Raw genomic sequence first — 144179 nt, 5'->3', positions numbered from 1 at the left:
ATTTTATTGTAAAGATTATGTAGATTGACTCCAGCCAGCTGTTGGTAATTTTATTTTTTCAAAAACATGGTGTGAACATGAACTATGATAACTCCCTGAATAATAATCTTGAAATTAAACCTTCACATACATGATTTGGCTTCAAAATGAAAGATTGTAGATAAGTTTCTCCATAAGCATAATCTCATTCTAATCTTGAAATCAGCAACATTAAAGACTACAAGCATAATTAATTTTGATATGTCAAATTAATTCTTGCTGTTTCTTGGCATTTTCAACAAGGATATTGATTGCTATCATAATTTTTTAACATAAATAGTTATCCAATAAAATCTGGAAATGCATTTTACAATTTACTTAGAACTTCAAACTGCCACTAGATGGTGTCATTAAGTCTTTGCCAAACTAGATCCAATATAATGTAAAGCAAAAGATCTGAACTTTTTACTCAGCACTTCTATGTAGTTAATGATTAAGTCATCTCTAGACAACCATGACTTTAGCTGAATTAAAATGAAGGTCAAATTTTTATTAAAAATGTGTGCTAGTAGACAATTGTAAGTGGCCTTAATCTTTCTTCTTAAGATGAAAATATAAAAATTAATAATATTGCTATATATACTCACAATAACCAACTGAAAAATAATATACAGAATGACACCATTCATAATGGCTACAAAATGTATAATGTACCCAGGAATAATTCTAACAAAATATTGCAGTGCTCCTTTATACAGAAAATTCTCAAGCATTATTAAACAGCATTTTGAAAGTCCTAAAAAAATAAGGGGATATACAATGTTCATGGATGGAAAGATTAAACAGTCTCTCCAAATTATCAGAAAGAAATTGATTGAAATGGTGTCTAATACAATTGTATAAATTACCAAATTGATACTCAATTCATACATAATAACACAAGACTTTACATAGTCTGTTCAACTTGAAGAACAAAATGGGAGTAACTTGTCTTACTTGACCAATGAAACAGTACATAAATCCAAGGAAAAAAAAATCTATGGTGGCATCCCAAAAACTAGAGAAAATATATAATTGGTTATTCATGTGGGAAAAAAATAAATCTAAATAAAATTCTTTACTATACATAAACCAAAAATAAATTCCAAGACAACTAAGAACTTGGATGTTTTAAACCATAGCTTTAAAACTGTAAGAAGAAAATGTAGAAATGTATTGTTTTGTCTCAGGATAAGGAAGAATTTATGAAATAAGACACCAAAAGCACAAAATAAAAAGTGATAAATTTTTCCACATTAGAACTCCTGTGTATCAAAAGATACCACAAATAAGGGGAAAAAAGACAAACCCTGGATTATAAAGAAATTCTTGGAAACTGTAAGTATCAAATTAATGGTAGTTGTTATTTCCAGGGAGCATAGGAAAGAAAACATAGAAAACTTTGTTTCATTTCTTTTACAAAATAAATTTTTAAACAAATAAGCAAAATGTGCAATATGTTGAGATCTGATAAAGTTGAGTAATAAGCATGCACTTTTTATATATTTAAAAATCTTGAATAAGATTTTACTCCAACATTCAAGTTTTATTTTTAAAGAAATAAAAATGTATTCTGACACAGCAGTTCAGCCAGCTGTCCCTAATAGCTTTACAGTGGGTTTTTTTCTTCTACAGTCACTTTTACAATGCTATCTTATTTTTATATTTAGGGAGAAATTCTTGTCAAAAATAATAAAGTGAGTCCTTTTGAGTTTTTTAAAATGATTCCTTCTAACACCTTCACACAGGGACTAGAATTTTCATTTCAGCTTTTCCATATGAGAAACAGTGATACCTCTAGAGGCATGCAGACTATTAAAATCATGTTTCCAACGTCCTATTAAATCATTGCAAGTTTTTCAAAAGTATGGTTACTATTATCTGTTTGGTTTTCAGAGCCACTTTTCTTGCAGCTACCCTGGGCCAGTCACAAAAAATAAATTCTAATTCTACCCTTTGCACAGCAAAGCTGCAGCTCTGCTGACCAGATTTTTTTGTATTATGGTTCTTTCTCTTTCATATCCACTACCTGCCATTTTTATATAACAAATTTAGGGCTCCAATATGCAAATAATTATACTACATTATACACTAAGTATAATAGAAAAAAATCTTAGCCATGGCTCTCCAGGAACTTGAATCAAGCAACAAGAACTACCTTTCTCAAATGGTTATCAATCTTCACCAAATAAAATTCACTTGTAAGAGATATTTTGCCTTTAGCTTCCCATAAAATTTACTCCAGTTACCTCAAGTCATGGGAGAAAAGTTCTAGGAATTCACTTTTATTTATGAGGAAAAAGAAACTGATGTTTTTATTCCTTCATACTATCCTCACCTTAAGTCAACTATCCTCTGTGTCACTGTTCCTCAAAAACCATGAAATTTATATGTTTTTTAGTATAATCAAGGGAAAATTTTAAAGCACAAAGGCTAACTCTGTCTCCTATCTTAGAAATTTGTGAGAAAAAGAGGCAAATATAAGAATCACTGAGGGAAAAGATGCTTGTATGAAAGAAAATTTTCTTTTCCTTTTAAAAATTGCTTTGAGGAATTATTCACTTGCTTGAGAAGTATATTAATTTCAGTTGTTTAACTATGGCTGAGGTTTAGGAGAACATGAGATAGATCCTTTCCTGGTTTCTGGTTTACATGATATGTTAAGTTACCATTAATGACTAGTCAAATTTGCCATTTAGACACACTCTAAGAGTTGCCTGTGGAATTATTTATATACAATCTTTTTCTGATTATCGTAGAAAACTTGGAAAACATAGTTTAATGTTTTCACTTAGCACTGCACTGTGAACAGAACATTTTAAGTAGAAGTAAATGTGTAAAAGTTTTCAGATTTAAAAATTGAACCAAATGGAAAAAAATTAAGTAAAATAATACGTGCTCCAGTAATGTTTTACTGGAATGGCTAGATATAAGGTAATTAGTCCAAGAAAATATCTACTCAATTCGGTCTTGAAAGTACTTCTCAAAAATCATTTGTCTAAGTAAAATTCTCTTACATTTAAAAGCATTTAATTGTTCTTGATGCAACACATCATTTATTAAAAATTCACTGAGGCCAAATTGTTCTTGCTCTTCCTGACCCCTCCAACTCTTTTTGTCAGAGGATTGAGGAAAACAATTATCCAACTATAGAATCATAAGCAAAGATAAGTCAGAAAACAATATATTAAATTCCATTTAAAAGTGCTTTTCCCCCAAGTTCCACTAGAACCTTTATTTGTCTTGTACCCTAATCCAGTGGTTGGTTGCAGCATGCATTTCAGAGTTCATTCACTCAAATGCTGATTTGTATCATTTCCACTTCCTGCAAGAGTACAGACAGTTCTTGTTTGTGTCCACAATGCATTCCTGGAAATTATAACATACAGGAATCAGTGGTAACACAGACCGCTCCCCACTGCCACCTGCCAGGACCAGTGTCCTGAGGGTCATAGACCTAAATAATGGCTATAAAAACAAATAAACTGTAGCTATTTCCAGCAAACTTGCCATAAAAACAAAGATGCAACAATGAGATACATCCATAATAATTTTAAACATAAAATTCATAATCCACATCTTATACAGTTGTCAAGAGGCTTACATCTACATTGATTATACAATGGGCAAATGTACTTATAGCACATAAAAGAAATAAAATTCTGCTATAATACATTGACCATAATGAGTTTAATAAATTCAATCAGTTTAATTTTCTCTTCTCTTTTAGAATTTCAAGGGGTAGGGTAATTGGAGTTTTGTTGGCCCAGAGCTTTTTAAAAAGAATCCCAACGTATCCCCACTTGTTTCTTCTTTTTTTTTTTTCTTTATAAATTTCCATATACAGTCATTAAAAATAGCTCCACAGGCTGGGTGCGGTGGCTTACACCTGTAATTCCGGCACTTTGGAAGTCCGAGGTGGATGGATCACTTGAGGCCAGGAGTTTGAGACCAGCCTAGCCAACATGTGGACCAGCCTAGCTTCTCCACACACCATGTGGAGAAGGGAAAGGCTATTCCTACTGACTGTACCCAAATTGCAGATTTGTAAGCAATTAATAAAAGATTAATAAATGATAGTTGTTTTAAGCTAACAGGTTTTGGAGTGGTTTGTTTCTTAGCAATAGATAACTGAAAAGGTAAGAAGGGCAAAGAAAAAATAAATTTAATATTTCAAATCTGAAGTAACAAGAAGATAATGCCTTTTTAAAAAAAGAAAGTAAAGGCGGGAGAAGATAGAACATTTGATTGAAATAGTGTGGGAAAACCTAGGTGTATAAAGAGTTTTGCTGGAGACCAGCGAAAATTATCATTTGGGTTTAGTCTTGTTTACTTTATTAGCCATGGTATCATATCTACTTCTACAAAAACCTGAAATTCAATTAAATCTAGAGTGAGCTGCAAGTTTATTTGAGAATATACATGGCAGAGAGTTAAAGCTTTTAAAGTAAGAGAATATTAAATCCATTATTAAATAATTTGACTGCATAGTATAATTATCTTCAATATGATATGAATTGTGCAAATAATGTGCAAGATCGACATTGGTCTCCAATTCTTCCAGGAAATAAACCAGCTTAATGTGCATGAAATAGCAACATTCAAAACAACCTTGATTTTCCCTTTGTTTCTAACGGTTTTAAGGAGGTTTCCAGATTTTGTACATTCAGTCAATGCCCTGCAGAGGTTATTCTTATGAGAATATATGATCCCAAAAATGAGTCTCAAGAGAAATAAATATATATTGCTCTAATCAAGGATGTATCTATTAGATGGTGTTGGCCAGGATTATGCCTATGTATGCCTATCATTTAAATGTAGCCATATGAAAATAGTAGCCCCTTTTTCTCCAAAGATAGGCAAAACACCCAAGTAATTTGTTACTTTAATAAATGTTTAGAGAAAAGCTATTGCATAATAACATGAAAATAAATAGGTAAAACTACAGCTTTCATGCTTACTCATAGCTCATACTGCCAAATAGTTTCCAATAAATGACTTGTATCAACCCATTCAGTATGGAAACTTTGCATGTTTCACTCCATCCACTTTGTTAAGGAGGATGATGGCAACTATTTTTTCAAAAGCCTTCAGTAAATAGTCTCTAACATTGAAATTTGAGTTATTTAATTTTTTTCACGTGTCAAAAAGTTTTGGAGACATAACTCATAGCATCTCTCCAGTGAACCAAAAGTTAATGCATTTTTACAGTACTTAACTTTTCAAGGAATGGCTTTCACCTTTTTCTCAATAGGTCAATAAAGAAAACATATTGGAATCCCTTTCATCTGCTATCTCATCAACTGTAAATATGCCTTGTATATACAGTGCCTGGCACACTTCCCAATAGAATGTGAGGGACGCAAGGAGAGAGTGGGGAGGACTCCTTTAGAAATCTACTGCTGTATCACACTAAGGATTAACCTGAGACTCTTCTGCTGAGTCTCTATTATTTACAGTTCCTTTTAAAAAATGACATGCAGGGCCAGGCATGGTGCCTTAGGCCTGTAATCCCAGCACTCTGGGAGGCCGAGGCAGGTGGATCACTTATGCCCAGGAGTTTGAGGCCAGCCATGGGCAACATGGCAAAACCCCATCTCTACAAAAAATACAAAAAATTAGCCGAGCTTGCTAGTGTGCACCTGTAATCCCAGCTACTCCAGAAGCTGAGGTGGGAGGATTACTTGAACCTGGGAGGTCAGGGCTGCAGTGAGCCAAGATTGTGCCACTGCCCTCCAGCCTGGGTGACAGAGTGAGATACTGTCAAAAATGAAACGAAAGAAGAAAAGAAAAGAAGGAGGGAGGGAGGGAGATAACAGGAAAGAAAAGAAAGAAGAAAAGAAAGAAAAAAATTATGAATATATGCAAATATACACATTTACCTGTAGGGTCTTTAGTTACCATTCTGCTATATTGACTAAACCAACATAGGGTGAGTTTAGCTTTAACTTATAAGACTTTAAAGGGTTTGGGTTACATGTAATTGAGTCTGTTCTCTGAATATTATCAGAGAAGCTAATACCAGGAATGGTTATAATAAGGATCATCATAACTGCTACTTAGTAAGTGACCTCAAGTACCAGATATTTTGCTAAGCTTTTGTGTACATTGTTATTGTACTGAATTTATTACAACAACCCTGCATTGTAGTATCATTATGTCTATCTTGCAGATAAAAAAGTAGAGGTTAAATAATTTCGTAAGGAGTAGATCCAGGATTTCAACTCCAGACTATCAGTCTCCAAAGTTCCTTCTCTTTCCACAACCCTTACAATTATATTCAGAACCACTATCTTCACTGAAAAGTTATTGAGTAGCCATCACCATAAATGGTGTCTGGTTTGTAGTATGTCAGTTCCCAAATTTATTTAGAGAGACCTACCACCATGTTTCCTTACAGAAGTCCAAGTAAGTCCTAGAACTTATTTCTTCTTTATCAAAGTCAATTTGATGGTTTTTAAAATTTATGTAAGACTATTCAAGATACCCCACTTTTAAGACTCTAAAAGTAAATTTTGTATCTCAGAATCTTGGGACAAAATTGATTCATTCATTCTATACTGATTGCATATAAAGCACTTGGCTTGACATTGAGAATATAGCAATAACAATATGAAGCTAGCTTTGATCTTGACGAGCCCACAATGATATCTCTACTTCAAAGACCAATGAAGTAAAATGCAATAATGTTATTGGGATAGGGAGAAGGTATTGAAGGGTACAGATGACACCAATAATTTGCAGACTCCAAATTACTAGGTCTGAAAATTGCTAAATATGTATTAAGCACTAGATTACTTTAGGGCAAACAAAAATACTGATCTCTCCCAGGACAAACACTTAGGCTCCCTCTTTCAAAAATAAATGTCAAAATATCATTCTGTTATGAATTCCCAGGCAGAAATTAAAGTTCACTGATGCGCTTTAAATTGCATCAAAAGATTAAAAAGGAGAAGAAATGTTAAAGAAGCTTTGGACATGGTTGGGTACTTTTAGATATGGTTAATACATTTTAATTCTGTTTTCAAATCCTCTTGATATTGAATAACAAGGGTGAATTAAGATGTAGTATAGTGAAGCATGCTTTACCAGGAGAAGGAGTTTAATCCATGACCTATGACATTGACTTTCTTATCTAATATTTCTTTTTGAAATCTCTCTCTGCTGTGCTGCCACATAACTGTAAATATATCAATCTGTTTATTCTTCCTTCTCTGTGCTTCCATTCATGTATCTCCTTCAAGTTAGGAAAATAGGCTATCCTAGAGTAAAAATATTACTGACAATTCCAAAGTGAAAACAATTCTAATGGGAAATACCTTGGCACTATCAGAGGGGCTGCCAGCGCGCTGTTCCTCATTATCAGTTAGAAACCAGCAGATGTTAAACTGACATATGTTAGGAAATAGCTTTCAGAAACTCATGTTTCAAAATGTATGAAAGAAAAACAGATGATGCCACCTTTTTTGGCTTAAACTAGATAACTAGAAGATCACACCAGATGTGTTAAGATGTTTCTCTTTTAAAATATGTTCTGTTTCCTGAGAAAGAATGCTCAAAAGAAGAAATGAGAGATTTCCTCCTCAAAATGTACTTTGGTCTTCCTTTCATACATTTAAAATGTTTACTGTGATTTAAATATTTGGCAAAAGTCAATGGGCAAAAACACAATGAATTCAATATTTTTACAGTTGTTACAGATTTTATAAACTGATTAATTACTCAGTTCTCCATGAGAATTGGTCAGTGGAGATCTAAGTAGAATTGAGAGAAAACAAATCACGACAAAGCCTGGAAAATGTAGAACAATTGAATAATATAACTGGAGAATTGAAATGTTAATCTTACTTGTCTGACAGTTTTATTGTAAATGATTCATTCTCACATAGCATCTAAATCCATTTTTTGTTACTATAAAAGAATGCCCAAGGGTGGCTGATTTATAAAGGAAAGAGGTTTATTTGGCTCACAGTTCTGCAGACTGTACAAGAAGCATGGCACTGGCATCTGCTTCTGGTGAGGGCTTCAGGCTGCTTCCACTCATAGCAGAAGGGAAAGGGGAGCCAGCTGGGCAGAGATCACATGGCTGGAGAGGAAGCATGAGAGCAGGGAGGTGCTAGGCTCTTTTACCAATCAGTTCTCCAGGGAACTAATAGAGTGAGAACTCACTCACCCCCAAGGAAGGGCACTAACCTGCTCATGCAGGATCTGCCTCCATGACCCAAACACCTCCCACTGGGCGTTGCATCCCAACACCAACACATTGTGGATTAGATTTCAACATGAGATTTGTTGGGTGCAAACATACAAACCATAGTACATAGGTAAAGTATTAACACAAGAAAATATATTTAGAAGTTGCTGTTTTCACTGTACAGATTACAAGTTGACAGGAACACATGTTGTTTTTGCTTGCCCAGTATTCATTCTCCCTCTTCAGTTGATAGCACTTTTTTTTTTGTATTTTTTTTTAATTTATTTATTATTGTTATACTTTAAGTTGTAGGGTACATGTGCATAACGTGCAGGTTTGTTACATATGTATAAATTATGCTGCTATAAAGACACATGCACACGTATGTTTATTGCAGCACTATTCACAATAGCAAAGACTTGGAATCAACCCAAATGTGCATCAGTGACAGATTGGATTAAGAAAATGTGGCACATATACACCATGGAATACTATGCAGCCATCAAAAAGGATGAGTTTGTGTCCTTTGTAGGGACATGGATGCAGCTGATAGCACTTTTGACGAATGCATTCAAGGAACCACCCCTTTTTCACACTCCACATAGCTTTTCTCTATGACTAGATTGGTCTCTTGAGGAAAGCGTGCAATCTGAGACTGGCCAATCAGTGGATTCTAACCTCAGGGGCTATAATGATTGATTCGGTGTTGGGCAAATGATCCAAGTTAGGCTAGTGAGATCTTGGATCTTTTGGTAGGATCACTGAGAAAACCAAAGTAACGCTTCCTGATAACTTTCAGTCTGTGGATCCAACTTATCTGTGAACTTCTAAATTAGTTGAGCTCCAATTCTCTTTGTTTAAACCCAGTTTGAATTGTGTTTCATTCCATTGCAATCAAGAGAGCATGATGATTATATGAGAGGTCTCTTTGGCTGAGGGAATCAGGGAAAGTTTGGTGGAAGATGTAGCCCTGGGCAGGATCTTGAAAAAAGCTAGATAGAAGGTAGCAGGGATGGAAAGAGAGGTGTTGCTGATGGTGCAGCTGCATGAGTCAGGGAATTGGCATGAATAGAGACAATGTAATGGTAATGGAGACATAAGCAGAGAGACCAGCCTTCAAAGGCGAGAACCCCACATCCATGGTGAGAAAATTAGGGATCAAGCAGCATAGAAACTTCAAGTCTTCCCCATTAATATCTTGGTTGCTCAAGGAGAATTGTGGAAGAATAGATTGTCTGAGAAAGGTCCCCACCAAGGATGGTGACTTCCTAACATTTCTGACACAGTAAAAAAACATACCAGAACACATAAGAATATTTTTTAAATCAGGAGTTCACACAACAGTATTTATCCTTATTTACCTTTACTACTTGTTATGTACTCTGATATTTTTTATTCTTTCTTTCTTTTTTATTTGTTTTTTAATGCTGGTTGCACCCACTACATTAGTTCCATGGCCCACTTTGAAATCAAGTTTGAAAAATACTGATCTAACAGTGTAACAGTGCTGTTGGGAAGCACCAGCAGATGTCACTGTAGGTGACCACACCAGTGTAACAGCTGCAGCCAGTGACCATGGCAACGCTGGCTCCCTGCCAAGAACCACAGCCTCACTTAACTGTGTTTATTTTACTTTTATATATATATATATATATATATATATATGCCATGTAGTTAAAAGGTTCTACATTTCAAAAATATGAAGGGACACAGAGGGAAAACTCTCCTTCCCATTCCTACCTCTTGGTCACCTGGTTTTTTTCTCAAGGGCAAATAACGTTACTAGTTTCTTCTGTTTTCTTCCAAAGATATCTTATGCATGTACAAGTGCATGTGCACACACACACACACACAAACACACACTTTTTCTCTTCTTTTACAAAAGGATAGCATAATTATAACACTGTTCTGTACCTTTCTTGTCTTTCCTTAGCATATATTAGGGATTATTCTACCAGCACACACAAAAAGAAAGCATTCCCATTCTGTTTATAGTTGCATAATATTCCACTGTACATAGTGCCATTATTCAAACAGGTACCTCCTGACTACACGTTTGGTTTGTTTCCAGTCTTTTGCTTGCACAAACAATGCTGCAGGGAATAACTTTGCTGACTCATCATTTTATGCATATGAGCATATTGATCCTAGGATCCTTGGAAATTGAATTCTTGAAACAAAGGGTATCTATATTTTTAATTTTGTTAGATATTACCAAATTGCTGTCTAAAAGCTTTACTAGTTGGCCTAGTTTTACAATTCCATGTTCTTGAAACTACCATTATTAAGTTTCCTGATCTTTGCCACTTAATAGGTAAAAACCACACCTCAGTGTAGTTTTAATTTACATTCTTTTATTATGAATAAGGTTGGGTATCTGTTTCATATACCTAAGAACCCGTGGTCTATTTCCTTTTTTTGTTTTGTTTTGAGAGAAAGTTTTAGCACTTGCTGCCCAGGCTAGAGTGCAATGGCACAATCTCCTCTTACTGCAACCTCCGCCTCCTGGGTTCAAGCAATTCTGTTGCCTCAGCTTCCCAAGTAGCTTGGATTACAGCCATGCACCACCACACCTGGCTAATTTTTTGTATTTAATAGAGATGGGGTTTCACCATGCTGGTCAGGCTGGTCTTGAACTCCTGACCTCAGGTGATCCACCCGCCTCGGCCTCCCAAAGTGCTGGGATTACAGGCATGAGCCACTGCGCCCGGCCCCAGTGGTATATTTCTCGCCTACTCTCTTTTCACATCCTTTACATCTACTTTAAAGAGCAGCCATCAGCCATCAGCTGTTAAATAAAGCAAGCACTACCACTTGGCTCAGCTCGTCTAAATATCAAGTAATTGTGTATGTATTGAGATCCTTGCTGAGCATTGTGCAAACCACTATGGAGCAGACAAGATATATATTCTAGGAATCATTCATCTGTATGGAGCCAACATAATTATTCAGCTACCTCCTCACCTGACGCACTCTCAAAGTCTAGATTACCACCAATACGAATTGCTAGGGCAGAAAACGTAATTTGTCACCTAAATCCCTGTTAGTAACAAATACTATGCTAGGTGCTGGTGGTACAAAGATGAATATGACAGTTTTTAGTGAAAAAATAAGCAAAACAAAGCAACAGAATTGAAGGTATAAGTGCTGAAAACTGTTCATGGTACATCAGTGGATAAAGTTGGAAGTGGTCAATTGTGCTGAGGTGGAAAAGCTTACCAAAGGAGCTATATGGTGGGTAAGCCCAGTGAGCTCTTCCTCAAGGGGGCTCCGTAAGTACACACTCAGTTCACTCCACTATCTTTGCCTGCTTGACTTCCCAAAACATAGCTGGTTTTCTCAACAACTGAGTCTTTTAACTTAGCTCGTTTCTGCAAATTACTTCCCATATTTGCTTTACATTGGTCTTTTCGTTTCCTTTTAATATATAACCTGTAATCTAGGGTCCTGATCGTGTTCTGTAGTCTGGGGTTCTTTCAGAATTAACACACTTAAAGAGATAGGTCCCTCAGTGGCTTCTGAGCAGAGGTTAGGCCTGGCTTTGACATCATATAGTGTTGAACCTGCGAAGAATGACTTTGGCTGACCAATAATGTGGTAAGTAGAGTAACCACCACCAGAGAAAGCCTTTCCTATCCCTCCTTTCACCTGAAAGGCAAGGATTAGGTCTTTCTCATACAAATCCTGCACAATGCAGGCATTCAATAAACATCCCCTAATGTGTGAAAGGATGGTAGGTACAACACTAGGCTGATGGGAAATATAGATCCCAAATGTCTGCTGTTGGTATCGCCTTATTAACTACGAATCTTACCTTACCTGGGAGTTATAACTCTCTAGCCATGAGTTCAGGACCTCAATTATCCATCATTGTGTTTTCTTCTGTTACTCACCTCGCTTTCCTAAATCCCACACTGGTCCTTGCCAATTAGATAAATGATTTTCAGCCTGTCTCCACATTTGCTCAGTAGCTAATGATTGAATTAGAAGGTTTGGTAACTTCTGGTGCAGGACTGCCGTTGGTCATTGCCGTATCTGGAGTCTCCTAGTGTCTTCTGTTCTGGACATCTACGTGTCACGGCACTGTGTGTTGGACTCACCTTCTCACGAGTCTTTTCTTGCTCAATATTCTGGTTTTCAAGACAATACTCTGGTTACTTATTCTAAGGTATTTCTTTCTTTGTAATAATTGAGGTGGCTTTTTGGCTTAGAACTTTTTAAAACAATATCTAAGGAGAAATAAGGCAAAATATTGGTAAATGATATTTATTTTTATTAAATCTTTAGGTTTGGCATATATGTACCCAAGTTTCCCAAGACACACACACAGACACACACACACACTTTTTAATAAACAGGTAGTATTCCTTTTATAGGTATCTTATCGTCAAAGGGATCATAATCTTGGGCCACCAGCTGGAAGGTCCATAACTGATTCTTTAAGCCTTATGACTAAGGACACTTTCATATGTCTTCCAGATCTCTCTTAGCACATAGCCCATCTTCACTCCAATGGTTAAGACATTGACCTAATTTGGTCCCACGACCAGTACTGGCCAGACAATGTTCCATGACTGGTTCTCTTTTGGCTCCTCTGACCATTGGCCTTAGCAATTCCTGAGGTTTATGTCTCAGGATATTGCAAAAAGCTGTATATTCTGCCCCATATTTTGAGATGAGGAAGAGTAGCTTACAAATTGAGAGCTATTGTCTTTGAGTTCTTTTCCTCTTTCATTAAAAATTGTCCCTTACCTTCCCGGTTTACAGTTATGGCTTTGCAACTAAAGGATGAAGCAGAAATTAAACAAAAACCTTTATGTTTTCAGCTTGAAGCTAAGAGCTCAAAATGTGCTTTTCCCCGTTTTTCTCATTCATTTTTAGCTTTTGCTGTCAATGTTAATAACAAAATAAAATAAATCTCTTCTGTGGAATTATTTTTTAAAAGCTTCAGTTGCTTGTTTGTTTAGCTAATGTACAACTTTGCATCACTTCTAATAGTGGAGTTACTTTTCAGAATTTCACCTGTTACTTATTTGAGACCATAAAGAGTCAAGGAACAAAGCTAGAATTCATAAATATTGTACCAATGCTCAGACCTGCCAGGCCAGCTACCATATATAACCCTTCTGTTGTACCCAGTAGGTCAAGCCACAGACCTCAAATGACAGCTATATGGCCCCTTCCAAATGCCCTGCGTGCCAAGGAAAAATTTTGTTATGTTAGATATATAGCCATTGATTCTCTTTTGTACTCAAGATGTCTTCGCATTAATAAAGCAAACCAACAGCAAATATTTCAGCCTTCTCTGACTACACTTTAAAGTTCGGAAGGAAGATTTTGTTTTAAAGAAATAATTCTGGTTGAGTTCAAAATAGCCTGAAACTGTAAAATTTGGAGAAAGTTTTGGTTTTTATTTTAAGTTAAAAATGCTTGAAGAGATAGAATTTTAAGTTATGAAAATGCCTCATTTATCTTTGCGACATTTATACTTTATTAGATATAATTTCATTTTTATTAATGTAAGTTCTCAACTCCATCAAATGCTAATAAAGTAGAAGTTGTAAGACCATATTTATTATCAGAGACATACAAACCATTTTTGATAGTAATATTTTCAAAAAGCTAACCTGAAGTCATGATGGGAGACTTTTACTTCGCTTGGCAATACTATGAACTGATAAGATTCTTATATTTCTAGTCCATTCCATTTTCAATATCCAATCAAAATTTTAAAAATGACATTAAACCTTGAAGGTAATAATAAACCAGGGTCATTCCAAATTCCATGATTGGATGGTCAGTTGCATGTGAGTACATGTTTGTTCAAAATTTCCATCATGTTCAGCAGGAATCAGAGATGAGTAACAACTCTAATTTGGTGCTCCTTTTCCAAGGATAACTGGTACTAGAAAAAGTACTTTCACAGAATCTACACTTAAAACTGTGGCAAAGGCAATGCTTTGTGTTCACCTAATCCTATTTCATGTTCTTTTCCTGAGCACAAGAGAAAAGAGTATTTCATAACTTTCCTTATAGTTAGATCAGAGAATATGCAACTAATTCTGGTCAATGGCCTGTAAGTAAAAGGAAAGGTGCCTCTGCCACAGTAATTGAGGCCACGTGTTGAGAGTGTAGCACCTCAAGATGGAAGCCACCTGGATCCTGGAGTCACTACATACTAGATAGAATCCTTCTTGCACTGGAAATTTTATGAAAAGGAAAGGTACTTTTGTTGTGTTAAGTCATAGAGATTTCAGGATATCTATCACAGCAGGATAGCCTAGCCTGTCCTAATGCAATCCAGAAACAAATTTTCAATATAAATAATGGAAAAAATTATTTGATTGACACTTCATCTTAAAAGAAAATCAAAATTGTGAAAATGAGTTTATTTTCTCTTTAATTGTATAAATAGGTTATATTGCAATTATAATCATATTTATGCCTAAAATAGAGAATGAATCAAATGTTGGACTTTTAGCAGGTTTTGTTTAAGAACTCTTATATGTCTAATAGCCTTTGAAGGCTACTCTAAAGGTGGAGTATGTCTTCTTCTCAATCTTTGGAATTACTAAATTGAAATGTAATACACATCCATTTAGGATTTATCTTAGGTAAAAGTATGAAACTTAACGATTAGATATTAGAGAAAATCTTGCATTTAAAAAGGTTTAAAACAGTTCAAGTTCTTAGAAAATCCTTTTAGGAGTTGTATAAAAGTTCATATATAAGAAAATCACATTTTTTATACTTCTTTGAAAGAATAGGTACAGTACTATTACTGAACTTCGGGGAGTTCATAAAAATTCCCAGTTCTGGTTTTTTATTAAATAATAAAAATACATTGGAATTTATTTCATACTATTCAGGTAAAATTGGTAAAAAAAAAATATATATATATATATATATATATATATATATATATATATATATATATATATATATATATATATATCTTGTTTAGCTATAAATAAACCCAGAAAGGAGTGTCAGATAGGTTGGATGTCCTCCCAAGACTTCTAGAGACCAAGCTTTTCCCACAAGGGGGCTTTAATACAAAAAGAGATAGAGATGGCAGCAAATGGGATAGAAATATTTTAGTTTTAAGACACAAAACTTACTATATGTAACCAATACATTTTAAAAAGTGTTTCAATAATAAGATTTATAATAATAGAGTATATCACATGTAAAACAAGAAAAAAAAAATCCTTGGTGTACCTGTTCGGATCTTTTGGAAACTAACACTTCAACAAACATTCCTTTGAAATCAGAATTCTATCATTTTCATTTTTTCATTTTCATTACTTCATTTCCCCAAATGGAAAACTGTCTTTTTAACATTCTTACTTTATTAGATAAAGTACATGATGAACATAAAGATTTTATCCCTCCTAAGGTACATGTAAATCTTGTATTTCTGTTGCACTTCACCTACTTTAAAAAAAAAAAAAAAAAGTAAAGTAAGAAAAGATTGCAGAAGCTTTGTAGCATTGAGAAAATGCATTATAGCATTTCAGAATATTTTGTTTGCTTGACTGAGAGCCAGAAATGATTAAACACTAAAATACAAATAAAATGTTTCTCAAGGAAAAGATCTTCTGTTTTCCAATACAGTATAATTAACAAATGCAATAATGATTTTTGCCAAGGATTTATTACATGAATTTCATTGAAATGTTGATTTAGATCATTTGACCCATTAAACCCAATTTTAATTTTATATAAAAATTTTAGAAGTTTGTATATCTTGCTAATTTGATATGAATATTAGAGTATTAAAGTTAGTCTAAATTTTTCTATTTCATTTATTTATTTTTTAAAAATATTTAGAGATGGATTCTCGCTGTTTTTCCAGGCTGGTCTTGAACTACTAGTCTCAAGTGACTCCCCCTATCTCAGCCTCCTAAAGTGCTAGATTACAGGTGTGAGTCTAAATAATTTTGATTTAGTGTATTCAATATGTAATTCATTCACATAGTTCAAAACTCAGAAACTTTAGAAGGTATGCAAAATATAAAAGTCTACCTTCTGTACATGATCGTCAGCTGCTCAGGGCCACTCACCTCTATAAGTAACCACTGTTAGATTCTTATGAATCATTCTGGTGTTATTCTGTATGCAAATGAGCAGACACAAGTACAGACCAATGATGCATTCCATTTCTCAGTTTGCTTGTCTTCTCTGTAGCAGTGACTGGCGCTTTCCATGCTCTGCATGTAGAAACAGTTACCCCTTGGCCTTTCTCCTGGCTTTCTCCTCCCTCTCTAGAACTCTTCTCCCTTCTCCCTGGCAGGCGCAGTTTCCTCTGTGTCCTGTACAAACCAGTTTTTCTGTTTTCCCATGACATATTCTTCCTGAGTGATCTCATCTATTCCCATCAGGCATAAATAAAGGTATTAGCATCGAAGCCATTTGTGGATGAAGAAAGTCTTTTCAGAAAAGATGAGTCTGCAGAATAAGGAGGAGATTGTTAGAAAAGAGCAACAGTAAGGGGATTTCTCAATGGAGGAAACAGCATATAGAAAAGCCAAATGGATAAAAGAGGGGCAAGACCACAAACAGAGTTACCAGCTCAATGTCTAACCCAAGAAAATATTTGTTGCAAATATTGAACAAAACAATGAATAATGTTCAAGGAATATTTTTTACCAAAAGTAATTATTTTGCTAAGTCACCCATACAAATTATGGAAACTGAATGAAATGAAACTAAATTAAAAGAACTGAGTCTGCCTGCAAAGCAAAATGGGAATAAAATTGTAAATGAACACATGCTCTACGAGGAAGCTAGTTTCTCTGCCTCCTGGTCATTGCCAGCATACTACTCTGCTTAGGTCACCTCTATGTGTGGATAGGTCATCCAGACAGCTTTGCAGATTGGCAATTTATGAACCTGTCTCAAGATCTATAAAACATATTGCAACAGAACTTCAAAGCACACTTTGCCACGTGGGTGGGACTCCTTTGTTTCCGTTTTTTTCTGCCTTTTAAGTCTATAAACCATAATAAGGGCACATCAAAACCCCGTTGCTTTCTAATGTAACATAACAATGACATATTAAGTAGTATGAAAGCATTAGCTTTCTTTTTGAATACTGTTTTTAAAATAAGCATTTTCTTTTTCTTAGACTTGTCCCTCTCCGCTGAGAGAATAGTCTTCCAAAGTTACAAATTCTTGTCCAAAAGCCAGAAGGAAAAGAAGCCATTCTGAACATACTTTAGCTGAAGAACATTCCTGGCCCTGTGAGGACAGTGTTCTGACTATCTGGATCACAGGATTTTTGCCTTTAGCAGAATAGTTTTTGTTGATAAACCTTTATAATCTAAATTGATTGTTTCCATGCCTGTAAGATCCCGTAGCTATATCTACAAAGGACTAGGAAGGAACCTGAGGAACTGATTCCTACTGCAGAAACAGACTGTGGTCATAGTCCTATCTCTTCATTTCCCTGGATTCCATTGTCTTCAACTGTGCTAACATCACAGAAATGGTAAAAGAATCAGATAAAATAAAATAACTTTTAAATCATAGATGCTATCATACAGTTGTAGGAATCTTCTAAACTTGGACCTACCTCTTGTTTGGGGTGATACACTACTTATATTTCTTTTTATTGCAATGAGATGGAAATAGCAGAATACCAACAGATAGAGCATTTCATATTCCCTTAATTCTCTATGTGGTGCAATGATAAACAATAGCTAGATTGCCTCCAGTTCCCTGCCTAAAGGTGGGACTCTTCATCCATCTGTCCTGAGCTTCCGGTACCAAGGTCTCTTAGCTGGCAGTTGGGGAATAGACGACAAAAGCTTTTTTCCAAAGTTTTAAATCCAAGTCTCTGTGGGGAACCCCCACATTAAAAAGGGTACGTTCTGACTCTTTATCCTTTCCCCGGGGCAGAACTATGACCTCAATGAGAAATACAATTATAGAGTCATTGCAGGAGATTTATAGATATTACCCACATACTCTCACTATAAATATGTAGCCTCTCTTTCAGAAAAGGGCACAGTGACCATGGCATACTTTGCTGAAGAACAATGGTCTTGACCTAATGATCTTCAATGAGAAGAAAAAATCATGATATGGAAATGTCAGAGGTCTCAAGCCAATTTGGAAATTTTCAGGAAAGTGTTCTCATAACAAGAAGTAGTGTGGTATGATTAGAAAAGAGTTGCCCTAAAGTGAGGTCTGAATTCTAGTCTGGTTACCCTGCTTTGTGATGTGTAACCTTCATAAGTTACACTTGCAGTGTCTGTTTCCTTACCACTGATGCATGCCTACAGTCTCTAAGCCTGCTTACAAGGCCAATACACTATGGTTTTTCTAATCACAGCTGTCTTTAATATTTGAATCCTGATGTAACTTATTGGAGGGGAGAAGAAAATGAAGTTTGAGTCTCTCAGTCTTTTTCAGTGAGTTTTTAAAAACGAAACTTTTTAATCAGAGAGGCAAAATCTTAGTGGGGCTAATAAAGGCCTGACAATGACTTTCTTCTTTTCATTTAAATGTGTAAGGCTGCTATCTACGTACGGGCTAATTTTGTCCACCACTGAACCAGAACAGATCCAGTGAACTATGCCTGAATGTCTATCTCAGTGAGACTGCAAGGGGCACTGATGAATCAGAGTTAAGATGAGAGGAGATGAGGTCTCTATATCAAATGGATGATCTGTTTACATCTAAAAGCCACTGTGTCTATGCATAGGTCATGTTTTTGAAAGGGAAAATATTCTCTGGCTACTTTAAATGCTATGAAGCAACTCTGGGGTTTCTATTCAACAGAACAAAAAGCAAGAACCAAGAGTTTTAAGTACAGTTCAGACTTCAAATACCTGAGCATCAGCATGTTAATAAATATAGGCTAAAGTCACAGCTTCCCCGACATCACTGTCTCTCAGTTTACATACAATGTTAAAAAAAAAAAAAAAAGAATTTGATACAGCATCAAAGGTTTCTCAACATATTATTTTAAGATAATGAGATAAGGAGTTAAGTACAGGGAAGTCATCTCACAGAAAGGTCGAATTTAGCAACAACGACAAAAAAATAAGTCTTGATTTTCTGTAGACAAAGTTGGTCTTAGTTAATTCAGATAAACAAAAAATAGAAATAATAAAAATCACCTGCAAGTCCAGCAATCTGTTAATATTTCCATGTGTTTCCTTATATTCTTTTTTCATGAATATATGTCTGTTTTTTAACAAAAAATGGGACCACAGTGCACATACTAATTTTTAACCTTCTTTTCTCACAAACACTATCTATTGAACATCTTTACATGTCCCTAAAATTTTCTTGTGTAGTCAGCTTTGTACTGCTACTCTGAGGAGACCTAATGCTTCCTCTGAGATGCTTGAGGGGTTTCAGGATTTGGAGAATGGCTGAGTGGACAGAGTTCCATTTCTCCACCTCCACCCCAATCTCCACCTTCATCAGCAGAGCCTTTAAAAAAAAAATATATATATATATATATATGCTTTAGCTATATTTTTTACTTATTTGTTTAAAGGATCTGGTGCTAGCCGGGTGCAGCGGCTCACACCTGTAATCCCAGCACTTTGGGAGGGCAAGGCAGGTGGATTACTTGAAGTCAGGAGTTTGAGACTAGCCTGGCCAACATAGTGAAACCCCATCTCTACTAAAAATATATATATACAAAACTTAGCTGAGTGTTGTGATGGGTGCCTGTAATCCCAGCTACTAGGGAGGCTGAGGCAGGAGAACTGCTTTAACCTGGGAGGCAGAGGTTGCAGTGAGCCAAGATCTTGTCACTGCACTCCAGCCTGGGCGACAGAGTGAGACCCAGTCTCAGGAAAAAAAAAAAAAAAAAAAAAAAGCGGGGGTCTGGTGCTAAAGAGAAAAATTGATAATCACTACTCTTTATCACATTTTTAACATCTGTCGTTTGGGGCACACACATATGTTTCACATTCTGATGAATAGATCCCCTTTGGCGTAATAGATAGATGCAGATTTCCTGGGTTTGAATCCCAATTCTGTCACTGACCAGCTGTGTGATTATGTTGTTTTAAAATACAACTATAAATTCTTCAACACTCCTCTCATCAAACTGTGGAGTATAATTCTCTTCCCCTGGAATATCGACCAGCCTTATCGACTCAGTTCTTTTTTGTGTTGGTTTGGTTTTTGTTTTTCGAGACAGTCTTATTCTGTCGCCCAGGCTGGAGTGCAGTGGCACGATCTCAGCTCACTGCAACCTCTGCTTCACAGGTTCAAGCAATTCTCATGCCTCAACCTCCCAAATAGCTGGGATCACAGGTGCCCGCCACCACGTGTGGCTAATTTTTATATTTTCAGTAGAGACGGGGTTTCACCATGTTGGCCAGACTGGTCTCAAACTCTTGACCTCAGGTGATCTGCCTGCCTCAGCCTCCCAAAGTGCTGGGATTACAGGAATGAGCCACCGTGCTGGGCCTGAGTCAGTTCTAAGGAAGAGACTGCAGCAGAAGTGGCTTGGCATGGCTTCTAAAGCTAGATCATGACAGGCTTCATGGCAGAAGCAGAGAGTATTCGCTTCTCTTTGCCGTACTTTCCTTATCTGTAAGATGAGAAAAATAATAGTATCAATTTCATAGAATTATTTTTATAATTTAATAGTTAATATCCATGAAAGTCTTATCACATGTGGCTTGTAAGCAATATAAAATTACAATCTACTATTTATTAAGTTGATTTTTTACTTTTTAGAAATTTCTGCCTGTATTTGGTATATATTCACATGTGGTTAAAGCTCTGCAGGTAACTATGACTACTTTCTTAGAAATTTATAAACATAGAGTTGCTGGATCAGGATGTATGCATTCATTCAGAAAACATTCATGTTGAACTCGATTCTCACTTTGGAGTGAGAAACTCTGTTCTATAAAAGGCACATGGCATCAATTATCCTGATTTTGTGGGTGGATATTCCCATCACTTCTAAATCAGCTTTCATATTTTTATTAAAAAACTGGAAATAAAAAAGCAAAACATACCTGAGTTAGCAAGAAATCTTATAAACTTTTATGTCTTTTGCTACAGAACTAACAAGACGGAGTTTTCCGTTATTTTGCATAAAGTACCTAATTATGGGCATGGGAATGGATGTGAATGCAACATAAAAAGATATTATAATGGCTGGGTGGCTTACACCTGTAATCCCAGCACTTTGGGAGGTTGAGGCAGGCAGATCATGTAAGGCCAGGAGTTCAAAACCAGCCTGGCCAACATGGCGAAACCCTGTCTCTACTAAAAATACAAAAATTAGCCGGGTGTGGTTGTGCACACCTGTATATTCCAGCTACTCGAGAGGCTGAGGCAAGAGAATCTCTTGAACCTAGGAAGCGGAGGCTGCAGTGAGCCAAGATGGCACCACTGCATTCCAGCCTGGGTGACAGAGTGAGACCATGTTGACCAAAAAAAAAAAAAAGTTATAATTTTATATATATATATATATATAAATTGAAACCTATATAAGTCAGAGTGCCTTGAATTGCAATGACAGGTAACTCAACCCAAAATAACTTAAGAAAAACAAATTATCAACTTACATATCTATTCATATTAGCTTCAGGCAAGGCTGGATCCAGTATTCATCAAATTTCACTCTGTCTCTAACTCTTGATCTCTTAGCCATGCTTTCTTCTATGTAACTTTGTTTCCAAATGGCCTATCTTCAGGCCAGAGCCCCTGAAATTCCCAGGTTTATGTCTTCCAGTTTTATAACAGTATAGTCAAAGTTCTTATTTGTAACTGCTCACTCTGACCCTGAGGATTAAACAGAAAAGGAGTTCATTAAAAGATTACTTTGCAGGCTACAGAATTGTTGTAAAGGCCAGAGAACCTTGTCTGCAGCCAAACTTCCAAGATGCACAATTTAAAGAAACTACAGCCAGGGTACATCGGCTGCCGCTGCCACCAACACTGAGGGCTTCCTTTGCACTGGTGGCAAGAGTTCAAATACTGCTGGCATCAAGGCCATTCCAGGCCGAGGAACTCAATCATACAATCACTGCCACCCCCAAAGCCATACATCTCAGTTGCTATCCTCACCAAATGGTGCCCCAAGAGCTTCCTTCTTTAAGGTGTTGACTTCTCAATCTAACTTTCCTATACCTGAGTGACTGGTGGAGTCATCTAACTCACAGACCTGTTTCCTACAGTGAAAAGGATGGGGATAGCGGCAAGTTTTCTGTGTTCTACCTTGGTGTGACAAGCCTCATGAGGAGAAAATTCTCTGAAACTTAAGAGTTTTGTTCAAAGTTGCTGGGCCAGAAAGCATGAGGAATGTCTGGAAGAATAGCTCCAGGAGAGAGAGAGTCTTTTAATGTGTTCTGCCAAAACTCTTGGATCTAATTTTCATGGTTCTGGCCAAGGTCATGTATTATAGCTTAGCAATCACTCTCCTGATTTGGGAACCCCTGATTTGTCATATGCCCACTCCTAGAGCCTGGTGTTGCAGCCAGTCCCATTTGAACTAATAAGAGAGCTGACAGTCAAGGAAGAATACACACTGACAGCAGAATCACCCAGTGTCCCCCACAAAACCCCCCCTGGTCTTTACAGGGCTCCACCAAACCCCTGAGCCTGTCGTCTTTACCTGCTCCTCCCTGCTGTTCACTGAACTACAATTCATGACTAATTCAGTCTGCAGACCCCTGGCCACGCTCCTGCAGAGACAGAACAGCAGCGTTATGCAAATCGTACCTATTCTGCCACCTGGGTTCTGGCACCAAAAGACATGGAGGTAGGAAGAGAGAAGAGAATTCCTTTGGAGGAACTACTCTGGGGGCAAACGAGAACTGAAGGGGCAAAAAAGAGAAAGAATGAAAAGTTTGTTTCTTAAAGGCACAGATTTTGCTTTCCCTTCCATAAGTAGCAAAGGTTTAGACTATCTACTTTCTTGTTCTGCTCTAGATTTACCCACGTATTTAGGACCCTTCGCAAAAGAGGAAGAAAGAAAAGCAGAAAGAGGTGAAAGAACAGAATGTTGATGGCTCTACTGAGAGCCATTTCTGAGAAGGATGTGGCACCGCCTCACACTGCTTCATATGCCTGTAGGTGTGTATATATATGTATAATATAATATATATACACATCATGATGTTCAATCTTATTTCTTCTTGCACACTAAAATGTAAGTGAGATAGCAAGTGATAGCAGGTGAACTGTTTTTAAGCTCACATTATAATAAACATTTAAAAAATTGCACATTGAAAAACCCAGCTAAAAATATGAGAAAGAAAAAAACACAATCAGCATTATTTACATATTAGAATACTTCTAACATATACCAACAATTTAAAACTGAGGAATTGGCTTCTCTTGCTTAACTTCAAGAAGTGTTCCCATGTTATTATTGTGCAATTTTAGCTTATTTTTCCTTTGAAAAATCTGCAATTTTTTCTTTTGACCCAATAGTTGTTTAATGAAGTGTAATTATTAAAAATTTGAATGTTGAAGAGCCTTTTGAAAGTTTGTTGTTGGTTGGGCATGGCCGCTCAGCCTGTAATCCCAACACTTTGGGAGGCCAAGGCAGGAGGATTACTTGAGCCCAGGAGTTCAAGACCAGCCTGGGCAACATAGAGAGACCCTGTCTCTACCCAAATTAAAACTAGCCAGGCGGCGGCTAGCACCTGTGGTCTCAGCACCTTGGGAGGTGGAGGTGGGAAGACCACTTGCCCCTGTGAGGTCAAGGCTGCAGTGAGCCATGGCACCACTGTACTCCAGCCTAGCTTAGGCTGGCCATGTAATCCTAATACTTTGGTAAGCCAAGGCAGGCAGATTGTTTGAGCCCAGGAGTTTGAGACCAGCTTGGGCCACATGATGAATCCCCATTTCTACCAAAAAAATGCAAAAATTTGCCAGGCATGGTGGGGCATGCCTGAAATCCCAGCTACTCAGGAGGCTGAGGTGGGAAGATGGCTTGAACCTGGAAGGTGGAAGCTGCAGTGAACTGAAATCATGCCACTGCACTCCAGCCTGGGTGACAGAATAAGACCCTGTCTTGAAAAAAAAAAAAAAAAAGTTTATTATTAATTTCTAATTTTATTGCCTTATGTTCAGAAAGTGCTATTGATATTATTTCAATTATTTGGACTTTACTGAGATGTATGTGTGTGTGCGTACATTTGTGTGGCCTAAGATATGGTAAATTTTCATGAATGTTCCCTGCGCACCTGAAAATAAGACACCATTTGATATAAGTTCTGTCTTATTTGTAATTTTGGACCTGATCCAGCAATCTGTTAAAGAATGATGTGTCACTATGAAGTTCTAGGCATGCAGAGACAGGCCTCACCCAAGGATATTCAAAAGGCATATTGGGCTGGGTGCGGTGGCTCACACCTGTAATCCCAGAACTTTGGGAGGCCTAGACAGGTAGATCATTTGAGGTCAGGAGTTCAAGATCAGCCTGGCCAACATGGTGAAACCCCATGTCTACTAAAAAAAATAAAATAAAATACAAAAAATTAGCCAGGCATGGTGCCGTGTACCTGTAATCCCAGCTACTCAGGAGGCTGAGGCAGGAGAATCGCTTGAACCTGGGAGGCAGAGGTTGCAGTGAGCCAAGATCATGCCATTGCACTCCAGCCTGGGTGACAGAGACTCCATCTCAAAAAAAAAAAAAAATGCACATTGGAAACTGGCACTGAAGTGGCACTCAGATAAAAATCTTGAGAATAAAGAAGAAGCAGAGAGAAAATGCAAACAAGTAGCTGAGGTATATGAAGTGCTGTCAGATGCTAAAAAACTGGACATCTATGAAAAATAGGCAAAGAAGGATTAAATGGTGGAGGAGAAGGTGGAAGTCATTTTGACAGTACGTTTGAGTTTGGCTTCACATGGCAACGCTAATGATGTCTTCAGGGAATTTTTTGGTGGAAGGGACTCATTTTCATCTTCTTTGACAACCCATTTGAGGACTTTTTTGGGAATCCAAGGGGTCCCTAAGGAAGCAAAAGCCAAAGAATGGGGACATTTTTCTCTGCTTTCAGTGGATTTCCATCTTTTGAAAGTTGATTTTCTTCTTTTGGTACAGGATTTACTTCATTCGAGTCAGCAGGTCAAGGGGCCTCAATTTATTCTGTTTCACGTCATTTGGTGGTAATGGTATGGACAACTTCAAACCTATATCAACTTCTACTAAAATAGTTAATGGCAGAAAGATCACTATGAAGAGAATTGTCAAGAACGGTCAAGAAGGAGTAGAAGCTGAAAAAAGATGGCCAGTTAATGTCCTCACGAAAGATAGTAAGGAACAACTGCTGTGCTTGAGTAACAAGTAATCCAATGCTCTCATTTAATGTTAAACTATAACAAGCACTATTTGAGGATTAACAGAAACAATTTTTGAAGATTTCAAATGAACTCAGCTTTCAGTGTAATTGAACCTAAAGTACTTATAAACAGCTATCAGAGCCCCTATTTGTCATAGACTTTTGAATTTATTGTTTGGACCACATATTAGGTTGGTGCAAAAGTAATTGCAGCTTTTGCCGTTACTTGTAATAATAGGACCATTTATTCGGTCTTTAAAATTGCTGTGAATCTCTGCACGCGCTTTGCTTTAAAAACAAATACTCAAAAGTGAGCCATGATCTTTAGTAGTGGTTGGACAAGACTGTACACTAACACCAGCATGGATCTGTTTTTCCATTGTGTCTGAAACCTGAGCCAAGTAATGTCAGCCTGCTGTGAAGTTAACATCGCTAGGAGAAATCTTCTACAAAAATAATTTCAAATTTTTTCAGTATTTAGTAGTGAAAAATACTAATGCATTAGTGGTAATATATTTCTGGTTTAATATAAATTAAGGACGTTTTCCAGTTGTGCATGAATGTTGGCAAATTAGTAAGTTCTGACAATTGTTTAATTATGTAATGTTAAGCTTAGGTTTAAAAAATAAGGCTGGTAAATTGGGTCTTTGTCATTTTCTTAAAAAAAAGAAATGTAAATATGTTTGGTACACTAAAAAAAAACATGACAGTGAGTTGATGACATTTCATACATTTAAACTTCACCTAATTAAAAAATAATTGAGATTCATCACTACCTCTTACATGGGAAGTTCAAGGAAAGAAAAATAATGTGCAGACACTAGCATATGAACAGTTCTTAGTTGATAATATAATTTCTTTGGTATTGTTAATATTATATTTGTATCTTTCACTCCAATATAGGCTGTGGTCTTCCCAAAAAAGTTTTAGAACATTATTTATGCATTCTAAAAGCGAATTTAACCTTATCTGATGCTGATCACTATAATTATTAAGATTAAAATTGATCAAACGTTAAAAATTAATTAAGTCACAGGAAGCACAATGAGTGATCCTAAAGTATTGCTCCCCATCTAGGCTAAGAACAACTTTCTCCTTTGATTATTTTATAGATATGTCTTTTATAGTTAATTTAATTTGGCATCTCAACATTTTTTACCTGTCTATTACATTTTATAATATAAAGAAAAATTTCTGAGGCTATCATCTATCCGTTTCTTACAAGTTTTTCTCCATATAGCAACAAATTGAAAATGTTGTGCTTGTGAGAAGCTAGATGTGGTGTGTACTGAGAACTGTATATACCAGTGGCCCTCAAGAACTCAAAAATGATGGCGATAGAGTTCTTTATTAGACTTCAACTGCAAAATGAGCACAATTACTATATATTTTGTGTCCATAATTCCTACAAAAATATCTAGTAATTGTGGACACAATCTCCTACAAAAGGGACAACTTCCTAAACCTTCAGAATCACAATATAAAGGTGATACCTGTCAGGCATATACCTGTCATATCAGCCAAAGAAATCCAGAAAGGAAAAGTCATGGAAAACAGTTTGGTACCCTTCCCAGCACACACAAACGAGAGATGTAGAGAAAAATGTCAGCACCATCCATCGCAGTGGATTCTTGAGTAAAGGGAATCTTGGGTATCATATTTTGAGTACCCTGATCCCTATAGCAAGACCATGTCCATAAATCAAACGTTTGTTACTATCAAGGCTGACACTATCATGTATCAAGGCTGATACTCATGAATATGTATTTTGTACTAGACTATACTCCAAATCCAATACTCTTTTATTTATTTCATTGCTCAAATTGATTCAGCTTCAGCCAGTAAGAACTCTCTCAAGTTGGCTTCTATGCACTTTTGACACACCCTCGTCAATATGTTTTTCAGATTTTTTGCTTGGGGTGTGGGTGGGGGTGTGTGTGTGTGTGTGTGTGTGTGTGTGTGTGTAGCATTTCCTTACTTTCTGGTATTACAAGACAAGATACTATCAGCCTTGATAGTAACAAACATTTGATTTATCTAATGCCTGTTGTTAAGATTTCTACATCTACCACATTACCTTCTAATCACATGTGCCTTAAAGGCGAGAATAAGCTCTTCACTGCAATTATGAGTTTTCTTATTCCCATGATATTTTTCATTTTAAGTTAATAAATTCACATTCCAATGTTTCCTGCAGTCTCCTGGGTAGTTCAGGTTTAATCAGTAACACAGGACTCCTAGAAATCGACAATTGTTAGCAGACTCTGCCTAAGCCCACTTATAAATGCTTGTCTGGGGATTTATATACTGAGATCAGAAACTAAGCAACCAGGGCTACAATATTAGAAACCAGAAAAGACCTGTAAACAAAGTGAGAATCTACAGTTTAGTAAGAGTAAAGTAATCAGGAAATGGCTGGTATCACAAGCTGGATTTCACCATCCACCACTGTACAGAGGACCCAATCATCTAAAACCTACACATGAACATCTTCTCAGAGCCGGGGACAGAGGTGAATGTGGCCCAAATAGACTCTGATGTAAGATATTCTTCCCCACACACTTCCAATTTTATGATGAACAAGTAGTGTGTGTCAGACAGAGGGACTCTCTTAATGGTTTTTCTTGGTGATTAGCTTAGAAATCAAACTAATAGCAGCCCAAACATGTCACTGCGGTAGCTAATATGATAGATATTGACCATGCAAGTAGGAAAGAGGGATTAGAGTCAGGAGAATTTTCAATCTAACTACATAGCATATATCTTGGGCCTGAGCCAGTAAAGAACTTGTATGTCCTAATTCACATATAAATTCTTCTACCAGCATTTAGAAGTGGCTGTTTCCACTGTGCCTACCATACTGACTATTAACCTCTTTTCAATCTTCCAGACCTACAAGGGGACTATGTTTCAATTTCTGGATAAACTATGGACTTAGTTAATAATGATGTGCCAATATTGGCTCATTAACTGTAAGCTATATACCATACTAATGTAATAGATGCATGAATAGAAATTTTCTCAAGTGTAGGTTTTACCACAGCCAGATAACAAGTTACTAGCTAACAATAACTGAGTGATTAGTATGTGTCAAATGGTTATGACTGATAGTTTTATTTAATTTTTTAGAGACAGAGTCTCACTCTGTCACCCAGGCTGGAGCACATGGCTCACTGTAGCCTCAGACTCCTGGCCCCAAGTGATCCTCCCACCTCAGACTCCCAAAGTGGTAGGATTACAGGCATGAACCACTGTGTCTGGTGCAACTGATAGTTCTAGCTAGAACCAGAGGGATAAAGTGGGGTGAAAGAGCACCTTTTCAACAAAAGAGGGTGCTGTTTCCAAAATAGAAAAGGTTTTGCAAAGACAAAATAAATGTTTTAATTTGCATTTCTCTAATTGTGAGTGAAATTGAACATATTTTCAGATATTTAAGGGCAATTTTTATATCCTCTTTGTGAGTTGTCTATTTCTGTCTTTTTCACATTTTTCTAATGATTAGTTATCCTCTTCCCCCTATTTTTTATTTAATTTTCAAAATAGAATTAGAAATAGATGTTTTAGAACAATTTTAAGTTTGTGGAAATCTTGAGAAGATAGTACAGAGAGTTACCATATACCCTACATCTAGTTTTCCCTATTATTAACATTTTACATTAGTATGGCACATAGTTTACAATTAAGGAGCTAATATTGATACATTATTATTAATATGATATATTAATGTTGTAAAGTCCATAGTTTATCCCAATTTCCTTAGTTTTTACCTAATTTTTTTTCTGTTCTAGGATCACATCTAGGATACAATATAGCACTTAGTTGTGTATCTACTTAAGCCCCTCTTGGCTGTGCAGTTTCTCAGACTTTGCGTCTTTTTGATTATCTTGACAGTTCAGAGGAACTGGTCAGGTATTTTGTAGGATGCTGCACTCTTAGAATTTATCTGTTGTTTTTCTTATTATAAGACTGAGGTTATTGGTTCTGTTGGGGAAGACCTCACAGGTAGAGTGCCACGCTCATCACATCATAGGGTACACTCTACCAAGAAGTGATTTATGAATATTGATGTTGACCTCAATAACCTGGCTTAGGTAATGTTTGTCAGTAGAGAACTACTGTAAAATTTCTTCTTCCCACTTCTTTTATACTGTACTCTTTGAAATGAGGTCACTATGCACAGCCCACACTTTCAGGATGGGGAATTATGTTCCATCTCCTTGAGGGTGAAGTAGCTACATAAATTATTTGAAATTCTTCTGCACAGGAGATTTGTTCCTTCTCATCCATTTATTACTTTATTCAATCATTTATTTATATCTGTATTGACTCATGAATATGTATTTTGTACTAGACTATACTCCAAATCCAATACTCTTTTATTTATTTCGTTGCTCAAATTGATTCAGCTTCAGCCAGTAAGAACTCTCTCAAGTTGGCTCCTGTGCACTTTTGACACACCCTCGTCAATATGTTTTTCAGATTTTTTGCTTGGGGTGTGTGTGTGTGTGTGTGTGTGTGTGTGTGTAGCATTTCCTTACTTTCTGGTGTTACAAGATGCTCCCGGTTCATCTTGTATAGTACTTGCCCAAGTGGTAGAGTCAGCCGTTTCTCCAAGGAGCCCTGGTTTCTTTCATCGGAGAATGGTATTAGAAACCATGATCTGGGTATTAAGTGTGCTTTTTGATACTGGTGTGTTTTCCCTTCTATTTTACATAAAGAGTTATTTTTATATTTGAGAGATAAGTCCTTTATCTCTGCTATATGTTTTATCTAGAGTGTCAGTTGTCTTTTAAAGTTATTTGTGATGTTTCTGATACGTAAACATTTTATATTCACATAATAAAATATATCAATATTTTCTGTTACTGCATTTTGACTCACAGAAACCTTTTGTAAATACTGATGCTAAAAAGTAATTCACACATACTTTCTTCCAGTATTTGTATAGTTTCATTTCTTATGTATAAATCCATATGAGTTTTTTAAATCAACTTTTCATTTTCTTCAAAAATAAAAAGCCAATTAGAATTATGACCGGGATGAAACTGAAGATATAGATCACCTGGGGAAGGTTATCATCTTAACAATATTGGGGCTTACACTCTGTAAACATAATTAGAGTTCTCCATTTATTTAGGTCTTTTTAAGTTCCCTTGCAATGTTCTATAGTTTTCAATGTACAAGTCTTACATGGCTTTCATTAACTTTATTCCACAATATTTTAAATTCTATTGTAAATGGAGTTTAAAAATTTTTCGTTCATTGCCTATTATTTGCTATTATATATAAATCCAATTTACAAATATTGATTTTGTATTCTGCAAATCTTAAATTCCTGTAATAATTCTAGTACCTTGTTTGTTAACTCCTTGTTAACCTAAGGGTTTTTTACATATACAATCAGGTCATCTGCAAATGAGGACAGTTTAACTTCTTCCATTTCAATTTCTACAGTTTTTAACCCTGTTTTTATTTTTGTATTATATCAGCTAGGCCCTTCAGTGCAATGTTAAAGTAGTAAGAATGGACATAACTTAGTTTGTTCCTAATCATAGATACAAAGAATTGGCCTGTTTTCCACTGATAACAATGTTAACTGTAGGGTTTTTCAATAAGTGACCTTAGTTAATGGGAGGAAAGCCTCTTCTATTCTCAGTTTTCTGCAAGTTTTTAATCATAAATAGTCTTGAATTTTAAAAAATGTTTTGGTGTCTGTTGAGATGATCATGTGGCTTTTTCCTTTTATTTTAATAACACAGTGAATTACATTGATTGATTTTCAGATGTTTAACCAACCGTGCATTTTCCAAATAAACCTACTTGGTCATAATGCATTGTTCTTTTTATATGTTGTTAGATTTGATTTGATAATATTTTGCTGAGGACGTTTATTTCTGTTGACAAGATATTTTTCTCCATAGTTCTATTCTTTGTCTGGTTTTGGCATCAAAGTAATTTTGGCTTCATAAAATGAGTTGATAATTGTTCCTTCCTCTTCTCTTTTCAAAAAGAATTTGTGTGGAATTGGGATGAATTCTTCTCTAATTGTTTAATACAATTTACCAGTGAATAATCTGGCATGAAGTTTTCTTTGGTGTAAAGTTTTAAATTATGAATTCAATTTATTTCACTGATATAGAGCTGTTTAAGTTTTCTATTCCTTTTTGGGAAAGTTTTATATTTTAAGTAATTTGAATTTAATGACAGTGCTTCTTTTAAAATATTTGTACATTCCATCTAGATTGCCAAGTTTATTAAAGTATTATAACATTCTCCATAAGATCACCATAATATATATTAAATGTCTATGGGATCTATGATCTACAATAATAACTCTCATTGCTGTCAATAATTTATGTCTTTCTTTTTATCTTGATAATTCTGGCAAGAGCATTATCAATTGTATTTATTTCCTAAAGAAATAGTTTTTTGTTTCATTGGGTTTCTCATTTTACCATTTTCTATTTTATTGATTTCAGTTCCCTTATTATTTCCTTTATTCTAGTTGCTTTTTGTTCAATTTCCTCTTCCACTTTTTTTTGCTTTCGGAAGGTGGAAGTTTTTTCTTGATAATTGATTTGAGATGTTTCTTCTTTTTGAATATAAATATTTAATGCTATACATTTCCCTCCAAAAAACAGCTTTGGCTGAATATCACACTTTTTAATATATTCTATTTTTCTTATTAAGTTTAGAATACATCTCTAACTTTTTTGTACTTTAGAAGTATGGTGTTCAACTTCCAAAAGTTGGGATTTTCTTTGTCAACTTATTTTATTTTATTTTATTTTATCTTATTTTATTTTATTTTTTGAGACAGAGTCTTGCTCTGTCTCCCATTCTGGAGTGCAGTGGTGCAATCTCTGCTCACTGCAACCTCCACCTCCTGGGTCAAGTGATTCTCTGGCCTCAGCCTCCCGAGTAGCTGTGATTACAGGCATGTACCACCATGCCTGGCTAATTTTTGTGTTTTTAGTAGAGATGGGGTTTCACCATGTTGACCAGGCTGGTCTCGAATTCCTGACCTCAGGTGATCCTCACACCTCGGCCTCCCAAAGTGCTGGGATTAAGGTGTGAGTCACTGTGCCTGGCCTGTCAACTTATTTTAAATTTAATCTAATTCCACTTTAATCAGAAAACATACTCTGTATGTGTGTAATGTTTTTAAATTCATTGAGACTACTTTTATAGCACAAAATTTGATCTATTCTGGGAAACTTGCCACGTACAATTGAAAAGAGTGTATATTCTACTTTTAGTGGGTATAGAGTTCTCAAAATATCAAATAAGTTAGGATGGTTGATAGTGCTCAGGTCTTCTATGTCTCTGTTGATTTTTGTCAAGTTGTTCTACAAATTTGAGAAGGGGGTGTTACAATTCATTAATTATCATTGTGGAATTATCTATTTCTCCTTTTAATTCTTGTATCTCTCACCTCATATATTTGAAGTTCTGTTATTGGGCCCTAATGCTTATGCTTTTTATACCTTCCTGATAAATTGATATTTTTGACTTTATGAAATATCCTTCCTTTTCTCCAATAATATATTGTTCTCAAATCTGTGTAATCTGACATCAACATAACCACTCCATTCTTACACTTACTCTTTATGTGGTATATCTTTTTCCACTCATTTACTTTCAACTTCTCTGTATATTTCTGTTTAAAGTGCATTTTTGTTTTTTTTTTTTTTTGGTGTTTTTTTTTTTTTTTTTTTTTGAGGCAGAGTCTCACTCTTTTGCCCAGGCTTGAGAGCACTGGCACGATCTTGGCTCACTGTAACCTCCACCTCCCAGGTTCAAGCAATTCTCTTGCCTCAGCCTCCCAAGTAGCTAGGATTACAGGCACCTGCCACCATGCCTTGCTAATTTTTGTATTTTTAGTAGAGATGGGGTTTCACCATGTTGGCCAGGCTGGTCTCAAACTCCTGATCTTAGGTGATCCACCCTCCTCGGCCTTCCAAAGTGCTGAGAATACAGGCGTGAGCCACCGTGCCCGGCCTAAAGTGCATCTCTTGTAGACAGTTTATATTTGGAATCTGTTATTTTATTCATTATGACAAGTTCTGCCTTTTAAATAATGGGTTAGTCATTAATGATTAATGTAATTATTAATATACATGGGTTTGGGTCTACTATTTTATTTTTTATTTTCTACTTATCTCTGTTGCTTTTTTTCTTCTATTTTTCCTTTATTAATTTTAATATATTAGTTTTCTTTAGAATTCTGCTTTAATTTTTCAATTGACTTTTAAGATATACTTTTTTGAATTGTTTCATAATTGATATTTTGTGGATTATAATATATACTCTTAACCTCTCACAGTTCACCCATAGTTAAGAATGTATGATTTCCTGTAAAATCTTATTTTCTTGCAACTCTATTGATCTACCTTCACTCTCCATTTAGTAAGCTAGAGTTGTTATATACTAGATCTACATATATGATAAACCCTGAAATTATCTCTTTAAAGTTTAATAAAAACTTAAGGGAACAAAAGGCAAATGTGGTCTTCAGGCTTTATCCAAGCCTTTACCATTGCCAATTCTATTCATTCTTTTTCTGAAAATCTGAGTTTTCTGCATCTATTGAAAGGATCATGTGATTTCTGTGCTTTATTCTATTGACATGATATATTACCTTAATTAATTTTTAGGCTGGGCTTGGTGGCTCATGCCTGTAATCCCAGCACTTTGGGAGACCCAAGGTGGGTGGATCACCTGATATCAGGAGTTTGAGACCAGCCTGGCCAACATGGCGAAAACCCATCTCCACTACAAATACAAAAATTAGCTGGGCATGGTGGCGCACAGCTGTAATCCCAGCCACTCAGGAGGGTGAGGCAGGAGAATTCCTTGTACCTGGGAGGCGGAGGTTGCAGTGAGCTGAGATTGTGCCACTGCACTCCAGCCTGGGTGACAGAGTGAGACTCCGTCTCAAAAAAGAAAAAACAAATTAATTAACTTTTGTTTTGTTTTGTTTATTTGAAATGGAGTCTCACTCTGTCACCCAGTCTGGAGTGCAGTGGTGTGATTGCAGCTTACTGCAACTTCTGCCTCCCGGGTCCAAGAGATTCTCATGCCTCAGCCTCCCGAATAGCTGGGATACAGGCATGCACCACCACGCCCTACTAGTTTTTGTATTTTTAGTAGAAAGGGGGTTTCACTCTATTGGCCAGGCTGGTCTCAAACTCCTGACCTCAAGTGATCCACCCACGTCGGCCTCCCAAAGTGCTGGGGTTATAGGCGTGAACCACCACGCCAGTCTAACTTTTAGGTGTTAAACTAACCCTGCATGCCTTTGATAAACCCCCCTTGGCTATGGTATACAGCCAAATATGCCATTTGTTATATGTTGCTGAATGTGGTTTGCTAGTATTTTGTTGACAATGTTTATGTCTATACCCATAAATAAAATTGACATGCAGTCTTCTTTTCTGTGATGTATTTGTCCGGTTCTGATATCTGAGTAATATTGGCTCCTTGAAATAAGTTGGGAAGTGTTCCCTACTATTCTATTTTTCTGGAAGAGATCATGTAGAATTAGTGTTGTTTCTTCTTTATGTGTTTGGGAGATTTTGCCAGTGAAAACATCTAAGCAAATTCAATTTATTTAGTAGTTATGGGACTACTCAGATTATATACTTCATCTTATGGTTTTCAAGGAATTTTTCCATTTTATCTAAGTTGTTGAATTTATGTATCTAGAGTTTTTTGTAGTGGATCTTTATTATCCTTTTAATTCCTACAGGGTCTGTAGTTATATTCCCTCTTGTATTCTTGAAATTAGTAATTGTTGCCTCCTCTGTTTTCTTTCTCAATCTTGCTAGAAGTTTATCAATTTAAAAAATCTTCTCAAACAACAGCTTTTATTTTAATTGATTTTATTTATTCTTTTTATGCTTCAGTCTCATAATTACTGGCCTTAAATTTATTATTTACTTCCTCCTGATTGTCTTGGGTTACTTTGTTCTTTTGTTTCTTGAGGTGAGAGCTTGGATTATTTACTTGAAACTTTTCTTATGTAAGTATTTAATACTATAAATTTCCCTCTAGGCACTACTTTAGCTATATCTCACAGATTTTACAAGTTGTGTTTTCATTTTTATTTAGTTCAATATTTTTTATTCCCCTTGAGAATTATTTTTTGACTGATGGATTATTTAGGAGTGTTTGAAGATTTTTCTGTTTTTAAAATTAATTTCTAGTTTAATTCCATTATAATCAGAGAATATATTTTGCATGACTTCAATTATTTACATTTGTTAAAGTTATTTTACGACCCAGAATCAAGTCGATCTTAGTAAATGTTTGTGTATTTCAAAAGAATGTGTATTCTGTGGTTGTTGGGTGAAATGCATTATACATGTCAACCAGATTCAGTCGGTTGATAATATTCAGGTTTTCTCTGTTCTTGATGATTTTTGACTACTAGGCCTATCTTACTGAAAGAGGAGTGTCAAAATTTTCCCTGCTTTCTTTAATAATAGAAATTTCAAATTGTTGGGCATTTTGCTGCTTTGCCAAAAGTCACATTCCATGCTCTAGCTTCCATACAGCTGGGTGTAATTTTGTGATTAAGTTCTGGCAATAAGATGTGACCTGAAGAGAGAGATGTCACTTCCTTGTCATGCTAAAAAAGAAAGAGACTCTCATTCTTATCCTTTCCCTCTTCATGCCAGGAAATGGGAAGAGCTAGAGCACCATCTTCATCCCTCAGGTAGAAACCGTGTGTTGAGGATGGCAGAATGCACTGCGCTATCCACTGCCGCACTATTACATAAGAAGGAAAACTCTTACCTAGTTTAAACACTCTATTTTGAGGGATTTGGTTACTGCTACTTAGCTTACACACCACTAGATACCAAAATTAGTGGAAATAAATTAGATTTACATATTTTATATGCATAAAATTTTAAAACAATTTTCAGTGAAAAGTTGCTAAATGATTTACATGAAACTATCATTCATATAAATTTGAAAATGTGAAAAATATAAATTCTTTATGTATGAATAACTAAATTATAAAATTATCATTGTAATTATAATATAATAAATTTAAAATAAATTATAAAACTATGCACAGGAATGACAATTCAGGTTAGGAGTTAAATCTGGGGAAATTGGAAGGGAAATAAGATCAAGAAAACTGTATTCAAGAAACTATATTGGTTATGTTTTATTTACTTTTTAAAATACTAAAACTAATATTACAAATTTCATAATTTGACAAAACTGGGTGGCAAACATATATTGATGATAAATTTATCTACATTTTCATAAGTTTCAGAATATTTCATAATTAAAAACAATAAAAAATAAAAGCCTTCATGGAGAAAGTGGTATTTGCTTTGAAGGAAATGTAGGATTTATGCAGTCATATTTTGTGGATCTGTAGTAATTTCCTATTGCTGCTTTAACAAACTACCACAAACTTAGTGACTTAAAACAACACAAATTGTTATCTTACAGTTTTGGAGTTCAGAAATGTAAAATAGATCTCACTGGGTTAAAATCAAGGTGTTAGCAGGAATGCATTCTTTGCTTTTTCTTGTTCTTGAGACAGGGTCTTTCTCTGTCACCCAGACTGGAGTGCAGCGGCACGATCATGGCTTACTGCAGCCTTGAACTCGCAGGCTCAATCAATCCTCCCACCTCAGCCTCCCCAGTAGCTAGGACTACAGGTACGCAAGACCACACCCGGATTTTTTTTTTTTTTTTCTTTGTAGAAAGGGTTTTGTCCTGTTGCCCAGGCTGGCCTCAAATTCCTGGGCTCAAGCGATCTGCCCACCTCAGCCTCCTAGAGTGTTGGGATTACAGGCGTGAGCCACCGCACCCTGCGGCAAACTAATTTTATCTGCAACTTTAATTCTCCCTTGCCATGTAGCATAACATATTCACAGGTTCTGGGGATTAGGATGTGGACTCTTTAGGGAGCTGTTATTCTGCCTACCATAGGGTCCATCAGTATTCTTTGTTTACAAGCAATAGAAAGTGTCTCTAACTGAAGCAGATGGGGAACTTATTAGATGTATAAAGGCTTAGCTCATTGAATTACAGAAAAGCTGAATAATTTTGTGTTGGAAAGGATGTGAAATCTGGATATCTAGAAAGTAGAAGATAATTGGCAATCTCTTTTAATAAACACCACTATCTTGAATCAGCTGAAACCATCTGTATTATTACGCTGCTCAAGATTCAAATTCTAGGGAGAGAGAGAATTGGACTGGCTTATCTTGTGTAATGGATCCACTTTTATATACCAGGCAGAGGTGGAATGAGCACCTTGACTGAGATACCAACCAAGATTGCTTGCAATGGGAGGAGGTTCATCCTCAGTGGAAAATCTAGACATTGTTACCAGAAGAAGAGAAAATTTCTGTTAGGCAGATACAAAACAGAAATTTCCACTCTACTGCAGAAAGTCATTTTGGGTGACAGGAGCAGTGTCAGCAAGTTTGTAGTGGAATCCTAATAAATTATATATTCTGTAGACAAGTTTAGTTTGGCTAGCATAGTACACATAAACAGCCCTCACAGGATAACAACAGCAAAGTAGGTCCTGCTGTGTAGAACTGTCCCAGAACACCCAGGGGAAAGATTTTTCCCAATGTTAGAGGGAATGGGCAGTTATAAAATATTTTAGGATAGAGGAATAATATGGTTTGAACTGTCATTTAGGAAATTCAGGCTGATGGCTTTATTAACAAATGGAACCAGAAGTTAGATTCAGAGGTACAACTATGCCACTAATAGCTACAAACAAATCTTACCTGTTTGTTAATATTTCAAACTCTTTCTTGTATTAGAAACTGAACTTCTAGCTAGTGACAAACTCTAGTACTTTCCTAGAAATCAATGACTTCTTCAACGACTACATAGAACCAGCCCAAATGCCCATCAGTGATAGACTGGATAAAGAAAATGTGGCACATATACACCATGGAATACTATGCAGCCATAAAAAGGAATGAGATCAGTTCCTTTGCAGGGTCATGGATGAAGGTGGAAGCCATCATCCTCAGCAAACTAACACAGGAACAGAAAACCAAAGACTACATGTTCTCACTTATAAGTGGGAGCTGAACAATGAGAACACATGGACACAGGAAGGGGAACAACACACACTGGGGCCTGTTCAGGGAGGGTAGTTGGGAGTGGAGAGCATCAGGAAAAATAGCTAATGCATGCTAGGTGCTTAATACCTAGGTGATGGGTTGATAGGTGCAGCAAATCACCATGGCACACGTTTACCTATGTAACAAACCTGCACGTCCTGCACACGTACTCCAGATAAAATAAAATAAATTTTTTTTTAAAAAAAGAAAGAAGTACAAAACTATCTGTGACTACATACCTAAAAGGCCCTACACACAGACTTACCATAACCATAACCTCACCTAATGACAACCACAGAAAGAGACATACATAAAACTCTCTTCCTCCTACTGTTTATTTTTGTCTATCAGACCCCATAATTTTCTATCTCATTGTTCTTTCTATCCAGTAGGCATTTTTCCGGTTATTCAGTGAAGGAACTATACGTTAATCCTAGCCACATTTGTAAATAAGAACGTACTTCATATAAAATTGCTAGATGGTTTTCAAGGAAAGTAACAAAAAAAGTCACATGTTTGAAGGATAATGTTTCATCTTCACAAAGTGAAATTACCAAAACAAATCATTTGAAGGTCAAAAATGTTTACAACTTGCATACATGAGAAAGATAAAAAGAATTCTTGCTCAGAACTACTCTTGGGAATCTGGAAGCAATGTGAAACTCAAGCTGTGAACCTGAAAAGGAATGTAAAGTATTAACAAGCACTATCAATGTACTACCATCATTGCCTAGAAATATTTTCCCCTGCCTCTGAAACATCATCCATTTTTATCTGGATTATAACAGCTCCTCTTCTGTCTCCCTTGTTTTGCTGGCCAGTGGAAGAGATGAGTCATTTCACCATCTGGGCTAAAGGAAAGAGAGATGTATGGCTGAATAAAGCTGAATATTATCTGCATAATAATGGCCATACAGTCCAAAATATCTCTCATTCTCAGTGTCCTCATCTACACTTAGTCTCTTTCCAAAACATAATTAGGGGGTATTCTACAAAAGCAATTTCTGGCTACTTATTCCCATCTCTAAGTCAACATTTCCAAACGTTTGGCAATAGAAACATTAACTTTTTTTTTTAACAGAGTTTCAGTCTGTTGCCCAGACTGGAGTGCAGTGGCACAATCATAGCTCACTGCAGCCTCACACTCCTGGGCTCAAACAATCCTCCTGCCTCAGCGTCCTGAGTAGTTGGGACCACAAGCGTGCACCACCATGCTCAGCTAATTTTCTTTTTTTCTTTTTTTTTTTTTTTTTGGAGACAGGGTGGCCCTATGTTGCCCAGGCAGGCCTTGAACTTCTGGCCTCAAGCAATCCTCCAGGCCTGGCCTCCCAAAGCACTGGGATTGCAGGCATAAGCCACCATGACTGGTCAGTGTTAATTTTCTGAGGTTTGGTAGTGGCTGAGAAACCTGGATTAGATTAATTTAATACAATATATAGCACCATGTGGTTTGTTTGTTTGTTTTAAAGTCCCATTCAGAATTCTAAATACCACCACTTCCCAAAAGCAAGTTCAACATTTGAAAAGGTAAAGCCAGTTTTTGCTTGTAGGTAAAAACTAAGGTTACCCAAATGATGCGTTTTCCACACTGGGGGGGTGTGTGTGTGTGTGTGTGTGTGTGCGTGTGCACATGTGTGCACGCAAGTAGACTCTACTACACAGCAAAATACAATTGTGAAGAAACAGACATATATCTTACCCTCATAGAGTTTATAGATGATTGGGATAAAAACATGAACTACATGTAAAAGGTACATGTATTTCTAGGAATGAGGCTTGTATTTAACATGTTATAATCAAGTCTTTCTTATCTAAGATTACTTTCATAAAGAACTAATGTAAGCTATATAGTTCATTGCTTTATATTGCTGTATTTTTTATTATAGCTTTATATTCTATTTTCAATTTTAAAACTATGGATAAGAATTTCAGTTATTTGAAGAAGCAAACCTAATAATGCAATGATAACCTGAATACTACATCCTAAAAGTGATACAAACATTGCTGAGGAAAGGTGACAAAGATTATAATGAATCTGTAATCAAATTAGGTGATATTGTAATATAAATAGTATTTGTCTCAGTTCTTGTCACACAGGTCCTAAAACTTTTCTAATTTCCCAAGTGATAGGGGTTCTAGGAACTTCTTTTTTTCTAATATTTGGTCTTTTAATCCTGGTTTCTGACACAGAACTCTTAAATCCCTTAAAATTTCCTCAGTGATAGGAACATCTTTTGTTCTAATGAGGCAACTCTTGGTGAGCTCCTGAGTAGCTTCAGGATAGGGAATGGTCACCAGAAAGACTAAGCCATGATTAGAAGCTTGGAACTTTTAGCCCCAGCCATTATTCAGGAAAGGGAGAGGAGAGAAGGGCAGGGTATTGAGTTAAGAATTAATTATGCCTGCTGGGCACAGTGGCTCATGCCTGTAATCCCAGCACTTTGGGAGGCTGACGTGGGTGGATCACCAGGTCAGGAGTTCGAGACCAGCCTGACCAACATGGTGAAACCCCATCTCTAAAAAAAATATAAAAATTAGCTGGGAGCAGTGGTGCATGCCTGTAGTCTCAGCTACTCGGGAGACTGACGAAGGAGAGTTGCTTGAACCTGGGAAGCAGAGGTTGCAGTGAGCCAAGATTGTGCCATTACACTCCAGCCTGGGTGACAGAGTGAGACTCCATCTCAAAAAAAGAATTATGCCTACATGATGAAGCCTCCATAAAAATCCCTATAGTACAGGGTTTGAAAGTCTCCAGGGTAGTGAATACATTCATATGCCAGGAAAGTGATGTAGCCCAGCTCCACAGGGATGGAAGTTCCTTAGCTCAGGACCCTTCTGAACCTTGTCCTATGCACTTCCTTATCTGACTGTTCATTTATGTTCCTCATCAAATCCTTTATATTTAACCTGCAAACATACTTCCCTGAGTTTTGTGAGCTATCGTAGCAAAATAATGAACATGAGGAGAGAGTTTCTGGAACCCTGATTTGCATCCAAATCTTGCATTCTGTAAGACAGAAGTGTGGGTGTCCTAGGGACCCACTAGTTGCAATTGTCATCTGAATGTGGGAGCAGTCTTGTGGGATTGAACTCTTAACCCTGTGGGATCTGACATAACTCCAGGTAGATAGTGTCAGAATTGAAATGATGTGTAGGATACCAGCTGGTGCCTGAGAATTAATCAGTGTGGGAAAACCCCTGATACATCTGGTCACAGAAATGTTGGAAATGTTGATTGTATAGAAGAAACAGTTTCTTTCTCTTTTCAGTTTCCTATACAAGTTAGATAAGGTATACAGTAGGCCCTTCGATCCATGGTTTCACTTTCCACTGTTTCAGTTACCTGCAGTCAAAGGAGGGCTGAAAATATTAAATGTAAAATTCCAGATTTAAACAATTGATAAATTTTAAATTTTGCACTGTTCTGACTAGTGTGATTAAAATCTCGTGCCCTCCTGCTCCATCCAGCCCAGGACATGAATCATCCTCTGTCCAGCAGACCCACATTGTATACACTGCCTGCTCTTCAGTATGCACAGCTTACCTCCGGGCTATTGAAGATTTCATTCCAGACCATGGCAATGAAGTGAATATTGCAATAAATTGAATGACACAATTTTTTTGGCTTTCCAGTGCATATAAAAATTATGTTTACATTACACTGTAGTTTATTAAGTGTGCAATATCATTATGTCTTAAAAAATCCATGTATATACCTTAATTAAAAATACTTTAGTGCTTTAAAATGCCAACAATCATCTGGGCCTTCAGCTAGTCCTAATCTTTTTGCTGGCGGAGGGTGTTGCCTCGATGTTGATGGCTTCTGACCAAGGTGGTGGTTGCTAAAGGTTGGGGTGGCTGTGGCAATTTCTTAAAATAAGACAAAAATGAAGCTTGCCACATCGATTGACTCTTCCTTACACAAAATATTTGTCCATAGCATGCAATGCCATTTGATAGCACTTTACCCAAAGTAGAACTTCTTTCAAAGTTTGAGTCAATCCTCTCAAACCCTGCCACTGCTTTTATTTTGTTTAAGAAAAGATAGTCTTTAATATTACATTGGCTAAGGAAAAAGAAAAAAAGAATGTATTCAGTGCCTTTCAACTGCAAGGTTAAGTTCACAACATGGTTTTGAATACTTTATGTGCCAGTCTTTATTTAGTTTTCTAATTTGTTTATTTTTAATTTTGTGGGTAGATAGTAGGTATATATATTTACGGGGTACATGAGATGTTTTGATACAGTCATGCCATGTGTAATAATCACATCATAAGGAATGTGGTATTCATCACCTTAAGCGTTTAGCCTTTGTATTACAATCTAATTATACTCTTAGTTGTTTTAAAATGTATAGTTATATTATTATTGGCTATAGTCACCCTGTTGTGCTATCAAATACTAGGTCTTATTCATTCTTCCTAACTTTTTTTGGTAACATCCCCTCCCATTCCTCCTCCCCCAAGACCCTCCCCAGCCTCTGATAACCATCTTTCTACTTTCTATGCCCATAAGTTCAATTGTCTTGATTTTCAGATCACACAAATAAGCGAGAACAAGTGATGTTCGTTTTTCTGTGCCTGGCTTATTTCACATAATATAATGATCTCCAGTCCAACCATGTTGTTGCAAATGACAAGAGCTCATTTCTTTTTATGGCTGAATAGTACTTTATTGTGCACATGTACCACATTTTCTATATCTATTCATCTGTTGATGGACACTTACGTTGCTTCCAAATCTTGGCTATTGTGAATAGTACTGTAACAAACATAGGAATGCAGATATCAGGCCGGGCGCGGTGGCTCAAGCCTGTAATCCCAGCACTTTGGGAGGCCGAGACGGGCGGATCACAAGGTCAGGAGATCGAGACCAGCCTGGCTAAATACGGTGAAACCCCGTCTCTACTAAAAAATACAAAAAACTAGCCGGGTGAGGTGGCGGGCGCCTGTAGTCCCAGCTACTCGGGAGGCTGAGGCAGGAGAATGGCATAGACCCGGGAGGCGGAGCTTGCAGTGAGCTGAGATGCGGCCACTGCACTCCAGCCTGGGCGACAGAGCGAGACTCCGTCTCAAAAAAAAAAAAAAAAAAAAGGAATGCAGATATCTCTTCAATATATTGATTTCCTTTCTTTGGGGTATATACCCAGCAGTGGGATTGCTGGGTCACATAATAGCTCTATTTTTAGCATTTTGAGGAACTTCCAAACTGTTCTCCATAGTAGTTGTGCAAATTTACATTCCCACCAACAGTGTACAAGGGTTCTCTTTTCTCCACATCCTCACCAGCATTTGTCATTGCCTGTCTTTTGGATAGAAACTATTTTAACTGAGGTGAGATAGTATCTAACTGTAGTTTTGATTTGCAATTCTCTGATGATCAATGATGTGGAGCACCTTTTTATATGCCTGTTTGCCATTTGTATGTCTTCTTTTGAGAAATGTCATTCCGAATATTTTGCCCTTTTTTGATTGGATTTTTATTTTATTTATTTATTTATTTATTTATTTATTGAGACAGAGTCTTGCTGTGTCACTCAGGCTGGAGTGCAATGGCGGGATCTTGGATCACTGCAACCTCCACCTCCCAGGTTCAAGCGATTCTCCTGTCTCAGCCTCCCAAGTAGATGGGATTACAGGCATGCACTACCAGGCCTAGCCACTTTTTGTATTTTTAGTAGAAACAGAGTTTCGCGATGTTGGCCAGGCTGGTCTCAAACTCCTGATATCAGGTGATCCGCCCACCTTGGCCTCCCAAAGTGCTGAGATTACAGGCGTGAGCCACTGTGCCCAGCCTGATTGGATTATTAGATTTTTTTCTATAGAGTTCTTTGAGCTCCTTCTATATTCTGGTTATTAACCAGTTCCTTGTCATATGGGTAGTTGGCAAATATTTTCTCCCATTCTGTGAGTTGTCTCTTCACTTTGTTGTTTGTTTCCTTGGCTGTGCAGAAGCTTTTTAACTTGATGTGGTCCCATTTGTCCATTTGGCTTTGGTTGCCTGTGTTTGTGGAGTACTACTCAAGAAATATTTGCCCAAACCAATGTCCTGGAGAGTTTCCCCAATGTTGTCTTGTAGCAGTTGCATAGTTTGAGGTCTTAGGTTTAACTCTTTTATCCATTTTGATTTGATTTTTATATATGGTGAAAGATAGGGGTTTAGTTTCATCCTTCTCCACACGGATATCCAGTTTTCCCGGCACCATTTATTAAAGAGATTGTCATTACTGCAGTGTATGTTCTTGGCACCTTTGTCACAAACGAGTTCACTTTAGGTGTGTGGTTTTGTTTCTGGGTTCTCTATTCTGTTCCATTGGTCTGTTTTTAAGCCAGGACCATGCTGTTTTGGTTTACATTAACACTGTAGTCTAATTTGAAGTCAGGTAATTTGATTCCTCCAGTCTTGTTCTTTTTGGTTAGGATAGCTTTGGCTATTCTGGGTCTTTTGTGGGTCCATATAAATTGTCGGATTGTTACTTCTATTTATGTGAAGAATGTCATTTAGTATTTTGAAAGGAATTGCATTGAATCTGTAGATTGCTTTGAGCAGTATGGACATTTTAACAACATTGATTCTTCCAATCCATGAACATAGATTATTTTTCCATTTTTTTGGTGTCCTCTCAATTTTTTGTCAGTGTTTCAGAGTATTCATAATAGAGATTTTTTACTCCTTTGGTTAATTCCTAGGTATTTAATTTTATTTGTGACTATTATAAATAAGATTATTTATTTTTCACATTGTTCACTGTTGACATATAGAAATGTTACTGATTTTTGTATGTTGATTTTGTATCCTGCAACTTGACTGTGTTTTGTTTATCAGTTCTAATATTTTTTGGTGAAGTCTTTAGGTTTTTCTGAATATAAGACTATCATCTGCAAACAAGGATAATTTGATTTATTTCATTCCAATTTATGTCTTTCTCTTGTCTGATGGCTCTAGCTAGGACTTCCAGTACTACATTGAACAACAGTATTGAAAGTGGGCATCCTTGTTGTTTTCCAGATCTTAGAGGAAAGGCTTTCTGCATTTCTCCATTCAGTATCATACTAGCTGTGGTCTGCCATATATGACCATTATGTTGAGATATATTCCTTCTATACTCAGTTTTTTGAGGGTGTTTTTTTTTTTTTTATCATAAAGGGATGTTGAATTTTATCAAACGTTTTCTCAGCAACAATTGAAATAATCATACATTTTTTTCCTGTATTCTGTTGATATGATGTATCACATTGATTGATTTGCATATGTTGAATCATCCTTGCATCCCAGGGATAAATCCCACTAGGTCATGGTGAATGACTTCTTCAGGAGTTTGAGACCAGCCTGGCCAACATGGTGAAACCCTGTCTCTGCTAATAATACAAAAATTAGCTGGGCATGGTGGCAGGCACCTATAATCCCAGCTACTTGGGAGGCTGAAGCAGGAGAATCGCTTGAACCTGGGAGGGGAAGGTTGCAGTGAGTGGAGATCATGCCCCTGTACTCCAGCCTGGGCAATAAGAGTGAAACTCCTTCTCAAAAAAAAAAAAAAAAGTGAGTCTAAGAATTTTCTAGCATCAATAGACTTTGTACCAGTTTTTGCTAAGGCTCTTTCAAGGGAGGCAGTAAGTCCCCACGGTGTGATTTCATGGTAAGTAAAACCCTCTCCAGAGGCAAGAGTTGTGATAGTTTCCACAACTCCAGCCATAGTAAGTCCTAGGACTCTTTTTTTCTTCTAGAATGAAATTCTGGATTGGAAATTATGTTCAAGACAGTGATTTGGGTGGGAGGTGTTGCTCCCAGAGTACAATCACAATAATGAAGAAAATTGTCAAGGTGGGATAGGCCCAAAGCTCGAAAAGGGTTTAAATAATTATTATTAATAGCAATGCCAAAAAACTGTAAGAGCCCAAGAGGGGAAGACAATATATTTTTGAGACTTCCTGGACTAAGATGGTCACTGCTGCTAAGGCTCTTAAGTAGGGAGGGGGGCATCCCTGAGATACTAGGTTTAAAGTTTTGGAAAATATGCTGTAAGGCAAATTAGAGGACCCCCAGATCTTGAAAGAAGACTCCAAAAGCTATTCCCTTTTATTTGTGTACAAACAAAAAGAAAGGCTTAGTCAGATCTTGTAGGGCTAAGGCTAGGGCTGAGATTAAAGCCTGTTTTAAAGTGTTTAGACATGTTCGGGTGCAGTGGTTCATGCCTATAATCCCAGCACTTTGGGAGGCCAAGGCAAGCACATCACTTCAGGTCAGGGATTTGAGACCAGACTGGCTAACATGGCAACACCCCATCTCTACTAAAAATACAAAAAATTAGCAAGGCAAGGTAGCATGCACCTGTACTCCCACATACTTGGGAGGCTGAGGTATGAGAATAACTTGGACCTGGGAGGCGGAGGCTGCAGTGAGCCAAGATTGCACCACTGCACTCCAGCCTAGGTGACAAAGCAAGACTCAATCTCAAAAAAACAAAAAGTGTTAGGCTTCCAGCGGTGTCCAATCTTTTGGCTTCCCTGGGCCAAATTGGAAGAAGAATTATCTTGGGCCACACATAAAATACACTAAACCTAACAATAGCTGATGAGCTTAAAAAAAGAAAAAAGAAAAAAAAGTGAAAAAATCTCATAATATTTTAAGAAAGTTTATGAATTTGCATTGGGCTGCATTTAAAGCCATCCTGGGCCGCATGCAGCCTGTGGGCCACAGGTTAGACTAGCTTGGTTTAGAGCATGCTTCCTATCATTAGTCCAGGATAGAGGTTGTTCCTCAGTTCCCTCGGGGGTTTCATATGAAGGGGTTTTGCTACTAATCCAAAGGAAGGAGTCCATATTCTGCAACACCTGGCCATACTCAAAAAGGACAGCAGCTGTTGTTTAGTTACTGGAGTTGTCATGTTTACAATAAGATCTTTACGAGTACTAGAGAGGCTTTTTGTACCAGAGGTTAAAATAGGACCTCCAAAATTGAACTATTTGTGTGGATATTTGTGTCTTCAAAGGAGACACTTTGCACCCATAATCAGCAAGTTTATTTGGTGCTAATACTGTATCTTGGTCTGAAATAGCCTTGTTAGGACTACAGATAGTAGGTCATCCACATACTGGAACAGATGGCTATCTGGAAAAAGCTCCCACGTGGACAGGTACTTAGCTAGGGCCTGTCCAAAACAGTGGAGACTATCTCTGAATCCCTGGGGCAGAACTGGCCAAGTTAACTATTGAATCATTTGAGTATCTCAGTCTTGTCATTCAAATGCAAACAAAGATTGGCTATCTGGGTGTATAGGAATGCAGAAAAAGACATCCTTAAGATCGAGCACAGTAAACTAAGCTGTGGTGGGGGGAATCTGTCCAAAAACGGTGTACAGACTTGGGACAATAGAATAAATAAATATAACAGCTTCATTAGTAATTCTAAGGTCCTGTACTTGTTGGAGTCATCTGGTTTCTTTATAGCTAAAATGGGAGTCTTGTAAGGTGAGTTGCATGGGTACAAGAATCCATGGGTTAAAATTTTTGTTATTAGGGGATTTAACTCTTTTCATGCTTCTGGTTTCAAGGGTGTATTCCGGGGTTTATTGGGAATTACTGGGATTTTTAAACTGAATAATCTCAGGAGTAGCTGATATTGAATGGCCAGGTAGAGAAATATTCCAGACCTCAAATGGCACTTGTTCTAGAATGTGAGGTTCCATAGACTGTAGTGGCTCTTTTGGTGAAGTGTGTTAATACAGCTAGAAGGTGGGGGCCTTAGCTGTAAATTAGCTTGTAATTTTGTGAGTAAGTCATGATCTAATAATGATAGGACAGTTTTGCGGGACTAAAAAGGAGTGAGTAAAGGAATAACCTTCCGTTTTACAAGGGAGTGGAGGTGTGAAACAGCCTCATTGGGGTTTTCCATTGATACCCATGAGGAAAATGGAGCACTGGCACATTGGGCCATAGTAAACGTTTAAAGCTGAATAACTGGCCCCTGTATCTAAGAGGAACATTATCTCTCGTTCAGCCACAGTCAGGTTTACCTAAGGCTCATCCATAGAGATGGAAAAGATGGGGCCTGGATGGCCTCAAGGCCCCATCAGTCATCTAGAGGATGACTTTCAGAGGCTTGATCATAATCCAGGAATAGAGTTAGAGGTGCTTCTCCTTGCCCTTGCCCTTGCCCTAGTCTTCATTCTGCAGGACCCCCTTGTTGGGTAGGTTGCAAGGTTGTGGTTGTGACAGCCCAGAAGTAAGAGGTGCCCCCCTTCATGAGGGAGAGAGGAACACTCGCTCTTCAGATGATCCTCTTGTTTGCAATGAGGACAGGGTCCCAGAGGCGGCTTGTAACCTGAAGGTTTTGGACGTTCTCTACTTCACTGTTCTGGATTTATGCAGTGATGACAGGCCTCCATTCTGTTAGTATTATAGGGCCTAGCCTTGGGGTTATTAGCTAACAAAAAACAATGTGCCAATGCTGTTGCCATGTAATTAGCTGGTGACAGCATTTTTCCTCCTCCAGTTGAGCCTTTTTTATTTTTGATGTTTCCTCCCGGTTATTGAAAACCTTAAAGGCTATAATTTAATTAAGTAGGAAAGGGAGTTTGTGGGCCTTGCCCTAATGTTCTGGGTTTTTGTCTAATGTCTGGGGAAGCCTGACTTATAAAATGTATGGCCAGAGTGGATTGGCCCTCAGGGCTTTCAGGTTCTAAATTTGTATATTTATGCACGGCCTCCACCAGTCTAACTTAGAAAGGGGCAGGGTTCTCAGATGGCTCCTGAGTGATTTGTCATAGTTTAGAAAAATTAACAGGTTTTATTATAGGCTTTTTTGTTTCTTCCAACAAGCAAGTTATCATATAATCTCGTCTGCCCCTGCCTCTGTTTGGGCCAGCATTGGCAGCCTGATACTGCCAATTGGTTTCTGTGCCGGGAACAGCTTTTGCCCCAGTTCTATTTTCATTAGGATTACAAGCATGAGCTTCGTCTCCCTAAACTCTAGCTAAAGACCATATGCGTGACTTTTCTTCATGAGAACAGCAAGTAGTTAATACCACGAATATGTTTTGCCAGGTTAAATCAAAGGCAATAGTTAAAGCCTGAAATTATTGAATGAACTTAGAGGTATCCTGGCTAAATGAACCAGGATTGAATTTGTGAAAGATTAGACATTGGGAAGGGGACACGAACTCAAATTGTTCCTAAATCTCCATTTGCCACCTCGAAGACAGGCAAAACATTTCAGGGATTTTCCGAGGACTCTGTACCAGTGGCATTCGTGACTCCCATGCCAGTATGTAAGGCAGATAAAGTATCTGGATATGGGATAGGGGGTTTACTGGGGGATGGAGCAGATGGAGAAGGGGTAGGTGAAGTGGGAACAGGCTGAAAAGAGTGTGACAGTCAAAAGGAAGGATCATCTAAGACATCAAAAAATCAAGGACAGAGGAAGTTCCTTGGAAGCAGGCATGACAATTTTCACATAATTTTGGGTTTTGGGATAAAGCCAAAAAGACCTGAACATATGGAACCTCTGAATACAAAAGAAAGTTATATGCTTCTTTCTGAGAGTTTGTGAGTCAAAATGGGATTAATTTTTAAGAATACAATCTAAGGGTAAGTAGGAATGAAAAAGGGAGTTCAAGAGCCCTAGGGCATCCTTTTGTCTCATTCTATTCAGAGATATCCCACCATGGATAGAGGGCCTGCCCCTGCCTAGGTGACCAGACCAGGCATGTCCTTGTTTCAGTGGTCAGCTCAAACCCAATGTGAAGGAGAACTCACCATAACTTATGATGTAGTGTCTGTGATGAACTTGAATCCAAAATTGGGTGCACCACCAGTGGCGTGTGTCTGCGCAGAGTTGAGATCGCTGCTGCTCATTTCCAAGGCACGGTTTACAGAACGTTAAAGTGAAAGTGGCCGGGCGCGATGACTCATGCCTATAATCCCAGCACTTTGGGAGGCTGAGGTGGGCAAATCACGAGGTCAAGAGATCGAGACCATCCTGGCCAACATGGTGAAACCCCGTCTTTACTAAAAATACAAAAAAAAATGGCTGAGCGCGGTGGCTCAAGCCTGTAAACCCAGCACTTTGGGAGGCCGAGACGGGCGGATCACGAGGTCAGGAGATCGAGACCATCCTGGCTAACACGGTGAAACTTGCCCTAATGTTCTGGGTTTTTGTCTAATGTCTGGGGAAGCCTGACTTATAAAATGTATGGCCAGAGTAGATTGGCCCTCAGGGCTTTCAGGTTCTAAATTTGTATATTTATGCACAGCCTCCACCAGTCTAACTTAGAAAGGGGCAGGGTTCTCAGATGGCAGGGTTCTTTAGTAGAAACACCGTCTCTACTAAAAAAAAATACAAAAAGCTAGCCGGGCGAGGTGGCGGGCACCTGTAGTCCCAGCTACTCGGGAGGCTGAGGCAGGAGAATGGTGGGAACCCGGGAGGCGGAGCTTGCAGTGAGCTGAGATCCGGCCACTGCACTCCAGCCTGGGTGACAGAACGAGACTCCGTCTCAAAAAAAAAAAAAAAAATAGCTGGGCGTGGTGGTGGATGCCTGTAATCCCAGCTACTAAGGAGGCTGAGGCAGGAGAATCGCTTGAACCCAGGAGGCGGAGGTTGCAGTGAGTGGAGATCGCGCCATTGCACTCCAGCCTGGACAACAAGAGCAAAACTCATTCTCAAATAAATAAATAAAATAAAAAAATAAAGTGAAAGTGGACTTGTTACCCTGACAGGGAATAGCAAATTCGTCCTTTTGTCTTGGCCTTTGGGTAACACCAGGGAGTGACTTGGGCCAGAAACCCTCAATTCCCAAAGAGTACTCAAGCTGGCTCACTGGCCAGAAAAGAACCCTGGCCAGTCTCTCACCTCTAAGAACAGCAACAAACAGGTATCCCTTCTCTAGGCTTCAGGATCCCACTAAAGAGTGGCCTCAGCCAGGGACCATCAATTCCCATGAGTAAAGAACCAGGGCACCAAGGGAAGCAGGGAGAAAAAGAGAAATCTCAGTAAAATCCCCTTACAGACCACCAAAACGCTGGGCAAAGTGTCAGAGTCCCAGCATTGGAAAGTCATGAGTTGGTAAGAGTTTACCAACAGCAATATAGGTTTGAAAAGGAAAGTTTTATTAGCATAACCGCCTGATGGGTTCACCTTGCCCACTGCCTAGACAGAGCTAATTTATCAGGACAGGGGAAATGCAATAGAGAAAGAGTAATTCAGACAGAGCTGGCTGTGCAGGAGATCGGAGTTTTATTATTACTCAAATCAGTCTCCCTGAGCATTTGGGGATCAGAGTTTTTAAGGATAATTTGGTGGGGGAAGGCCAGTGAGTCAAGAGTGCTGGTTGGTTGGGTCAGAGATGAAATCATAGGGAGTTGAAGCTGTCCTCTTGTGCTGAGTCAGTTCCTGGGTGGAGGTCACAAGATCAGATGAGCCAGTTTATGGATTTGGGTGGTGACAGCTCATCCATTAAGTGCAGGGTCTGCAAAATATCTCAAACACTGATCTTAGGAATAGTCTTGGGAGGGTCAGAATCTTACTTATAGCCTCCAGCTGCATGACTCCTAAGCCATAATTTCTAATCTTGTGCTTAATTTGATAGTCCTACAAAGGCAGTCTCATCCCAGGCAAGAAGGAGGTTTGTTTTGGGAAAGAGCTGTGATCATCTTTGTTTTAAACTATAAAGTATAAACCAAGTTCTCCCAAAGTTAGTTCAGTTTACGCCCAGGAACGAACAAAGACGGCTTAGTGATTAGAAGCAAGATGGAGTTGTTTAGGTCAGATCTCTTTCACTGTCTCAGTTACAATTTTGCAATGGCGGTTTCATGAGACAGAAAGAATGCTGCAGGAAAGTGCAGCAGGATACCTCGGCAAGGGAGGACTGGGCACACCACAGTGGATTTTTCCTTAGGGGTATTTATGGACCTTAAAGTGGGAGCTTAAAAGTAATTTGAATCATTTATTAGCCATGTAGGTCATGACAAATGATTACATTTGTAGGCATTTTGGTGTTAGCAAGGGTTGCACAAGTCTCGACATGTATGCATTCTGGAGATGTACAGAAATTCTAGTAACTTAAAAATTTTTGGAAAAGAAGTCTGGAACCACAGCCCTGCTTTAGGTAATAGGGAAGTCTAATCACTTCTTAATTCCTCAGTTAAGGAGTTTTGCCTCTGGATGGTCTGCTTGATGGCCACCAGGTGATCTTTGCTCTCCTCAGTCATCATCATCATAATTATCATTTAATTAGTGATCATTGTCACTAATTATTGAATGCTCACTATGTGCTGGATACTGACCTAACTGCTAATTATTGCACTATTCCTCATGTTAACTCTTTAGGGGTAGGTGCTGTTATACTCCTTATTTTCCATATGTAGAAAGCAAGAATTGCGTCATCTAGTTAGTAAGAAACAAATACGGACTGCAAACAAAACTTTTTTTTTTTTTTTTAGACAGAGTCTCACTTTGTCTCCCAGGCTGGAGTGCAGTGGCACTACCTTGGCTCACTGCAACCTCCACCTCCGGGGTTCAAGCGATTCTCCTGACTCAGCCTCCTGAGTAGCTGGGACTACAGGCGTGTGCCATCACACTTGGCTAGTTTTTGTATTTTTAGTAGAGACGGGTTTCACTATGTTGGCCAGGCTGGTCTCAAACTCCTGACCTCAGGTAATCCACCCACCTTGGCCTCCCAAAGTGCTGGGATTACAGGTGTGAGCCACTGTGTCCAGCCAGACAAAACTTTCTATATTCTATTCTGAATAACTAGAGCCATCAGATCTAAAACTCATGGGTGAATGTTATAAAGGAGGAAGATTTTGGCTGGGCGTGGTGGTGCATGCCTGTAATCCCAGGTGCTTGGGAGGCTGAGGCAGGAGAATCACTTGAACCTGGGAGGCAGAGGTTGCAGTGAACTGAGATTGCACAACAGAGCAAGGCTCCATCTAAAAAAAAAAAAAAAAAAAGGAAACAAACAAACAAAAAAGACAAAAAGAAATCTAACAGCCCTGAAGCAAAGTTTTGGCATTCTAGTATTTACGGTTTTCCCAGGAAAACAGTTAGCTCCCCTTGAAGTAAAGCCTGACAATCAGCAAGTCCCACACATATTCATGGACCATCCAATTAATTTATTATTCAAATAAGAAAACAAATGAAGGATTATCATATACTTGAAGAAAGCTTGCAGTAAGAAAGAGAAATATTAAAATTTTAAAATGCTGTAAATGACACCGAAAGAAATCAACATAGTTCAAGGAACATAAGGAATCTTTGCAAAGGAAAAAAAAATATCTAATTAGAATCTGTACTGCACTCTAGCCTGGGTGACAGAGTGAGACTGTGTCTCAAAAAAAAAAAAGGAAGATTTTTGGAGAAATTCAAGAAAAGATTATATTCATAATATAAGAGGAATATGGCATGAAAAAGAAGAAATCATAGGAATTAAAAAAACGATGGTTGAAAAATTCTGGCCAGGTGCGGTGGCTCATGCCTGTAATCCTGGCACTTTGGGAAGCCGAAGCTGACAGATTGCCTGAGCTCAGGAGTTCGAGACCACCCTGGGCAACATGGTGAAACCCTGTCTCTACTAAAATACAAAATATTAGCTGGGCGTGGTGGTGTGTGCCGGTAATCCCAGCTATTCAGGAGGCTGAGGCATGAGAATCACTTGAGCCCTGAAAGCAGAGGTTGCAGTGAGCCGAGATCGCACCACTGCACTCCAGTTTGGGCAACAGAGTGAGACTCCATCTCAAAAAAAAATAAAGAAAGAAAGAAAAAGAAAAATTCAATACAAGTAATAAAATATAAAGTTTAAGAATTCTCCAAGAAATTTGAACAAAAAGAAGATGAAAGAGTGAGAGAAAACAATTGGAAGATATCTAGAGAGGAAAGAAAAGAGAATGGAGGAAATTATCAATATAATAATACAAGAAAATTTCCCTGGGCTCAAAGATTTAAGTATTTATACAGAATAGGATTTACCCAATGCTTAGCACTTGAGTCAAAAAAAAAAAAAGAAAAGAAAAAAAGAAAAACATTTAGAACAAATTGTTGCAAAATTTTAGAACACAAAGAGGAAATGTACTAAAACTTTTCTGAGAGAAAAAAATCAGGTTACCTATTGTTCTATTTAGAAATAGTTTTAAAGAACTTAATCCACTCTAGCGAGTTTGGTCAGACAAAAAGTGTATTATTTGTTATAAAATGTCTCACACTACTGTTGTGAAGGCTGATGAAATAGGCTCTAATTGGAGCTTCCATGAACTATCCCTAAAGTCACACTGCAAAACTGGGCCAAAAGAACTTGTGCCCTTACCATAAGCACCAAGAGCTGCTTGGCAGTTCAAGGAAAACTTCACTGTCACTCCCAGCTCCAGTACCACACAATCTGTATCACAATTCATACCAACAAGATGATGTCCAAACCTGACTCTGGACTGCCACAGAACTCAATATCAGATACTAGATCTTTGCCACAGAACTCAGTATCAGACACTAGATCTTTGCCACAGCTGCTAGAGATAATTCCAATTCCTCCACACTGGGTCTGCAGCAGAAACAGCCAAAACAGCAGAACGGTAGCTTTGACTTATGAAATTCACTTCACCTTCCAAATCTCATGTGGGTGCTTGTAATTGGCAGAACCTAAATGATATCTGGCAGCCTAACAGCTAAGGAATCCAAGAAATGGAGTCCTAAGAAGTGCTGTCTCCCATACTTAAAGGCGTGTTAAAAATTTGTAATGAAGGTTGAAGAAGCCAGTTTTGATTGTCTATCACTGTGATACTTGTGCCTGCAGTCTGTAACTCCAGGGCAAAAGGTTTGAAAACTACAGAATATTAGAGGTGTGTATTATTGTTACTGACTGCTAGCAAACTATGAGATGAAGGAAATAAGCTCAGGTGAGAAATGGCTATTTACAAATAGAAATGAAACAGAAATTCCAGAAGTTTGGGGCTGCAAAAGACTGGGAAAGTGAACTTCCACTACTAGACCCTAAACTGTAAGCTAAAAAAAACCAGAAAGGGTTTGATCAACAAAAACCAATTAAGACCAATCTTTATGAAAAAATTCAATTTAAGAGCATGGCTTTCCCACCCAAGCCTGATGGTATCAAGGTATAATCACCATTAAATGGAAAGAGAGAGACATGGAAATAAGGAAGCAAAGAATTAAACCAGACTTGAGAATTAAATCTAGAAAGAACTCTGAATATGGCTAATGACTCATAGAACTACCAAAAAGGAAAAATATCAGAAATTTATTAAGAATTGGAAGGAATTATACTACTAAAGGACCATGAGTCTAGACTTTAAAAATGCATTTTCCTATTAAAACTTTAAAACAACTGTCTGGTGTGCTTCTGGTTGAATTCTGCTCCTAATTAACTCCTATCAGACTGACCTACCCACTGACAGCAACAATAAACACTAGGAAACTATATACAACAAATGTTTGAAGGCATAAAAAATTAGCAATGTTGGAAAGACTTGAGAGCCTATGATCCTTGAGAAAAGGGTAACTCAGGAAGTGAGCTTCACATTCATACTGACTTTTCCCTAAGAGCAATTTGGTTTTTACCAAATTTACCAAATTGTGATACCAAGGAAGAGTTCAGACAGAAAGTGGATACACCAAGGACCCTTAGTACACAGAAGAGACAGAGATAAGAGTTCAACGTTGCCAAAATGGCTGAACTCAAGAGGAAATACGCACAAGAGGAAAGAACTACAAAGAAGGAAACTAAAAACCTTTATACAAATTTCCCTCAAGTTATTAGCTGACTCCTAAATGATTTATGCAAAGAGCAAGACTACAAGAAAACCAGCAGAAAATACCAACTGAGACTATAATAAAGGGCTGAGAAGGTTTCAGCAGTCATATGGCCCAGGAGACAAAGACAGGAATGTAAGTCCTGCCAAGAGAAAGAGAGACCTTGGTAAATATCCCAGGCTTTCAGTTGAGACCCCAGAAGGGTAACTCTGTGAGTCAGGAACATGACCTGGGAATAAGGGATATATCCTAACAATAAAAGCAAAGCTGAAATAGACCAACCCTATCATAGCCTAACAGCAAGCCTCCACAGATTCAAGGTGATCTGCTGGCAGATCATGATCGCTAATGACAATGACTTGCCTGCTAGATCAATAGAAATCTCAGAAATATTTCAAACTCACTTTCTCCAAGGTTTCTCCATTCTGTTGGCTGGATATTGATACTCAGACTGATCATGAAAGACACATATCAAAGATGGTAGACCTCAGTTTCCTAAATGTGAAGTAGAGCATCCTGCTCATTCTGCTAAACGGCTTTTTAATAATAAGCAATATTATGTTGTGCTACTAAGACTTGAGAAGTTGGTTTATTACAGTGACTAATATATAACTAATAAAACCTCTCTATAGTCACCACCTCATTTAAATGCTATGACACATGTATGTTATTATCTCTATTTTCTAGCTCAGGAAACTAAGGCTCAAGAAAAGTAGATAATCAACCCAAGGTCATAAATGAAAAGGCTAAGATTAGAATTCCTATTTCTTCTTGAGTCAGTTTTGGTAGTTTGTGTCTTTCCAGAGATTTGTCATTTTATCAAGGTTTTCTAGCCTGTCAGCATACAAATGTTCGCAGTATTTCCTTATGTTAACCTTTTATTTCTGTGAGGCCAGTAGTAATGTCTCCTCTAACATTCCTGATTTTAGGAATTTGAGTCTTTTTTCTTTTTCTCTTGTTCAGTCTAGTGAAAGGCTCATCATTTTAAAAAATATATTTTTGAAGAACCGACTTCTGGTTCTGTTGAAAACCAGACATTTAAAAAATATGATATGGCAGCTCTGGAAAATGGAGTCTTTCTCCTTCCTGGACTTTTTTGTTGTTGCTGCTGTTTATTGCTGCTTGTTTAGTCACTTTTCTGAACTACTATGAAGTCTATATTCTTTGTCCTGTGTGGCCACTCCCACTGCTTGGTTAGTTTAATGTTTCTGCTTGCTTAGCTTAGTGTTCTGCTAATGAGTAGACATATTTTCTTAAAGGCCTGGAAACAATACATCTCCCAGTGTTTACTGATGGTCTGTGTGTGTACTGGAGTACAGGAGCATGGCTTCAACACTAAAGCAGGCAGTTAATAACTCTCCCTTAACCTTCACTTCCTACTTATGTAGAGCCTCAAGATCAGCCTAAGGTGAATGCTTAGGTTCTTCACAGGTCTTTCTGAGTGTATGAACAGCTTCACACAGCTGTGGGCATGTGTGTGAGCTACTAGATCCCCAGGAATGTGTTGGAGTTTCTATTAGGCCATTTTCACACTGCTGATAAAAGCATACCTGAGACTGGGGAATTTACAAATGAAGTGGTTTATCGGACTTATAGTTTCACGTGGTTGGGGAGGCTTCACAGTCATGGCAGAAGGTGAAAGGCATGTCTCACATGGTGGCAGACTCTTTGTGCGAGGAAACTCCCCTTTTTAAAACCATCAGATCTTGTGATACTTATTCACTATCATGACAGCATTACAGGAAAGACCTGCCCCCATGATTCAACCACCTCCCACCAGGTCCCTTCTACAACACATGGGAATCCAAGATGAGTTTTGGGTGGGAACACAGCCAAACTATATCATTCTGCCCCTGACCCCTCCCAAATCTCATGTTTCAAAACCAATCATGCCTTCCCAAGAGTCCCCAAAAGTCTTAACTCATTTCAGCGTTTACTCAAAAGTCCACAGTCCAAAGTCTTATCTGAGACAAGGCAAGTCCCTTCTGCCTATGAGCCTGTAAAATCAAAAGCAAGTTAGTTACTTGCTAGATAAATGGGGGTACAGGCATTGGGTAAATATAGCCGTTCCAAATGGGAGAAACTGGTTAAAACAAAGGGGCTACAGGCCCCAGGCAAGTCCAAAATCCAGCAGGGCAGTCAAATCTTAAAGCTCCAAAATGATTTCCTTTGACTCCATGTCTCATATCCAGGCCATGCTGATACAAGAGGTGGGTTCCCATGGTTTTGGGCAGCTCTCCCCTGTGACTTTGCAGGGTACAGCCTTCCTCTCAGCTGCTTTCATGGGCTGGCATTGAGTGTCTGCAGTTTTTCCAGGCACATGGTGCAAGCTGTCAGGGGAGCTACCATTCTGGGGTCTGGAGGATGATGGCCCTCTTCTCACAGCTCCACTAGGCAGTGCCCTAGTAGGGACTCTGTGTGGGGGCTACAACCCCACATTTCCCTTCCTCATTGCCCTAGCAGAGGTTTTCCATGAGGGTCTTGTCCCTGCAGCAAACTTCTGCCTAGGCATCCAGGTGTTTCCACATATCCTCTAAAATCTAGGTGGAGGTTCCTAAACCTCAATTTTTGACTTGTGTGCACTCACAGGTACAACACCGCAAGGAAGCTGCCAAGGCTTGGGGCTTGCACCCTCTGAAGCCATGGCCTGAGCTCTATGTTGGCCCCTTTCAGTCACAGCTGGAGTGGCTGGGACACAGTGTACCAAATCAGTAGACTGCACACAGCACAGGGACCCTGGGCCTGGCCCAAGAAACTATTTTTTCCTCCTGGGCCCCCAGGCCTAAGATGCAAGGGGCTGCTGTGAAGACATCTGACATGCCCTGGAGACATTTTCCAGATTAACATTTGGCTCCTCGTTACTTATGCAAATTTCTGCAGCTGGTCAGAATTTCTCTTCAGGAAATGAGATTTTCTTTTCTATTGCATTGTCAGGCTGCAAATTTTCCAAACTTTTATGCTCTGCTTCCCTTATAAAACTGAACGCCTTTAACAGAACCAAAGTCACCTCTTGAATGCTTTGCTGCTTAGAAATTTCTTCTGCTGGATTCCCTAAATCATCTCTTTCAGGTTCAAAGTTCCACAAATCTCTAGGGCAGGAGCAAAATGCTGCCAGTCTCTTTGCCAAAACAGAACAAGAGTCACCCTTGCTCTAGTTCCCAACAAGTTCCTTATCTCCATCTGAGACCACCTCAGTATGGACTTCATTGTCCATATAATTATCAGCATTTTGGGCAAAGCCATTCGACAAGTCTCTAGGAAGTTCCACACTTTCCCACATTTTTCTGTCTTCTGAGCCCTCCAAACTCTTCCAGCCTCTGTCTGTCACCCAGTTCCAAAGTCACTTCCACATTTTCGGGTATCTTTTCAGCAATGCCCCACTCTACTGGTACCAATTTACAGTATTAGTCTGTTTTCACACTGCCATAAAAACATACCTGAGATTGGACAACTTACAAAAGAAAGAGGTTTATTGGACTTGAAGTTTCACTTGGCCGGGGAGGTCTCACAATCATGGCAGAAGGTAAAAGTAATGTCTCATGTGGTGGCAGACAAGAGAAGAGAGTTTGTGCATGGAAACTCCCCTGTTTAAAACCATCAGACTTTACTCACTACCATGAAAATAACCCAGGAAAGATCTGCCCCCATGATTCAACCACCTCCCACCAGATCCCTCCTACAACACATGGGAATTCAAGATGAGATTTGGGTGGGGACATAGCCAAACCATATCAGAGTTTTTCAAAGTTCCTATGGACATCTCATTCTCCAGCTTTACATTTTGAGGTAGGAGATTAATTAGCAGGATTTGTTTTTTGAGCACTGGTCACTACCCATCACTACTGCTCTTACCAGAGCAGGATCTGGTAGAAACAGAGTGCAGTAAAGAATCCAGCTGAAACCAGCAAAGGGCAACAAAAGTGACCTCTAGCTGCCCACACTGTTCATTACTATAAAGACACTCCTGCTGGGACCATGACAGTTTACAAATGCCATGGCAACAAGCCATGGCAACGGCCTGAAAATTACCTTATATGGATCTAAAAACTCCTCACCTCTAGAAAGTTCTAATAATACACCTCTTAATTAGCATATAATTAAAAGTGGGTTTAAATACAGCTTCCAACAGCACATATGCTGCTACTCTGGGCATGCTGCCCATGGGTTACCACTGCTCTGCAACGAGCAGTATCTCTGCTGCTGCTGTACACTGCCACTTCAATAAAAATCGCTGTCTAACACCAGCAGCTTGCCATCAAATTTTTCCCTGGGTGAAGCCAGGAACCTTCCTGGGCTAAGCCCCAGTTTTGGGGCCCACTTGCCCTGCATCACTTTCAAGTGTTTGGGTAAGCTGTATTTGGCCCCAACTGTTTCCACTGCCTAAGACAGTGGCAAAGTTAATCAATGTTTTTGTTTTTGACAAATGACCCCTGGGGAAAAGTCTTTGCACTGGGTGAGTCTGGAGTGAAATCAAATAAAGGCAGCCTTGTACAATCTGCAGAACCACCAGATAGGTCAAATAATGACAGTTCTCTGGAAATTAGGCTCTTTAAAGGAGCTCCAGCACCATTCTACTTCCCCTGCTGGCTACCAGCCTGCTCATTTTCACAATTGTGGGCTGTTGGTTTTCAAAGCTACAGTGGACCTGGACATGTGACTGTTAGAGTAGGGCAAGTCAAAATGACACAAAACTCACTGTTCTTAGAGATTCAGCTGTTTGAATAAATACTCCCTGGATTGCTGCAAACCTTTGGTAAATTTTCAGAGTTCTAAAAAAGCTGGTTCTGACAATTTTGCCAGTGTTCTCATTGCTGAAGAGAATTTTCAGAGGTCCTTACACCTTCATTTTGGCTGACATCACTCTAAGGCTATGATTAGAACATAGATCCTCTCACTCCTTGACCGAGCCTTCTTTTATTTAAATTAGTGGTCATCAAATTTATGCATATCAGAATTACCTGGAAGGCTTGTAAAAATACAGCTGGGCAACATACCTAGAGTTTCTGATTCAAGTCTGAGGTTGACACCTGAGAATTTGCATTTTATGTATATATTTATTTTTTATTTTTATTTTTTTGAGGCAGTCTCACTCTGTCACCTAGGCTGGAGTGCAGTGGCACGATCTTGGCTCACTGCAGCCTCTGCCTCCTGGGTTCAAGGGATTCTCCTGCTTCAGCCTCCTGAGTAGCTGGGACTACAGGCATGTGCCACCATGCCTAGCTAATTTTTGTATTTTTGGGTACAGACAGGGTTTCACTATGTTGGCCAGGCTGGTCTTGAACTCCTGACCTCAAGTGATCTGCCTACCTCAGCCTCCCAAAGTGCTGGGATTACAGGAATGAGCCACCACGCCTTGCCAGAATTTGCATTTTTTAAAAGTTCCCAAGTAATGCTGATGCTGTAGGTGTAGGGATTATAATACACTTTAGGAACCACTGCAGAATATCATGTAGTACCTTCAATCCATTGCCTTAGGTAGTGCTTCCCAACCCTGGAATCAACAATAATACATACAAGTGAATAATATATACTATTATCTCTATGTAGTAATACAATACATAAGCTATTATGTATTTAGTACTTCATTGTAGGCATGATATTCTTTACATTGATAGAGTTATTTAATCTATACAACTCATGAATTGGTATTATTACTTTCCCATATTTATAATAAATTGGAAACTGAGGTCAGAGAACAAAGTAGATTGCCCAGAGGCACATGGCTACAAATGCAGGAGCCAGTATGTGAATATGTCTGTTTGATTCTAGAGTACAGGCTTTTTCAGCCTCCATACCAGTGTTTCTCATAGTAAGAGCTCACTTATGATGCCTTGGTTAACTGTAGTTGGGACATGCATGCAGGATTAAAAACAATGACTCATGTAGTGAGAAAGTGATTGTTATTCTGGCTCTATTTTTTCTATCCTTTGATGACATCATGATAAAAATACCATTTGAGTGCTATATCTTTAATGTGTGTCTAATGGTTGGTAGCCTGCCCTTTTAACAAAGAGAGTTGTCTTTAGACTTAGAGCCTTTAGTGGGCAACAATCTGTAGCCACAATTTAAAAACATTGTTTTGCATTCATTTTTCTTACAGTTACTTTCAACTTATAATAGGTGATGCTAGTTTTCCATTTATAGTACTTTTATAAGGTCTCCTTCTTAAAGAAATTAAAGAAACCATACATTTATTTAAAGAAAAAAGGATAGTGAGTAGTATACACAGATACAGTATGAAAAAGGTTGAAATTTGGGAATCCCTGCCTTCCAGAACAGGTTAATGTTCCAAGTGGGCCAATCTGGAACACCCTAAAGGGAAGTTAGGGAAATGTAATTAAAATATGAATTTTGTTTTTTTCAAAGAGGTACTTGGATGGTTAGAGTCAGAACTCCTACAGCAACACGTGTAAAGGCAGGGTAATATCAAGCGAGGAATGGTTTCTTGGTAAGAAATGTACTACAGGAGTGGGCTGGGATTCAGATGGGATTTCACAAAATGTCTGGCAAATTCTCATAAACCTAAATTTCTACAGTAAATTTTGGGTAATTTGTTTCCAACAACAGCGAAAAAATTGTCTCAGTTCACAGGCAAGAGAGTTTGCAGTTGTTAAGGGGACAGCACAAGAAGTGGGGCTCTTAATTCGTGGGGGAGGGGTCGCGATGAATACATCCTGGGCACCGGGCGACGGGTCGGGGGTAGGGAATAAGAGAAGACCGCGGGACTGTAATCAGAGAAGCGGACACGTTTCAAGATGAATAAAAAGAACATGTGCGGAACGAAGAAACAGTTTTGTATCACTGACTAATTAACTAAACTGTTACCCAGGTTTAAATTAAGCAAGGTGTCCGGGGACTACAGCTGTTGTATTTATTTTGGCTGCATGTCATGGGAGCTGTTACTTCCCGGCTTGACAAACAGCCTCAAGATGCAAGCTGGGAGGCTGTGGTCAGCCCAAGGCTATGGAGAGGAAAGGCAGGCCTCCTCTGAACCCCGCCCCAGCAGAATAAGAAGCGAGGGGCAAGGGTCAGCGTGGAAAGGGAGGGTGGAAAGCGCCACAGAGTGCCCAGGGTCAGGGTGGGTAAACAAGCCTTTCCTCCTGTCTTTTTTTTTTTCTCCCACAGATATCTGAATTGTAACTGAACTTTATGCCAGACCTTAACCTTGTTAATCAGGTTTCCAGTCAAATCAGGATCGATTTTAACGCCTCCATTTTGGTTGTCGCTATTGGAATTTCCGAAAAAGCCTAACTGCGCCAGTCCTTCTGTTAGTTCTCCACACCCACCTCCCTTTCCCTGAGACCCCGCCCTTTTCTCTCAGCCCAAACCACAAAAGGCCGCGCTGTTTTAGCTCCTACACGGTGCTCCGCCCCCTCCCCAAACGTCGCAGTACTGCAGGGAAAGGAGGTGGGCCCGGCTGGGGGTGGGGGACGGAGTCGGCTTCGTCTTTCCGCTCTTCAGCCAATGGTGAACTCCCCCTGAGGGAGATGGGGGAGCAGGCTGTAGAGAAGGTCCAAGTATTTTTCCCTTTTTCTGCCACGTCCCAACCATTGACGTGAGCCCACTCCTCAGGTTCTGATTGGGCGTATGCATTGTCCCCCGGCAGAGATCCTGTAAGCCGATTGGTCATCTCTGCCATGAGGGCGGGGCTTGCATACTCTCCTCCTTCGCCTCAACCGCGGCGCAAGGGGCGGGACTCGCCGCCACCGCCTCTGCTTCCGCCGCCACCGCCGCCGCCGCCGCCACAGCCGCCAGCCGCTGCGCGTTCGGCGGGGGAGGAGTTGGAGGCGGAGAAGAAGGCGGTGGTGGCGGGTGGAGGTTCGAGCGCTGTTCTCGCTCCGGAGCCGCTGCACATTTCGGTGAGGGTTTTTTTTTTTTTTTTTTTTTTTTTCCAATCTGGCTTGTTCCGCTGTAGGGAGTGTGGGGGTCGGGGCGAGGAAATTGCTGCGTTCTGCTCCTCAGTTTCTCTGTCTCTAGCCTCGGGAAGGAGCGGGGCCTGTCCCTGGCCTGCTGCGCCGGCCATGGTGGGTGGGGTTGATGGCTGTGGGAACCCTTTTTCGCCTCCTGGGCCCTGTCCAGCCCGGACCCGGGCCGCGCTCCTATCCGGGATGGTCGCTCCCGCCGCCCCCCCGACGGATGACATCGGTTGGTATCGGGGTCTCCGCTGCCGCTCTTTCCTCCTGCCTCTTCTGCTGTCCTTGGTGACTTGGCCAAGGACCCCGCTGGCTTTCCCGTACACTCGCCACTGTCCGAGAGGGTGCCCCCCAACCAACACCTCACACCCCCCTTCTGCCGGTTTCCCGTCTCCTCGCGTAGAGCGGAACCATCTTACGCCACAGGCCTGCAGCCCCCCTCCCCCGAGGAGCCTTCCGTTGCCGTCGCTCTGCTGGGCGTCTGCATTTTCCCCGATTGTCAGTGAGGCTCGGCACGCAGACACCCCGCTCGAGCCGCAGCAGTCGCTCTACTCCCGGGATCAGCACCCTTCCGCCAGGGCTGTTCTCTGTTAGCGATGTCAGGCCAGAGCTCCTCTTGCAGATGCACCTTTAATTTGGCCTCCCTCAGATGACTGTTAATCATTTTGCGCACATTCAAAATGGTGAGCTTGAAGACGCTCAGACCAAGTTGAAGCAAAGGGAGGTGGTAAATAGTCATTTTGCAGGGAGGAAGAGTAATCTGAGAGTTCTGTCTCCGGACATTAAAAAAAAAAAAATTTACATCCGCATAGGCACTTCTTTTGAGTCTGCTGGTTTTGTGAAGTTTAAAATTTTCGTTACAGGCTTAATGTATTCTGTTTTATCATGAAATATTTGGTCACATTTCTTTAAAATGGCAGTCACCTTTGCTGAAGGCTACAGATTATGTGAAGTGTATGTGAATAAACCTGAGGATAACAGTAATAAACGTTTAAACTATATTTTTCAGTGTTGTAATTGTCTTTTGGGATTCATGTCAATTTTATATGAGATAACCACTTAATTTTAAAAATTCATTACAGACATGGCAAGTTTGATGTACATTTCAACAATGTAAATAACGGACTGTTAGGTAAAATTAGAATATTTCTTTTCATCCCCCAGTCCCACTCCAGTGTCAAGTTGACAGTTTAGTGTTCATTTTTCAAAACGCTCTTACAAATGCACTTCTAAACACATAAACGTACAGGTAAAGTTTTTTTTTTTTTGAGGGAGGCTATACCATATACCAAACATGTTTGCATACCGCTTGCTTATTGACTTATTTACATATCTTGAACACCTTTACTTGTTACATAAAGGTCTCCCTAATACTTTTTTAAAGGCTAACTGGTATCTCATCAGTTTGAATGGGCTATAATTTATTCCCTTTTTGAAAGACATTTAATTGTAGTTTCTTTTTGGTATCACAAATAATGATTTATAGTGAAAATAACTTTCTAATTAATTGATCGATGTTTAATTACAAATTTTAACTCATCCTTGATTTAAAAAAATTAAACAGTATGGAAGAATGTAAGATAAAAAGTACCGCTTCCACTTCTAGTCCTGCTTGCATCCTGATTGTCTGCCACCGTTAACAATTCAGTAAACTTCCTCTATGTGTGATTATTTCTGGAGCATGGGTTCCTAGAAGTGGAGTTGCTCAGTTAAAAGATTATGCGTATTTTAAATTTTGGTAACCCTTTCTCCCTCTTTATTACTCTTGTTGAAAATATTCTTGAATGTTTCTTACACATTTCTTCTTCTAGGTAAACTTTAGACTCAACTAAAAATCCTTAGCTATTTTGAATAAGATTGTATTGAAATTTTAGATTAATTTGGAGACAACTGATCTTTATAGTATTGAGTCTCCTCAGAAATGTGGCCTCTCCATTTTATTCACATCTTGTTTTATATTCTTAGGGAAATTTTTATAGTTTTTCTTTTTTTTCTTCATACGTATAACATTCCTTCCCAGTATTCCTAGCTATTTTATGGTTTGATTCTTGTGGTGGATGGAAACTTTAAATAACATTCCTCTCTCTCTCTTTTCTCTGGTTATAGCCAAACTTTTGAGTTTTCTATCATGTATCAAATTATTTTATTGAGTTGATTATCAGGAGATAGTTACAGTTTTGTGGTTTCCTTTTCAGTTTTTATAACTTAGGTGTTTTTCTCATTGCTTTTGCAATTATACATCCTATAAAATGTTGAACACTGATAGATTAAAAACTAATAGCACTGATAGCTAAAAACATGGTATTGTTTCTGACTTTAAGGGGGAATGCTTCTAATGTTTTAGCATTAATTATGATGTTTGCTGAAGCTTTCTGGTAAAGCCGCCGATATTAAAATATTTTCTTCTAGTCTTGGCTTTCCAAGATGATTATGTTGTTGTTTCTGACATTTTTAAAAACCATAAAAGAGTTTTCTTATATATATATTTTTGACATCTTTTGAGGTGGTATATGTGGTCATCACCAGGATTCCCTGGTTTATATTTTCCTGAGAGATCACCCTCTTAGAAAATCAACCTTATTGAGGATAATTTAGATACAATAAAATGTACTTATTTAAAATGTACAGTGTATTTTGTTTTTGACAAATGTGTACTCTGTGACCACCACCACAGTCAAGAGTGGAATATTTTCATGTCACAATTAAGGTATAGCATATTTTCATCTCCCCCAAAGTTGCCTTTTACAATCAGTCACAATTTCACCCTCAGGACTAGGAAAGCACTCATCCTTTTTTTCTTGCTATAAATTGGTATCATTTTCTCTAGAATTTCATATAAGTGGAATTATGTAATACATACTCTTTTGTATCTGACTTTTTCTCTTGGCATGTTTTTCAGGATTATCCATGTTTTTCTGTACTTAACTGGTTCATCTCATTTTATTGCTGAATAGAAGTCCCTGGTATTGACTTACTAGTTTGTTGACCATTCCACCTATTTACAGATACCTGGATTGTTTACAGTTTGGGGCTGTTATTAATAAATAACCTTCATTTATTGAACATTCATTTATTCAATGAACATTCATTTATTTTGAATTTTTGTGAACATCTTTTTTTCTTGGTAAATTCCTAGAAATGGAACTTGTTGGGTTGTATGATACATAGATGTTTAACTTTGTAAGAAACTGCCAAGCTGTTTTCCAGAGTGGTTGTCCTATTTTACATATCCGTCAGCAGTGTATGACAGTTCCAGTTGCTCCACATCATCCTCAGCACTTGGTTATTTCAGTCTTTTAAATTTTAGCGCTTTTAGTGGGTATGTAGTGGTATCATACTGGGATTTTAATTTGCAGTTACCAGATGACTAATGGTGCTGAGAATTTGCTCAAGTGTGTGTCTTAATGAGCAAAAGATCTGTTGACATCTTTTGTTCGTTAAAAAACAAAACAAAAAAAATGGGTGGTTTGTCTTACTGAGTTGTAAGCATTTTTTAATGCATTCTTAATACAACTTATTTGACACAGTGATACATAAACACACACAGTGCAATCTAAAGCTTGTTTTTTTTTTTCATTTTCCTAACTTTAAAAGAAGAGCTTTTAATTTTGATAAATTCATCTTACCAACTTTTTCTTACGATTTGTGCTTCTGTGTTCTAAGAACTCTTTGCCTAATGCAAAGTTGTGCAGATTTACTCTTACGATTTTTCTATAAGTTTTCTAGTTTTGGCTTTTATGTCAAGGCACATTATACATTTTGGGTTAGTTTTTGTATATGGTGTGTAGTAAGGGTCAAGGCTCATTTTCTTTTCAGGTGTATATGTAGTTGTAGCACCATTTGTTGGGACTACTTTCCTTTCCCCATTGAATTAACTTTGTCAAAAGTCAGTTGACCATATAGGTGAATCTGTTCCTGTACTTTTCTCTTGATCTTTGTGCCTATAATTTTGCCAATACTAAGTTGTCATGGTTATTTTTACTTTATAATAAGTGTTGAAATTAGGTAATATGAATCCTTGAACTTTATTCTTTTTCAAAATTGCCTTGGCTATTCTAACTTTACCATAAAACTTTTAGAGGCAGCCTGTTGGTTTCTACAAAAAGTCCTGAAGGGATTTTAATTTGGATTGTATTGAATGCATAGATCAATTTAGGAAGAATCGACATCTTGAGTCTTCCAATTCATAAATACATGTTGTCTCCATTTATGTAGGTCTTCTTTCATTTCCTTTGTCAGCATTTTGTAGTTGCATCATAAAGATGTTACTCATTTTGTTAGATTTATATCTAAGTAATAATTGGTACTATTGTAAATAATAATTTTCTTAAATTTTAGTTTCCAGTTATTCACTGCTATATGTAAAAATACAGTTGGTTTTTGCATACTGACCTTGATTCTTGCAACCTTGCTAAGTTCATTTATTCGAGTAAATTTTTTGTAGATTCTTTGGAATTGTCCTATGTAGAGAATCATGTTATTTGCAAATATAGATCCGTTTTATTTTTTTCAATTTGTATGTAACTCCCTCCACCTTTTCTTCTTATTAGACTGACTAAGACCTCCAGTATGATGTTGAATAGCAGTGGTGAAAGCAGATATCCTTCTCTGTTCCTGATCTTAAGAAGAAAGCTTTGAATCTTTCATTATTGAGTGTGATAGTGGTGCTATAGATTGAATGCTTATGTCCTTCCAAAATTCATAGTGTTGAAACATAATCCCCATTGTGAGGGTATTTGGAGATGGGGTCTCAGGGAGGTGATTAGGTCATGAGGCTTCTGCCTTCATTAATGGATTTGTGTGCTTATAAAAGAGGTCCCAGAGAGCTCCTATCCCCTTATGCCATATGAGAACACAGTGAAAAAACTGCAGTCTGTGAACCAGGAAGTGGCCCTCACCAAACATTGAATCTACCAGCGCCTTGATTTTGGACTTCCCAGCTTCCAGAACTGAGAAGTAAATTTCTTTCTCTTTTTTTTTTTTTTTTAGACAGTCTTGCTCTGTTGGCTAGGCTGGAGTGCAGTGGCGCAATCTGAGCTCACTGCAACCTCGGTCTTCCAGGCTCAAGCAATTCTTCTGCCTCAGCCTCCCGAGTAGCTGGGATTACAGGCGTGTGCCACCATGCCCAGCTAATTTTTGTATTTTTAGTAGAGACGGGATTTCACCGTGTTGGCCAGGCTGGTCTCGAACTCCTTACCTCAGGTAATCCGCCTGCCTTGGCCTCCGAAAGTGCTGGAATTGCAGGCGTGAGCCACCGCGCCAAGCTGAGAAATAAATTTCTGTTGTTTATAAGCCACTTCAGTCTATGGGAGCTTGTTATAGCGGTCCTAATGGACTAAGACAAGTGGCCTTTTATCATATTGAGGATGTTCCCATTCTATTCTTGGATTGCTGAGAGTTTTTGTTGTTGTTGTTTTTGAGACGGAGTCTTGCTCTGTTGCCCAGGCTGGAGTGCAGTGGCCCCATCTCGGCTCACTACAACCTCCACCTCCTCGTGGGTTCAAGCGATTCTTCTGCCTCAGCCCCCTGAGTAGCTGGGATTACAGGTACACGCCACCTGGCTAAATTTTTTGTATTTTTGTAGAGATGGGGTTTTACTGTGTTGGCCAGGCTGGTCTTGAACTCCTGACTTCATGATCCTCCTGCCTTGGCCCCCCAAAGTGCTGGGATTATAGGCATGAGCCATTGTGCCTGGCCGAGAGTTTTTTTGTTTTTTGTTTTGTTTTAATCGTGAGTGGATGTTGAGTTTAGTCAGGTATTTTTACTGTATTTATTGAGATGATAATATGGTTTGTTTCTGTGTTAATGTGATGAATTACATTAACTTATTTGCGAATGTAGAATCATCTTCCATTCTGTGGCTAAACCTCACTTGGTGATGGTGTATTATCTAGTATCATTTTTATAAATTGGTGAAATACTTTGTTTTTTTTGTTTTGCATCTATGTTCATGAAAGATACTTTTTCACGTAATGCTGGTTTCATAGAGTTGCAAAGTGTTTCTTCTTATATTTTTGAAAAAAATTTTATCAGGATTCGTATTATTTGTTTTATAATTTTTTTTTTTTAGAGTTTGCACGTGAACTTTTCTGGTCCTAGAGTTTTCTTTGTTGGAAGGCTTCAAGGGATAAGTCCAATCATTCTTTAATAGATACAGGATTATTAGGGTTATCTATTTCTTCTTGAAAGCTTTCAGTCTTTGTATGAGTCACTCACTAAGTGCGGTTTAGTAGTTTTTGTCTTTCAAGGCATTTGTCTTATTTCATTTATTCATTGTCATAAAATTGTTTCTTAATTATTTTGATGCCCATGACATCTGTAGTGATGTCTTTCCTTTCATTCTTGTTATTAGCAATGTGACCTCACTTGTTTTTATTTAGTTCCAGGTTTATTTTTTTAATCTTTTCAAAGTCAACTTTTTATTTGATTGCTTTTTGATTTTTTTATTTTTAGTTTTATTGATTTCTACTCCTTACTATTTCTTTCTGTATGCTTTGGGTTTAAAATTCCTCTGTGTTAATTTATTAAGGTGTAAGCTTAGGTCATTGACTTGAGACCTTTTTTCTTTGCCTTCCAAGCACTGCCCGAGGTGCTCACACAAATTTGATGCACTGATTATTTTTAAAGTTCTTACGTCACTTCCACTTTGACCCATGGAGGCTGCTGTTTAATTTCTAAATATTTGGTGATTTTGCATGTCTCTTTCTTTGTATAATTTGTTTTAAATTCTTTCATGTTTGTTGTATGATCAGAATATGGTTACTCTCAGTAAATGTTCCATGTCCACTTCAAAATAATGTGTATTCTGCTGTTTAGCGATGGAGTATTCTATGTCAAGTTGATTGATGGTGCTTGTTAGGCTTTCTGTTTCCTTACTGAGTTTTTGTTTGTTTCATTGATCATTGAGAGAAGAGTGAAGTCTCCAAGTATAATGGTGAGTTTATTTATTTCTCCTTTTCAGTTTTTGCATCATGTGTATTGAACCTCCTGTTAGGTGCGTGTAAATTTAGGATTGTTAAAACTTTTTGGTGAACGAACCCCTTTATCATTATGTAATGCCCTCTTTATCTGTGATAGTATTCTTTTCCAAAGTCTACTTTATCTAATATTAATGTTGCCTCTCTAGCTTTCTTTTAGTATTTGTATACTATTTTCCATCCATTTAATCTGTCTTTTATTTAAAATGGGTTTGCTCTGTTGTGCATATGTACCCTAGAACTTAAAGTATAATTAAAAAAAGAAAAATGAGTTTGTTCTAGACAGCCTTTTTAAATTCATCTCGAAAAACCTGTTTTTAAATTGAAGTGTTTAGACTGTTTACATTTAATGTAATTATTGATGTAGTTGGATTTAAATATATAATCTTAATTGTTTTCTGCTTACTCTGATCCCTGTTTTTGAGTCCATTTTATCTTGACCATTGACTCACTACTTACACTTACTTTTTCTCTTTTAAAAAGTTATTGGCTTCTCTGTGATTTATATTATACATCTTTAATAATATACCATATTGAAGCAATATTACACCACATTTTTCATAGTGTCAGAGCTCTACAACAGTATATTTACAATGTATATTTACAATTTCTCCTTATCTTTTGTGCTATTACTGTTTTACCTTTTACAAATGCCATAAATGCATAATACCTTGTAATGTTTGTTTTATTCCTGTGCTGTCTAATATGGTAGTCTTTAGCCAGTGTAGCTATTTAAATTTGAATTTAAAGTAGTATAAGTTAAATTAAAGTTCATTTTCTTTGTTATAATGGCCTCTTTTCCAGTGCTTACTCCTTTTGCATGAAGAACTTCCTTTCACGTTTCTTGCATTTCAGTTCTACCGGTAACAAAGTTCCAAAGATTGTCTCACAAATACTTTGTTTCACTTTTTCTTTTGAAAGATTTTGCTGGATATACATTTAATGTTCACAGTGTTTCTAATATTAAGGATGCTGTTTATTACCTTTTGACTTGCACAGTTTCAAATAAGAAGTTGGCTGTGATTCTTATTTAGTTCCTTTTTCTACTGTCAGTATCAAATATGTTTTATCAGTGGTTTTTAAATTTTATTTTATGTGTTTGTTTTTTGAGACAAGGTCTTGCTCTATTGCCCAAGCTGTAGTGCAGTAGTACAAGCTTGTCTCCCTGTAGCCTCCAACTTCTAGAATCAAGCAATTCTCCCACCTTATCCTCCAGAAATGCTGGGATTGCAGGCCTGAGCCACTGTGCCCAGGCTGTCATTGGTGGTGGTAGTGGTTGTTTTTGAGACAGAGTCTCACTCTGTTGCTCAGGCTGGAGTGCAGTGGCGCCATCTCAGCTCACTGCAGCCTCCACCTCCTGAGTTCAAGTGATTCTTATGCCTCAGCCTCCCAAGTAGCTGGGATCACAGGCTCCCGCCACCACACCTGGCTAATTTTTGTATTTAACAGGGTTCCACCACGTTGGCCAGGCTAGTCTGAAACTCCTGGCCTCAAGTGGTCTGCCTTGGGCTCCTGGAGTGCTGGGATTGCAGGCATGTATCATTCGTTTTTTGTTTTGTTTTGTTTTTTGTTTTTTTGTTTTTGAGATGGAGTCTTGCTCTGTCTCTCAGGCGGGAGTGCAGTGGCGCGGTCTCGGCTCACTGCAAGCTCGGCCTCCCAGGTTCACTCCATTCTCTTACCTCAGCCTCCTGAGTAGCTGAGACTACGGCACCCGCCACCATGCCTGGCTAATTTTTTTTGTATTTTTTTTAGTAGAGACAGGGTTTCACCATGTTAGCCAGGATGGTCTCTATCTCCTGATCTCGTGATCCACCCACCTCTGCCTCCCAAAGTGCCGGGATTACAGGTGTGAGCCACCGTGCCCGGCCATATCATTCATTTTTTATAGCAGGTTAGAGATGTTACATCGTGGGATATGTGTACATTTTTGTGTGTGTTATATTTATACTGCTTTTGTAGGGGGGAATCACTGAGCTTCTTGGGATTTATGATCTTTTAAATAATGTTTGAAAAATTCACAGCATCTTCTAATGTTTCCACTGCTCTCCCTCCCACCGCCAATTTGCGGGATTCCAGTTAAATTCATGATGGTTCATTTAATGAAGTCTACAACTCTTGGAGGCTCTATTCTGGTTTTTGTTGCTGTTGTTTTTTAATGTGTTTCTTTTCACTTAAATCACTTTTTATCTAGGCTTGGGTCATGTCTTTTGACCTAACTTTTTTTTTTTTGAGACAGTCTCAGTCTGTCACCCAGGCTGGAGTGCAGTGGTGCGATCTTGACTCACTGCAACCTCTGCCTCCTGAGTTCAAGTGATTCTCCGTATCTCAGCCTCCTGAGTAGCTGGAATTATGAGCATGCACCACCATGTCTCACTAATTTTTTGTATTTTTAGTAGAGACGAGTTTCACTATGTTGATCAGGCTGATCTTGAACTCTTGACCTGAAGTGATCCGCCCATCTTGGCCTCCCAAAATGCCGGGATTATAGGCATGAACCACTGAGCCTGACCTGACTTATCTTGAGCTCACTAAAAGTTTCCTCCCCTAGTTTTTTAATGAGCCTATAGAATGCATTCTTCATTTCTGTTACTGTGTTTTTTATTTTTTGCATTTCCATTTTCATCTCTCCTGAAATTTCTCATGAGTTGATGCATGTTCCTACCTTTGTGCCGAGTCTTTAAAAGGGTAATCATAGTTATTTTAATTTTCTTCTCTGATAATTCTGTTATTTGCCTTATCTGGTTCTGTTCATTGCTGTCTCTTGATAAAGAGGGTTTTTTCCTCCTTAACTTTTTTGTCTTGTAATTTTTGACTGAATGGAAGACTTCATATGCAGAACAGTAGAGATTGAGGCAAATAATTCTTATGTCTGAATGTGAGTCTGCTGCTGCATCTGCTAGGCTTTTAGTGTGGTGTGGCGTTGATTCAGTCTAATTCATGATTGAGATGGGTTTGGATTTTGTTTCTGCGGTTGCATTGTTTAGTGTTACCTTATGCTTAGTGTGGCAGCTGAAGTGCCTGATTTTTCTAAGTGTTCCTATTTCACTGTCAACTTTCAGCTTTCTCATGTGTGCCCATCCCTCAGTGGAGAAGTTTCTCCACATGCTGTCATTATCCCCAGCAGTAGACTTGTTTCTTGATGCTGACTAGCCTGGGGATGGATGCAGAGTTTTCTCTGTCTTCCTTATCTGTACTCAGTGCTACACAAGCCTTGTGTCTCTTGTTTTTGGGTATGGGCCAGTGATGCTGTACCTTCTCTCCTTGGTAGCCAAACTCTGCCTCATATCTTTTTTTTTGAAATGGAGTTGCACTCTTGTCACCCAGGCTGGAGTGCATTAATGTGATCTCGGCTCACTGCAAACTCCGCCACCCAGGTTCAAGCAATTCTCCTGCCTCAGTCTCCCAAGTAGCTGGGATTACAGCGATGTGCCACCACGCCCAACTAATTTTGTACTTTTAGTAGAGATGGGGTTTCCCCATGTTGGCCAGGCTGGTCTTGAACTCCTGACCTCAGGTAATCCTCCCACCTCGGCCTCCCAAAGTGCTGGAATTACAAGCCTGAGCCCTGCACCCGGCCCGTATCTTTGATAGGTTTTGTGCAGGAGAGATTTTCTGCTCCTTCCCCAGTGGTAGCAAATCTTTAATGTACCGGTATAGGAGCCAGGACTATAAACTGTTTCCTAACTGTGCTCTAGGAGTAAAGGTCTTTTTCTTTTACTCATACCCAAACCACAATGGAGTACAGAGATTGCTGCCCTTCCCTAGTGGTTTAAAGTTGTTGGCCGTTCACTGTGGCTCACACCTGTAATCTCAGCATTTTGAGAGTCCAAGACGGGCAGATCATTTGAGATCAGGAGTTCAAGACCAGCCTGGCCAACATAGTGAAACCCTGCCTCTACTTAAAAAAAAAAAAAAAAAAACCAAAAAAATAGCTGGGTGTGATGGCAGTCACCTGTAATCCCAGCTGCTTAGGAGACTGAGGCAGGAGAATTGCTTGAACCTGAGAGGCAGAGTTTGCAGTGAGCCGAGATGGCGCCACTGCCTTCCAGCCTGGGCAAGAGAATGAGACTCCGTCTCAAAAAATAAAATAAAAATAAAGTTGTTGCTTTTTTTTTTTTCCTACTAGGGAGAAGTGTTGAGGAAGGGTTTCATTCCTTTCCCTTGTTGGCAGTCACTCCCTTTCACAACTGAAGTGGGAGTGACACTCCAGCTTTCTATACCCTGCAGAAGTGGAACTCCTACAAATGGTGTATTTCTAAAATTACTTTTTATAGCTGTTTACTGTACTGACTTTTGTATCTTGATGTTATAGCTGTCTGTCTTAATCTGTTCCTGCTGCTATGACAAAATACCTAAGACTGGGTAATTTATAAAGAAAATAATTTATTTCTCACAATTCTAGAGCCTAGATGTTTAAAATCAAGGTGCCAGTGGGTTTAGTGTTTGGTGAGGGCTGCTCTCTGCTTCCGAGATGGCACCTGGTGCTTGTCTTCACACAGCAGAAAATGAAAGAGCGTGAAGGGCTAAGTAGTTCCCCCCCAGCCTTTTTATAAGGTACTAGTCCATTTATGAGGGCAGAGCCCTTATGACTTAATCGCTTTTCAAAAGACCCCACCTTTTATTACCACCACAGTGTGGATTAAGAATTTTGGAAGATGGCACAAACATTCAAACCGTAGCACTGACACTATCACTAAATTTTTTTGTATGTCTCAGGTTTTTCTTTTAGATTTCTTTTCACTTTAATAGAGTTTTATTTTTACTTTTTACAAATTTTATTTCTACATTCCTAGTTTTGTTAGTATCTCTTGTTTTCCTCTTTCTCCCCCTCTCCCCCCGCCCACCTTTTTTTTTTTTTTGGTCTTACGATGGTTAGAACTTTACATGTTAGGCCGGGTGTGGCGGCTCACCCCTGTAATCTCAGCATTTTGGGAGGTTGAGGCGGGTGGATCATGAGGTCAGGAGTTCAAGACTAGCCTGACCAACATGGTGAAACCCCGTCTCTACTAAAAATACAAAAATTAGCCGGATGTGATGGCACACGCCTGTAATCCCAGCTACTCAGGAGGCTGAGGCAGGAGAATTGCTTGAACCCAGGAGGCGGAAGTTGCAGTGCCCTGAGATCGTGCCACTGCACTCCAGCCTGGGCCACAGAGAGAGAGACTGTCTCAAAAAAAAAAAAAAAGAATAAAGAACTTTACATATTAAGTAGAAGTGATGGTTGGCATTTTAAGAAGGAAATGATACTGACACTTCACTGTTCAATATAATTTTGCCATACCTTTTGGACTGATTAGTTTTATAAGGCTTAGTAAATTCTTTTCCATTTTTAGTTTCTTGAGAGTTCTTTTAAACTTGAATGAATGTTGAATTTCATTGAATGCTTTTTCTCCATCCACTGAAATGTTTATTAATGAAAATAGAAGCAATCATATCTAATGAGTCTGTTTTGGAATAGACTCAGTATATACTGTTTTCAAATATATTGCTGTAATGGCTTGCTAATATCTCAGAATTTTTGTTTTTTTATCACTGGAATTGATATCTAATTTTTTATTTTTGTGACTTGTCTGCTTGTCTGGCCGTTTCTTTTTTTTTTTTTTTTTTTGAGATAGAATTTAGCTCTTATTGCCCAAGCTGGAGTGCAATGGCGCGATCTCGGCTCACTGCACTCTCTGCCTTCTGGGTTCAAGCGAGTCTCCTGCCTCAGCCTCCCGAGTAGCTGGGATTACAGGCATGTGCCTCCACACCCAGCTAATTTTTTGTATTTTTAGTAGAAACGGGGTTTCACCATGTTAGTCAGGCTGGTCTTGAACTCCTGACCTCATGTGATCTACCAGCCTCTTGGCCTCCCAAAGTGCTGGGATTACAGGCATGAGCCACTGCGCCCAGCCTTGTCTGGCTAGTTCATGAAGATTTTACTCTGCTCTTCAAATGAACTTTAAAACATGTCTTTAAAACAAGCTTATGAAATCCTTTTCTGTTCTCTGGACAAACAGGTTTAGCACTGGAAATCTATTTGTATATTTGGATAGAAATTTCTATTAAGACCTGTGGGCCTATTGTTTTGCTTGTGGGAAGATTTTTATTCCTTCCCCCCAAGTCAGGGCCTTACTCTGTCGCCGGCTGGAGCGCAGTGGCACAATCACGGCTGGCTTCAGCCGCCACCTCCCAGGCTCACGTGACCTCCCACCTGAGCCTCGCATGTAGCTGGGACTACAGGCACACACCACCATGCCTGTCTAATTTTTACATTTTTTATAGAGATGGGTTTTCACCATGTTGCTCATCTGGTCTTGAGCTCCTGGGCTCAAACTGCCCACCTGCTTCAGTCTCCCAAAGTGCTGGAATTGCAGGCATGAGCCACTGGGCCCAGCCTAGTGTTGTCCTTTTAAGTTATACTTTTAGTGACCCTTATTTTTATGATTTACACATTAAAGAAACATTCATCTGATAATCTTAATATCTGAAGTCTTCGTAGGCATTTTCCGTTTCCTTTTATTTTGTTAATTCTTGTCAACATTCTTTCTCATGTATGTTGTACTTTTTATTGTGAGTTCATATTCTTTGAAATTTTACATGTGAGAATTCTGACCTGGGTTGAAAGTGAGGTGACTTTCAACTGAGAGGAATTAGCTTTGTTCCCAGGTACTTGGAACACCGCTCCCTAAGACTTAACAATATTCTCACTTTGTGGTTTGTTGGCTCATACAGGTTGTATGAATTGCAGCCACAAATCTAATGAGATTAAGCTGTGGCTTTGAATTGTTAGGCGAGATATTCCTTCTCTTTTCCACCATTCACCCCCTACCCAGAGTTAAGACATTTGTATTTGCTTTGAGTTGTGAGGTTTAAAAAATTTTTTTTATCTGTCATACTGTTAGAAACAGAAATTGAGAAGTTGAATTTTCATGAGATCTTGTTTTATACATGTGTTTCTTATTCTCTAATGTTTGTGTGGTTAGAAGAAGGATCTCATGTCCTAGGTTTCCCAGGATAATTCCACTTCACACTTTCTATTTTTGTCTAATAATTAAATATGTGTTTTTGCATTCTGAAGTGTCTTAGCCTAATTTTCAGTGGCCCATAAAAACCTGTTGCTAACAAAGTGATTAAACATTTTTCTGCCAATTACAAAAGGAGCACAAGTGTGTGAAAGAAAAGTTGGAAAACAAAAAATGCCTTCCAAAGGCATAAAAATCACTCATAGACCCAAACTGAAATACAACTTTAACACTTGAATATATTTTCTTCCAGTGACTATATAAAACTTTTTATTGCACTGTGCTTGTAAAAATGTGTGTAACTTCAGTAAATTAGCACAGACTGAAGTCAATATAAACACCAACCAAGTCAAGAATTAGCATGTGGCCGGGTGCAGCGGCTCATACCTGTAATCCCAGCACTTTGGGAGGCCGAGGCAGGTGGATCATTTGAGGTCAGGAGTTTGAGATCAGCCTAGCCAACATGGTGAAACCCCATCTCTACTAAAAATACAAAAATTATCCAGGTGTGGTCGCAGGTGCCTTTGATCCCAGCTACTCGGGAGGCTGGGGCAGGAGAATTACTTGAACCCAGAAGGCAGATGTTGCAGTGAGCCAAGATTGCACCACTGCGCTCCAACCTGGGCAACAGAGTGAGATTCTGTCTCAAAAAAAAAAAAAGAATTAGAATGTTACTAGCACATCCTTCTGCTATAATACCTTTCAGCATTTTGTCTTCCTTTTCTCCGGAAAAGGTGGTTATTCTCTCTTGGTATGTAACACCATAGATTAATTTTGCTTGTTTTTGAACTTTTATAAAAATGGAACATACAGCATGAATTTTTTGTATTTGGCTGTTTTTCATTTCATTCATTTTTATGAGATCCATTTGTGTTTGTAGTATTCCTGTTGTGGGTAGCTGTAGTTCGTTTCTGTTTTATAGTATTTTGCCTACAAATATATTCTGTTATATTCACCCATTTTGCTGTTGAACATTTGGGTTGTTTACAGTTTGAAATTATTATGGACATTGCTTCTATGAACATTTTAAAAAATTTCTTTATTTTTTTAGAGATGGGGTCTTGCTCTGTTGCCCAGGCTGGAATGCAGTGCCAAGATTATAGCTAACTGCAGCCTCGAACTCCTGGGCTCAAGCAATCACCCTCCACAGACTGCCATATAAGTGGGACTGTAGGTGAACATTTTTATATGTCTTGGTATGCATTTGGAAGATGGACTTGCCTGACCATATCATATGCATATGTTCAGGTTTAGTAGGTGCTTCCAAAAAGTTTTCCAAGATGAATGCAGAGATGTATATTTACAACTGTAAAGTGAAAGTTGCTTAAAATCCACGCTAACATTTGATATGGTTAATATTTTAATTTTCATCTCTGGTGTATAATAGTAACTTGTTCTAATTTATGATTTCAGCCAGTTTATGAAATTGATACCTTTTCATATGTTTCTTAGCCATTTGTGTATCCTTTTCTGGAATGTGTCTCATCATGTTATCACATTTCTTTTGGATTATCTTATTCTTTTTTATATTTAGGAGTATGTTATATATGCTGTATGTGAGCACTTTGATACTTATATGTAATGTACATTTCTTTTCTCATTTGTGACTTTCCTTTTCAGTCTCTGAATGGTATCTTTTTATGAATGGAAATTTTAAATTCCATTGTGCAGTTCATTGGCCCTTTATTTCTTTAGGAAATTTTACTTTTTGTTCCCTTTTTTAAAACATCTTTCTTTACTCCAACAATATAAAGATTTATAGTTTTTTTGGATTTATTGTTTTGCCTTTTACATTTAGATCTACAGTCCTTTTGGAATTGAGTTTTGCATTTTGTGGAAAACAGGCAAAATTTTGTTTCTGCATCAGTATCCAATTAATCTAGTGTGTTCAATGAAAAAACGTATCTTGTCCCTAGAGCTCTGTAATGTAGCATTGTCATAAGTCAATTGTATGTAATGTGTATCTGTTTGGGGACTCTGTTCCTCTGTTGGTCCTATATGATACTAGTCACATGTGGCTGTTTAAGATTAAAATTAATATAGGCTTGAACACTGCAGAATTTCATCATCACAGAAAGTTCTATTGTTTGACACTTTTCTTTTCTTTTTTTTTTTTTTTTTGAGATGGAGTCTTGCTCTATTGCCCAGGCTAGAGTGCAATGGGGCAATCTCGGCTCACTGCAGCCTCCACCTCCCGGGTTCAAGTGATTCTCCTGCCTCAGCCTCCCAAGTAGCTGGGACTACAGGCATGTACCACCATGTGCGGCAAATTTTTGTATTTTTAGTAGAGACAGGGTTTTACCATGTTGGCCAGGCCTGGTCTCCAGCTCCTGGCCTCAAGTGATCCACCCACCTCAGCTTCCAAAACTGCTGAGATTTCAGGCATGAACCACCACGCCCGGTTTGTTGGACACTTTTCTATCCTATTCCATTGATATATTTGTCTGCCTATTCCCTAACAAGCCTCTTATTAATTATCATAGGTTTTTAGGATTTGTCTTTCTGAAAGAGTTACCTCTTTGTACCTTGTTCTTTTTAATGATAACTTTGGTTATTCTTGGCCATTTACAGTCCTGTTTACATTTTAGAATCACCTTGTCAATTTTCCCCAAAAAAATGCCTGCTGGGATTTTATTAGGATTACATTTAACCGATATATTATTTAAGGAGAATTGAAATTCATGAAACTGAACCAAGCCAATGAGTATGGGATTTTTCTCCATTTAGTTATGTCTTCTAAAATGTCTGTGAGTGATATTCTGCATCTTTCATTGAGTTTATTTCTAGGGATTTGATGTTTGTGGTTGCTGTTGTAAACAATAACCTTTTTAGGTAATATTAGTAATAAATTTAGTTTTCTAGCTATATGTTGGAATGTGATAATACATTTTTATATCAACTTTGTATCTGTCAACCATCTAAAACTTATTACTGTAGAACTTTACTTGTAGGTAGTTTCTTCCATTTTTTTTTCATATGTAACCATGTTGTCTGTGAATAATGAGATTTTTCCTTCCTTTCCAATCCTTAAACATTTTATTTTCTCTCATTTTTAATTCACTGGCAGGCACACTCACTTGATAGGTGTTTGAGTATATGTATTCAGCTCAGATAGCATGGACTTCTTAATGGAAACTGTGGAAGCCAGCAAACAATAGTAATACATCTTTATAGTGCTCCAAAAAAGAAAAAAAAAGGCATCTAATGTAGAATACTGTTTTCATTTGAATATCCTTCAAAAACAAAGACAGTCTGAGACATACTGAAGCAGAGAGGGAAGTTGTCACCGGCAGACTCATAACAAACATTAAAAGATGTTATTCAGGCTAAAGGAACATCAGACAGATGGAGGCATGGAAATGGAATAAGTAGACGTTTTCAGAAAGGGATATTGAAGGTGTTTGAAACAGTCTTGATAATATTTGGTGGGGCTTATATGTAGGGTGAGCTATATGAAAATAACAACCATGGACATGAAGGAGTTAAACTGTTATGAGAGTTTCTTGCATCTTTTGGGACCTGGTAAAAGAACTACAGACAGTGCTCAACTGGTTTTGTTTATGATTTTTCAACTTTACAATGGGTTTAGTAGGGTCTTAAAAGCATTTTCAACTTAATGATATTTTCATTTTATACTAGATTTGTCAGGACATAATCCCATTGTAAGTCAAGGAGCATCTGTAGTTTGAAGTAGACGGTAAGAGTGTAGGGCACACTTTGATATAAGGACAAGCTGAAATGGACTTGTCCAAACATAAACCACAACCAGACTTCTATGATGTTAAGACAATCTACATGCAATATAATTGCCTGCCGGAAGAAAACTTAAAATGCTCATTAGAGAAAGGTAAGTTATTTAGAGCTTCTAGGAAATATTATCCAGCATACATCAAGGATACATTTTGTAATTTCTAGGAAAACCAGTAAGATAATGGTATTTTAAAGGATACATCAAAAAAGCTAGTAGATGAAATGAAATGGAATAACAAAAAAATTATCATTATCGAGGAATTCAAGAAAGGAGGAATAAAGGAACAAAGGACAGGTGAGATGATTGAAAATAATAACAAGATGGTAGATTTAAACCAGACTACATTGGTAATTATGTTAAATGCGAATGGATTAAATATTCCAACAAAAAGAGAAAGATTATCAGATATTATATAGAAGCAAGTAAGACATACCTATATTCTGTTTATAATAAAAGCACTTTACAAGTAAAGGCACAGGTAAAATGAAAAGATGGAATCAGTATTGTTGCAAATACCAAAAGAAAGCTGATGTGGCTATATTAATACCAGACAAAATGGACTTAAGGAGAGAAGTATTCTGAGAGAGAAGAAAAAAAGAAAACCATGATAAGTGGGCCAATTTATCGAGAAGACATAATTCTAAATATGTTTTCACATAGTAACACAGCTTCCAAGTATGTAAGACAGAAGCTAAAATAGCTAAAAGAAAGGTAGATCTGTATTCCTAGCTGGAGATTTTAAGTACATTCAAAGTAACTGGTAGAACAATAAGATAAAATAAGTATTAGTAAAGAAATAGGAAATTTGAATGGTATGATTAATCAACTTGACCTAATTGACATTTGTAGAACATTATATTCAACAACTGAAGGCTTTACATTATTTTTAAGTGCATATGGGACATTTGCAAAAATATTCTTGGTCATAAAGTAGTATCATTAATCTTCAAAGAATTTAAATTATATAACGCGTGTTCTCTGATCACTATAGAATTATATTACAACCCAATAACAAAAAAAATAGGCTGCAAATATTTGGAAATTAACCAAGACACTTCTGGGTTAGCCTATGAATGAAAAACAAAGTCACTGTGGAAATTCAAAAACATTTTAATCTGAAAAATAATAAAAATAATACATATCAGAACTTTTGGAATACAGCTGAAGCAGTGCTTAGAGGTAACTTTATGCTTTAGATGTATAAATTAGTAAGGAACAAAGGTTAACGGTCAGTAGTCTAAGCTCTTATCTCAAAGGAGCAATGAATTAAACCCAAGGAAGTAGAAAGAAGGAAATAGTATAAAAGTAGAAATCAATGAAGCAGGAAAGTTCTACAGTCAATTAGTTAAGAAAACTTTTTAAAAATGAAAACCTCTAATGACCTGATTAAGAAAAATGAAAGAAAACACAAATACTCGTATCAGGGATGAAAAAAAGAGACATCACTACAGATCTTCTCTATATTAAATAGTTAATGAAAGGGAATTATGTACAACTTGATAATACATTTGACAACTTGAATGAAAGGTCATAATCCCTGAAAAACACAGTTTACTCAGCTTACCTATAAAGAAATAGAAAATCTGAGTTGTTCTTTGTCTATTAAGGTAGTTGAATTTGTCAAAAACCTTTCCACAAAGAAAATCCTAGACCTGATGGCTTCACTGACAAATCTGCCTTACATTTAAGTAAGATATAATCCTGGATTTACACAGACTCTTCTAGAGAACAAGAAGAACATAGATTTATTTGTGTATTTTATGACTTTAGTATAATCTTGATAGGAGAACCGGACAAAAGCATGACAAGACCATTTTAAGCCAATATTTCTCATAAACATAGATAAAAGAATAATCCAGTGAGATATAAAAGGGTTAATGTATTGTGACCGACATGGATTTGTTTGGGGAATGTAAAGTTAAGTTGGTTAAATGTTTTAAAAGTAATAATTTGGCTGGATGCAGTGTCTCATGCCTGTAATCCCACCACTTTGGAAGGTCGAGGCAGAAGGATCGTTTGAGCCCAGGAGTTCAAGACCAGCTTAGGCAACATAGTGGGACCCTGTGTCTACAAAAAATTTTAACAATTAACTGGGTGTGATTCATGCCTGTGGTCCCAGCTACTCAGTAGGCTGAGGTGGGAGGATCTCTTAAGCCAAGGTTGAGTCTGCAGTGAGCCTTGATCTGGCCACTGCACTCTAGCCTGGGCAACAGAGCAAGACCCTGTCTCAAAAATAAAAAATAAAATTAATCAATGTTATCTATCACTTTTACAGAATAATGTAGTGAGTTCATAGGTCCATAGAGAAAAAAATTGTAAATTTTGTAGAATTTACAAAAAAATTATTTGACAAAATTCAGCATGTGTTTATGTTTAGAAAACCTCATCAATTTATGAATAGAAGGAAGCATTCTTAATTTGCCAACAAAAAACATACAGCTAACATCATATTCAATGAAAAACCACTGATTTGTGTGTAATACATCTGTCCCTCTATTCAACATTGCATTGAACTTTTTTCTTTTATTCTTTTTTTTTTTTTTTTTGGAGACAGAGTTTTGCTCGTTGCCCAGGCTGGAGTGCAATGGCGCAATCTTGGCTCACTGCAACCTCCGCCTCCCAGGTTCAAGCGATTCTTCTGCCTCAGCCTCCTGAGTAGCTGATATTACAGGCATGCGCCACAACGCCCGGCTACTTTTGTATTTTTAGTAGAGATGGGGTTTCTTCATGTTGATCAGGTTGGTCTTGAACTCCCAACCTCACGTGATCCTCCTGCCCAAAGTGCTGGGATTACAGGCGTGAGCCACCGCCCCCGGCCGCATCAGACCTCTAACCAGTATGCTCGGCCAAAAAATAATATAAAAATTAGAAAACGTAAACCCCAAATACATTGCCAGCAAATTATTAAAATAGGTGAAGTTAGCAAGGCGATTGGATACAAGGCCAATTATTATAATATATGTACTAGCAACCACAAAGTGTAAAAGTTTTTAAAATACGTGTAGAATAGCATTGAAATATGTAAGATGGCTAAGAATAAATTCAATTAACTTGAACAAGACTTCTATACTGAAAATTAAAAGTGCCGACAGACATTTCTAAATACTTATGTGGAGAAATTATTCCATGTTTATGTAGGAAATTCATGTTATTATTTACAGTGAAATATAGGAATGACTTCGCCTCATTCCTTATTTATTGTGTATCTACTAGTTAGAAAATAAGATCTACTGGACGATTTTGCAGTTGTGTGTATGTGTAGGTGGTCATTTGCTGGCGGATAGAAGATAGGAGAAATCTAGAGATAGATTAAAAAGAATATACAAGTATGAGAAATAATTTAAGTGTAGGCTTTGATTGTTATTCAAAATAAATACCTTGTTAACTCTTGGGATATTTATTTTGCCTTAGCAGTTAATAAAAAGACGAGATAATGTTAGTAAACTAAGTTAAAATATAGTTGATTTTGACATGTATATGTAAAATAGCTTTCTAATAACATTTGTCATAGTTTGTCATAAATGCATTTTGTCATAAAGTTTGTAGTCTGAATTTATATCTCAGTTGTGATAATAGGTGTAAATTATCAAAATTCTGTGTGTCTAAGGAATTCATGTACTAAAAGGAAATGCAGGGTAGATAATTATAGAAGACTGATTTAAGAGGAATTTTAAATGTTTTTAGGGCATTTTGGAGGCATATATGTAAATATAAATATGAGAGAATATAAAATAAATATTCTAATGGACTTAGAAGGGTAACCAAGACTTCTTCAAGTAAGGATCAAATTGTATTTGATTCTCAACTTTGTTTTTCTAGAAAAGAAACTTTAAAAGTGAGTTATTTCTGGCTCCCAGAAGATGAGTCATAAGTGTGTAGATCCATGCTATTGGTTGAAACTCTTCTGAAAGTTTAGCTGATTTTTCTCTCCCTGTGCCTAAATCTTCATTTTAATTTACATTCTTTGTAAAGATAATGTTGCAGTCAAGTAGTTGCAGTCAAGAGGTTGCAGTCAAATGTAGGCTGGGACTGCAGTCATTTGAAGGCTTGACTAGGGCTGAGATAACTGCTTTCCAGGTTGCTTATCCATGTGGCTGTTGCTGGAAGACCTTAGTTTCTTGTGGATTTTGTCAGAAACAGTCAGTATTTCACCATGTGGGCTTTCCATGGGTCTACTTGAGTGATCTCATGATGTGGCAGCTGGTTTCTTCTAGAAAGAGTGAACAGAGAGATTAAGGGAGCCACAATTCCTTTTATTACCCTATTCTTGTACATCACACACAGTCACATCCATCACACTGTCTTCATTAGAAACAAGTCACAAGAGAGGGCTCTAATAATGAGAGCAGTTTATTAACTTGCCTAAATGAAGTTTGAATCCATGTGTGCCCAAATACTTAGCACTCTCTTTCCATTATATGACCACATTTCCATCAGAGAAAGGAGCACAGAATTATCTCGTTCATTCATTCATTTGTTCAGTAACTGTTTAAATATACTGCCAGACAATGTATTAGACAAAGTGTATGTAAATAAAAAATAAACAAGGCCTTTGTCTTTAAATTCACTAGTTTACTGTGAGAAGTGTATCTTGCAGGTCCATGTTGTTCCTTGTAATCCTTAAAGATTATTCCTATTGTCTGTCCAGAGCTGCTGGCATAATACTGTAGTTAAAATGATAAAGTGATGACTTCTAGATTAATAATTGAGAGACCTAGAAATTAATACATCTCTGATTAACTCCTTTAATTCTTAGCAACATGTTTATATATTTGTTTTAGTACTAGTAAGAAGTATGTAAAAACCCCAAATTGTTTGAAGTGACTAATTGTCACAAGTAGAGAGGAGTCTGTTATAAACATGTTAGGTGAATAGTACATGGAGCAAATAACTGATCAACAAAGGAAGTGTCTATTTAGAGAAAAACTAAGTGTTCCCAATTTACCTTAGCTACAAATTTGGACTGAGTAATCATTTTAATCCTGACCCTAGCTATGGTTTTTATTCCCTACTTATCTCCTCCCTGTTTTGCTTTTTTTCTTGTTTTTTATACTTAGAGATAGAAATGAGAATACTGTGGTAGACAGAATATAGAGGTCTCGGATTAAATAGAAATAATTAGTATCTACAGAGAGATTTTAGTCTATATTCATAAAACAAGAACCACTATTAAATAATAAAGAATCACAGAATAAGAAAGTATGAGAAATTAAAAAGATTGTTACAGAGAATAATGAAAGGCTAAGAGAATAAGGAAAGGCTAAGTGAAAGAAGGAAAAGTGAGTGAAATCTCCCAGTCTGTAGAGTGAAAATATGAAAGAAAAGTTTAGAGACAAATGATTAACCCGTTTGGACCAAATAAAGAAAAAGTAGTACGGAAAAAGATATATTTGAGACCTGTACAAGAGTCTCTAAATTAAAATAGTTCTTCCAGTGCTGTGTAGGAAAAATTTAAACATGGCCTGCCCCAAACAAGTCTTTGTGAAATTATAGAATACCAGCTATTGAGACAAGACCCTAAATATCCAGACAGAAACATTTGGTGTTTCTACAAAAGCAGTATAAATCAATAGACAGGTAGGACACAGTGCCTTTCAAAGTTTAGAAAAAGTGATTTTGTCTTGAACTGTACTAAAGTGTGAGAGAGATAATATATTCAGATGTCCAAGGACTCAGTGTTTGCCTCCAACATATAGTTGTTGAAACCGTTATTTGAGCATCTTCCAGTAAAGGAAAAAAAATGATAAAAACATGGAATTCAAAGTAGGGGACTTACCTGAACAGGTAGTACAATCAAAAGATTTCCACAGAAGTAGCTGAGTAATAGCCCTTGAAAACAGGTAGACTAAATTTAGATCAGGATGTTAGACGGCTCGGAAAAGAGTAAGAAAAAAAGTGGAATCACATTAAAGAAAAGTTTAAGAAACAGGATGATTTCCATGATTTCTGCATTCTTCCCAATGCCTTTCCTCTCTTTAGCAGCATTCCTATCACGTATTTGCACCAACCATGCTACCAAAGGTGCCGCCATTCACCATTGTCCTCCATGTTGCTAAGTGGTCAGTGATAGGCCTTCATCATACTTTAACTTCTGGCACGGTCAGTTCTGCCTGAAACACTTTCTTCACTTGGTGTTCACACTTCAGGACTTAACTTTTCTCTCACTGGCCTCTCTGTTATTTTTTTCTGGTATAGGTTAAGCATCCCCAATTTAAAAATTTAACATTTAAAAAATGCTCCAAAATCTGAAGCTTTTTTTTTTGAGACATAGTCTCACTGACCTCAGGTGATTGCTTGCCTTGGCCTTCCCAAGTGCTGGGATTACAGGCATGAGCAACTGCACCTGGCCCCAAAATCTGAAACACTTTTACTGCCAATATGATACCATAAGTGTAAGATTCCACACATCAGTACTTAACAGAAACTTGGTTTCACGCACACAATTATTAAAAGTATTGTATAAAATTACTTTCAGACTGTGTGTAAGATGTGTAGGAAACAAGTGAATTTTGTGTTTAGACTTGGATGTCATCCCCAAGATATCTTATTATGTATATGCAAATATTCGAAGATTTGAAAAAATCCCAAATCCTAAACACTCCTGGTTCCAAGCGTTTAAGAAAAGGGATACCCAGTCTGCTTCTTTTTCCCTGGGCTCTTCATATTTGATTGTCTCAGGGCTTAACTTTACTTCTCCATGTACACCTAGAGATCTCATCCAAGTTCATACGTGTTTTAGTATAATCTATGCACTGACAACTCCCAAATTATACTAACAGCTCATAATTTTTCAATCAACTCCAGACTCCTATTTAACATTTCCTCTTGAATGTCTAATTGATATCTCAAACTTAATTCATCCAAAACTGAACTGAATATATTTTCTTCAAATCAGCCTCTTACACAGTTTTTCCTACATTAGTTGAAATTAACTCCATTTTTCCCATTGCCCAGCCTTTAAAACCTGGAGTCAACCTTGACCTTCTTTCATATCCTATATTAGTAAATTTTGTTGTTTCTGTTTTTACAGTATGTCGAGAATCTTGTCATTTCTTACCCCCTTTGTTTTAACCCTGGTCCAAACCACTGTGATCTCTTGCCAGTATTATTTTGATAGCTTTGTAACAGTGCTCCCTGCTTTTGACCTCATTCCCCTTCATGCTATTCAACACAGTAGCCAGAGCGTTCTTCTTAAAACAGAAGTCAAATGTCTCTTCTGTGCTCAGAACTTCGATGGTTTTCCATCTCAGAATAAAGCCCACATTTCGGCCAGGCACTGTGGCTCATGCCTGTAATCCCAGCACTTTGGGAGGCCAAGGAGAGTGGATCACATGGTCAGGAGTTTGAGACCAGCCTGGCCAATATGGTGAAACCCTGTCTCTACTAAAAATACAAAAATTAACCGGTCATGGTGGCGCGCGCCTGTAGTCCCAGCTACTGGGAGGCTGAGGCAGGAGAATCACTTGAACCCGGGAGGCGGAGGTTGCAGTGAGCCAAGATCAAGCTACTGCACTCCAGCCTGGGCAACAGAGCGAGACTCGGTCTCAAAAACAAAAAAACAAACAAAAAAAACATTGTTAATTCGCACCTTTGTTTTTGCCAGTATGTTAAGATTATTATTTTTTTATATTCCTTTTCTCCTCAGCTGTTGCTAACAGCCTCTTTTGATTCAGATACTTTAAAGGATCATAACTTGTTACTGAATTTGTAATTTATATGGGTGAATGTGGGTGTGTACTCTTACATATGTTAATATATATCTGTCTGTGATTAGAGAGGTAACATATACAATTAAACTCATTTGCAGAGCTATTGTCTAATAAATTTGCATTAATGATGAGCAATTAGCAATAGCTCAAGTGTTTAAATGATTAAGGTGTTTAAATAAAAAACTTAACCAAACTTTCAAAAAAACCACAGGTTGCAACTTCTCAAGTAGTACTTTTCAAATAGTAAATAAATGCATTAATTTCAAAACAGAAGTTCTTTTTGCATTTGTTCCATGATAAATTATAGTTTTTCCTGATTGAAAATAGGTTATTTGGGATTAAATTATCTGATCAATTGACTATTGCAAAGATTAAATACATCATTATTTACACACATTATTAATTGTTATAAACCATTACACATTTTTAAAAAATGAAGTTTGTATTCTTACAGTTACCTTTTAGCAATTCCAGGGCTAAAGGAACTTTACTGCTTGACAGAGAAGCAATGATAGCACAGTGTAGTAGACTCCCAAATAGTTTGGTAGTCAGTACTTCTAATATTGTTTATTGTTTAAACTTTTTTATTATTTAAATTATTGTAAATTTAATAAAAAGTACGTGAGTCAGTACTTTTAATATTTTTGTTTGTTTACTTATAAATTATGTATGTGTTGTTGTCACTGACAGTCTTAGGGATGATATATACTTAGTTGAGTTTTGTCAAGAGCAGATGTAAATCTGTATTTCAGATAGCCATTTTGGTATTTCTAAGGGTTTTTGATTGGCTTGTCAAATCATGTTGCATTTTGCTTGTTTTTATTTATTTATTTTTGGGACGGGATCTCACTCTGTCACCCAGACCTGGAGTGCAGTGACGTGATCTCGGCTCACTGCAGCCTCTACCTCCTGGGCTCAAGCAATCCTCCCACCTCAGTTGTGCACCACCACGCCTGGCTAATTTTTGTATTTCTTGCAGAGACAGGCTTTCACCATGTTGGCCAGGTTGGTCTCTAATTCCTGAGCTCAAACTGATTTGCCCACCTTGGCCTGCTAAAGTGCTGTAATCTAAGGTGGATTACAGGCATTTGCCACCGTGCCTGGCTACATCACATTGTATTTTTCTAAGTTTTATTATAAGGCTTCCCTAGGAGGAGCGGAAGTATCATTTTTGCTGTTTTTTTTGCTTTTATTATTAATCTGTTGTTCAATTCATTGTTTCTTTGTAGGAATCTCCTGTGGCTTATCCATAGTGTGAATAAAAACTAAATCACATCTATAATTCTACTGAACTAGTCATACAGACACTGCCATATATGTCACAGTACACTGAAAAGGAGCCAGCAGGTAAGGAAAGTCAGTTCTACATTGAGCACTTCTTGTTTCTCCCTCTGGGTACCTTGAGTACCAGTAAGTGACATGTGATCATCTGACATATTATCTTACTAAAGCCTGGTTTTGATCCATATATTGAATATTTGTAAAGCTTAGTTTCTAATTAGAAATTCTGATATTTTCTTTCCGTACCCATTTAGCTTGGAAAGCTTTATGCTTTCCAGTTTGGAGACTATTCTTTTGGTAGAATTGTTAAGGGCATTGGTTCTGGAGTCATACTGTTAGATTATTAGACAAGTTATCCAACACTTAATTTTAACTTTAATTTTTCAATTTTTAAAATAGAATACAGTATCCACCTCAAGATTACTGATGGGGTTAAGTAAGTGTAACACTTGATATTATACTTGATATGTGTGTATATTATAAATACATGTTGTTTCTGTTTCCTTCTTGGAAGTGATTATATTTCTTATTTTAATGCAACTAAAAAATTATGTAACTGTTTCATTCATTCATTCATTTATTCATTTTTTTTGAGACGGAGTCTCAAACTGTCACCCAAGCTGGAGTGCAGTGGTGCAATCTTGGCTCACTGCCACCTCCGCCTCATGGGTTCAAGTGATTCTCATGCCTCAGCCTCCCGAGTAGCTGGAATTACAGGCATGTGCCACCATGCCCAGCTAATTTTTGTATCTTTAGTAGAGACAGGGTTTCGCCTTGTTGGCTAGGCTGATCTCGAACTCCTGGCCCCAAGTGATACGACTACCTCAGCCTCCCAAAGTACTGGGATTACAGGCATGAGCCACCACGCCCAGCAACCGTTGCATTTATTGACTGTACCATATGCTGTGAGAAAATATTTTGTTTAGTTGCTGCGTAGTACGTGTAATACATAATTGACTAAACAAACTTACACTTAATATGCATGTGTGAGTAATAATGTACTACTTAGTGAAAGTTGCTGCTGTTTACTGCTATATACCCCTCAGTCATCAAAACTTAATAGTCAAGTCATTTAAATGCTGATGGCTTTTCTTACCGTAACATATACCATTCATTGGTAGTTTTGAAGGCAGGGTAGTGTGTGTTTGACCTGGCTCATTGCTGTTTTCTTTTGCATAGTTTTATCTGACGTTAATCTTTGGGACATATTTATTGTGGTCTGGTTGATTCTTCATGGTACGGATACCATTTAAAGAGGTTACTTGTTATCTTTGACATAAATGTTTTCATTCTTAAAGTAATTGTAACCATCATATCATATGCTAGTAATTGACTCATCAAATATGTATTGAGCACTTATATTAATATATAAGGTACTTAATTTGGAAGATCTCCAGTCCATAAAGAGCTTTGGCAGTATAATAATTTGGCATATGGAAAATATTTTTTTGGTAGGTTTCATCATAAAAATCTGAAATATCTTGAACCAAATTTTAAAACATATTTTTTGAAGGAAAGAGGCCACTAACTCTTATTATATAGTACTTCATGTTTAATTTTCTAGTGAGTGAAGAATAATGTTTTATAATACTAGTGAGGTACACTTCATGTTCAGAAGCATATGATTTGATAAGTAATAAAATATAAACTGAAGTAGTTTTCCCCGACAGGTTGCCAGAATAAAGCTCATTGCTGTTCCTGTTTTAATTTTTTAACTTTTTTTTCAGCAATGGACCAAGAATCTGGTAAGGCTGCCTGGCCCAAACCAGCAGGAGGATATCAGACAATTACAGGCAGGAGATATGGAAGAAGACATGCTTATGTCAGTTTTAAACCATGTATGACCAGGCACGAAAGAAGCTTAGGTCGGGCTGGTGATGACTATGAAGTGTTGGAACTAGATGATGTTCCAAAGGAAAATTCCTCAGGTGTGTAACATATAATTATTTAAAGGTTATTAATAGTTATATAGGAATTGATCTTATAATTAAGTTTTTGGGTGGGTATTATGCATGTCTGTGAGTGCAAATGCAGCACATTTCCTATCAAGAAATTCTATTTTGAAATTATTATTGAATTTAATACTAATGGTGTATATATTTAAACATAGAAGAAAACAGAATATAGCCAATCATTAAAATATAACTACGCTGTCATAGTAGTGATTACAATGTCATAACCTCCAGCCGAAGGAAAATCATCTTTGCATCAAAAAGAAATGTTTTGAAATTTTTAAAAACGTGGATCAAGTAGAGATATTTTTTCCCTGCATATGATATTTAAATAACTTTTCTTCTTCTTCTTCTTTTTTTTTTTTTTTTTTGAGATGGAGTCACGTTCTGTTGCACAGGATGGAGTGCAGTGGTGCGATCTTGGCTTACTGCAACCTCCGTCTCCCAGGTTCAAGCGATTCTTGTGCCTCAGCCTCCCTAGTAGCTGGGATTACAGGTGTTTGTCACCACACCGAGCTAATTTTAGTATTTTTAGTAGAGACAGGGTTTCACCACGTTGGCCAGGGTGATCTCAAACTCCTGACCTCTCAAGTGATCCACCTGCCTTGGCTTCCCAAAGTGCTGGGATTACAGGTTTAAGTCACCGTGCTGGCCTTCCTTTTTTTTATTTTATTTTTTTACTTTTTTAGATGGAGGTTTGCTTTGTCAGCCAGGCTGGCATGCAGTGGCATGATCTCGGCTCCCTGCAACCTCTGCCTCCTGGGTTCAAGTGATTCTCCTGCCTCAGCCTTCCAAGTAGCTGGGACTACAGGCATGCGCCTCCTCACCTGAGTAATTTTTGTATTTTTTGGTAAAGATGGGGTTTTGCCATGTTGCCCAGGCTGGTCTCGAACTCCTGACCTCAAGTGGTCCATCCAGCTCAGCCTCCTGAAGTGCTGGAATTAGAGGCATGGACCATTGTACCTGGCCAACTTTTCTTCTTTTAATTTTATCTCTAAATTTAACTTGACTTGTTTATTTTTTCATCATACAAAATCCAAAGGACAAGGAAGGCTTATTCAATTAAAATTTCTTAGTGATTTGGTGGTTTTGAAAAAGTATTTTGCAGCTATCCCATGTACCATAATTGCACATTTTTGGACTGGATTTGTCTTCTTCCTCTTGTTCTAAGCAAACTTGACATTTCTAGATTATTTTTGCTGTCATATGTAAGAACCTGAATTACTGACTAAGGTCATCCCATTAAAGAACCCTTTGTTCCCAGCTACTCAGGAGGCTGAGGCAGGAGAATTGCATGAACCTGGGTGGCGGAGCTTGCAGTGAGCTGAGATCGCGCCACTGCACTCCAGCCTGCGTGACAGAGCGAGACTCTGTCTCAAAAAAAAAAAAACAAAAAAACCCTTCATACAATATGTCATAGCCAAACTTCAGTTATTTTACAATTCATGAATTTTTATTCCAACAAATCTCTAATGTCTTCATTTTTTATTGTTAGTGGTGATGCAAGATAGTTATGCTTAAAGTAATTTATAGATATGATTTTACTCATGTTTGAGAATTCTCACAGTTGAACTATTACAAGAATCAACATATTGATCTGTTATTTTCAGTCATAACTATAACATATCTAAAGTTAACTTATTATAAATGTATTCAACAATCGAATTTATAATCTAATACGTCTAGATACTGAGATATAATTTTGTGAATTGCCAACAAAACACAATAGGGTCTAATTTCTCTTAGATCTGTAACTATAGTTATTGTATCTGTCATAAGTACTTTTGAAGGCTTTTTTGTTTTTTTGTTTTTTTTTGTTTTTGCCTGCATGTAATAAAGAAGGTGAGTTTGGAAATCACTGGGAGGGCAGATTGGTTACCCTAGACTCCACTTACGAGAGGCTTCCCATTGTATAACCTCTCAAGAGCTTCTCCTTTATATGTCTTGCAGAATGCATTAGATATTAGGATTTAAATAGAAAACCGCCAAAGACATCTGAGGGAGATGATAGTGAAAGGCTATACATTGACATAAATGAACTCATAGAGTAACCAGTCTATATCCCCGGTTAAGTTAAGGAGCATAGAAGTGCTTGGTAAATAAATTTACTCATATATTCAAGTAGGCAATAATTGGTATGATTTCCACTTAAGTGATAGTTATTACATAAAATTTTATCTAAATTAATCCTTCAAAATATGTTTTCTTTTGTTTTCTATGAAGGTTCCAGTCCTTTGGATCAAGTTGATTCTTCTTTGCCCAGTGAACCTATATTTGAAAAAAGTGAAACAGAAATTCCCACTTGTGGTTCAGCATTGAATCAAACCACTGAGAGCAGTCAGTCCTTTGCTGCAGTACATCATAGTGAGGAAGGCAGGGATACCTTAGGAAGCAGTACAAATCTTCATAATCACTCTGAGGGAGAGTATACTCCAGGAGCTTGTAATGCTTCAAGTGTCCAAAATGGAATTGCTTTGGTTCATACAGACTCTTATGATCCAGATGGCAAACATGGAGAAGATAATGACCGTCTTCAACTTTCTGCAGAAGTCGTGGAAGGTAGCAGATATCAGGAGTCATTAGGCAATACAATATTTGAGTTGGAAAACAGAGAGGCAGAGGCACACTCTGATCTTTCACCACCAGTTCCCTCATTTAACTGTGAAGTAAGAGATGCGTTTGAAGAGTTAGATTCTGTACCGTTAGCGAAAAGTTCTGCTGGTGATACTGAGTTTGTCCATCAGAATGGCCAGGAAATTCAGAGGTCTTCTCAAGATGAAATGGTTAGAAAGAAACAACAAAACAATGCTAGCCAGGAAAGACAGACAGAAAATTCAACTGAAGATGCAGCCTACGGTCCAGGGCATATTTGTAGTGAACAAAATACCAATGATAGGGAAAAGAACCATGGAAGTTCTCCTGAACAGGTAGTGAGGCCAAAAGTTAGAAAACTGATAAGTTCAAGCCAGGTAGACCAAGAAACAGGTTTTAATAGGCATGAGGCGAAACAAAGAAGTGTTCAAAGATGGAGGGAGGCTTTGGAAGTTGAGGAAAGTGGCTCAGATGACCTGTTAATAAAATGTGAAGAATATGATGGAGAGCATGACTGTATGTTCTTGGATCCACCATACTCGAGAGTTATTACACAAAGGGAAACAGAAAATAACCAAATAACACCAGAAAGTGGAGCAACAGCAGGAAGGCAAGAAGTGGATAACACCTTTTGGAATGGCTGTGGAGATTATTACCAACTCTATGACAAAGATGAAGACAGGTAAGGTCACATCCAGTACTTTTTCAGATTGTGTAGTAGATGAAGTGGTTTCTTTCTAGAACCCTGTTTGATGGTTGGGTTATTGGATAAGATCAAGCAATTAGACATTTTGACTTACCAGATATTCTTATTTACTGAATGCTAACCATACATGCAAACTACTCATTAGAATTTTTCACAAAAAAATGTTTTTGAGATTTTAGTAGTTTACAGAAAGAAGTTCAGATAATGATTATTAATTATTATAAAGGGATAGAGATGCTAGTTAGTTCATGGTATTTCAATTAATAAAATGTAAGATAAACATTTATTGTATTTTTTGAAAACCTACATTAAGCCAGTCTTGGTTTAAAAAGTGATTAATGTCACAAATTATTGGTTGGTAATACTTCATTAACATTGCCAGTAGCTACTAATATCACCTGTTTCCCTCTTTATCTATTCTTCTTGTGGTCTTCCTATTGCTAAGTTTATTTTTTACTTATTTTTTTCTTAGCATTCAGTTCTCATTAACAACTCTGTGTGGTAGGTTCCATTATTTCCCTCATTTGTAAATAAGGAAACTGAGGCACAGAGCGTTAAATAACTTCCTAAGGTCACAGAGCAACTGAATGGTAGAGCTGGGCTTTGAGTGCCTGATTAGGTATTCCAGAGACTGTTCACCATTATTCTTTGCTATTTTCAAGAGAACATAAAACTTACAATAAACATTCTGATTGCTCTTACAAACCTGTATCTTTTTTTTCCAAACCATAAGACAATAGAAACAAGAAAAAAATGGAGAATTTCTTTGTTCAGTTGTTGAATTTCCATTACCTCAGTGTCCAGATTTTCATGAGTCCTTGTAAGCTAGTTGCACCCCTGACAGTGCTCAATTACAGTGCAATTGCAAGATTTTATTAGCTAGTAGAAATAATTGTGTGGTTTTTTTAGCTAGAAAGTACTATAAAGGAAGAAATATACCATTTTGAATATGAAGGCATTTTAATTCATGTCATAAAATAATTCATTTGGTTTTCTTTGGACATATGAATTAAGTTACTATAATACAGAATGTGTAATTTATTATAAAAAATATTTAAAATGTAATTTCTGCTACTCTTTCAAAGTTTGTAAACTTTAAGGGTTAGTAAGTAATTTTTGTATGATATATTGTTTTTAAGCTAAGGGTAAAGATTTTTTCAGCCCACAGTCTTTTATTCAGTATCCACACTTCTAAAAACAGAAATTGGACACAAAGCCTGACCTGATGTTAACTTCCTGGATAAGCAGATCTGGATCTGAATTGAAATGAGGGTATTTTTTCAAATATTTGTATATTTTACTGCAGAAACATGATTATGTTTGATTACTGTGTGCTGGCCTGGACCACGCTGGGGATTGTTAAGTAGTATTTCTAAATCTGGGAAATATATATAAAAATTCCAAAACACATTCAGCCCTAAGATTTTGAATTAGATTGCAAGTCTCTAATATTATACCTCTAGGTTACTATTTTTTTAAAAAAAGACAAAACTTACAGTCTTTGATAATTTATTTTTTTGAAAGTGTAAGGTACTTGTATTTTTTTCCCCCAGTTACACTTTTTCTTCTTTAAGGAGAATCATTTAATTTGGCTGTACCTTTGTCATTTTGGGCAAAATAAATACCTCTCTTCTGCTTGCTTTTTGTAGTCGGTTATAATGTCTTATGATGAAGTTGATGAAATTGTTATGTTGTTTGCCAACCCCTAGAGAAAGGGTAGTCTTCCTGGCTCCTGGATTTTAAACTGATTTTCTTTGTTTTGGGGGTGGTCAGTGGTAGAAGTGTACTCTTTGCCTGAAAGGACCCTGGACTTCTGATAGTTATAAGGTATTTTCTTAGTTATTTGTAGTTCTGGTTGTTCTTATTTATTTTTAATTTTTTTTCTTAAATGATGTCAATATTCTGAACCATGGTGTGTATATATATATATATCACATATATATATATATATTTTTTTACAAGCACAATGTGTAGATGGGAAAAAGACATTTACAGTTAATAGAAACTTTGTCCTTTTAAATTGCTAGTAATATATTAACTACAGAGCCCGTGGTTAGGGTATGCCAAAATGATGGAACTACTTGAGGATCATTCTTTAAGACACACCGAAATGCTGAAAACACTTAAAAGTTTTTTGTTTTGTTTTGTTTTAAAGAATCAGAATAAATTCTAAAGGATAATGGTTCTGCCTAGGACTGTACTTGTATTTTTATCCATAGCCTTAAGATATGTTTTAGGATCTCAAACTGTCTGTACAGACAGTTTTCTGTACAGACTGTTCTATTTCTGTACAGAAACTCCATTTCTATGCTGATGTTTCCTGTTCCTCTACCCTAATTCCCTGCAAAGGATTATAGTTGCCAGGGTGCCTTTTTAATATGGTGCCAGCTAAAGGTTGGAATTTAATAGCTGTACACTCCTATTTAGTTTCATTTTGCCCTTGTTCATCTCCCTGATGTTTCATTGTCATCCTGCCTATTTCTTGTATTAATAGATTGGAGAAATGGTGATACTAGTCTTCTCAGGTTTTGGATGGAAAGTATAAGAACTGCTGCTTAATTTGAGTCTGTGAACTTTGAGTTTTCTTTGTAAAGCTTAAAAAGTTGATATACTTGAAAAGTTTTTTTGTCATGCTTATAATAGCCAAAGTAGAACTCATCAAGAATATAACTAAAGTTCATTGTGACATTTTAATTTTTTTATTATTTATTTATTTATTTTGAGACAGAGTTTCTCTCTGTTGCCCAGGCCGGAGTGCAGTGGTGTGATCTCAGCTCACTGCAACCTCCGCCTCCTAGGTTCAAGCAATTCTTCTGCCTCAGCCTCCTGAGTAACTGGGACCACAGGCATGCCATCATGCCCAACTAATTTTTGTATTTTTAGTAGAGATGTGGTTTCACCATGTTGGTCAGGCTGGTCTTGAACCCCTGACCTCAAGTGATCCACCTGCCTCAGCCTCCCAGAGTGTTAGGATTACAGGCGTGAGCCGCTGCACCTGACCAGCATTTTTCAGATATAGGAACTTTGGCTACTTTTTAAAAAATGGAATATATATTCTTTATAAGTAGAAAAGTATTTTAATGAATTCATGATTGCCTTCTTCCCTGAAAAATTCTAAATGATCACTTAATCACATCTGAAATGTTACACTCTATGGGATAAGCACTGCAGCCAGTAGCATTGCTCTGAGTTGTTTGACAGGAACTGAGCCCCACCTTATTAAATTAGGACTCCAAGGGGAATTTTAATAGGCAGCATATAATTACCAGACTTAGAATTAGACCAAAGAGCTAAGGTTAGTACCCTGCTCTTTTGAAGTATACCCTGAGAAGTTTAGTAGCTGTTTGAGGACAAGATCTTGAGTTTAAAAAAAACCTTTCAGCAATACTAGCACATCTTAACCTTGGGCCTAACTGCTTTGAAGAGAGGCATGCCATCTACTGACCATTCCTTATAGCACTTGGGGTTTCTTGCAGAATTTTTGTGTTCTTAGGACTTAACTTTGCTTAAAATTAAAAAAACCTTACTTAAGATACAATGTTGGGACAACTTATTTTGTTGAAGTTATTGGGAAATAAAATGATTATTAGCCATTTAGTTGACTTCGATATGATACATTAAAAGATTTGTTGAAATCTTCTTAAGTGCCAGACTTTGTTCCAGGTGCCCTGTTAATGCAAATCGTAATGGTCCCTGTTCCCATAACGTTCACTAGCTTTATGAAGAAGACAAAATATACATATTTATATTGTGAGGCTGAATTAAGTACCTTTCCTCTTCTGTGTAGATTACCTGAAAGCCACAAAGAAAGAGTTTCTCTGAGAACTTGGTACTACCCACAATAAATAAAACATCTATATGCAGCTAAGGCACAGATCTTAAAGCACATGCGCTGACATTTTAGCAAACCTTTTTATCTTGTTTTCAAGTTCATAGAAGTTTGGAAGGAGCACATCAGGTGTAAATGTGTTTGTTCTGCAGATATGCTAGGGAGTTCATGGGATTACAATATCCTGATATTAAGGAAAAAGACCAGAAAGTGACAAAAGGCAGGCACAATTCAAAAATCATAGCCATCTTGGCCTTATTAATAAAATTAAGCAGACATATATTTGGACATAATCCATTTGTATCACTGTATGACATTACAGTTCAGTGTTAATAGTGGTAAAAGTTCCAAAATGTTTAGATTATGTCAGATAACAAAATATTTAAAATTTCACTTTTTCCTAGGCTCCTATAGTTGAGTTTCTTTTGGCTATGATAAATGCCAGGAAGAACAAACTAACAAGTACCTTGGGGAATTATGGAATGAGAGATTGCTTTTGGTTGGTTTTATGTTTCCATAGCTTATTTCTGCCTAGGATTTGTACATAAATTTTGTCTATAATTTCATTCTGTATATGAAGTTTTTTTAGCTCACAATTGAGTGTATACAGTGTGACATTTGAGTAAATTATAGTCATCTGCATTTTAAATACAACTCTTAAGTGCTAAAAGGGGTCAGTACCAGTGAAGGATCATATGAAGATCAAAGTAGTACTTAATTTAGTTTTTACTTGGAGAACTTTTAAATGTGTCACTCACCCGCTTTTAAAATCTAGAACGAATGGATCTTCACTATTCCACGATCATTTTTGTGTCCTGTTTGTTCTGTTGCTTACTTCTTAAAAAGTGATGTTTTTTCTTTTTCTTTTTCTTTTTCTTTTTTTTTTTTTTTTTTGAGACGGAGTCTCGCTCTGTCGCCTAGGCTGGAGTGCAGTGGCCAGATCTCAGCTCACTGCAAGCTCCGCCTCCCGGGTTCACGCCATTCTCCTGCCTCAGCCTCCCGAGTAGTTGGGACTACAGGCGCCCGCCACCGCGCCCGGCTAGTTTTCTGTATTTTTTAGTAGAGACGGGGTTTCACCGTGTTAGCCAGGATGGTCTCGATCTCCTGACCTCGTGATCCGCCCATCTCGGCCTCCCAAAGTGCTGGGATTACAGGCTTGAGCCACCGCGCCCGGCCTTCTTTTTTTTTTTTTAATTTGAGTCGGAGTCTCACTCTGTCACACAGGCTGGAGTGCAGTGGCCCGATCTCGGCTCACTGCAAACTCCGTCTCCTGAGTTCACGCCATTCTCCTGCCTCAGCCTCCCGAGTAGCTGGGACTGTAGGCGCCCGCCACCTCGCCTGGCTAATTTTTTGTATTTTTAATAGAGACGGGGTTTCACTGTGTTAGCCAGGATGGTCTCGATCTCCTGACCTCGTGATCCGCCCGCCTCGGCTTCCCAAAGTGCTGGGATTGCAGGCGTGAAAAAGTTGATTTTTAAATCTTTTCCCTTTTTGTTTTTCCTTCCATGTACTCCTAGTGGTTAACTTCATTTCTTGTTTTCCTATAGAAGTTAAAAATGTATAAATGTGAATTTTCTTATTTTCCTCTTCTCCATATTAGGGGATAGTAGTATTTATTTGTATTTTTAATTTCCTCTTCAATGAAGAGAGGTAGCCCCTCTCATTCTGTGCCTATAGTAATTTCTGATACTTCATCTAATTGTCCTTACTCATAGGTTGCTTCCCTCTATCTCTCAACCTTGAGTTTTTCTCTATCTTGAAGAAAACCTTTACTTTTTCTTGCTCTCTGTTATTTGCCTGTTTGTGTTTTCTTTTTCACCGCTGAGTTTTAAGAAAAAGTTTTCCATACCTAATGCCTCTATTCTGTCACTATCTACTCTTCTTACTGCCTTGAAATCCAATTCCTAATATTATTTCTATATTCTTTTTTATTGAGGTAGAGTCTCGCTTTGTCACCTAGGCTGGAGTGCAGCAGTGCACTCTCAGCTCACTGCAACCTCTGCCTCCTGGGTTCAAGCGATTCTCCTGCCTCAGCCTCCTGAGTAGCTGGGACTACATGTGTGCACCACCATGCCTGGCTACTTTTATTTCTCTTTCTTTCTTTCTTTTTATTTATTTATTTATTTATTTATTTATTTATTTTACAAAGTCTTGCTCTGGTTGCCAAGGCTGCAGTGCAATGGCACCATCTCAGCTCTCTGCAACCTCCACCTCCCAGGTTCAAGCGATTCTCCTACCTCAACCTCCTGAGTAGCTGGGATTACAGGCGCCCGCCACCACGCCCAGCTAATTTTGTATTTTTAGTAGAGACCAGGTTTCTCCATGTTGCTTAGGGTGGTCTCAAACTCCCAACCTCAGGTGATCCGCCTGCCTCAGCCTCCCAAAGTGCTGAGATTACAGGCGTGAGCTACCGTACCCGGCCCTATATTCTTTAATGTCCGTGGTGACCTCCTAATTTCCACATCCGTTTGTCTTTTCTCAGTACCCATTTCCTTTGATTTCTCTGCACTATTATGAAAAATAATTGCAATGTTAAAGAAGCAGCTGTGTTGTAGTGAGCTGCACTGAGTAAACAAGAAGTCTAGTTCATGAAATAATTGAAAAACAAGATAAGCGATTTTATACAGGAAGGTCTTGAAAGAAATAGAGTCTGATCTGGGCCTAGAAGTGGGGAAAAGGTGAAGTGATTGTAAAGATGTTCCTGATGGCAAGAGGAATGGTTGTAGTGAAAGTTCACACTTTGAGGACACTGTTTGAAATAGAGCATTCATGAGTTGGATGCAAGAAAGTACTGGGATCAGATAGCAGTAAATTATAAGTGCTGTTCAAAGACATTTAACTTTTTATTCTATAGGCCACTATTTCCAAAGTGGGTGAAATATATTAAGTGGTACACAGACAATGTTTTTAATTTTAATCATTATGTATTCATGTTAATGGAAAGTAAAATATAGGTAGCACATCAAATCCAGGACTTAATTGCTTATCCTAACTAAATGTATTTGAGTTAAAAAAAAAAAAAAGTTAAAAAAAAATGTTAAAAAAAGATTTTTAAAAAAAGATTTGCTAACAGTTATTGGTGGCTCATTATTTATCAGGCATTGTTAAAATGTTTTATATATATTAATTCATATACCCTTTACATGAACCCAGTGAACTATTAAATACTGTTGTTTTATTCACCTGATATGTGAGACTATAAAGGCATAGAGAGGTTTTCATAGCTAATAAGTAGTGGATTCAAATCCAGGCAAACTGACTTCAGGACCTGTATTCTCAACTATCATACCTTAAGACAGAAGGTAAATGTGCAACTGCCACAAAAATTGTGAGAATGATAGGCAAATGGCTTGTTTGTGAAACTAAAGCTGTAGCATTAGGGAAAAAGAGCTGTTGAAGGTTTTTTGGAGTAATACTATAAACGTACTGTTTGATATATAAATTGAAGTGATGGTAGTATTCGGAATGCATTTTGAGGGAGTGGAATTAAATTTAGGAACACCAATTAATAATTGACTATATAGGTCTAATTTGGAGAAAAGCATTTGAACCAGGGTTTTACATTTTAGGAGAAACGGAGAAAAAGGAGCTAGACTGTAAGAGCCATTGTGCAGAGAAAGAATGGAAAGTAAGAAAGGATTTGAATGTGGGCAGTTTGTGAAGAGTCAAAAAATAAGTGTTTGCAGAATGAGAGCATGGTGATAACATTAAAAGATAACAAATCAAGAGAGGGATTCATCTGACAGATGAATTTCATAATAGAATTTTTGACAAGGAAGGTGAAAAATCTTAAAATGCTTAGAGGGTAGTTAGTGATAGGAAAAGCTTAGTGTGGTGGTTGGGGCTGACTGGGGATATACATTTAAAAGTTGTCTCCTTAGCATTGAGGGTTAGGTATCATGAGTAATAATGATATAGGCCTGGGGTCTGCAAACGTTTTCTTAAAGGAGCAGATGGTAAATATTTTAGGCTTTGGTGACTAAGAGGCAGAATTAAAGATAAACATGTGAAACCCATTTTTAGCTCACAGACCATTAAAAAACAGACAGCAGAGCCAGGTTTGAACCCAAGCCTGTAGTAGTTTGCCAATCCATAACTTTCCCAAAAAATCCATAATTTTGCCAATCCAATAGGCTTGTTGATTATTGATCATAGACTTTCCTCTTGTATTGAAGTTTAGAGATACTCCATGAGTTATTTGATTAATATGGAAAAGTGAGGGCTTTTTTACGTTACCTCTTTGGACAGGATCATATTCTGAGTGAAATTTATTTTTTTTAAATGAGCTTCTCTTTTATATATGTTAGGAATTGCCACAAATTTATGTAGAAATCTTGCCCTAATTGTTAAAGACATATTACAATAGGAGTTGGTAATTTAGCTTTGAATTTTATAAGGTTCTTAGTCAAGGAAACTTAGCTGAATAAGCTCCTTTAAAACAAATTTCTGTGTTGGATTTTTACACTTACATAAGTCTAGAAATTGTTTATATTAGATTATTCTTTGGGCCACAGAAAATTGTACAGAATACAAGGAACTTTGGCTTAGACCCAGCTGAAAGAACACCTTTTAGTTGCTATGCCTAGGTTTTATAGCTTTCCTTTTCCAGGATGTTAGTGCCCTGCCATCCATTGTTTACTGGAAATTGGCAATTGATTTTATATTTTTGCTTCTATTAAACTTCTCAGAGCTTAGATTAGTGCTACTGTTTGTTAATAGCATCTTGATCTTTTGAGTGCATCTGTTAATAAATCACTAACTGCATATTAATGACATAATAATCATCATTTTAAAATATAATTTTCCTACCAATTATCACTTCCTTTCAAAAATGTAAACTAAAATTGTTATTTTTGATTTTCCAAGTCAAGTGAACATAGAGAAATCTTTGAGGAGATTCTTAACCAGAATGGTTGATATGGTTGGAGGGGGCATTTAAGACTTACTTTCAACACTAATAAGTAATATTTTAGCCTTTGGTAGTTATAAGATGACTAATTCTTTAAAAACTAAGAGTAGTTAAATGTAACCAAGTTGACTAAAGCTAAATGTAAAAAAGTAATTTTCTGTGCTTTTTTTTTTTTTTTTTGAGAGGGAGTTTCACTTCTGTTGCCCAGGCTGGAGTACGATGATGCAATCTTGGCTTATCGCAACCTCCACCTCCCGAGTTCAAGTGGTTCTTCTGCCTCAGCCTCCCGAGTAGCTGGGATTACAGGCGTGCACCACCACGCCCGGCTAATTTTGTATTTTTAGTAGAGACGGGGTTTCTCTATGTTGGTCAGGCTGCTCTCGAACTCCCGACCTCAGGTGATCCGCCCACCTCAGCCTCCCAAAGTGCTGGGATTATAGGCATGAGCCACCATGCCCGGCCTGAACTGAAACTTACTTCGTATTCACGGTCCTACCTAAGGACAGTAAAGTTTTGCCAGTACTGCTTTTTATGCATTTGAATGTCACTTCTTTAAAAGTTCTTTGGGAAAAAGGAAGAAAAAAGACAGTTAACTTTTTATTACATGGTAATAGTAGAAATTTATTCATAGAAAATATGTCATTAGTTGTCACTATATAATTTGAAAGTTGTTATAGTCATATTAGATATGCAGTAAGTCTACTTACATTTATTCCAGGTAGCATTTAAGATTACCAAATTGTACTTAAAAGTTTATTTAGAAATATGTCTAAAATATGACAAGCCCCTATCTAGGTACCATGGATGTAGTGAAAGAAAAAGTAAAGTGATATGTTCCATAACTTGCCATGTGCCATATTCTTTTCAAAGAGTCATACTCTGCTGCATGCATTTATTTGTTTAATAGTCTAAAGATTGAATTAACACCTAACGAAGCATGTGTGGCATCAGCAGTCCACTCTATACTGTGATGTCTGGTGTGTTAGTTCATCCGTGCATTGCTATAAACAAACACCTGAGACTGGGTAATTTATAAAGAAAAGAGGTTTAATTGGCTCACAGTTCAGCAGGCTGTACAGGAAGCATAGTGGCTTCTGCTTCTAGGGGGGCCTCAGGAATCTTCCAATCATGGTGGAAGGCAGAGGGGGAACAAGACTTCTCACTTGGCAGGAGCAGGTGCAAGAAAGAGTGAGGGGGGAGGTGCCACACACTTTTAAACAACCAGATCTGGTGAAAACTCAGTCACTATTGCAAGAACAGTACCAAGGGGATAACGCTAAACTCTTCATGAAGGATCCACCCCCATGATCCAGTAACCTCCCACCAGGCCCCATCTCCAACATTTCAGATTACAGTTCAACATGAGATTTGGTGGGAACACAGATCCAAACCGTATCATCTAGTTAACACCCCAAATGATAAAAATAACTGAACACATAATGATAGTTTATTTCTCTTCTGATTTACAGTTCTGAATGCAGTGATGGGGAATGGTCTGCTTCTTTGCCTCATCGATTTTCTGGTACAGAAAAAGATCAATCCTCAAGTGATGAAAGCTGGGAGACTCTGCCAGGAAAAGATGAGAATGAACCTGAGCTACAGAGTGATAGCAGTGGCCCTGAAGAAGAAAACCAAGAATTATCTCTTCAGGAAGGGTATGTTGAGAACAGTGAGATTTATTTTTCTGTATATTGTACAAGAGTGGTATATATCACATTCAAATGTTGGATATGCCGTTAATTGTATTTATAAGCCTTATGTAGAACCAATAGGACCCCCTGATTTTTTCATTATGCTTTTGGTATTTTAAAAAGAACAATTAAGTTGAAAACACTGATAATTTCAGTATCCTCTATTGAGACACAATGTATGTCTCCACTTTGCTTTAATAAGAAAAGTTGGGCACCTAAAATGTCATTTTGGTTAAGATAGGAATGGGTAAATTAGTACTGTCATTGCTTAAGGGAGAAAGGACAGCCTCAAGAGGGAAATCAGTGATTCATTCACAGAAATGGAGAAAGTTAGTTGCAAAAGCTAGTGTTCATAATCTTGTCTAATTGCATTGTATGATCTCTCCAAAATATCAGTGATTGATGATTAACATTTTTGTTCTTTCCTCATTTTAATGAGAAAGCTCTAGTACTGTAAGGGTTGTCAAACATACTATGAAGGACTAGATAATAAATATTCATGGCTTTGTGTCCAGTCTGTGTTGCAGCTACTCACCTCTACTGTTGCAGTATAAAAGTAGCCATAGACAAGATGTAAATGAATGGTTGTAGCTGTCTTCCAACCTTTTATTATTTTATGGGTTTCTAGCAAGAATGTTTGTTGAATTTTATTAAAGTCTTTTTAGCATCAATGGAAATGATCATGATGATTTTTCACTTTTGCCCTGATCATGAGGAATTATTCTATAATTAGATTTGCTAATATTCAACTTCCCTTGCTCCTTGAAATAAACCAAATCTGATCACAGTCATGGTTTATTGTTATTTTAATGGGCTGCTGGATTCTAATATTTTACATGGGATTTTTATATTGAGATTTCTAGATGCAAATTGTCTTTTAGTTTTTTGTTTCAGTATCAGTTTGGTACTTGCTTTGCTAAAAGAATGTTTATGCTTTTCTTTTTCTTTTTCTGTCCTTTGCATCTGTTGCTTAGTTTATTTATTCCTTTAAAGTTTGTTAATATTCACTTGTGAAACCATCTAGGCCTCTTGTTTTATTGTAGGAGAATATCTTTTTGATGATAATTTTTTTCTATGATAATTGGTTCTAATTCTTAGTCTCTCATGGGAACTATTTTGGTAAATTATGTTTTTTTGTTTTTAGGAAAAACTTTTTCAGTCTAGACTAATAGTAAAACTTGTACTTCTTGAAGCATATACATTTTCAGCTTGAGATTAATCCTATAAGAAAATCTAGAAATAAAATATATAGAAAAATCTATAAAGAGAAATTCACAAACATAATTGGTTTTGACAGTGGTAGGTTGAGGTGGCACTTTTTTCTTCTTCATGAGATATATACACACACACACATATATATATATAGAGAGAGAGAGAGAGAGATATACACACACACACTATATATATATATATAGAGTGTGTCTTGCTCTCTGTTGCCCAGGCTGTAGTGCAGTGGTACGATCTCGGCTCACTGCAATCTCCGTCTCCCAGGTTCAGGTGATTCTCCTGCCTCAGCCTCCTGAGTAGCTGGGACTACAGGTACCCACCATCATGCCTGGCTAATTTTTGTAATTTTAGTAGAGACAGTGTTTCACCATGTTGGCCAGGCTGGTCTTGAACTCCTGACCTCAGATGATCTGCCTGCCTTGGCCTCCCAAAGGGCTGGGATTACAGGTGTGAGCCACCACGCCTGGCCTCATGATTTTATATTTGATTGCCTTTAATCACTGTTAGTTTAGTTTACTAAGTATAAATTATCCATATGTCATTTGTGTTAGTAATTATTCACTCAGCAAATATTTATTGAGCATTTACTTTGTGCCAGGCATTGTGTTGGATATTGGAGTTGTGTATCAGTAAACAAGACAAATAACATTCCTTCATGAAGCTTACATTGCAGTAGGAAAGGCAGATGATAACCAAGATACAAACCCAGTACATTACACACTGTGATGATTACTGTGAAGGGAATAAAACAGTAATGTGAAAGAAGGTAAATAATGAAGCTATTAATTAGAGTGGTCAGGGACGATGTCTCTTTGGAATTGACTTTTGAGCTGAGTTCTTAAAGATGAGAATTAGGGTTCAGAAAGAACTTTCTATGCAAAAGAAAAAGCAAGAGCAGAGATATTGAATGTTGGTAATTTAAGAAGCCCAGTTTTTCAAAATTAGTCTTTTACGTTATTATAGTGCCAAATTATGGTTTTACTCACACATTTTTCATCCTTAGACTTGCTCTTAGAGCTGGCAACCTTGTTTTGATGAATCTATGATTACATATTTATTTTTTCTAACCTAGATTTTATTTAAAGCCATTATAACCAGCTTCCTTTTTGAACTTAAGCATATATGTGTACACATTCCATTTTTTTTTATACAACCGGTAGCACATTGTGTAGACATATGTGTACACCTTGCTTTTGTTATTTGTTTTGTTTATAGATCTGTTTTTTAGATTGTTTCATATTCATGCATGTAGATTTCCTTTATTCTTTTTAAAAATCTGCATAGTACTACCTTGTTTTGCTTAAAGTCACAGTTTCTAAGAAGCTGTCTATAAAGTTAAGTGAGGACTTACTGTATAATGCTAAATGAGTATACCAGTTTCATTTGGTGGACAGTTTTGGTTATTGTAAGTAATGCTGAAGAAAAAAAAAAACACATTGTGCATACTTGTTTAGGAGAAATAACTGGAAGCCAAACCACTAGGTCAGTGAGTATGCATAAACCTAATCTATAGCTATTGCCAGGTTTCCCTACAAAGAACTTAAATTTGTCACTTTCTTACCAACACTCTATAGGTTGCCTTTCTTCAAAATTTCACCAACACACAGGATATTATCAGAATTTTTTATTTTTGCTAATAGTTGAAACATAGTTGTTTTAATTTGCATTTTGCTTATTATAAATGAGGCAGAGCTTCTCTTTATATAGTTAAGGGCTATTTGAATTTCCTTTTCTGCCAACCAAATATAACCTTTGCCTCCTTTCTGTTGATATATATTGATGTTTTTCTTATGGTTTGTTTTTACATTTTAAGCTTCTATTTATTAAGGAAAAGCCCTTTGTCTCTCTTGTATTATAGTTCACTTTTCTCAATTTGAATTTTGTGTCCAAATTTTGGGCGTTTTGACTTTTCCGTGAGTGTTTTCTTTAATGTGAATGTTGTAGAATTTATCAGTCTGTTTGTGACTTCAGGGTTTTATATCATACTTAGAATGACACTGAAATTTTTGTAAAATTTTCTCTCATGACTCTTCTGGTACTCATTGTTTAAGTGAGGGTGGGGGTGCATATGCACATGTACTTCAAAAAAGTATAGCTAAAGTTTATTTAAGGGATTTAACCTCCCTCCCTACAGCCTAATACGCAGTTGTCCCAATACATTTTGTTGTTGAGTCCTTTTTTGTTTTTTGAGACAGAGTCTGTCTCTGTTGCCCAGGCTGGAGTGCAGTGGTGTCATCTCAGCTCACTGCAACTTCTGCCTTCTGAGTTCAAGTGATTCTCATGCCTCAGCTTCCTGAGTAGCTGAAATTAGGCATTCACCCAGCTAATTTTTTGTACTTTTAGTAGAGACAGGATTTCACTATGTTGTCCAGGCTGGTCTCAAACTCCTGGCCTCAAGTGATCTGCCTGCCTCCGGACTCCCAAAGTGCTGGGATTATAGGGGTGAGCCACTGCACCTAGCCTAAGGAGTCCTTTTTTTTTTCTTCCTGTTTTGAAATGCTTCCTTTATCTCCTCCTTATTTTCTTGATCTGTACCATTGATTTGTGTGTCTCTGTTCCTGTTTAGTTAGTTTCTATTAGGAGTAGACTGACAGTAAACAAATAAGAAAATGTTAAGCAAAAATAAATTTTATAATTGAAATAAGCAGAGTTATGTGGTAGTCAGTAACTGGAGAGCTATTTAAACTGAATGTTCAAGATAGGCCTCCCTGAGCAGGTGACTTATAATCTGACATGAACATCAAAAAGAAAGTAGCAAGGTAAACATTCAGTGCAAGAACATTTTAGGTAGAGCAAATGGCCCCAAGGTAGAAATGATCTCCATGTGTTGCAAAAGTAGAAAGAACAGTAGGAGCCTAGTAGCTGGGGGAAGAGTGATGAGAGATGCTGTTGGAGAAGTGGACTGAACAGAAAGAATGTGTTATGCAAGGATTTGAAGGCCAGGTTAAGGAATTCAGATTTTAACTGTGAAGGGAAAGTACTCAAGAGCAGTGTTTTAAAATTCAAATAGTCAGGGATGGATTTTTCTTATGTTTCTCCTACAGAAGGAGAAAACAGAGCATAGATAATTTGTAAATCAAATAAATATGTTCCTATGTAATTAGGAACTATTTCTGTATACATATGACCCTATACTAATTTCTTTCCTTTTTTACATAATTCTGCAGTTAAGGAAGACAGTTTTTTAGGTTTATAAAAGTACCAAGAGCTTAGAACTCAACATAATCCACTTGCATGGAATAGAATTAAAGACAGTGTTACGGTATGTTTTAAAATAATATTTTTTTCTTCCTTTAAAATGTACTAGGGAACAGACATCCTTGGAAGAGGGAGAAATTCCTTGGTTACAGTACAATGAAGTCAATGAAAGCAGCAGTGATGAGGGAAATGAACCTGCCAATGAATTTGCACAGCCAGCTTTCATGTTGGATGGTAACAATAACCTGGAGGATGACTCCAGTGTGAGTGAAGACTTAGATGTGGATTGGAGGTATGTAGCATGATTTTATTAGGATGCTTAATTAGACTCTTTGAGTAGAATGAGTTCATGATTCTAAATTATGAAAATTAAATCTCTGCTAGCTAAGAAATATTCTAATTTTTCCCATCTGTTAGTTCTCCTCTTCTTCAAAGCTCATTTCAAATGTTCCTTCCAACTTGGACCCTTTCTTGCTTCCTCCAGTCAGTGATCTCTTCCTTTGACCTTTAGCTCTCTTGAAGCTCACCTTATATCCTAGTTACTTATACACATTTTTTGAGTTTTAGATTTCTGACTTTTAAAATTTTGCTTTATATGCCCTGTAGTACTTAGCGTAATTCTTTCAAAAATAGCTTCTTAATGAATACCACTTGAATTTTAAAACCTGTGGTTGAATCAGAAAACCGTAAGAATAGTTTTCCTTCCCTGTTCTTCCTTTTCCTTCTCTGTATGTAAAATATAGAAGATAAAATTTTACTTTCCAAGAGATGTTGAAAGCATTTAATTTACTTTATGCTTGACAAAGAATAGTCAGCTTCAAATGAAAGTAACATATAAGTGAATTGTATTGTGAAATTGTTACTACTTATGATACAATGCTCAGAATTTAACTGTTTTGGTTTATAGTGTCTTTCAAGTGTGTAGTAGCCCACTGGAAGCAGGTAACTATTGAGATGCAGAAAGGTGTCCTAACTGATCCCCCTTTTTTTTTTTTTTACTTTTTCTGGGGCAAAAAAGATATCTTGATGTACTCACCCTTGTTTCTTTCTCTGTACAAATATATTTTTAAGAATTTGTGTTGTTTTTCCAATTAAAATTCCTTTACAGAAAATTCAGAAAAATAAATAAGAAAAAACTCATGTATATCTCCTGAATCTCTTCAGGTTTCCGGAACGTATGTTTTAAGCCCTCTTTTGTGTCTTTAATTTCTCTTTCTGTGTGTGCTAGCTACTTCTCTGTACTTCTCCAGATTGTTCTAGAAGGGAAACTGAACATCTTGAGATCTTCCTTGCCCTTTCCTATTCTTACTTCCCAAGGGGGGGAAAAATGTGTGGAGAACAGACTTTTATTACCATTTTGGGGAAGTAGAAATGGTATTTCATTACAGCCATGCAGTTTGTAATTCTACCTTAAACATTCTCATACTTTAAAACACATTTTCTGGCTTCCCATACGTTATGAAGAATAAGCGGCTTTACCTAGTCCCAGTCTTGCTGATCTTGATGCTTCTCTCTTTTCCTTCCTCTCTCTGTCTCCCCATTACCTTTTTACTGCACTCCTTGTTAATTCGGAAGTCTTCTGTCTCCATTATGCAAAGTAATTCCTCAGAGTGTTCAGCAGTTGAAAGAATCATCTGTTTAGCATCATCTGTGCATGTTGGGAGGCAATTATGGTTTCATATGAAGGAATTTTTTCTGTTGCACATTTTCAAGACTCTAAAAATAATTTTTTACAGCTCTGTTACGAAGATGCTCCTTCCTATAGGGGCACTAAGATTTAACGGATTTTTGACTCATTGAAATAGTGCAGTGAACTTTTTCTTCCCCATCCTGCATAAAACTTTTTCTATACTTCTGGTTTTTCATTTAGGACAAATAATTGGAGGTGACATTACTAAGATACGTAGTATTTTTCAGGGTATGGACACATATTTCCAAATAACTTCCAAAAAAGTTGTTTTACCTAAAAATTTGAAGGAATAATGGAAGTTTTTACTGAATATAATTTGTTTGTTTGAGATGGAGTCTCGTTCTGTTGCCCTGGAGTGCAGTGGTGTGATCTCGGCTCACTGCAGCCTCCGCCTCTCAAGTTCAAGTGATTTTCTTGCCCCAGCCTCCCAAGTAGCTGGAATTACAGGCGCCTGCCACCACATCCAGCTAATTTTTATATTTTCAGTACAGACAGGGTTTCACAATGTTGCCCAGGCTGGTCTCAAACTCCTGACCTCAAGTGATCTGCCCTCCTTGGCCTCCCAAAGTGCTGGGATTACAGGTGTGAGCCACCGTGCCCAGACTCTGAATATAGTTTGAACTTAAATTTGAGAAACTATTACTTTAGGTTCTAGTTCACTGATGATCTTTCTAGATATGGCTGTTGTGTTAAGGTTTTAGAAACCTTACTAATGGTCTAAAACTGTACAGAGCTTCAAAGTAGTTTTTTTTTTTTAAATTATAGAAACATTTTAGCATTAATTTTAAGACACAAATTTTGAAGGTTGCTCTATGTCCGCACCTCATTATTTGCTTATATGGTACTACATTAATTTATGTGGCAATGTCTAAAGGTTGATAAAATGAAAATGTGGTTTCATTTCTATATTAAAATAGCATGCTATGGGTAAAGCCATGGCAAAGAGCAGCAGTTCTTGTCTCTGAGGTCAAACTTTGGCACACGTTTTTTCATTTCACCACTGCTTAGGAAAAAAGTGAAGCCTTTTGGTTCGTTAATTTAGTTTAAAGGAAAATGGAAAAAGTCCTCTATCAAGTTTATTTACTTGTTTTCATTAGTTGCATTAGTTACAAGTTGCATTAGTGTTCAGAATACTAAAGAGTACCTGATAGCTTGGTGTGGTAGGAAGTGACACAGAGAAATCATCGTTTTAGATACTGACAAATCCCAACTCTACCGTTTGTTTTTTGTTTGATAACTCCTTAACTTCTCTGTCTTCCTGTAAGAAATTGAGTTCTTATTAACCTAATAAGATTGTGAGAAGTTAATTCTGTGTGGATATAACTGTGGCTTAATAGAATTTTTAAATAATTTGATATAATTTTAGACTTACAGAAAAATGACAAAAATAGTACAAAAATCCTCATATATCCTTCACTAAGATTTCCTAAATGCTAACATTTTAAAACCACGTTTGTGTTACCATTCTGTCTTTCCTTTCTTTATACTTATAGTAAGGTTTTTTTCTGACCCACTTATGAGTAAGTTGCAGGCATGATGTCCCTTTCTTTACTTGTAAATATTCTAGAATGAATTTCCAAATCCAAGACTACTTTCTTACATAACACAGTAAAATTGTCAAAGTCAGCAAATTAATGCTGATACAATATCATCTAATCTACAGACCTTATTTAGATGTTCGTAGTTGTTCCACCAGTGCCGTTAGAGAAATTTTTTTCTGGTCTAATCTTTGTATTAGATTTTTCATTGTATTTAGTTAACGAGTCTCTTTTAATGTGGACATTTCCTTAGTCTTTGTTTTTCGTTACCCTGAGATTTCGGCAACTAGGAGTTGCCGAAGCTATTTCATACGTGGATCCTCAGTTCCTTACCTACATGGCACTAGAAGAACGGTACAGGTCATTTATTTTTTAGAATGTCCCTTAGGGTGTATTTGTCTGTCATGAATAGATTTGAGTTGTGAATTTTTAGCAGAAACACCCTAGAAATGATGTTTTGTCCTTTGCAGTACATATCAGAAAATACATGGTGTCAAATCAACCCATTACTGGTGATATAAAATCTGATTTGGTTATGATGTTATCTTTCAGATTTCTTTACAGTTGTCATTTATCCTTTTATACAGCTGACCCTTGAACAACACAGGGGTTAGGGGTGCTGATCCCTGTGCACTAGAAAATCCAAGCATAACTTTTGACTCTTCAGAAGGTTAACTACTGATAGTCCACTGTTGACCAGAAGCCTTATGATAAAGTAAACAGTTGATTGCCACATATTTTGTATGTGATATGTATTCTTACAATAAAGCAAGCTAGAGAAAAGAAATGTTAAGAAAATCATAAAAAGAGAACATATATTTATTCTTCATTAAGTGGAAGTAGGTCATCATAAAGGTCTTCATCCTTGCTGTCTTCATGTTGAGTAGTATGCTGAAGAGGAAGAGGAGGGATTGGTCTTGTTATCTCAGAGGTGGCAGGGTGTAAAAAAAACTGAGGTTAAGGGTACCCACCTACGCAGCTCAAGCTCCTGTTGTTTAGGGGTCAACTGTAGTCAATAGGCTTCTAGCGTGAAGATACTTTGAGACTGTAAATAACATGTTTCTTCTTAAACTGTCAAACTTCCATCCACTAGTTTTAGCACCTATTAGTGGTTCTTGTCTGAAACAATTTTTTGTTTTTTCGTTTTTTGTTTTATGTTTTTTTTTCAGACAGGGTCCCATTCTGTCACTCAGGCTGGAGTGCAGTGGTGCAAACTTGACTCACTGCAACCTCTACTTCCCAGGCTCAAGTGATTCTCCAGCCTCAGCCTCACGTGTAGCTGGGACTACAGGCATGAGCTACCAATGCCTGGCTAATATTTGTATTTTTTTGTAGATACGGGCTTTCGCCATGTTGCCCAGGCTGGTCTTGAACTTCTGAGCTCAAAGGCCCACCTTGGCCTCCCAAAATGCTGGGATTACAGCCACCACACCTGGCCTGAAACAGTTATTACCATGGTGACTGCCAAGTACATGATCTTAGAATTTTTAACTGATTATTTGTAGTGGGCCAAATTACAACTGGATATTATGCTTTGAGTGTCTAGATTTGCTTAGCCTGGAGAAGAAAAGAATTATTGGGAGATAGTTGTCTTCAGTCGTTTGAAGGGTCGTTTTGCAAAGAGAAGGAAGACACAATTTATGTTGTTTCAGCAGGCAGAATTACAGCAACAGAGCAAAAGTTACAAGTAGGAATACTTAATATGTTTTAAATTCCTAGTAGTGCTATCCCGCACTGGTACATACCACCTTAGAAAGCAGTGTATTTTCTGCATGGAAGGAATGTTTCTTCTGTTTCTTGAATGTCTACTATGGTACCATCCCTGTACCAGGCACCTTTGCACACCTACTATGTCTTACTGACTTCAGGGCTCTTTCTCTTTGTATTACATCTTACTGCTAGATGAGGGAGTTTCAGTATTTCAAGGGTGGGTGGATTCAGTAATTCTTAATATTAATTCCAAAATCTGTGATTATATGAGCATGTCTGTTGCTTTGTATTGTGTGATACTTGATTTCCAGATACTGCTAAACTATAACATACTCTTTTTAAGAACCATTTTTGTGTCTCTCGGCAATAGATGGGTAATTTTAATTATGGCACATGGGTTGACATCAAAATGATTTTTGAGCTAGGTTGTTTGTGGATGTTTAGGACTATGATATTCAAATATGATAGGATATGAAAGTCAACAAGTTTGTCTTTAGACAAAATAAGCTCAGTTTAGGATCTCTTGTACTTAAGAGGTGGTAGGAATACATCTACTCAAAGTGCCCCACATACAACTAGAAATGTAGGTCAGGAGCTTCAGGGGAGTTTAGGAATTAGGTAGAGATTTAGGAATTACCTGCAGAGAGGATAATTGAAGAAAATGGGCTTGAATATATATTAATAGTTTCCAAGGGAGCAAGATTAGAGAGAAGAGGACCAAGGACATGCTTATAGTTTTCAAATTTTGAAATACTTAGTATTTCCAAGACTAGAGGAAAGGGAGGAATCTCGATGTGTTCAGGGGTGGAGGAAAGAGAATAGGACCAAAGTGAGACATGTTTTCCTTCTAGGAGCTTAACGGTTTTTAAGAGAAAATTATAATAAAAATGAGCAGTTAGGAGCTAGATATTTTTCAAGCTGTATAGTAATGGAGGTGGCCTAATCTTAGAAGAGGAGATGATAGATTAATGAGAAAGGCTTGAAATAATAAAATATTTTAAAATCTAGAATTATTCAGCATTACAAAATGAGAAAAGAAAAAAGAGGCCATGAGTAATGATAGAATTAAAAAATATATAGTTATTTTCTTTGTCATACTCTCATCTACATGCAAATTGGAAACTGAAAAACAGAAGAAATGTGTGGGAAATAATCAGGTGGGGAAATGTACTATATCCCTCAACTGAAATGCTTGGTACCAGAAGTGTTTGGGATTTGGGATTTTTTTCCTAGATTTTGGAATATTTGCATATACTTCCAGTTGAGCATCCCAGATTTGAAAATTCAAAATCTAAAATGGTTCAAAATCTGAAACTTTTTGAGTGCCAGTATGACATACAAAGGAAATACTCATAGGCACATTTTGGATTTCAGATTTTCAGATTTGGGATGCTCAACCGGTACCTTTAAGCAGTCTCTAGAGTTGGAGCCAGAAACACAAAAGAGAATTTTTCTATAAACTTTGTGCATTGAGTTTGGCAGCCTGTTGGATGAGGTAGTAGTATCTTAACTACTTATCTTCAGCACCTCACTTTTCTGTTGGGTTCCTCCTGCCCCTAACCCTACAAGTTGGTATTAAAATATTTTAAGGTTTTCTGTTCACAGCATGCTTATCGGCTTATCAGTATGCTAATACAATTATGTCCTCAGCATAAGATTTCCCAAATCATAGTGGTGAGTTTTGTTTTTCTGTTTTTTTTTCTTTCTTTTTTTTTTTTTCAGCCTATTTGATGGCTTTGCAGATGGACTAGGAGTTGCCGAAGCTATTTCATATGTGGATCCTCAGTTCCTTACCTACATGGCATTAGAAGAACGCTTAGCCCAGGCTATGGAGGTATGTTCATAACTCTAATGTCCATATATAAGTTGATGGGATGCAAAATGATAAAGGTTCAAAGGGATTTTGAGACTATTCTTAAGAAAAGGTGAATCTTTTTCCCATCAGTTTAGTAACAGTTATTGAATAATAATTGTCACTAGTATGTGTATACATATTATACTTGGTGTCCTGCTAGTTTGCCTTAAATTTCAGTATTTCTCAGTTTTTATTGCAGGATGGAAAATGTTTTGCTTACATTTAGAAAATAATACCTTTTTCTCTATTGAATTATACAAGTACGAGAGTGAATATCTTATATACACATGCACAGGTGTATTTGTGAAATGCAGTTGAAGCTAAGGATATATTACAAATCTCTTTTTTTCTCATGGCTTCTAAATACTCTCCGGCTGCCTAATGCAGTTAGGAAATTTGCTGCTCCTTATCCCAACAAACATATACACACTTCAATAAATGGGGCATATTTGCTGCCTAAGTTTCTCTTGCCTTCTTTTCATTATTTAACTAAAACAGAAAAACTTGTTCTTAAATGTTATTTGCCTAAGTTCAAAGCCCAAGTATTTTCGTGTTTGGGAACTACTACTGTACCAGTGGATTTCATTAAAAGAAATCTTTCTTTAAATCACTATTTCCAAAGTGATTTCCAAAATATAGGTACAGAAATGACTGGTGAATGAGCCACAGGTGAGAGGACAAAAAACTTGGTAAGAACTTTTAGAAGCATTATAATATATTTTGTCTTTAAATTTTCTGAGATTAGAAAGTCCAGTTTATGTATTTATTTATTTTTGAGACAAGATCTCACTGTGTCGCCCAAGCTGGAGTGCAGTGGTACAGTCATAGCTTACTACAGCCCTGAACTGCTGGGCTCAAGCGATCAGCTCACCTTAGCCTGTCCCAAGTAGCGGGGACTACAGATATGGGCCATCAGACCTGGTTTGGGTTTTTTCTGTTTTTTTTTTTTTGGTAGAGATAGGGTCTTACTATGTTACTACCCAGGCTGCTCTCAAACCCCTGCCCTGAAGCAATCCTCCCACTTTGGCCTCCCATAGCACTGGGATTATAGACATGAGTCACCATGCCCAGCCAGGAAGTCTACTTTAGATTGACAAATTAGGTAGCAGGTACCTATCTAATATTGATATATTTAATAATATATTTATATATCTAATATATTACCTCTCTAGTATATAATATATAATATATATTGGATGTATTATATCTCTATTAGATATATTTGTCTTTAAATTACCTCTAATTTGTAATTATATTATATACTATATGTACTATATATTACATATATAATATTATATATAGCTATATATAACATATCTAGTGTATATAGTATATACTATATATAATACCTAGTATATATTAGCTATATATAACATATATAACATATAACAGTATATATTAGCTATATATAACTATATGTAATACATAGCATATACATTAGCTATATATTAGACATCTGTAATATCTATAGATATTAGATACAGACATCTATAGATATTAGATACCTATCCATTTGCACACACACATGCATGCATGCATGCATATACATGTTCGCATACATTTATGCTAGCTCTGCTTTGTCATCACTTTTTTTACATATGTAATTGTCCATGGAGATTGCTTTCAGTTATGCTTTACAATGAATAATTTTTCTCAAAGTAACCATAGCAGAAATACTCTATACTAGGAAAAAAGTCAGAAAGAACATCATGAGATAGGATACACTTAGGATTTTTGCCAAATTATTTAACCTGCCTTGGCAAATTCTGACACATAAGAAATAATGGTATAGCATGGTAACTTGCATCAGAAATATATAAAAATTAAGGATCACTCATTTCCTTATGCTAGGTCTGTTCTAGGGTCTGATTTCACAACATTTAGTCTTTCATTTTATGCTAATGGTTTATGATTTCCTATAATACGGAGATAACTTTAAAAAGAAGTGTTGAGAATGAAATGTTTTATTATTTATTACTAGTGGGGAATGTGACATTTGGCATCTGGAAAGAAGAGCCAGAGAGACTGGTCTTGAGAGGTCATGCTAGGTAAAGGCACTAGCGGTGAACTAAGACAAGAGGCAAGTAAGAGCTTACAGTCTCACGTTGTTGGCTTCTACCAGTAGTGAACCCAGTGGCATTATTCCTACCAGTCTATACTTATGCCTCTGTTTAATGGCTTTAAGCATCTCTCTTCTCTAAGGCTTATCAGCTTCTTCACAGTTTAGTGCTCTGATTTAATTTATTTGAATTTGATTGAAATGTTTCACTCCTAGAAAATCAATACAGTTTTCTTCCTGTCACTCTCCAGAAATCTTATTTTCCTATGTTCAGTATGCATTTAATCATTTTTTAAAATGAAACAAAAATAATCTATGATTATTTCTTTTATATTTAACACTGACACTCTTTAAATGAAACAAAAACAAAACAAACTGCTTGTTTTTGTTTGTTTGTTTCTCAAGCAGCCCTATAAGTTTTTGGAAGTAGTTGCTTTCATTTCTGGTATTTTTCCAATACTAGATTGATCGTTCTTTTCAGGTAGTGGCTTTTGGTGAAAATACTGGCAATATGTCTTTGTCTCCCTATATCTGTGTCTCTAATTTGAGTGAGGAGAGGATAAAACATTAAACATATTTAACTTTTTGAAACTTTTCTACTTCTCAAAATGGATTTTGAAAAAATCCCCTTGCACGTTTATGTTGACATCTAAAATTTTTCAGCATAAATCTAAGTAGTAGTATTTACTTTATTGTACTTCTTCCCTAGAAAAATATTTAAAATTTTTAATGTAAAAAGTGGCTAAATTGAGTTACAATTAATAGTATCCAAATGATCAAAAATAAATTATGAATTTCGATAAGTATTTTGTAGGAAATGCATCTAATGAGAGGAGGCATTTTCCTTTCCCAGTTATGAGTGAATTTTATTTATTACTGAAATGAGAAACATTTCAGCATAAGTTTTACTTTTGATTTTCATCTTATGAATGTAAGGTTGAAAAATGTTGTTCACCTAAATAAATTAACAGGAATGGAAGGAGTTTATTATGGCATTGTCACTGAATTCTTTTGAGATATTTACCCAGAATCACATCAACTTAAGTTGTTTAGATATTCCTTAGATTCGTTCAGTTTTGTTTGTTTGTTTGTTTAAGCAAGGGATTGGAAGTCACCCAAAAGATTTGTTAGTCATTAGAGTTCAGTTCTACCTCCATACTTCAGATTGTCCCCCTGAATGGGTAAGAAGTGTGCTTTTATTTATAAAAGTGGAAGAAAGGTAAGTATAAACAGAATGTTAGAACAGAGAACCAGCATGATATACTGCAGGTACATTCTTATGTGGATCATTTTGAAGAAAGATTACCTAAGAAAGCTTATTGAAACTGATCATCTTAAGACTGTCCATACCCACGGGCCCCTTGTAAAGTCTCTACATACAATAGCACCTATATATACCCAGGCATAGGCACTCGGAAGGCAGTAATGTGGAGGTTAAGAAGATGGGCTTTTGTGTGAAAGAGTTAGGCTATGTGACCTTGGATAATTCACTTAACCTCTCTAAGCTTTAGCTTCCTCATTTAGAAAATGGGAATAATAAAATCTACCTGATGGGTTGTTGTGAGATTGTGTTAAAGCCTTTAGCAAAATACCTGCTTGTATTGGGGAGCTCTCAGTAAATGGTATATTCATACAGGTTTATTCAAATCAACAGTCAACTAAGTGATGTAATCAGTGAACAAATCTGGATTCAGTGTTTGTCATTCAGAATCAGTATTGCTATCTTCATTCTTTAAAAACTGAATTGTATTTTATTCTTCAGAACAAAATTTTGTGCTGATAAAGGATTATGCTACTTTAAATGCTACTTTAAAATGTATTCTAGATTGGGTGATTTAGGCTATTTAGTTGTCTTTCTGACTCTTGGACTAACTATTGTAAATACATTGTACTGCCTAAAGGTGTAGATAGTTTTTTGTTTTTTGTTTTTTTAATTTTCATAGATTTTCATAGCAGTGGCTATAAAATGCTATCTTTTGCTTGTGTTGCTTATAAGTGATCCTGGATTATCTTAAATACATGACAGTACCAAGGCAATAAGTTATTTTTACATATATGAAATTTGAGGTATTATTAGCACTGCAAATGTGCAAATAATCATTAGAAAGAGATGATGAACCCGTTGAGACAAACATATATCAAAGCATAATTAGCCTGGAATAACCTCCCCAAATGAAAGTTACTATAAATAATATCCTTTATTTCTGTTTATGTGTAGCAGAGATGAGTTCTTGCAAGCAGGTTCTATCTTCAGTAGTACATATGGGAAATTGGATAAGATTCATAATTATAGCTATGTGAGAAGGAAAGGGACAGATAACAGGATCTTACCTTCCATTTCCTGTCTTGCAATGGGAAAGTTCAATATAAAGAATTCTAAACTAGAACAAAGAAGTAGAATAACAAGGGATTGGCTAGGAGGAAATAAAAATTCTAAAGAATACGTGAAAAGCACATATAAGGAGCAACCACCACCTGTCAGGCAAAGCTAGGACAATCCAAGGAAGAGTGCCTAGTCTACCTCAGGGCTGAGGTCCAGACCTTGATGGAAATGGCATCGCCGTGGCTTGCTGTATGAGAGAGAAGTCACTGTGGTATGTGCTGGTATAACTTGCTGGAAGTCAGCTCTCTTAGGGTGCTGAGGAGAGCTATTCATAGGAAGGTATCTGAGTGGAAGCACTGTGCTGCAGAACTGTCCAACATGGGTGCTTGGGGAGGCTGCTCCCTGCTAAGTGCATTACAGGAACTGGCTGCTAGAGAAGCTGTGTGCACTGTAGGAGTCTAGTGCTAGAAAAAGCTATGAACATCACACTAGTCCCGGTGTGCTCTGTCAAGCAAGCACACTGGGACAGAAGGAAAGCCCTTTCCTCCAGCAGTGTTCTTCAACATCCTCTGTGAACAAAGCTTAGCATCATGCCAGCTGTTAGGAGGGAAAGTATTTAAACAGCCCAGATTTTCACAGAGCTGACACAATGGTGAATTTGGATTTATGGAATAATATTTCCATAAATGGAACATTCCAGCATGTTGACAACTTGGCTTCCATACATACCTTTCAATGCACGTTTAAATTTCCATCCATCAATAGAATTGTGTTTTCAGCCCACAAAATACAGCTATTACTACAACTGAAGTTTCACCCTTTCCCCAGAATGAGCAGATGGCTAGTTCCAAGTGTCATTGTATCTATTACTAGCTATGCATTACTCCATAAATTCATAGTCACACTGAATGTTCTCTTATATAAAGACTAAATTACAAATTTAACTTCCAACAACTGGTATATGAAATAGAAATGGGAAAGAGAAAAAGTAAACTGTTAATATATACAAATAAGCACATACATAAAATAAGCACAGAAAATATGCAAAATTACTAATCCTTGTTCTGTATTTGGTCGTGAGACTGTAAATGATAGCTATAACTTCCTTCTTCCATGACCCAGTCATATTTTTCCCTGCCCTCAGCCAGAAGCTCACTTAGCTGGTTAGGATTCTTTAGTTGTTAGAGTAACCCAAACCTACATTGTTTATATCTTCAGTTGTTCTTTCTTTTTTTGTCTGCTGTAGTTTTCTGGTAACTTTACTGTTGGGCATGAAAGCACTAAGAGATTCACACTCCAGGGTTTATTATCACAGGGTTTTCAAGCAGAGGAAGCCTAGTCTGTGGAGGGCAGACTATTTCCACTGGTAACAGGAGGCTCAGAGTGACTTGGGGATTCAAGATTATCAGTTTCCTCAGAGTTCAACCAGATGTCCTCATTCCAGGTTTCAGAATCTTATTCCTTAACCAATCAATGGTAAAACTTTTGAGAAATTTGATGAGACTGAGAAGTCAACTCTAATTTTCATTTAGCAATCCACACAGTTACATTTTGTGTTTGATTTTTAGGCGCAAGAGCTTCTTTTAGGGCTGTCATGGATGCTTTCTGGCTCTCATACCCTGTTGTGAGGGCTAAGAGACCTGAGTTTGTAATTTTTTTCTGTAGGTGCACAAGGGCACTTATTAATAATCCATCTCACATCACGATTTTTATAGTTAGATCACTGTTGCTGTAAGGTCAAGTATAGCAGCTCTCTGCGCTCTTAAGACACTTGCTTCAGTTGGACCTTCATCACTGTCAACCACAGTGATACCTTGATTAATTGTGATGCCACTACAGACTATGGATTAATAGCATCCCATTCTTACTGGCAAGGAGCTCAGCACTGAGCTCAAGCTCACAGGCCTAACCAAACCAATCCCCAGATGCAGTTCTGTGTCCTGCAAGACGCAGAACTGGTTTTTTTTTTTTTTTTTTTTTTCTGCATGCTCTTCCCATGAATTTTTTTTTTTTTATACCTTATGTTCTAGGGTACAGGTGCACAATGTGCAGGTTTGTTACATATGTACACATGTGCCATGTTAGTGTGCTGCACCCATTAACTCGTCATTTACATTAGGTATATCTCCTAATGCTATCCCTCCCCGCTCCCCGCACCCCACGACAGGCCCCGGTGTGTGATGTTCCCTATCCTGTGTCCAAGTGTTCTCATTGTGCAGTTCCCACTTATGAGTGAGAACATGCGATGTTTGGTTTTCTTTTCTTTTTTTTTTTTTTGTTTTGTTTTTTTTTTTTTGAGACGGAGTCTCGATCTGTCGCCCAGGCTGGAGTGCAGTGGCGCGATCTCGGCTCACTGCAAGCTCCGCCTCCCGGGCCGACGCCATTCTCCTGCCTCAGCCTCCCGAGTAGCTGGGACCACAGGCGCCCGCCTCCGCGCCCGGCTAATTTTTGTATTTTTAGTAGAGACGGGGTTTCACCGTTTTAGCCAGGATGGTCTCGATCTCCTGACCTTGTGATCCACCCGCCTCAGCCTCCCAAAGTGCTGGGATTACAGACGTGAGCCACTGCGCCCGGCCGATGTTTGGTTTTCTGTCCTTGCGATAGTTTGCTCAGAATGATGGTTTCCAACTTCATCCATGTCCCTACAAAGAACATGAACTCATCCTTTTTTATGGCTGCATAGTATTCCATGGTGTATATGTGCCACATTTTCTTAATCCAGTCTATTATTGATGGACATTTGGGTTGGTTCCAAGTCTTTGCTATTGTGAATAGTGCCACAGTAAACATACGTGTGCATGTGTCTTTATAGCAGCATGAATTATAATCCTTTTGGTATATACCCAGTAATGGGATGGCTGGGTCAAATGGTATTTCTAGTTCTAGATCCTTGAGGAATCACCACACTGTCTTCCACAATGGTTGAACTAGTTTACGGTCCTACCAACAGTGTAAAAGTGTTCCTATTTCTCCACATCCTCTGCAGCACCTGTTGTTTCCTGACTTTTTAATGATTGCCATTTGAACTGGTGTAAGATGGTATATCTCATTGTGGTTTTGATTTGCATTTCTCTGATGGCCAGTGATGATGAGCATTTTTTCATGTGTCTGTTGGCTGCATAAATGTCTTCTTTTGAGAAGTGTCTGTTCATATCCTTCACCCACTTTTGTTTTTTGTTTTTTGTTTTTTTTTTGAGACAGAGTCTTGCTCTGTCTCCCAGGCTGGAGTGCAGTGGTGTGATCTTGGCTCACTGCAACCTCTGTCTCCTGGGTTCACGCCATTCTCCTGCCTCAGCCTCCAGAGTAGCTGGAACAACAGGCGCCCGCCACCACACCTGCCTTTTTTTTTTTTTTTTTGTATTTTTAGTAGAGACGGGGTTTCACTGTGTTGGCCAGGATGGTCTCGATCTTCTGACCTCGTGATCCACCCGCCTCGGCCTCCCAAAGTGCTGGGATTACAGGTGTGATCCACCATGCCCAACCCCTTCGCCCACTTTTTGATGGGGTTGTTTGATTTTTTCTTCTAAATTTGTTCAAGTTCTTTGTAGATTCTGGATATTAGCCCTTTGTCAGATGGGCAGATTGCAAAAATTTTCTCCCATTCTGTAGGTTGCCTGTTCACTCTGATGGTAGTTTCTTTTGCTGTGCAGAAGCTCTTTAGTTTAATTAGATCCCTTTGTCAATTTTGGCTTTTGTTGCTATTGCTTTTGGTGTTTTAGACGTGAAGTCCTTGCCCATGCCTGTGTCCTGAATGGCATTGCCTAGGTTTTCTTCTAGGGTTTTTATGGTTTTAGGTCTAACATTTAAGTCTTTAATCAATCTTGAATTAATTTTTGTATAAAGTGTTTGGAAGGCATCCAGTTTCAGCTTTCTACATATGGCTACCCAGTTGTCCCAGCACCATTTATTAAATAGGGAATCCTTTCCCCATTTCTTGTTTTTGTCAGGTTTGTCAAAGATCAGATGGTTGGAGATGTGTGGTATTATTTCTGAGGGCTCTGTTCTGTTCCACTGGTCTGTATCTCTGTTTTGGTACCAGTACCATGCCGTTTTGGTTACTGTAGCCTTGTAGTATAGTTTGAAGTCAGCATGATGCCTCCATCTTTGTTCTTTTTGCTTAGGATTGTCTTGGCAATGTGGGCTCTTTTTTGGTTCCATATGAACTTAAAAGTAGTTTTTTCCAATTCTGTGAAGAAAGTCATTGGTAGCTTAATGGGGATGGCATTGAATCTATAAATTACCTTGGGCAGTATGGCCATTTTCACGATGTTGATTTTTCCTATCCATGAGCATGGAATGTTCTTCTATTTGTTTGTGTCCTCTTATATTTCATTGAGCAGTGGTTTGTTGTTCTCGTTGAAGAGGTCCTTCACATCCCTTGTAAGTTGGATTCCTAGGTATTTTATTCTCTTTGAAGCAATTGTGAGTGGGAGTTCACTCATGACTTGGCTCTCTGTTTGTCTGTTACTGGTGTACGGGAATGCTTGTGATTTTTGCACATTGATTTTGTATCCTGAGACTTTGCTGAAGTTGCTTATCAGCTTAAGGGGATTTTGGGCTGAGACGACGGGGTTTTCTAAATATACAATCATGTCATCTGCAAACAGGAACAATTTGACTTCCTCTTTTCCTAATTGAATACCCTTGATTTCTTTCTCCTGCCTGATTGCCCTGGCCAGAACTTCCAACACTATATAGGAGTGGTGAGAGAGGGCATCCCTGTCTTGTGCCAGTTTTCAAAGGGAATGCCAGTTTTTGCCCATTCAGTATGATATTGGCTGTGGGTTTGTCATAAATAGCTCTTATTATTTTGAGATACGTCCCATCAATACCTAATTTATTGAGAGTTTTTAGCATGAAGCGCTGTTGAATTTTGTCAAAGGCCTTTTCTGCATCTATTGAGGTAATCATGTGGTTTTTGTCTTTGGTTCTGTTTATATGATGGATTATGTTTATTGATTTGCATATGTTGGACCAGCCTTGCATCCCAGGGATGAAGCCAACTTGATCATGGTGGATAAGCTTTTTGATGTGCTGCTGGATTCGGTTTGCCAGTATTTTATTGAGGATTTTTGTATCGATGTTCATCAGGGATATTGGTCTAAATTCTCTTTTTTTGTTGTGTCTCTGCCAGGCTTTGGTATCAGGATGATGTTGGCCTCATAAAATGAGTTAGGGAGGATTCCTTTTCTATTGATTGGAATAGTTTCAGAAGGAATGGTACCAGCTCCTCTTTGTATCTCTGGTAGAATTTGGCTGTGAATCCGTCTGGTCCTGGACATTTTTTGGTTGGTAGGCTATTAATTACTGCCTCAATTTCAGAGCCTGTTACTGGTCTATTCAGGGATTCAACTTCTTCCTGGTTTAGTCTTGGGAGGGTGTATGTGTCCAGGAATTTATCCATTTCTTCTAGATTTTCTAGTTTATTTGCGTAAAGGTGTTTATAGTATTCTCTGATGGTGGTTTGTATTTCTGTGGGATCAGTGGTGATATCCCCTTTATGATTTTTTATTGCATCTATTTGATTCTTCTCTCTTTTCTTCTTTATTAGTCTTGCTAGTGGTCTATCAATTTTGTTGATCCTTTCAAAAAACCACCTTCTGGATTCATTGCTTTTTTTGAAGGGTTTTTTGTGTCTCTATCTCCTTCAGTTCTGCTCTTATCTTGTTGTTTCTTGCCTTCTGCTAGCTTTTGAATGTGTTTGCTCTTGCTTCTCTCGTTCTTTTAATTGTGATGTTAGGGTGTCAATTTTAGATCTTTCCTGCTTTCTCTTGTGGGCATTTAGTACTATAAATTTCCCTCTACGCACTGCTTTAAATGTGTCCTGGGATCACTCTTAATACAAATTCTGTATCAGTCTGAGTTCAGTCCCGAGAGAGAAATACAGTAATTTGAACAGGGAAAATTTACTGTAAATATTAACTACAACAGAAGTTTCGAATACCAGAGGATTGGCTAGTAGGAAATAAAGCAAACTCTAAAGAATATAGGATTAGCAGATTTAAGGAACAGCTTTAGGGCCGAGATAGAGCACTCTACTTCCCTCCCCTCTAAGGCTAAAAGCCAGACCTTATTGGGAAGGACACAGCCATGGCTTACGGAGGAGTATTTATGGTACTGCGCTGGCAGAACTTGCTGGAAATTTGCCTTCTGGAACTTGGCAAGAATCTGCCCTCTGGGGCACCAGAGAAGCTTCACAGTGATGTGACCAAGCCCCTAGGTACTCTGCTGCAGAACCACCCAAGATGAGTACCAGGAGAAGCTACTGGCCACCTTGTCCTGCAATTACCAGTTACTGGATAAGCGGCATGTGCTTCAGGAGCCAGGCACTGGAGAAGCCACCCACACTAGAGGAGCCTGATGCTGGAGAAGCCATCTGTGCACAGGGAAGCCTGGCACACTGCAGGGGCAAGCCCAAGGGAACCATGAAGCAAAGTCCTTTCCGTGTGCAGTGTCTCTCCAGCACCCTCTACTGACAAAACTTAAAATCATGTCGGCTAACAAAAGGGAAAATATTTTAAATGCCCAAGTCTGTTTTCAAAGAGCAGAAATGAAAGGTGTATTTGGAGCTGAGAAGCAATAATTCAATTACTAGAGCAGCGTGTCTTATTTTCTGCAATGTTTCTCTGCATATCCAGAGTCAAATTTGGTGTTCAATAATATTAACTGTGTTTATTAACTCTTGGTGAACCCTTTTGCTTTTTCCTTTTTTAGTCCTGGTTTTGCTTTAGGCTTGGCCCAAAGCAAGTTGTAATCCTCTATTATAAGTTATCTCAATTTCTTTTCGGGAATATCTATGGTAGAACCTTAGGCATGTATAAAATATTAAGTTTGCCGTCCAAAAGAATAGAGTGTTAGCTAAGCTGTCAGGCAGAATTATTCTATATGGGAAACCTGGCTTGTTCATTTTTTTTTTCATTATGGTAAAATAAACATAACATAAAATTTACTGTTGCTACAGTTAAGTGTACAGTTCAGTGTAATTAAGTGTATTCACATTGCTGTAAACAGTAACTCCACATTTTCCCATCTCTCCAGCCCCTCGCAGCCACCATTCTGTTTTCTGTCTCAATGAATTTGACTACTTTAGGTATCTCATATAGGAATCATACAGTATTTATCCTTCTGTGACTGGCTTATTTCATTAGCATAATGTCTTCAGGGTTCATCCATGTTGTGACATGTGTTAGAATTTCCTTCCTTTTCAAGGCTGAGTAATATTCTTCTGTATGTGTACATCATATTTTGCATAACCGTTCATCCATCAATGAACAGTTGATTTATTTCCACCTTTTGGCTCTTGTGGATAATGCTGCAGTGAACGTGGGTGTACAGATACTTGTTTTAGTCCCTGCTTTCAGTTCTTTTTAGGTATGTACCCAGAACTAGAATTGCTGGATTATGTGATAATTCTGTTTTTAATTTTGAGGAATTGTTGGGCTGTTTTCTGTAGCAGCTACAATATTCTGCACTCCAACCAGGATGGGAGGCCCAGTTTTGATAGGTGTCAAATTTCCTTCAAGTTTTTCATCCCTACAAAGAAGCCAAGGTCTTTCATAGCTCCATAATCTTATGATGCTATAATTAGGATATAATACTAACATGTAATAATTAAACTGTGTAATACCAATTCTTTGAATACAGTAGCAGTTCAGAAGGATACTAGTGCAGTCTAGGACCACTGACAGGCTTCCTGGAAGAGATAGGACTTATGCAGTCCCTGAGAGAGTGATAGGACTTAAAGGATAGACAGAAAGCACCAGGCAGGCGAAGCAGCATGTGCACCAAGAGCAAGTAATTGTACAGGTTGCAGACAAAAAGACGAAAGTCTCAACTGCTGTTCTGTCTAATTGGAGCCAGAAAGGATGAGGATGACGTATACCAGATGATCACATGATCTGATGTTCTTTCCATCCTTGTTAGAACAGTAATTTGACATAGATATTTGAACCTGTAAATGAAATTCACAACCCAGATAACCTAGTAATACTTGTGAGCTGGTAATGTGGGTGTGCCAAATCCATGCCAGTAGTAGATACAGCCATTTGGGAGCGCATTATTTGCTTCCATACTTGGAGCATCTAGTAGCCTCAGCCACATTTTATCTTTCATGAAGTGAACCTTTCTAAAATGTTTATTACTTTCTTTCATGTTATTGATCTCACATAGGAACCAATAGTTGGAAAAAGTAACCACTCCTTCAAAATATAAATATGGAAAAGTAGATGATTATTGAGACACGGTAGATTTTTATTTATTTATTTTGAGACACAGTCTTGCTCTATCATCAAGGCTGGAGTGCGTGGTGATCTCAGCTCACTGCAACCTCCGCCTCCCAGGATCAAGCAGTTCTCCTGCCTGTCTCCCGAGTAGCTGGGATTATAGCACACACTACCGCACCCGGGTTTTTTTTTTTTTTTTTTTTTTTTGAGATGGAGTTTCGCTCTTGTTGTTCAGGCTGGAGTGCAATGGCATGATCTCGGCTCACTGCAACCTCTACATCCTGGGTTCAAGCAGTTCTCCTGCCTCAGCCTCACAAGTAGCTGGGATTACAGGCATGCACCACTACGCCCTGCTAATTTTGTATTTTTTTAACTAGAGACAGGATTTCACCACGTTGGTCAGGCTGGTCTTGAACTCCTGACCTCAAGTGACCCACCCGCCTTGGCCTCCCAAAGTGCTGGGATTATAGGCATGAGCCATCGCTCCCAGCCGAGACAAGATATATTTTTATTTCACGTGTAGGAAGTTGGGCTCTGCGTGTATATTTAATGTTTTGGTTTGTTGGTGATGGTGGTAGTTTCTTCTGAAGAGGCAAAAGGAGCAAAGGACTAAAGCAAAAGAAACTAACAAGAAGAGAATAATGGTGATATAATTTTGAAGATACCCTAAAAAATAGTTTTCTGTTACTGTTTTAAAGTATTTCCTAACAAAGAACTGTACCTTTTGTTTTTCAGACTGCTCTGGCACATTTAGAGTCTCTTGCAGTGGATGTTGAGGTGGCCAATCCACCAGCCAGTAAGGAAAGCATCGATGGTCTTCCAGAGACCCTTGTTCTTGAAGATCACACTGGTAAGGGCAGAGTTGATCTCAAATGTTGAGGAACACATTGCACATTTAAGTATATTATCAGTGTACCTAGATGATTAAATATTTGTTTATTAGAACCAGATGCTTACAAATTCACCTAGTATAAGAATATTTTTAATTTTCAAGTGATAGACTGCAACAAATGTTCCTTTGTCAGCTTTTTTACAAAAGCAGTATTTATTAGATTCCAAATTGCCAAGTATTTGACAGAAATGCTTGCCAATTAACTGATCAAAGATTGGCTCTTTCGTCTTTCAGAGGTATCTTCTCTGAGTATAATATATTGCTTTTCAGTTTTATTAAAATTGAACTATATGTGATTGATCTAAATTATTTGTTGTTTTCAGCTATTGGTCAGGAACAATGCTGTCCAATCTGTTGCAGTGAGTATATTAAGGATGATATAGCAACAGAGTTGCCCTGTCACCATTTCTTTCACAAACCTTGTGTCTCAATTTGGCTACAAAAGGTGAGTGATAGAATAATTAATTTAAAATTTAATACTTTAATAGTGTCTTCTGCAAGTGAATAATAACAGTATCTCTTTTTTTTTTTTTTTTTGAGACAGAGTTTCGCTCTTGTCACCTAGGCTGGATTGCAGTGGCTCGATCTCGGCTCACTGCAGCCTCTGCCTCTGTGGTTCAAGCGATTCTCCTGCCTCAGCCTCCCAAGTAGCTGGGATTACAGGCACCCACCACCACGCCCGGCTAATTTTTTGTATTTTTAGTAGAGACAGGGTTTCGCCATGTTGGTCAGGCTGGTCTGGAACTCCTGACCTCAGGTGATTTGCCTGCCTCAGTTTCCCAAAGTGCTGGGATTACAGGTTGTGAGCCACCATGCCCAGCCAATGGTAGTATCTTTTAGACCTGTTTTATTTAGCTACAAATTTGTAGTACTTTTTAATTCATTGTTAAAAACTGGCTGCCTTTAATGATTACAAATCAGGGATAATATGGAAGTATTTTATTTTATTAACATTGTCTAAAAATAACATAGCCAACAATAACATGCTTTTAATCATTTTAGGAAGTGATTAAATATCTGAAAAATTATTTTAGAATAAAGCTGATTAGAATTTTAATCATAACCTTGAAATTTGGTGTTTTCAAAAGTATCTCAAGCAGAGAAGCCTTTGGCACTACTCAAAGTACTCTAACAATATACAGCTATTTTGCTAATACGGGTTGGTGTTTCTGAAATGTATATGAAAGATATTTAATAACCTACCAAATAGCTCCTATTCCAGTTTTTATATATTGCCTTCAAATATTTGCCCAATAAATCTTAAGCATATTTGAATTATTTAAATAAAGTGAGTGTTTTACTTCAGTCTTCTCTGTGAAGTCTATTTTTTTGCATAAAGGATATTTACCATCCAGCTCACTAGGAATTCCCAAGTCACTTTCCCAGATTATCTACTTAGGAATACAACTATCTTTTTCCCCTATAACCAGTGCTTTTTTTCTCCTTCCCTTTTCCCTTTGCTTTCCTTCCTTCCCTCTTTTTCCTTTTCCTTTCTTGCTGTTCCTCTATTTCTATTTGCCACTTCATTGTTCTCAAAACTCCACTTAAAATCTCTGAAATCCAGTTTAGAAATGTTCACTGTTATTTTATAAAATATCTGTATATGAGATAACCCATAGTGCCTGGCAGGTAGTAAGTGCCCAGTAAATATTTTACAAATCAGATGAAAGCTGTTATTAGAAATTAGAGATTTTTTATTTTATTAACAACAAAATCACAAATACAAACTTAGGATGCAAGTTACAAAGATGAGCTAGCAGTCTTTAGTAAACAGCATGTGCTAACATGTACTATTTGAGGAGTAATTGCCTGTGTAGAGATCATGTGTGTCTCAAGTCTCATGAGACTTCCTGGCGTTCTGGATTGAGGTATAATGCTGGATTCTGAATTAGTTTTAAAATACTGTTTTCCTTGCTGTCTCCCCTCTCCCAGAACATAATTTGGGAAATAATATTTTAGGTGATTTTTCTTGACCTATTTATCTGGCATTTTATTAATACAGCCTAGATGGCTGTATTGTACAATATACCAACCTGTAGGGTTTTTATAAGAGTTAAAGTAGGTAATTCATGATGAATTTAATATGGTATTTGGCACATAGTAAACATATAGTGTAGGAAAAGTAATAGTAAACTTATTACTAATGAAAATTAGAATTCAGTAGAAAATGACTTTTTCAGTGTCTGTACATGATGGTGGTAGTAGTGAAAGTAGGTGTTATTAAAATTAGTGGGGAAGCAGAAAATGCAGAGCCACCAACTCTTAACAATATTGAGCGTGGCTGAGTCTGTGAGGTCCATTCCCTCATTTCTTTCCACTCCCATACATTAGACCTTCAACCTTTGTTGTCTTAACTACTATTGTAGTTACCTACTTTATTTCCTTACTTCCTTTAGAGGTACTTTCTTTTCATTTCTTTTTTATTTGCATAAATCTGTGGGGTACATGTGCAGCTTTGTCACATGCATAGGTTACGTAGTGGTCCAGTCAGGGCATTTAGGATATCCTATCACCTGGATAACATACATTATACCCATTAACTAATTTCTCATTATCTTCCCCCCTTCCTACCCCCCACTCTTCCAAATCTTCATTATCTATCATTCCATCATTAAAGGCTTTTTATGAAATATAGTTCTGATCATGTACTTCCCTTCTCATAAAAGAAAGAGACCTCCAGTCACCTGTGGAATAATCTGAAGCTTTAATCTTGACATTCAAGACCTTCTGTGATTTAGACCTCAACCTGTTTCTTCAGATTTACTTTTCTGTACATTTGCTTATGTTTCTATACATTTGCTCCTGAAGTCTGGCATGATTTTTCCCTATACCATCTGTAAGATTAGATGATATAGGTAGGTGCAGTTTAAATTCCACCTTTTCTGTCCTTAATAAATTCTGTCTTTAAACTCCCACGATAGTTTCAGAGACCTAAGAAGCAGTGTTTTGTGTGCCTGCTGTGTGTCAGTCACTGTCAGATGATTCCTCTTTAATGATTCATGATCTCTCCTTTAATCCTCACAGAACATTAGGACTTACCGGTATCTTTATTCCTGTTTTCTAATGATTGTTACTTGTCTAAGTTTAAATAGCTAGTACATAGTTCACCAAGACCACGCTCATCTATTTGACTCTAAAATGTTACTGTTGGGCCCAATCTATATGGCAAGTACACAATAAATGTTTGCTGAAATGAATTTTTTTTTTTTTTTTTTTTTGAGACGGAGTCTCGCTCTGTCACCCAGGCTGGAGTGCAATGGCACTATCTCGGTTCACTGCAACCTCCGCCTCCCGGGTTCAAGCAATTCTCCTTTCTCAGCCTCCTGTGTAACTGGGGCTACCAGGCGCACGCTGCCACACTCAGCTAATTTTTTGTATTTTAGTAGAGACGGGGTTTCACCATGTTGCCCAGTCTGTTCTTAAACGGTAAACATAATATATGTTGTACAGCCTTGAATTATACTTGAGACTTTGCTGTAACTCAAGGTAACAGTCTCTTCAGTCTTTCTCCTGTCAGGAAATATCTTAGTGTGAAGCCTTTCTTGCTTTTTTTCTGGGGAGAATGTTCCCAAGATACAGTTCTTTGTCGCCTTCAACAGCATGATCTCTTCAGCCTCCCTTCCAGCAGGGAGTTCTCTTTGGGAAAAAGACCAGATTTGCAAGGGGATAATCTTTTATCAGATAATGTAGCTCTATAATCATCCATTGGTCCTAGAATGTTGTACTCCTAGTATAACTGCTTTCCCCTCCCCACCTTCCCTCCAAGGTCTGTGGCTGATTGTTTTGTCATTTAGAAGGCACCTAACACTCTTACCTCTTTTTGGAAAGAAATGTCATGGCTTAGAAAGAAAGTCTGAAGTCCATCTGCTTTGACTTATCTGTGCTACCCTAAAATGGGGCTTTAATTTGCCATAGATCTACATTAATTTACCGTAGACCTTCTTTAATTCACACCAAATCATAAATGATAAATAAATCATAAATTATTTGATGTGAATTAAAGTAGGTCTGTGGTTTCTCTAATAAATGCATAATAGACTAAATAATGATAATTCCGTTCAGATTATTGTTGAAGCTAAACTCTGACCTCCATGCGGACATGTGCCATGATTCTTTGCTCACCCTCTGCCATTGCATCACCGCTGAGTTTAGCAGCTCTTAATTAAAACTCACTAAATGAAGGAGGATTAATGACCTTAAAGATATGAACATTAATAAGAGACATTGTTTACCCTCAAAGAAATTAGAGTCTGATTGGGCACAGAGGGAATAGTATGAAAATAATGTCTTTCTGCATTGTGTGGATTTGAAGTTTATTTTTTGTTGTTAAGATATTTATTATTAGGATAATGATACTGTTTTTTCTTTATTAAGTTATTTGTGTGGCAGTTAAGATGATTCTGGTGGCTCTTAACGTTTTTTTTTTTTCTCCAGTCGGGAACATGCCCTGTGTGCCGCCGTCATTTCCCACCTGCAGTTATTGAAGCATCTGCAGCTCCTTCCTCTGAGCCTGATCCTGATGCCCCACCTTCAAATGACAGTACTGCAGAAGCACCCTAAACCTTAACAGTTGAAATGAGATCAGTGTATCGAAGTAAATCTGCAAATTCCTTCTAAATCTCATGTGCAAATAATTATATATAAATATATTTAAAAAAGCTATATATAGTATATGCCATAGTTTAGAAAGAATATTAACCTTTCTAAACTAAATTTAGGTTTGCAGAAAGTATTAAACATTTTCAAGCTGAATGTTGAGACAGTGCATCCATTTTCTTTAGTTGAATATGTTTGTATTAATTGTAAAGCCAAGCTTATCAGTTGACTTCCTCCAGAAGAAATAATCATCTGTGGCATACGTTACTGGCTTTGTCTATAATACTGCCACTAAGTGATTATAATTAAGCGCTCCTGTTTGCATCAAATGTTAAGACTGTGTTCACAACAGTAGTAAAATTTGGTTTCATTGGAAATGAAACAAATTGTAAAGTATGCTTTTTCACTAGTCCCTTTGGTTTTGCTACGCCATAACCTCTTGGTTCATATGCTGAGAAATTTTTCAGAAAGTCCATTTTTGTTTAAAATTAGGACTTTTCAGAATGCCAAATGAAGGCTAAAATTCTGGCCAGAACATTACAAAAGTTTTAAATCTTAGAAGTAACTCCCCCTGAAATAAAGTTAGGTAGTAAAATCCTTAATGAAACCAGTGGATGTGCTTAACATAAGGTTAGTAAAGCATACAAAGAATCTAGTGTGCTCAGGGCTTGGTACAATGAGCTGAATTAGATGGCCTTATGAAACCCTCTCTAACCTCACCCAACCTGTTTCTCCTTGGTAAAAATTATACTTGAAGGCCCAGAACACTCATGGCACATTTGTTTAATATTGGATATAGTTAGTTTAAGGTAATTTTGCTTCTACAGTATTTTGGAAGGTCTGAAAACTTGCACAGGGTCATCTTTGTAATTATATAACCCCAAACTAAGATGCACAGTGTCTCCTTTAGGTAATCACACACAGTAGAAGAGTATGTGCAAACATGGACATAATAGTTCACTTACAAATGTGATTTGATGTTAACACTAGAGAATGATGACTGTTAGAATATCACATTTGAGCAAGTAAAACAGTAAAGCACATAGTGAGTGTACGTCCATCTAATTGGTCCATTGATAATTTAGTTTGGGCACATGAAAGGAATATTTATATGGCTTCCCAAATGCAGAGTTACATCTTATTTGTGTAATTCCTCTGAGTATTTATATCCCGTCTCTTTTTTTCATTTTTAAAAATAAATGAATTTTCACTGTTGGCACATTTGAGGCTTAAATATAAGGAACATAACACTTGCATTCTAATTTTTGCATATATTGTAAATGTGTCTGGTATTTACAGCAAAATACTGTGTATCCTTTTATGGGTAAAACAAAAGTGAACATTGCATGCATGTAATGTGATGAATTTGTAATTTAGGAGTTCTTTGGGGCTTCTGTGACTTTGGAAATGCTTACATTCAGGCCTTAATGTTGCATTAGCTAGCATGTTTTCCCTCTGATGTATATAGTCATTGTTGTATAAACTAATCTTTGCTTGTTTTCTACTCTGTGATCTTTCCATACCATATTTCATTAATGATCAGTTAGTGTCAAGGAGTCAAATCAGATTAAAATTAATTTCATATGTATATTGTGGAAATTTGTGGCTAGTGTGATTTTTGTTTGTTTGTTTCCTTTTAAGTACTGTTGATCAGTTGTGACACTTACTGGTTAAACTTACGTTGCTAAAGATTTCTCTATAATAAGCCACACATTATATTTAGACTATATTAAGGAACCTTGGTTTTCTTCTAGATAGCAGCTGTCCCAAAGAAAATATTTCTTCTTTGCCTGTTAAGATTTATCTATTATCTGCCAGTTGTTACGAGGTTTTGGTTCCAAACTCAACCAGCAATGTTGAGAGCAGAACTTAAGATAGCTGTTGTACTTTTTGCTTTCCATCTGTTACTGTCCTTCATTCTTGGCTCCCTACTATGTATAAACAGCTGCTGTGAAGGAGAAAAGTTGAGTAAGAGTTGGCTTAAATTTTAAAAAGGAAAAAGAAAATTGAGGTTTTAGGATTTTCATGGTAACAAGCTCTGGTATAGCTAAGGCTGGCAAGTTCAGATACTAAAATATTATTTGGTCATATCTTGGATCCTTTTGAAAAAGTTAAGACTATATGAAGGTAAATTAGAAATAAGTATGAATATTAATAAAATAGCATTTATCTTATTTCTCTATTTTATGTTGTGACTTAACCTAATTTTATTTTTTTAACATTTTCTTATTTCTTGTAATATGAATGCTGATATTTAAAGGTAGATCTATGTGGTTTTCTTTTGTGTTTCTTAATTGTTTATCTCTAACTCTTAAGATTATTTGTGATCTGGATTTATGTATTTGTTAGATACATATGAATTGTTAAAATGGAATGCAAGTTTTTCAAAAGCCCAGGTCTAAATGTAATGGTTGGTTTATTGTTCTACAACCCCAGCCCATCATTTTCTGTGTAAATCATAAACAATAAACAGAATATACTCGGTGGTCATTTCTAATATTTAATTGTGTAATTGTATCACTTCTATAATGTAACCCTGAAGGATTTAGAGTTAATGACAACACTATGAGCATGTGATGTTAAAAGTCCTTGAACTATAATATAAGAAAGACCTAGGAAGAGCCAGACAGAAGTAGTTGATGGACTTCCTACTGCTGGAGGGTCTCTGAGTCCTTGCCCTCTCCTGCCTGACATCCTTAGCTATCCTGTAGGTTTCAGCAGAACCTGATTTCCACACTGACTCCGGACTGCAGAAACCGTTAATAAGAAGGGAGCCCACCTCACGTCAGTGGTTTTCTGCAAATCAGGCATGGAAATATTATTAAATCTACCTGTTTAGCAAGATTCCTCATGGTTCTCAAACAGTTCAGAGAACTCATTTCAGAAGGGTCAATTGGGTGCTGATAAATTACGCCATTCAATTAGACAAAGACTAGCCAGGCTTGGTGGTGTGCACCTATAATCCCAGCTATTCAGGAGGCTTGAGGCAGGAGGATTGCTTGAGCCTAGGAGCTTAAGAGCAGCGTGGGCAACATAGTGAGACCCTGTCTCAAAAAAATTTACAAAGTTAGACAAAAACTAACCATTTTGTTTAAATGCTTAGAAAGTTTAGAATTCCAATTCTTCTCTAACAGGTTAAATATGTACTAGAAAAATAGTCTCCGAGCTAGAAACAGTGGTATACCTCTACTGTCGATGTTTTTTTATCATTTCATCATCATTTTCATTCAGCCACTGCTGGATGGAGCCATTCGTCACCCCTGCAAAGGATGAATTTCATTGTTGGAAGATTGTCACCAAATTTCTCTATAAACAGCACATGTGAAATTAGATAGAAAGTCCTGTTTCTTCTGTGTGGTCACCTCTTCATATGCTTCAGGCTTCACACGTTCTGAAGTCTTACATGATATCTATTCCAGACCAGCCTAGGGTTGGCTCTTTCACTCCTCTTAAAGTATGTTGCTCAGAATTAAACACAATTTTGTGATCGAACTAGGGCAGGGTTCAGGAGCACTGTTGCCAACTTCAGAGTGATTCTCCTATGGCTGTTATGGTTGGTGTATGTTGTTATTACCACCATCATTATTAGCCAGGCTGTCATACTGTTTGCTGTCTGTTGCTGAGCTTCACAGGTATTGCTGGTAAGCCAAGTCCACGCCTAGTCTTTATACAGTCTCTTATTAACCTAATTGAAGGACAGCATTCATCCTTACTGAATTTAGTTTATGAAGGTTCTTATGAATTCAGGTTTTTCCACTTAGCCTTGCATCAGTTCCAATTTTGATAAAGCATACCTTTGGTATTTAGTGGCTTTGTCTAAGTTGTTGATACATGTTGAATTGAATGTGATGCAATACAGGGACTCTTCAGAATGCCACTATACACTGCACTTCAGATGAGTGATCCGTTAATTAGTACTTTGGTTACAGTTGTTGCAGTAACTACCAGTCACTTCATATGCCCGTTTCTTCATCTTTCCTAAAAAGGACACTAAAAATTTTGTCATGTTTGGCAGACAGATGCACTATGCACTGTCTTTGGAAGTAGCCTAATGTGCTAGTATATTAAAGAAAGGAAATGAAGTCAGCTGGAAATGCCTCATTTTAGTGAAACCATACTACCTCTTTTTCTAACTCCTTACATGCCATCTGTTTAATAATCTGCCTTAGAATTTGTTAAGTGATCAATGTCAAGCTCATTTTAATAATCTTTGGAGTCCAGCTTTTCCTGTCTCAAAATTGTGTTTGAAATAACATGACCTTGACAAAGTCACGTAATCACCCTACTTCTGTTTTCTCTATAATGAATCTAAATTATAGGTTCAGTACTACCACTATTTGTGCATGAATAAGGGTTTGAAAAAACATGTTTTTCATTGATGTGCAAAGTCATAGGGAAATATACTTTGTTTCCATCATTCTTTATAGCACCACTTTTTGGAGATTGATGAACATTTCAGCTAAAACACTGTTAAAAACATATTAATTACCTTTCAAGAGTTGAGAATTTGACAGGGGAACTTTATTAAGTCAAAATAAAATGTAATTTTCATAATACTAATTTTGCTAAAACGCAACAAACCTAACACACTAATAAAGATAGTTGGCAATTTATTGCATCTTACAGTATTAGTATATAATCAATATACAGTTTTTATAGTGAACATTGACAGGGAGGTCTTTATCTTATCTTTTTAGAAAGATACTACTTACTGTCAGTAAGAAAAATTCTGCCAGTCACTGTGATTTCCTTAGATTACAACAATGTTTCTTCTTACAAAGATTCATTTTTTAAATGCATTTTTACATTACAATAGCTCCTATTTATGAAGCACTAAATATTAGGCATAGTGTTAGGCTCTCTATCTTAGCTCATCTTCATAATAAGTCTGCAGGGTTTATTTATCATCTCAACTTTACAAATTAAAAAAAAAAAAATTGAGCCCCAGACATGGTCAAAGAGCCCTGGTTCTTAAATGAGATGCTGTGGGTTTTGTCCACTTCATGCTGCCTTCCTGAGTAGGAACAGCTTACCTGATCAGTGTTATCAGTGTTAAGTACATTGAGATGCAGTCTGTTTTGTTGTTTTGTTTTATCAGAAAAAAATTAGGATCTGTTCAGAATTTTGAGAAATATTTTTTCCTTGCTATATTATTTTGCTAACATGTTAAGATATTTGTGTACTGATGACCAAGATTCTAATGTGGCCCTGATTAGTGAAGTTTCTTAATCACCAGTAAGATCTAATGAGAACTTCCTCCCTTTGCTTGGTAATCTGGTTTTCTTAAACTGTTCTGCAGAGACTGTCCCAGGCCTGAAATGTGTATAGCATCCTGTCGTCTCTTAGCCAGTGAGAGCTAACTATGCAGACATCTTTCTACAAGCAATTTGTGCTACGCTTTCCAAAGGTCTGGATTTCAGTTCCTCTAGAAGCCATGGACATTTGCTCTCCACAATTGCAAATACTCCAAAGAGTACAGAACCTACTCCCAAGTTGTTTCATTCGTAGGAAGAGACACTTGATAGGGGCTTTCCTTTTGATATCAATCCTTAAATGCCATTTTTAAATTCTTTTTTAAAGCATTCTTTTTAAAATCCAGCCGTTTACATTGTGCCCTAGTTCTATTAGTCTAGTCCCAATGAGTTGTGAAGAGAACCCAAGTGTTACAGACAGCTGTTACAAGGGGCTTCTCTACATGCCATCATGCCGACTGGCTTTTGGCCCCAGCAAATAATTCTTCCTCTTTACCTGCACCAAGGATCCCCCAACCCTGGTATTGCAGTATTCTAGGTTTCGTGCCATTCTAGAATATTAGACTTTTTATTTCCTTTTAAATTGATCTTTAAAGCAGATGAAGATAGGGATGAGGAGCTTACCTCTAGCCTCAGTTGGGTGATAATGAATCTATTCACAAGTGAGCACCTTGGTTACAACCCACATCTAAATGAGTAAATACTACCTGAAAGAAAATGTTCAAACATATCCAAATTAGAGAGCTTATGAAAATAGTATATTAGGACATATAAAATGGGAATCCTTTCTCAATCCACTGAAAAACACCTTCATTAAACCCAACAAATTAAATATTTGCATAACCTGAGCTGCTATCCATTTAATATTTACGAAGTGCCTACTCCCACAAACCTGTGAACAAGACAGACAAGATCCCTGGCATCCTGAAGTGTCCATTGTAATGAAGAGAGTGTTACGCGTGCCCACCCCTAGCACAGCTGGATTTGCTCAGTAGAAAGGATTTCATCTTAGCTTGGGGAATGCCTGACATACAGGGCCTTAGTGTCTCTTCTGTGATTACCCAAGCTAGAAACAAAAGCAAGGAAAGAATGAGCCCCCTAAGGTGACTTTAGCTACCAGCACGTACTCTCAAGCCCAAAGGATCTATAGCTATATTGAGATATTTATAGGTTGAAGGATTGAACCCATATCCTAAGAGGTCGTATGCCCCATGGCCCACAGCAGGTCATGATGTCTTACAACCAGGGAAATTGGAAAAGAATTTCTTTGCCTTTTTTTTTTTTTTTTTTTTTTTGAGATGCAGTCTCGCCCAGGCTGGAGTGCCGTAGTGCGATCTCGGCTCACTGCAACCTCTGCCTCCCCGGATCAAGCGATTCTCCTGCCTCAGCCTCCTGAGTAGATGGGATTACAGACATGTGCCACCACGCCCAGCTAATTTTTGTATTTTTAGTAAAGACAGGGTTTCACCATGTTGGCCAGGCTGGTCTCAAACTCCTGACCTCAGGTGAACCACCTGCCTCAGCCTCCCAAAGTGCTGGGATTACAGGCATGAGCCACCAGCACCAGCCAAGAGTTTATTTTCTAGAGATGGGGTGAGTTGAATAGAAGAACCAAAACTCCAGTGTTTGACCTTATATCCTGTGCCTTATTTTTGCTTGTTTTCTCTTCTTCCTGTGCTACAGCATTCACACATATGCATCCAGTGTGGTTTTATCCAGAAAATAGAACATAAAGCAGGCAATTCTGAAGCCTTGCTTTTCTGCTGGCCATGTAGGCTCTGATACAAAATATTGTATAATTTTTTTTGTAACTATGCTGGCGTACCAGCACTAACACAATGAACCCTGCAAACTATCTTACTAAGGGCTTAACAAGGAGTAAGCATCATTGTAAAATTGTCAGACTTGCTGTATTGTGACTCTCACAGAAGCTGAATGGGCCAAATGAAAGTACACTGGACATTAAGGGAAATAAATGCTATGCAGATGCACAGCCATGTTAAGACAGTCCCCACTCTCAACTTAGCAGCAGCACTGTGGTATAGCAGAGGTGCCGAATCTGAGCATAACCGAGGTTCACTCAGGGAGGGCAGAAATGTTGCACAATCCTTTGGGTTCTTTTTTCCCCAACCCTCATTACTGTATAATGCATTTTCTCCCACAACTAAGGCCCTGAAGAACTACCTAAAGCTTAATTTATATGTAGGTGAAACTCAGTAGAAGGGGAAGCAGAACAGAATGCTACCTTGGATGGATTTACCACAGTGCCTGCAAGGACCATTCTACCTGAAGGAGAATATGCCTTCTCATTGTCAAGGACTGCAAAGGATTCAGGGTTTTCCCCCGCTTGCAAGCTAACAAGTTTCCTAGGTCCCAGGAGTAGATACAAGATCCCTGGATCAGAGAAAAAGGACTTCATTTCTCATAGCACAGTAGAAAGCATGAGTTTCATAATTACATCAGTTTGCCTTTCCCCCAGTCTCCCTTTCGGGTGCTACACACACACAGTGTGAGTCTGTGTCACAGCTAAGGAAATTTGAGCTTAGGAAACCCCAATCTTAGGGGACTGCTAGAAACCTGCCCCAGGACAAGACATTATCCTCATTTTGCTCAGGGAACAAATCTGTCCTCTGACCTGGGAGGAGAGTAGGGGACAACATATCTGTCTCCTAAGAAGCGATTTGGTATCCAAACATCTTTGAAAACGCAGGACAGGACAAAGCTGTTCATGCTTCTTGCTCAGAAGATGTGCAGAAATACAAGAAATCGAGGAAGAATTGTCTCTCAACACCATAGCCCCTGCTAAAGGGATGGGATAACACAGGCCTCAAACCCTACTCCTCCCAGCCACAGGTGATTGGACTGTTGGGCACCTGACTCAAGGCTCCTACATTCAGAGGTTGACCAGCGACCTGGTGCTGGAAATAAGGCAGGCCT

General features: G+C 37.5%; 1 protein-coding gene and 1 pseudogene across 1 annotated transcript; both read left to right on the top strand.

The window, feature by feature from the left end:
* Positions 1-24472: 24472 nt before the first annotated feature.
* Positions 24473-25506, top strand: LOC102146440 (dnaJ homolog subfamily B member 6-like; annotated as a pseudogene).
* Positions 25507-64149: 38643 nt separating this feature from the next.
* On the top strand, positions 64150-138489 carry PJA2 (praja ring finger ubiquitin ligase 2). The gene is made up of 10 exons (XM_065546630.1): positions 64150-64225; positions 90950-91067; positions 92729-92929; positions 95177-96227; positions 106459-106644; positions 111215-111397; positions 117766-117877; positions 131238-131352; positions 131718-131839; positions 135829-138489. Exons 2-10 carry the CDS (start codon positions 91037-91039, stop codon positions 135952-135954), a joined length of 2127 nt encoding a protein of 708 aa, XP_065402702.1. The 5' UTR covers positions 64150-64225; positions 90950-91036; the 3' UTR covers positions 135955-138489.
* Positions 138490-144179: the final 5690 nt, after the last annotated feature.

Source organism: Macaca fascicularis, chromosome 6 (assembly GCF_037993035.2).
Source record: "Macaca fascicularis isolate 582-1 chromosome 6, T2T-MFA8v1.1".
NCBI lineage: Eukaryota > Metazoa > Chordata > Mammalia > Primates > Cercopithecidae > Macaca > Macaca fascicularis.
The sequence above is the reverse complement of the archived record's forward strand: the minus strand, read 5'-3'. Positions and strand labels throughout refer to the sequence as shown.

Excerpts from the sequence above, each read along its gene's own strand:
- PJA2 (XM_065546630.1), top strand. The coding sequence starts at position 91,037 with ATGTCACAGTACACTGAAAAGGAGCCAGCAG. Across the intron at positions 96,228-106,458 it reads TATGACAAAGATGAAGACAG|TTCTGAATGCAGTGATGGGG; the intron begins GTAAGGTCACAT and ends TCTGATTTACAG. Across the intron at positions 131,353-131,717 it reads TGTTCTTGAAGATCACACTG|CTATTGGTCAGGAACAATGC; the intron begins GTAAGGGCAGAG and ends TGTTGTTTTCAG.